This window comes from Rhinolophus ferrumequinum, chromosome 6, assembly GCF_004115265.2.
Source record: "Rhinolophus ferrumequinum isolate MPI-CBG mRhiFer1 chromosome 6, mRhiFer1_v1.p, whole genome shotgun sequence".
Lineage (NCBI taxonomy): Eukaryota > Metazoa > Chordata > Mammalia > Chiroptera > Rhinolophidae > Rhinolophus > Rhinolophus ferrumequinum.
Window position 1 is genome coordinate 8994503 of NC_046289.1, and position 139361 is coordinate 9133863.

The 139361-nt window shown below is 51.6% G+C and overlaps 6 protein-coding genes across 11 annotated transcripts in view; 2 read left to right on the forward strand and 4 right to left on the reverse strand.

The window, feature by feature from the left end:
* Nucleotides 1-713: 713 nt before the first annotated feature.
* Nucleotides 714-11801, reverse strand: IFI27 (interferon alpha inducible protein 27). 3 transcript variants are annotated; one of them, XM_033107912.1, is made up of 4 exons: nt 11115-11801; nt 5879-6029; nt 1374-1535; nt 714-925 (listed from the first exon to the last, which is right to left on the reverse strand). In XM_033107912.1, exons 2-4 carry the CDS (start codon nt 5991-5993, stop codon nt 846-848), a joined length of 357 nt encoding a protein of 118 aa, XP_032963803.1. In that variant the 5' UTR covers nt 5994-6029; nt 11115-11801; the 3' UTR covers nt 714-845. The 3 variants fall into 3 exon arrangements, with proteins under 3 accessions (XP_032963803.1, XP_032963802.1, XP_032963804.1); XM_033107911.1 differs by lacking the exon at nt 11115-11801 and adding an exon at nt 6754-6903; XM_033107913.1 differs by lacking the exons at nt 5879-6029; nt 11115-11801 and adding an exon at nt 2439-3627.
* Nucleotides 11802-12065: 264 nt separating this feature from the next.
* Nucleotides 12066-24612, reverse strand: LOC117023332 (interferon alpha-inducible protein 27-like protein 2). 4 transcript variants are annotated; one of them, XM_033107908.1, is made up of 7 exons: nt 24459-24476; nt 22986-23063; nt 22400-22490; nt 21824-21970; nt 15450-15479; nt 14704-14865; nt 12066-14207 (listed from the first exon to the last, which is right to left on the reverse strand). In XM_033107908.1, the coding sequence occupies exons 3-7, from the start codon at nt 22467-22469 to the stop codon at nt 13978-13980; spliced, it is 639 nt and encodes a 212-aa protein (XP_032963799.1). In that variant the 5' UTR covers nt 22470-22490; nt 22986-23063; nt 24459-24476; the 3' UTR covers nt 12066-13977. The 4 variants fall into 4 exon arrangements, with proteins under 4 accessions (XP_032963799.1, XP_032963800.1, XP_032963796.1 ...); XM_033107909.1 differs by lacking the exon at nt 24459-24476 and adding an exon at nt 22884-22906 and having other exon boundaries at nt 22986-23023; XM_033107905.1 differs by lacking the exon at nt 22400-22490 and having other exon boundaries at nt 24459-24608.
* A 39-nt stretch (nt 24613-24651) lies between these two features.
* Nucleotides 24652-42146, forward strand: DDX24 (DEAD-box helicase 24). Its single transcript, XM_033107904.1, has 9 exons — nt 24652-24794; nt 26179-26898; nt 31112-31660; nt 32869-33022; nt 33246-33761; nt 36011-36086; nt 38504-38692; nt 40016-40145; nt 41654-42146. Exons 2-9 carry the CDS (start codon nt 26184-26186, stop codon nt 41923-41925), a joined length of 2601 nt encoding a protein of 866 aa, XP_032963795.1. The 5' UTR covers nt 24652-24794; nt 26179-26183; the 3' UTR covers nt 41926-42146.
* Nucleotides 42147-42286: 140 nt separating this feature from the next.
* OTUB2 (OTU deubiquitinase, ubiquitin aldehyde binding 2) lies at nt 42287-60919 on the reverse strand. The gene is made up of 6 exons (XM_033107910.1): nt 60732-60919; nt 54411-54506; nt 52895-53013; nt 49047-49131; nt 48306-48500; nt 42287-47382 (listed from the first exon to the last, which is right to left on the reverse strand). The coding sequence occupies exons 1-6, from the start codon at nt 60732-60734 to the stop codon at nt 47176-47178; spliced, it is 705 nt and encodes a 234-aa protein (XP_032963801.1). The 5' UTR covers nt 60735-60919; the 3' UTR covers nt 42287-47175.
* A 15123-nt stretch (nt 60920-76042) lies between these two features.
* CCDC197 (coiled-coil domain containing 197) lies at nt 76043-84316 on the reverse strand. The gene is given in 10 exon segments (XM_033107005.1): nt 76043-76114; nt 76116-76232; nt 77221-77337; nt 77528-77656; nt 78279-78389; nt 79838-79977; nt 79980-80015; nt 81401-81483; nt 81756-81891; nt 84232-84316. Coding segments are annotated over 10 exon segments (1026 nt in total).
* Nucleotides 84317-102157: 17841 nt separating this feature from the next.
* ASB2 (ankyrin repeat and SOCS box containing 2) overlaps nt 102158-139361 on the forward strand; it is a 40631-nt gene continuing 3427 nt past the window's right edge. The window contains exons 1-9 of the mRNA XM_033109136.1: nt 102158-102486; nt 113040-113318; nt 119505-119600; nt 122369-122535; nt 123287-123442; nt 125526-125771; nt 129274-129445; nt 136105-136669; nt 137605-137758. Of these exons, the coding sequence (XP_032965027.1) occupies nt 113113-113318; nt 119505-119600; nt 122369-122535; nt 123287-123442; nt 125526-125771; nt 129274-129445; nt 136105-136669; nt 137605-137758 (1762 nt within the window). The 5' untranslated portion in view covers nt 102158-102486; nt 113040-113112. The remainder of the gene's footprint in view (nt 102487-113039; nt 113319-119504; nt 119601-122368; nt 122536-123286; nt 123443-125525; nt 125772-129273; nt 129446-136104; nt 136670-137604; nt 137759-139361) is intronic.

A 139361-nucleotide genomic window follows, 5' to 3' on the forward strand; every position in this document is an offset into this window, starting at 1 on the left:
ACTGAAGTTAATGCCCTTTTAAAGAGATCCCAGAGAGCTCTCCTGCCCCTTCTGCCATGTGAGGGACGACACAGCCAAAAGATGGCTATCCAGGAAGCAGGCTCTCACCAGACACCTAATTTGCCAGTGTCTTGATCTTTGACTTCCCAGCTTCCAGAACTGGGAGAAATAAACTTCTGTTGTTTATAAGCCACCCAATCTTGGCAATTTTTGTTATAGCAGCCGAATTGGACTAAGACACTGTTGTTACACGCTTTCCTCTGGGCAGGGCAGGGCAGGGAGAGGAGGGCAGGAGGGGAGGCCAGGGCTGGGGCAGTGACATGGCGGAGCCTGTGCCAGGCCCCTCAGGAAATAGCCAGGATATGTAGAGGCTGGAGTGGGGTGAGTGTGCCAGTGAGGCTCCAGCTTTGAAGTTAAGTGACTCCAAAAAGGTTGCCCTCCTGCCCTTCTCCTGACTCTGCTCAGGAACTGAGCCAACACCCACCCTGGCTGGGATCTTTGAGGTCATTTAGATCAACAACCAATTTAGACAGGGTAAGTGCAGGCCCCGAGAGGTCACCTGACCGGGGTCCCACGAGGAGTCAGCAGCTGGCCAGGGGCAGCCTCCTGGTCTTCCCGCTCCTGGAACCCAACAGCATGTGGCTCTGTGACCACATGGTCGGAAAGAGAAGAGAGCCTCCCCCACCCCACCTGCGAGCAAGAAGGACAGGATCTGGAAGGGGTTGTAACTCATTTTTATTTTTTATTTTCCTCTGTGTTTGGCACATTGTCACCCCGGGACTGGTCCTCACTGCGTCGGCTGGTCCCCACCAGGTCGTCTTCTCAGCAGTGGGAGTGATAGGGAGCTATAATACCAGGAGGGTCGCAAGGGCAGATCCAGCAGAGCCCAGGATGACATTGGTTGACAGGGAGAGTCCAGCCGCTCCTGGGGGAGAAGCAGAGGGTGAGTAGAGAGGGACAGCTCTGTGGGACAGAGCCATGGGGCCAGAGACCCCCAGGGCCTCTCCAGAGGGCCTGAGACCCTGAGACCCTCCCACCCCAGGACCCGCCTCTGTTTCCCCACACCCCAGGATCTGTTTTGGGAGGATTGCTACAGGCAGCTCCCCCGTGGGTGGCATAAACTCCAGGGAAGAAGACTGAGCCCCAGGTGGGGTGGAGACCCTCCAAGTAACCCCACCAACCCGCTTTGGGCAGAGTCTACCTGAACGCAGCACACCCCAGGCCAAGACTCCTTCCCTCCCTCAGAGAAACCGAGAGAGAACATGGAGGGTGAGAAAAGGCACAGAGAGACTGACGACCCCTGGGAGGAAGATCTGGGCTGGATCCTCTGAGACTCTTTCCTCGCCCTGCACAACAAGCCCCGGGACACTTACCCGCGGACTGCAGAGTAGCCACCAGGCTGCCGGCGGCAATCCCGCCCCCGTTGGCAATGGCTGCGACTGACATCATCTTGGCCGCTAGGGAGGAGGCTGCGATTCCGGCCCCAGTGAAGCCCATGGCGCCCAGCACCACGGGCGCAGCGCCCACGGCCACGGCTGTCAGGGGAGAGGTGCTGGGTCAAGGGGACAACTCAGGGGAATGGACCTCCCCCCGACATACAAACACAGTGGGTCAAGCTTGGGGGACTGTAGGGGGTTGAAGAGGGTGAGCTCTGAACCTGAGACGACTAGGCGTGGCTCGCGGTCACAGGACAAGGGGAGCACAACTTAGTGGGGAAAGCAAAGGCAAGGGCTGTGGGGTCGCTGGGGACAAGGCTCTGGCCCGGGTCTGGTCTGCAGCACGACCTTCCTTGGGAAAGTCCTGCGTCCTCTGGGTCTTTTCCTGCATCACTAAGACGCTGGAACTAGGGCGTGGCTTGCAAACGTCTTATCTTTGCTGAGGAAATCTTTAATGCAATCCATCGTACTTACCCAGGGGACTAGTGTAAGCAAGGAGTACATTCTGAGCTCTGCTCAAATCCCAACTCTGGAGCTCCATGCCATCACCACAGAGCAATCAGGAGCCACTAGACCCAGGCTCACGGTGCAGATGGCATCTCCTCAATATCTCCCTATGTTCCAACTCTGTGCATGTCTCAGCCTGTGTAACCCTCACGATAACCCTGAGTGGGCAACATTGGCCCATTTTTCAGGGGAGGAAATGGGAGCTCAGAGTTCAAAGACATGTCCGAGGTCACACAGCCAAGGCTCTGCAAAGAGGAGATTGGACCCCTGCCAGGGCTGTCTCCACACCAGAGTTTCCATGACACTCCTTGTTTCCAGTGCTCTCTTTCTTGTTTCCAGTTCCTTGCTTCCTGCTTGCCTCCACCATTCCATCTCCTTCCCTGCCATCTGTGTCAGGCCAGGGGCAAACCCGGGCCTGTACAAGGCCAGTTGCTCCCCAAGTCCCAGGGCCCAGGGGAAGATGAGGACTTGAGTCCCTTCCCTAAAGAGACTCACCTCCTCCGATCACAGCTGCAGTAGCCTTGGCTGCAAACCAAAAGAACATTCTGTGAGTGGATCCACACTGGCCTCTCCTCCCCTCCCTGAGCCAATGGCCCACCTATGGGGGAGGGGCTGCCCCAAGGCGGGAAACAGGAAGGAATGGCCGTGCCTGACACGCCCTAGGCCCCATCCTGTGGCTTCACTCTGAGAAGTGGGATTTCCCAAGAAGGAGGACCTCACGGCCCTGAGCTTGGTAAGGATTGCTGCAGAGGCAAAGGAACTGTCCTGAAGGGACGTGCATGCCCTGGCCTAGAGTTATCTGGAGACGGGGTTGGAGGTCCTTCTTCCCCAAAATTCAGTCATCATATGCAGGTTTCTGTTTTATCTGTCTGCTGATTGGTTGGTTGGTTGGGAGGTTGTGGGGAGATCAGAAGTTATCTTTTTCTTTCTCTCTGTGTTCCAAGCCAGGTTTGGTTAAACTGAAAACAAACAAAACCTTACAGGTGTGGGAGGAAGGCAAGCCACTGCAGCACCGCTTCTCAGTGAATGCGAGATCCTTGGTGAAGTAACTTAGGGCACAGTAGTTTGATTGGGGCAGGGAGAGGAGAACGGCATGGGGGTCATGCTCTCTGAGCCAGGACGTTAGTTTGTCTGAAAATAGGGTCAATGTTTGCTTAGTGGGGGATTGTATGACTTTCTCCTATAGTCCCGAAAAAACTCTGCAGACAGCAATGAATCCTCATGTAGAGAGAATGTGTTTCATTTGCATGACTTGGCTGAAGTCAGGCAAGGACTATTGAATGCCTGAAGGGGTGTTTGAGGCTCAAGGCCAGTTACCGCCAATTGGGGAAGCAGTCAAGGCCTCAGCAGGGAATTCCAGTAGGTAGGAGATATCCAGTGTCCCCAGCAAGGATCCCATGTTAGACACAGCTGAGCCCAGGGCAGCACTGGATGGCACTGAGCAAAGGTCAGAGGTCGGGCAGTGGTCAGAGGCCCGGTTCTCTTCCCCCATTCCACACTATGCTACCTGTGCTGGTGGAGGTTGGAGGACCCCTGGGTGTCCACCCAAAGGAAAGAAGGCTCAATGGTGGTGTATGCACATACAATCACTTTGAAGCAGGTGGAAGCAAGGATTAGGTGCTTACCTAGCAACACTGATGAATCTCAAAAACATAGTTCTTTGTGCAGAAAAGAAATCGCAATAGAATGAGATATACAACACACTATTCTGTATGTAAATCAAAACACATGCAAACAAAAAACCCCATTTTGCAAAAATTTATATGACAAACAGATACCCATTAAACATATTAGAAAGGCTGACTCTGAGGGAGGGAGAATGGGGACAAAAGGAAAGATAAACAGCAATAATAAATAAAACTGGAACGGGGACTCGCATGAACTAACAAAGAAAATGGGCCCAAACTGACGATTTTTGTTCAACACTCTGGATCTGAGATCCAATGTTACAAACTGCTAGGAAAGGCTGGTTGTGTTACCGGGAACAACAACCGTCCTCGCTTCTCGTCTTCTTGAAAGAAAGAATTGGGTCAAGAGACAGGAGTCAAGCAGGCAGTAGACAGCAAAGTTTATTTGCAAAGCAAGTACGCTCCGAGCACGGAGTGGGTTGACCTGAGGGTGGGTAGCACCCTGGCCTTATATCCCATAGATTGGGGATCTTCCTCCTCCCGTTTTCCTGTTTCTCTCCTCATTCTGCACGTCTTCTCATTCCAGTGTGCTTGCACTAGCCCATGTCTCTCTTCTGTCTACTCGCATCAGTGGTTTCGTAACGGGATTTTGATGACGCCACTGGGTTACCTGGGACTCTGGCTCCTAGTTCCTCCTCCTCCTGTTCTTATCTACCTTTCTTCCTACTCTATCAGTTGGATCCATAGGTAAAAACAAAGGAGGTGAATTCTGGTGGTGAATCCAGGGGAAATGAGAGCCAGGAGAGCAGGACCCAGCCTCAGGTCCCCTCAGGCTGGGTGGGAGGAGACCCGGGCCCAGTGGGGATGGGGCCCAGACCCTATTAGCCCCTGGCCAGGTCCAGCTTCCCTCTGGCCCTTGTCATATAAGGGTGTGGGGACAGAGTCAGGAGTGCAGTTTCCAGGCTCTTGGCCTCACGTGGAAAGGTGCTCACTCGGGTAGTAAATGGCCATCAACTGTGATTGGATGGCCATCAGCTGTGGCTAGTTGGCCGTCAGCTGTAACCAGTGAGCCATTGGCCACTAATATAACGGCCGTAGCTACGCTAGCAGCAAGAAGATGGTGGCTGGCAAGTGCGGATTGCAGTTAGCAAGATTGTTGAAAGTCAAGTGGAGTCGGTCGGTTGGCAAGCAGAAAAGCGGACAGCAGGTCGCACGTTGTGTGAATCCAGCCTCCACTGAGACTATAGTGGAGAAAAGAACAGACCTCCTCACAGGACACATGGCACAGCGAGCAGGGTCTCCCTCATGAGAAAGTGTCATGCGGGGCAGCCTGCAGCGAGTCAGGTGGGGTCTCTGGTCCCGCTTCCCACATAAGAATGCAGGACATGGTGAGGCCAAAAAGGAACACCCACAGAGCCATAGATAGGGGAGTCACACCACTATATTCTCGCTGGAGGCTGGGTTGGAGACACAGGAAGCAGGAGCCACACGATCCGCAACCCTCACTCCACCGCTTGCAGGCTCAGCCACCATCTTCTTGCTAGGCCCCATTTACTACTAGCATAACCACAGCAGTTATATTAGTGGCCAGTGGCTCACTGGTTACAGCTGACGGCCAACTAGCCACAGCTGATGGCCATTTACTACCTGAGCCAGCACCTTTTAGCGTGAGGCCGAGAGCCTGGAAACTGCACTCCTGGCTCTGTCCCCACACTACGGGTGACGCTGTTTTTTCTATTTTGAGATGGAAATCTCTAGTGTAATTTGATTTAGCAGTGTAGTTTAGCTTGCAACTTTTTTAAAGATTTTTTTTCTTTGCTTTGCTTCCCTTTCCTCCTACCAAACCTTAATGACTCCGTTTACTATGCACGTCATATATATTATGCACGTTATATATTTACTATGCAGGTCAGCTTCAGCATGTTTACTCCAGACCAGTTTCAATGACTGTTTACTCCTGGCCAAGACCCCCCCACCTTGTCCTTTGTTCTGCCTCTTCTTATAGGTTCTGCCTATAAAGCCTTTCGGCCATGCTGGGAGTCTGCCATTCTCCCAGAATGCTGGCATTCTGAATACACCTGCTTTTCTTTCCACCAACCTCTCCTCTCGAGTTTTGGCTTTCGTGGACCTTTAACATGGTAATACTCAGAGAGAGCCAGGGCAGACACTCAAGGGGAGGACGAGGCAGTGGAGAGAAGCTGCAGGTGATGCCACCCTCTCCCTCCCCACAGGTCCCTGAGAAGGACTCTGCACCTTCCCTCCTCAACCACCGTCTCATTCTCTACCAGCCCTCCCAGGAACACTCACCCACAGGCACAGACGACAGTCCAGTCAGGACACTGCCAGAGACCGCCGCGCTAGCGCTGGCCACGCTCACTGCTGAAATTATCTTGGTGACGCTAGAGGCTAAGATGGCTTCCATGGTGCACAGAGTAACACTCACTCAACAAAGACAAATCTGTAGGAAGAGTAGAGCTTTGTTGGGTGAGGCGACACCAGAACTGGGGGAACAGAGAGGCTCCTCTGAGCTGGTGCAGGCAGCAGGTCTGGGAAGGGTCCAGGTGTGGGTGTTGGGGTTATGAAAGGACTTGTGTCAACAGATGTGGGCTGCTTCCTTCCTTCTGAAAACGCCCGCACCAACTCCTTAGATATTTCAGGAACTTTCTTAAATCTCCATGGAACAATTTAAAAGAACCAATTGTGTTTTTAAGGCCTATACCATGACCAGGTTGCTCTGGGTTCCTGCTCTTACACAATCTCCTCATAACACAATGAGAAAGATGAGATTACTATCCTCATTTTATAAATTAGGCAACACTGTGTGGCACAGTGGCCGTGAGTGATTCACCCAGGGTTGCAAGGCTTTGTGTGTCAAAGTGCGACCCAACCCAGATCCAGCTGCTTCCAAAGCTTGGGCGTGGAAGGGCTCCAATGTGGTTCGTCCTAGACCTCTTCCCCTTGCCTATCTCACCCCACCCAGGCATGGACAAGGCTCACTGTCCCAGAGTCCCAGAGCCTAGGGATGTCCCTTTGGACCCAGGACTAACTTATCTGATGGCAGCCCTGCCCCCATGAGAAACAAAAGGACATTCTGCTACTAGATCCAGAAGGGTCTCCCCTCCACTCCCTGAGGTTGGGGGCCACTGGAAGGAGCAGCGCCTGCCAACCCCTCCAAGTCTTACCTGGAGAAGAGAATTTTCTGCAGATGTGGAACTGACCCTGGGGGCTTGAGTTTTAAAGATTCCGGAAACAAGGCTCTGGAGGTTTTGAGCAGCTCCACCCCAGGACAGTAAGCAACCAATGAGATAGGTTTCATTTTATAGGAAAATGAAACTATGTACAACCAATTGTGTTCATTTCCCAGTTAAGGAAAAAAATCTAGTTAGAGATGGGATTTGGCCAGTGTGGACTAATATGAGATGAGGCCATTTAAGTAGGAGATGGGGCCTGTTCTCTGCATAATAAAGAGCATAAGAATCTGATCAGTTATATAACAAAAGGATAAATATTAATTCCTAATGGAGACAAGAAAGTGGTTTGCAGAATAACATTAATCCTTGCAATAGCCAGGCGTTCAGAGATTCAAAAAAATCTATACTGAAGGTCCACCGTGCCAGACAGATCTAGGAACTGCGTTAGAGCAGGGAGCACACAAGGCCACACTACGTGTCCTCATGGAGTTTACAAGCGAGTGGGGGAGATAAAATAAATAACTGAACATATAGCATGTGATTTGAAGGAGTACTAAAGCAAAAGGAGGTGCAAGAGTGAGCCAGGCAGAATTATGGGGGGAAGTTGTTCCAGGTAGAAGGAACAGAGATGGCGAAGAGCCCAAGCGTCAGAGGAAGAGGGAGGAGGCCAGTGTGGCTACAGCAGGTGACCAAGGGAGGGGGGAGCTGATGTCAGAGGTTAACGGGGTGCCAGACCATGTGACGTCTCACAAGCAAGCGGAGGACTTGACCTTGTGCTTAAAGGACGCGAGCTCAGAAGCCCCCGCTGGGCCTTGACGCAGAGAGACGACACAATCAGGTTTACGACGACTGATGCCTTGAGAGTAGATGGAATAGAAATTTCTCTAATTTAAATTTAATTCGTATGGCTCGCATGACAAACATGTTATTTTTGTTCGTTTAAGCTACATTCTGAGGGCGAGCTGTAGCCTTGTTCAGGAATCCACACACCCAGCTACTTTCAACACCCTAACAATGTTTTCGGTGGGGGAATCCATCTGATTCTGTAGGAGGTGGAGGGGGTGGGGTGGGGTTCACAAAGGCCCTGAGGCTTAAATCACTTCTGGATGGAATGACACCTGACCAGGATGTGGGCATGGTTTTTATCCAGCAAGTCTACAAAATTCCAATAGTAAATTCAAATTCTAAAGCTTCTACCAGTTCTCCTCCCAGCTTAGTCTCAGATGATCACCTCTTATTTCATCAAAAAGTTAGATGCAATCAGAAAAGAATTCTTGTCCCAATGGCAACCCCACCAGCCCCTAGCATCTGGGTCCACAGACTCTGCCTTCCCTCCATCGCTTTGGGTGAACTAACCCAACTTCTAGGATTCTACCCCCTCTTCCTTCCCAGACTTTGATCTTGCTACTGTCCACCCTCTTTCCTGAATTCCCGAGAATGTAGAACTGAGCTTGGCTGTGTTCCTGGAGGTTCTGGCTCGGTGTTTAACGCAGGTCCACCCAGAAAGAAGCACAGCCCCTGCAGGCAGCAAATGAGATAGGTTTTGTTTTTCCAGGAAACCGAAACTACAGATGTTTTCCTCCTCTCTTTCCAGTTAGGAGGAAAAAAATCTAGTTATAATAGAAATCAGTTTTCTAACCACTTTCTGACGTCAGGCTCTCACCAAGTGCCACTCAATTTCTCTGCTGCCATTACAGCATATTGATGTTTACTTTTTTTTTTTTTTTTTGGCAGATTGATGACTGAGTCATGTCCACCTGCTCTCCACACTTATTGGCCCATGACTCAGCTCAAGAACTCAAATGTTACAGACACGAGGAACACAAGCTGAGAATCCCTTCCCCACAGGTAACTACTCTCCAGGACTTCTGGTTGATTGTTCCCATGCATGGTGTTTTACTTTTACTAGAAATGAATGCTAAATGCAGAACTCCCCTGGCATTCATTGAATGTTCATTGGTATTTCATCTGAGGTTCAAAGACAGTACAATGATATGCCAAGAACCTTCACTTACTAACCTTTGCCCAGAGGGTATGCTAAGAAACTGTAAAGCTGGTTTCAAAAGAAGTAGAGGAATTAATTAGGGACTTGAGATTGGAGAGGAAAGAAAGAGGGAGAGAGAATGTGAAAGAATTGGTGGGCTGTGCTTTCCCCCACGAGCCATGGGGGAGAGGAGAAGGGCTCTGCCCACCTGGGACCTCAGTGGGACCCCCTTGGAAAGCTTGACATGAGTCCCTTGGAATTTGAGGGAAGTAAGGGAGCTGTCTGAGTTGGGCCTACAAAGTCTAAAGGCAGGAAACTGAGGCTTGCAGGCCTCCTGGGGGCAGCAGGGCGAGGAGAACGCTCTGGGGGTCAGCTGCCCCTTTAGAGCTCGCAACGGTGTTTCCCGTGGGCCAGATGTGGCACCAGGCCAGTAGAGTTGAACTGGTCACCAGCACCGAGGGAACCCGGAAAGGGTGTATTTCTGGAGAGCAGGGACCAGAACAGAATTGGAGGTCTCCAGCCAGGAGAGGCTCTTCTTGTCAAGGACCCTGCAGGTGAGTGAACCCTGCCGATAGCAGTAAACTGTAGCCCTCAAAGAAAAAGTTAGCAGTTTGAGTGTTGCCACCAGAGGGCGCCAAAGACAGACTGTAAGAGCATCAGTGGTGCGTCTGGTCTAGACTCTTGCTCTGGGGTTGCGTACATTATTTTAATCCTCACAACAACCACATACAAAGGTACTATTATCCTCATTTTACAGATAAGTCATGCAGGGGGTTCTCTGCCGATACCCACTTCACCACTCTGCTATTTACCTGTGTTCTCTGGACGCTTTCTCTTTCCCTGACACCCCTTCTACCCCGCTACATCCATTGCCTCTTCCTTATGGGGTCTCCACACCTACACAGGCACCCTCTTGACTGCCTCATTTTGACACAGCTCAAGCCCCATTGCCTTCCCCAGCTCCCACGCAAACCTCAGAAACGCAGCTTCCTCAGGCCCCCCAGCTCCAATAATCCTACGACTCCTGTTCATTGTGGACCCACAGCTCTAGATGGGATTCTACCAGGCGGGCAACAGACATTGGTCTCAAAGACCTCATACCCCTCCCCCCTGGGGCTCTAAGAGAGGAACCAAGGAAAGCCAAAGCACCCTCCAGCCCCCCTGTAAAAGCTGCACAAGGACAGTCTGTCCTGTTAATCCACGTGTCACAGCACTTAGAGCTGGAGTGAACACTCAACAAGTATTTGTTCAATGGATTCCTTTCACAGCATTTTTCCCAGCAAATTCCAATCCCTCCCTCACGCAGGCCAGGTGCTAGGGGCCGGTCATCACAGGATTGTGACACTCTCTTCCAACAAACCCAAGGGGCATGACCAGCAGCTCTCTTTGGAAGTGGGGTCCTTGTCCCCCACCGTTCTCAGCGTTGAAGTTTAAGTTGAGATTTCTCCAAAATTGGAAATATTTTTTAACATCCAGCTACACAAGTAAAATAGTAAAATGGGCAAAAGGCTCAATAAAATGTGGTGTATTATAACCATGGAACACTAAGCAGTAGTTTTTTAAAACTGAAAAAGGTTTATAGAATAGAAAAAAGGCCAGCTGCAGAACAGTATGTATGAGGGAAAACAAAACGACATCAGTAACAGGCACAAGATAGCACTACATTAAATGTTTCCCATGGAGCTTTCATCTGTCAACAGAACTATCACTTTAAAAGGGCCTGGACAGCTGAACCACTGCACCGTACACCTGAAACTAATATAAAATACTATTGAATGTCAACTATAATTAAATACTGGAGACCCTCTCTGGACCCTGGGCTCGTCCAGGCCTTGAGCACTCTCTCCTCCCAATCTCCAATCAGCCCAGAAGACTGAAACCAAACATTACAGCTCATCCTAGGCCAAAGTGATGGGTTCAGGGGTGAATAGATGACTCCTTTTAAGATATTAACAGGAACATTTACCAGAGGTATTTGGGAAAGAAGTTTCCTTGCCCTTCAACAGGAAGTTCACGGGAAAATGCTCGTTTGGGCAAGACATGAATAAAAAAGCAGGTAGCCTCCAGTACCTGCTAACAGCCACCTTTGGCAGCCAGTGCATCAAGCTGATACCTCAGGAAGCAGAGGAGGTGTCCTGAGCGGGACGCGTGGCTATCAAAGTAGCAGTCTCACATACGTATGTGTCTTACCACAATATCAGACTTTATTAGAATAAAGCCATGGACCTAGTCCTACCGACTCAGTTTATCACGGGTGTTAACCAAGGCTCCATCCAAAGGACAGCCTCCAATAGTCGACATAGTTTCACACAAGAGGGTCATACATGTTTGCAAGCAATAGGGTTAGTCAAGGCGAACAGAGTCTTACGAGAAAGAAGGATGAGAGAATCCGGTGTTCAGCAAGAGTCCCCACAGCCGGCCGTGCGTAGCTTCGGGCGTCAGGGCGGGCTGGTCAGATGGTCAGGAGGCAGGGCTTCAAGTGCTCCGTCTGGGATGAGTGCAGGTGCGGCTGTCAGCTCATCAGTTGCAGCCTGAGCGATGAGCCGTCAGAGGTCAGACTTTATGCGCAAGACGGTGCAGTGCACCCATCAGCAGTTTGATAAAGCCATGCAGATGGTCACACTCCACCCTGCGTCGGGAATTATCTGGTTAGGGCGTTCACTGAGTACGCCTTTCACGGGATGCAAACTGGGTTCACTGGGTACGCCTTTCACTGGCATGGCTGTCTCTTTGTGACTGACACAGCTATCAGAATTATTAGAGTCCATTTTGTGTTCATAATTATATAAAGGAGGGATAGAACAAAACAGGTCCTTGTACTAGTGTGGAGATGCTGAATCAAACCTTGTCTGAAGCCTCCTTATCTTTGCTCATTTCAGTTCTATAAGCCAATGAAGTCCCTTGAACTCCGAGCCAGTTGTAATCAAGTTTCTATTACTTATAATTATATAATAAATAAAACAGCACCTCCTCCAGGAAGCTTTCCCAGATAGCTACAATTAGAATTAACCTCTATGCTTATCTTCTGTCCTCCATGCCATTTAGCTTGATCCTCTCAATATAGTGCACACATTGTGTTGTTATCAATTAGCTATTGATGAGTAACAAACAACTGCAAATTTAGTTACTTAAAAAAAATTTAAATCATAATTCAGTGGGTCAGCAACTTAGGCAGGTGGTTCTTTTGGTCTCAGCTGGGCTCCCTTATATATCCAGTCAGCTGTGGGCTGGCTTTTCAGATCTTAGCTGGGCTGCTTCACATGTCTGGGGCCTTGTCTGGAATAAATGGGCTGACCGCATTTGAGGGTGGGTGTGTGTGTTTTACTGTCCTCCAACAGGCTAGCCCAGATTCAAAGGGAGGGCAAAGAAACTCCACTCTTGGGGAGAGGAGCTGTACGGATGTATTGAAAGGACAGAGGTGCAGAATGCAGTCATTTCTGTAACTGATAACATGGATCTTAACATGGTTAGCTGTGTGCTGGCCTGCCTGCCCTACCCCCATCATTGCACACCGTGGGCAGGGAGGAACCCCTCTGACCCACTGTAGCCCGGGGCCCAGGATAGAGCCCTTGAGGCCCACTGGGACTGTACAAGTGAGCTGCGGCAGCACCCGAGAGCGAGCCTCGTGGGGGAAGGCCGGTAAAGGAAGCACAGATGTGAAGGCCGGAGTGGGGACCTGTGGTGAAGCCCTGGAGCCAATAGTTTGTGGCCTGAGACTCCAATCTAAAGTGGAAAAGGCCTTCCAGAAGCTGGGTGTGGATTATCTGCGTGGCAGGCAGGTGGCAGGTGCCAGGTCAGTGTGCACAGAACCCCCGACAGAAGGTTGACACACAGTGGGCCTCCGGAAGTGAGGGGTCTGCATTGGCTTGCCTCAGGAATCCTACCAGGGAGGTATGGATGAAAAGGGGTTCTGTGGAGGGTAACTTCACAGAGTGACCTGATCATACATTCCTAACCGCGCAGGTCACGGTAGGTAGTCACGCCCCAGGCATATAACTTTTAGTGAAAGGTTTATTTTTGCCTTAAGCAAGCCCTGTCCATTGTTTGTGTATAAGGACCTGGCCCACGGGCAGATAAGCTGGCAGTCAGTGTGTCCCGGTCCCATGGGAATACTGCTTATCAGCCAGTTCTGTACGCTGGCCGCCGTCGAGGTCTCCTGGCTTCTTGGGACGCTGCGCACAGGGGAGCAGGCCTGCAGGGCCTGCCAGATGCTTTCTCCCACAAAACGCTCTGTTTCGTTGTATCTATATAATCCATATAATCATGCTTCTTCTCTGCCTGGGTGCGGATCACTACCCCTCGGCCAGCCGCCACCACTCTCCCTGGTCAGTAAGCCTCAACAAACCTACGTCTTGCACTCAGCCAGCTGGTGTGTGTTCTTTGGGCTTGCAGCTTTTTGGGCACAAATCTCGGAACAACTCAAGCTTAGTCCAAACACCGTGCAACTACGTTAACAAACTTCTGAAATAACCACCCTCCAAAGAGCAAACGATCTTGTTACCAATCCTGTAGTCCGGTCCCCGCTTTGCTTCCTCCCATCTCCATGTCGTCTTCCTTACGTTCTCTCCTTCATTCCAAAGGCACAACAGCTGCAAAACTGATATTCCCTGGAGCATTTCTGATCTTGCTCCCTGGCATAGGTCATCAGTTTGGCCCCGATACACTCTTGTAAGAATTCTCTACGGGTTTGGATGTTTCTTACGTAGACAGGAAGGAGGCCGAGCTATCATCCTTGCAGGCTCTGGTCACTCCCTCCTGGGGGGGCTGAGGACCCTGGGCCCTGGGCTGTGGACATATAGGGACAGAGCTCTCCATTGACCCAGAGAGCCCCAGGCGCCCCAGGCCAGGGAGACACAGTGCTGCTGCACTTCTAGAGTCATGATACAGCCAGACCCTGAGTTTTGGATAGAGAGGGGTGGGTCAGCAATGCCTGAGGATAGAGCTTGGTAGCTGAGGGTCAAAGGCTCAGTGACCCGAGCCAAGCCGTCCGTTACACCAGCCCTGACTGAGATTTTCGAAGACACTTGGTCCAAGTCCCCATCCGAAGAGCAGCAAACAGGCTCACAGGGAGACGTGACCTCCTCAGGGTCCCGCGTGACAGGACTGGGAACACACCTGGGTCCAGTCACGGGGATACCCCCTGCTCCTCCCTCTGGAGTTCCCGCTCCCTCCCCCTGCCCACCCACTAGAACACAGTGCCGCCACTAGGGGAAGGCCACAGTATCTCATCTTTATTTCTCATCCTTCTCTGAACAATTTGGGGAGGCAGGGGGCTTGTCATTTGGGGGACTGTCATTCTGAGGCCCTGGAGAGTCACCTCCAACGTGGGGGCCCCCCTCTGCTTCAGTACTGGGTCCAGGGGGAGGAGAGGAAGAGGTTGCTTTTGATCCCAGCCAGCCTCCAAAAGAAAACCCAGTCAAGCCCAGGAGGATGTTGGATGACAAGGAGAGTCCAGCCGCTCCTGAGGGAGAAGAGAAGGTGGGGGCACAAGGGGACAGCCAACCTCGGCAGCTCCTGGCAAGGGTGTGGGGTCACAGACCCCAGCGACCCTCAGGAGGTCGGTGGCCCCACTCTACTTCCTAAAACCCTAGGATCTCTGCTTTGGGAAGGGGCCGCCCAGAGACGAGAGAGGAACTCTGGTGGTGAATCCACCAGTGACAGACAGGGCAGACCCTGTGAGAAATGGCAGGCTGCCTCAGCTTCCACAGGATGAGGCGGGGGCCCAGAGCGAGGAGGGGACCTGCCCAGGTTTTATTGGGTTGACTGGGAATGCAGACCGCCTGGTCTCACCTCTGGACCCACCACCCCCGCTCCCAACCAGAAGAGGGGACAGTGAGGGAGGGGCTGAGGACGACAGAAATGGAGGGAGAGGACAGACCCTCCCTCAGGCTTAGCCTCTGGGCTGAGTCTGGTCCTAGCCCTGGTGACCCCCGCCCCCTCCTGCCCAGGACACTTACCCGCGGACTGCAGAGTAGCCACCAGGCTGCCGGCAGCAACCCCGCCCCCGTTGGCAACGGCGGCGGCTGACATCATCTTGGCCGCTAGGGAGGAGGCTGCGATTCCGGCCCCAGTGAAGCCCATGGCGCCCAGCACCACGGGCGCAGCGCCCACGGCCACGGCTGGGGGGAAAAGGAGCTTGAGGTTGGCCCCATGGGAGGGACTCCCCTAGATCTCCCTGACATCATCCCGGGGAGGAACTGGGGGTCTGCTTTGCTCTTGTGCGAGTCCCAGGGCAGGGACAGGGGCCTGATCTAAAGAAGGCCGTAACTGTGGACACGAGTGAGGAGCCAGGCTCCCAGGACACCTGGGTCCCAGGCCTGTTCGGGCCTGTTTTCTGTGCACCTGGGAAGCTCACCGTCCTCCCTCAGCCTCAGGTGCCCTTGTGTAAAATAAATTAAGTTGAAACGACCAGTTGTCTTTAAGCTTCCCCTTTTGGCAGGGAAAACAGTCTCTCCAAGCACAGGGTGGACAGAAGGTAACATGAGAGCTGCTCTTTTGAAGAGGAGATGGGGTTCTGTAATGGCTTTGCTTTGGGCCCTGCACCCTAAGGTTCATCTCAAGCACTCCGCTTCTGTCCCCTGCCCACTCCACTCCCACCCACCCACATCTTGGGGCGCGAGGGAATTCTGGGCTTGGTCAAGGCCCGCTGCTCTCAGAGGCCCAGGGCAGATGGGGGCTTGAGCTCCTTCCCAGAGAGACTCACCTCCTGTGGTCACGCCTGCAGCAACTATGGCTAGAGACAAAAAGAACGTGTGTGAGCACACCGCACTGGCCCTGTTACCCACTGCTACCCACAGTGGGAAGGGTGCTCTGGAGCTGGGATCAGAGGAGAGAGTGGCCCCTGCCTGCTTTTCCAAAGCAGTCTGGTTTACTGAGCACGCAGAGGTGGATGGAGAATATCCAGAGCTCTGTGACATGCCACATGGGGAAGCACACCACCTTGAAAAGGCTCCACGCTGCTCTTTGGAGCCAATACATTTGATGTTATGTTCTCGAAAAAAAAAAAAATTTAAAAAAGCAAGAAAAACATGCTGTTTTTCTTTGCAATGGAATTAATCAAATCGTCTGTTCTCTCCCTCTTTCAGGCAGAAGAGGTTGGCGCGCAAGCCCGCTATCCGCCAGGGCTCACCCTACGTGTCACCTTCTGCAGGGAGCACCAATCCCACCATCTGAGGTCACCCTGCCTCCTCGGCGTGCCCTGCCTTGTGGCGGGAGCCCCTTGCAGCACTGGGCGGAGGACACCAGAACCGGACTGAATTGCTCCGAGTTCCTGGGGCTGGCAGGGACATCTGATGGGGGCAGGGAGGGACTGCAGTGTTTGGGCAACTGAGACCAGGAGCTCTGGAGATCTCAGGGCCTGCAGGAGTCAGCTCCGCCGGCTCCCACAAAAAGCCATCTTGGTCCCAGTCAAGGGAGAGAAGGTGTGAAACCAGCGTCCGGCCTCCAGAGCATGCCCAGTCATTTCTCGAAGATAGCAGCTCCTGGCTCATCATCACCTCTCTACTCCTCCTGACCTGCCTTGTTGAGTTCAGTTTCAGCAGAGATGGTATTTCCAACAAACTGGGCCTTCACTCCCTCACTTCCAAAAATCTGGTCTCTATATCCCACATGGTCATACCCTAGGCCCCTGCACCCACTACGGCAACGACTAGCCACATCTGGCTATTCAAACCTTAGTCAATTAAAATTAAGTACAATTAAAAACTCCGCTCCTGAGTCTCACTAGCCACATCTCCAGGGCTCACCCATCACATGTGGCTAGTGGCCACCACACTGGATGGCACAGAAAATGTGCTCAACGCTGCAGAACGTTCTCATGGACCGTGGTGCCCTAGACCTTGTTACTGACAAAAACTGTCCCCTCCCTTTTATCACCATCCAGCGCCCCCCGGAAACCCCCACCTCCTCCCTTTACAGATTCGGACTCTAACACAGCCGTGAACAACTCTTCAGTCATATTGGCATTTTCAATATCTGTATTAGTTTTCTATGGCTGCTGAAACCAATGACTACCAGCTGGGTGTATATTCTCTCATATTCTAGTTCTGGAGGCCGGAAGTCCAAACTCAAGGTATTGGCAGGGCCGTGCCCTCTGAAGGCTCTAGGGGAGGGTCCTTCTTTCCCTCTTCCTAGTTTCTGGGGGCTGCGGCACCCCAGTGTCTGTCTCCAGCCTCACATGGCCTTCTCCCTGTGTGTCTCCTCTTCTTCTAAGGACACCAGTCATTTTAGATTAAGGGCTCACCCTACTCCCATGTGACCTCATCTCAATTTACATCTTAATTACATCTACAGTCACATGCACAAGTACTAGGGATTTGGACTGAAACCTATCTCTTTGGGGGGACACAGTATAACCCACAACACTGTCCCTCCTTCCTCCCAAGTCCTCCCTGCCCTCCAGGCCCATGTGGATTCCACACCCACTCATCACAAGTGCCCTTTGCAGACCCTTCAACTCTCTCCCTCTTCCTGTCTTGGGCTCAACCCCTCTCTCTTTACTCCCCAACTCTCTGAGTATCCAGAATTCCCAACTTCTCCCAGATTTTCAAACCTACTGCACCTCCCCACTCTTGCTTCACCAACTTCCTATTTCGCTATAAAAATGAAGGCAGCAGAAGAGAGCTTGCCTATGGTCCCTCCACCCCTGCTCTCTCACTCCCCCTGCCCTCCTGCTTCTGTGCTGCACAGTGCCTGCTGCTGGCCACTGTGCACGGGGCCTACCTGCTCTCTCCAACTCCTTCCTGCAGGGCTCCCCCCTCGCTTCTGCACCATTACCGTCGCCCTCTGTCTTAGACCATTCCCAAGAGGATCCAGCCAGACTCCACCGTCCCACACCGGGAAAACAAAGGCAGCCCCTCCCCCTGTGCCTTGTCTTCCTCCAGTCGCCATCTCACGTTGATCCATTCCTTATGGCAAGGCTCCTTGCAATAGTTTTCTACATTGAGGGAGAGGCAGTATGGCACTGCGGTTAGGCACCCGATATACAAGGGAGAAGACCATGTGAAAATGGAGACAGGCTGGAGTGATGCAGCCACAAACCATGGAACATCAAGGATTTCTGGCAGCCACCAGAAGCTGGAAGAGGCATGGGATAGGTTCTCCCCTTGAGCCTTCAGAAGAAACATGGCCCTGTGGACACCTTGATTTTGGATTTCTAGACTCCAGAACTGTGGGAGAATAAATTTCTATTGTTTTAAGCTGCCCAGTTTGTTTACAGCTGGCCTCTGGAACACTTTCCTCACCTGGCCTTCAGGAAATTACCCTTTCTCACTTCCGTTCCTGCCACACTTGCCTCTCCTTCTCGGTCTCCTTTCATCTCCTCTCCCTGATCTCTGATGAACGCTGACATGTCTGGGGTTCAGTCCTCAGACCCCTTCTCTGCTTTAGGTCCATTCCTTGGGTAACTTCACCCAACCACGTGGCTTTCAGGACCATCTGTATTCTGACGACTTGCAAATTGATACGTCCAGCCCAGACCTACTCAGCATGTCCACTGAGGTATCTGAGAAGCACCTCAAACATAACATGTCAAAAGCTGGACTATTATTTCCCTCCCAAAGCTGTTCCTCCAACGGCCATCCAGGCTCAGTGAAACACAGTCCCATTCTTTCAGCAGCTCCGGACAAGCAGCCAGGAGTCGATTTTTCCTAGTTACCCTCTCTCCACACCAATCTATCAGCAAATCCTACTGTATCACCTTCAAAAATATCCAGTCTGACCATTCTTTATACCTCTGCCTCTGCCATGATGGGCCAAGCCACCCACATCTCTCCCAAGGATTACTGCAATAATCCCCTGCCTCTGCTCTGGCTCCTGAGTTTCCATTCAGCCCGGAGCTGTTCTCTCAGCAGCCAAAACCTAGAAGTCATCCTACACTCCTCTCATTTTATCTCACTCCACATCCAGTCTGTTAGCAATTCCTGCTGATTTCACCTTTCATACGTGTCCAGAATCTGATCACTCCTAATGCCTGCACCATTGCCACCCTAGTCAATTCACCTCTTCCCGTCCACAATCAGGGACATGGACCCCACACAGCATGAGACGTATCTTGTTGGCTGCTGGGGTACAGGGAGCAGCTATGGTGTTGAAACCCCTGCACGCTCCCTGTGGCCCACAAACACCCACCTCTTTAACGAGGATGAGGGGGCTGGCTTCTGCTTTTCTCCTCAAGCTCACTGCTATGCTTCTGTCCTAGGAAACGAATAGAAGCCATTCCCTGCCCTTTGGGATGCCAAATCCAGGCAGATTTCCAGGACTCTTTTCTGCCACAGAATCTCCCACAAGGTAAGGCCGTTCTCCGTCTCCTCTGCTGGATTTTGAACTAAGGTCAAGGGCCAAGCCTCAGTCACTGCTGCCTACCCCAGTGGCAGGCACAGGCCTCTGAGCAAGAAGGTGCTGATTATTTCAGAAAAAGAAGTATGGATCAAGAGTATACCTCTGTGCATTAAGGGACCTGCTATGGTCTGAAATTTTGTGTTCTCAAAATGAGTATGTTGACATCTAATGCCCAAGATGATGGAGTTAGAAGTAGGGCCTCTGGGAGGTGAGTAGCTCATGAGGACACAGCCCTCATGATAGGGATTAGTGCTCTTATAAAAGAGGCTCCAGAGAGGCCCCCTCATTCCTTCCACCACGTGAGGTTCCAGAGCAAAGATGCCTATTAGAAAACAGGCTCTTTCACCAGACACTAATCTGCCTGTATCTTGATCGTAGCCTTTCCACCCTCCAGAACTGTGAAAACTAAATTTCTGCTGTTTATTAGCCACCAGTGTATGGCACTTTGTTATAGCAGCCCAAACGGACTAGGAGAGGAGACAATCAACAGAGCGCAAAGGCAAGCTACAGAATGGGAGAAAACATTTGCAAATCATATGTCTGATAAGGGTTATTAATCACAATATATAACAAATTCCTACCACAAAATACTCAAATAACTCAATTTAAAAATGGGCAAAGAGACCAAAGAATAAAGAAAAAAAACAAACAAAAACCCAGAAAACAACAAATAAAAAAAAGAAAGAAAAATGGGCAAAGAATTCAAATAGACATTTCTCCAAAGAAGATATAGAAATGGCCAATAAACATGAAAAGACGCTCAAAAGCCCTAATCATTAGGGAAAAACAAATCAAAATCACAATGAGGTATCATTTCATGCACATTAGTACGGATACTATAAAAAAAAAAACAGATAATAACAAGTGTTGGCTAGGATGTGGAAAAACCGGAACTCTTATGCACTGATGGTAGGAATACAAAATGATGCAGCAGCATGGAAAACAGTACAGCAGTTTCTCAAAAAATTAAAAATAGAATACTATATATCCGGCAAACCCACTTCTGGATATATTCCTAAAGGAATTGAAAGCAGGGTCTTAAAGCGATACCTACACCCCCGTTCACAGCAGCATTATTCATAATAGCCAAGAGGTGGAAGCAAATCAAGGGTCCAAAGACGGATGAACGGATAAACAAGATGTGGTATCCACATACAATGGACTATTATTCAGTCTTAAAGAGGAAGGAAATTCTGAACCTTGGAGACATTGTGCTAAGTGAAATAAACCAGTCACAAAAAGATACATGCTGTAAGATTCCGTAGAAAAAAAGGGATTCCGTGGAAAAAAATCTCATGCGGTGACCTGATCACACATTCCTAACTGGGCAGGTCATGGTGGGTAGTCACACCCAGGCCTATAACTTTTTAGTAAAAGGCTTATTTTTGTCTTAAGCAAGCGCTGTTCATTGTTTCTATGCATCTCGGTTAACAGACCTTTGAAATAACCACCCTCCAGAGATCTTGTCAACTACCCTGTAATCCAATCCCCGCCTTGCTATCTCCCACCTCCATGTAATTGTCCTTATGGCCCTTCCTTAATCTCAAATGTATAAAAGAAGCTGCAAAACTTATTCTCTAGAGCAGGGATGTCAAACTTTTTTCAACGTTTTTTACCAAGGGCGGTAAAATACACAAACAGCTTGAGGTGAAGTACGTATTGCCTCACCTGGTTTATTTAAGCAAACTCAATATATTTTTGGAATTTGCTGGGGGCCAATTAAAAATGGATTGCGGGCTGCAGTTGGCCCGCGGGCCGCAGTTTGGACACCCCTGCTCTAGAGCATTTGAGATTTTGCTCCCTAGCATATGTCGTCGGTTTGACTCAAACAAACTCTTATAAAAAGTCTCTACAGGTTTGGACGTTTCTTATGTCAACACCACTTATAAGAGGTCCCCAGTGGAGTCAAATTCATAGAGACAGAAAGTAGAATGGCGGTTGCCAGGGGCTGGGTGGGGGAGGACGGAATGGAGAGGTCTTGTTTAATGTGTAGAGTTCGTTTCTGTGAGATGAAGAGTTCTGGAGGTTGGTCGCACAATAAGGCAAATATACCTCCTAACACTACAGGACTGTACACTTCTAAGTGGTCAAGTTGGTAAATGTTATTTTGTCACAATTAAAAAAAAAATAGAGTGCACCTTTTCCTGCCCCGTTCCTGGGCTGGCCCCACCCTAGAGACGAGACTGCTCCGTAAGGGCTTATCATCAGAGTAAATGAGCAACCAGGCCCTGGGGCATCAAGGAGGAACAGGACTGGAGAAACGAAACTCACTCAGGCCTTGGGTGCTGTGGGCCAACAGGTCAGGGCAGTGACAGGGAACTTGAACGGGCAAAGAGCGGGGCCTGAGCATGAGCCTGCTAGCTGCCCAGGAGCCTAAGGCCAGTGTGACTGGGCTCTGTACCACTTAATTGATGTGACCTGGCACTGGGGGACCTCGGAGAGTGACATACCCCTATCCCTGCACTTTGGAACAAACCGATCAAGGCCCAGAGAGGGCTCATGACTGGTTCTGGGTTACCCAGCAAGTCAGCAGCAGAGCCAGGGCCTGAAGTGTAGTCCCTCTGACTCTAGAGCTTCATGTACGTCATCTCCCGTGTACACCGCGCCCCTCTTCTGACAATGTGGGTGTAGTAGAGGGTCCATCGGGGACTGGTACGTGAATGCTGACAACTTAGAAGACTGAGCTGAGCAGTGAGGGTGAGGTGACGTCTGGTGGACTGGTGCCCAGGGACCAGTTACCTGCAGTGCGGGAGAAATTCCTGCCTCCATCTTTGGGTGGTGGGTCTGTGGAGTCAGAGCCATGTCCATCTGGCCCCGGAGGGGGCCCCTGTGGTGGCCTCCCAGGAGTAGAACCAGCAGAGGATGACTGGGGGGATTCATCTTCCTCTGGAAAAGAAGCGGGGTGGGGGCACAGAGAGGGGGCGGGTAGCTGTGAGACCAGAGGTCGAGGCCCCCGGGCCCCGAGGAGGGCAGAGGCCCAGAGGCCCCACAAAGCACCTTCTGACATTTCCTGATGCTCGCGAGAACTCCGATGTGGGAATGGGACATCAGTGACAGCAGTGCTGAGGTAATAGGAACATTTGGAGATGAACCCAGGTACAAAACAGAGAGAGGGAGACCTGACCACCAACTGAGAGCGGGCAGGTCCCTCACTTCACCAAGGGGTAGGCTGAGGCCCAAGATGGAAGAGACTTCCTCAGATACAATGCACCTTAGTAGCAGCTCCAGGCTAGAACCCAGACCTCCTCTGCCTAGGGCCATGGCCCCCAGGCCCTGGGCCACCTTACCTTCCAGAGCTTCCCTGAGAGCACTCACCATCTGACTGAAACTCCTGCAGGAGGGCATCAGCAGCAAGTCCTTCATTCTCTATGGCTTTAGCTGACATCTCAGAGGCAGTGTGAGCACACTAGGTACACAGCCTAGAGTTACCACTATTTTTCCCAGAAAGGGTGTGTGAAAACCAGAAGAGCTGTGCCTGATTTGTGATGGATTGTGGTATGGATGGGGACACCTCTCCATTGCCCTGAGCCCTGGCCCCTCTGTCCTATAGCAGTCTGTGGGCCACTCCCAGCACCCCCCCCCCCAAATCTGCACAGACTGCAGCTTTTTCAGTTAAGGACTTTGGCTCCCTGATCTCCAGGATTCTATTCATCTCTAATATGTCACCTCTGTCCCCTGACTATTGCCCCATACCCAGCCTAAGTCTTAGGGCTTGACAAAATCCTGGGTTGGGACAAGCCCGGTTGCTCCCAAAGTCGCGGGGTAAATGTGGGCTCAAACCCCTTCCCAGCACACTCACCTCTAGTCACAGTGACAGCAGCTCTGAATGGCAGCAAAGAGGGATGCTATGAGTGGAGTCCTGGTGCTCCCTCCCTTCCCCATTTCCCGGGCCCCTGCCTACCTTGAGGTAATTGCAGTTTTGGAAATCCTGTGTGTAGTATGGCTCCTGATGACTCCAGCAGGCATATATAGTTCCACCCTGGATGACGTCCCACCCACGTGGCAAATGAGACAAATGAATCATTCTTAATCTAGGCTGGTAGACCTAACCTTTGCCTTGCAAATGTGAGGATTGGGGGAGTGTGGGCTGGTCTACAGGATAATCTAATCTCAACACATCCCAATGCACCATATATAATACTCAGTTTCTCTAATCCTCTAATGGTGGCCGCCTGGTTTGCATGGCAACAGGAGAAAGCTTGGGTTAAGTCAGAGGAGATGTCCACACAAACCAAGGCATATTTAGAACCCTCACCCACAGGGAGAGAGCTAATATAATCAATTTGCTAATTTTGCATTGGTTGGGAATTCTGGTGGATGGCCGCAGACTCCTTTGGTAGTTGCCTTGGGAGTTGTTTAGAACACAGAGGACGTGCTGCTACTGCATTAACCAAGTCACTGTATTTCAAGGGCAATCTGGCAACCCTGGCAATGTGCCCCCCACCCAGGCAATGCAATGGCCACTCTATATATTCAATGTGCTATATTTACTGAAGGGTTAGTTGCTAGCGCTCGTCTCTGAGCTAGGGCATCAGCTTCCTGATTGCCAGGCAGTGTCAGTGCTTTATGAGCCAAGACATGGAAAACAGTAAGGACCCAAATGTCTTTCCACGTATCGTGATCCCACAAAGGCTTATTCATAGTCATCTATCCCTCTGTTTCCCATTGTCCAAGCCACAGGGTTAATCCCTTTAGAACAGCCCAACTGTCAGTGCAAAAGGTTAATGAATGACCAGGGCTCCCCCTCCAAGGTGTGTAACTGGCCCAGAGGAGACAGGAACATTTAACCTGCCATGAGGGGGGTCATGCGGCCCTTCCTTCTCACTCTCCCATTGAGGACTGCTCCGTTCCCGTTATCAGATTTCTTCAGGCACCACTTGGGCACAGGCTCTATGCTACCCAGACTCTTGGGGACACACTGTCAAGTTGCCCCAAGAAATGTGTTAAGCTCTGTCCCATGGTGGCTCCAAGCTGGTGGGGAGGCTCACTAGATCTGCACTTGGTGAATTCCCCCATTGTCCTTTAGGACTTTCCAAGGTCACCAAGCAGTCTATGAGAAAGGTTCCCCAGATGGTCCCGCGACACCCACATGAAAAGGTGATTATCTATTGTAAAGCTAATTTCTCTGCATGTAACAAAGCAGCCAGTTTAGCTTGGTGATTAAAGCCTGGGCTTTAAAGTCAGGCGGACCTACCCTAACCATCATTGAGCAATAGGAGAGGCATGAAAAAATTGCGGAAAATGGCACCTCCAACATAGGCTGGTTGGGTTGTAAATTAAATGCTGAAATTTTGCAAGGCCCCAGGCATACAGTAGGTTTAACACGTCGACAGTCACTGCACTAAAACTAGACCAAGAACACAAGAATGCTTACGTTTCCGTGCGTGAACTAGCGTAGAGCCCTTCTGGATGTAGCACAGAGCCTTCCCCCTGCTGCGTAATCCAGGGAGGGCCATCGCCGGCGAAGCCAGATTTACTGCCCCCAGGGCGGTGCACTACCGCACTGCACAAGTCCGCGGTCGAGCGGCAGCGAATCAGGTGGCGGCGTCTAGAGTGGGGGCGGGACATCCTGCCGCACCGCGCCCGCGTGCGCGAGTATAAGCCCCGCCCCGGAACTGCGGTCGGCGCTGCAGCCGAGGAAGAGCTGTGGCGTTTTGTAAGGCGGTTGTCCTGCCGGCGTCTGTGGGAGCCGTAGCGGCGTGTGCTCACTGTGAGTACCGGTGCTGGAGCGGGGGCCTGGGGCCGGTACCCGAAAGGAGCTGGGGGCGGGCTCCTCGGCGCCCATGTCGGGCCTCTTCAGCTCACTGGGTTCTCAAGTCCAGAGAGGCGGCTGCCGGCCCGGTCAAGCAGCCTGTCGACCCTGCGCCGGGTCCCCTTCTGTGGGTCTCGGGGCTCGGAGGCCTCGTCTTTCCCGCTCCGTGCGCCTGTTTATGCGTGAGCGGAGGCGCTAGGGCCAGTCACAGGGCTGGACGCTGCGAGCAGGGGCCCCGCTTGCTCTGCAGGTCGCGCTCTGCAGGTCGCCCTCCGCGTCCCGCCCATGTGCGTGACCATCCCCAGTGCCTCTCATCACTGAACTCCAGTCGTTGGTACTTGGGGCGGTGAGGTTCGCTGGGTGAACCTTCCTGCGTGCCGGCGTGCTCAGCCTGCGAGGCGCCATGCTGAGCGGTTTTTGACGTGCGTCACCTTTTTGTATTAGCGTAAGCGTGCCCGGAGACAGAGCCTCATCACCTGCGTTTTACAGACGAGGACACAGGCGCAGAGAAATCAGTACATTCGCCACAGACTCAGAGTTGGCGAGTGATGGGCCGGCTTTGAACGACGGTTCGTTCACCTTTGTCTTTCTCACAGGGTCTGTTATTTTTCTTAACCTTTCTGAAAGGGGAGAACAAGGATCCAGTTCCACTCGAACTGTGCTACTGCTGAAATGGTTTTTAAATCACTTACAATGTAATGAAAAAGCTGTACGGGATGGATGGGCTTTAAGCCATTTGGCAAAGGCCAGAATGGTGGCGCAGGCATTTAGATGTTCTTGGGGCAAGACTTGAGGAGGAGAAAGCTCTGTTCACTTTGGATAAAGCTGGCCTCCTCAGCCGCCCTCAACGCCCACCCCTGAAAAAAAAAACAAAAAAAAACCCAAATTCTCACTCTGCCTTCCATGTGGCTTGGGTATCGCAGCCTTTATCCTCCATGCTTTCCATAATTTTATTTATTTTTCTAAAACATTTTGTGACTTAGGTATTATTAGGCCCCTCCTTCTCTCAAAGAGATGAGAACACTGAGGTTCAAAGAGGATTAAGCAGGGTTTCCCAAGGGAACACAAGCAGTTAAGTATTGGATATGGAATTCAAACCCCATCTAGCTCATAAGTCTTTGCTCTCTATTCTGTTCGAGGCCAAGCTATCTGATTTGTGGGTGTATTTCTTTCCTTTTTTGATCTTCTCTAGCTGGGAGCATCAGCTCTAGCTGGGAGCATCAGTGTTCAGAGCCATCTTTGCAGGGTCTGATATCCTGTAGGCTGCTTAGAAAATACTTGTTGCGTCAGAATCCAATGCTTTTCAGTTGCCAGTCTAATCGAACACCTCTCTCCTTTTCAGCAACCATGAAGTTGAAGGACACCAAATCAAGGTCAAAGGCACCAAGCTATGGCAAATTTCAGACAAAGGGAATTAAGGTTGTGGGAAAATGGAAGCAGGTGAAGATTGACCCAAATATGTTTGCAGATGGACAGATGGATGACCTGGTGTGCTTTGAGGAACTGACAGATTACCAGTTGGTCTCTCCTGCCAAGAATTCCTCCAGTCTCTTCTCAAAGGAGGAGCCCAAGAAGAGAAAGGCACAAGCTGTTTCAGAAGGAGAGGAGGAAGGAGATTCTAGCTCCTCAAAGAAAAAGATAAAGTTGAAAAAGAGTAAAAATGTGGAAACTGAAGGAACCAATGCCCAGAAAGACTTTCAGGTCAAAGATGCTGAGCCAGAGCCCCTGGGAGATGGTACAGTTTGTTCTGATCCAGAGATAGGGGAGATGGCATCAGAAAGCCCAGCCCAGGCTATTCCAAAAAAGAAGAAAAAGCAAGGGAAAAAAAAATCAGAACCTTCTCAGGGTAGTACTCCAAACGTGCCGAAGAAAGCAAAGACGTGGATACCTGAAGTGCATGACCACAAGGCAGACATATCAGCTTGGAAGGACCTGTTTGTACCCAAGCCAGTTCTCCGAGCACTCAGCTTTCTGGGCTTCTCTGCACCCACACCAATCCAAGCTCTGACCTTGGCACCTGCCATCCGTGACAAACTGGACATCCTTGGTGCTGCTGAGACAGGTAAGGGCACCCTTATCTGGCCAGGGCAAGATTGCTTCTGGATTGAGCCTGTGGCTGCTAACAGGCTGGATGGCTGGGGAGAGAGGCCGAAGCAATGGTAAATGAAGGTGTTTTAGAAGCCAGCCAGCTCTGGGTTGAAATCTGCCATTTCCTAATTGGTACCCTAGGCAGGTCACTTTATCTCTGTGTGTCGTATAGGCACTATTATGAAATGGAGATAACAATACCTACTTCTTTTGCTGTGTCGGTTAAATGTAAATGCTACAGCAAACTGAAATTTCCACAGTACATTGTGAGTGATCTGCAAATGGTTTTCTTCCTGTTCTTGGGCCTTTTTTAAATGGCTCAGAGGGGTAAACCAGGGCTAAGATCAGCCCTCTGGAGAGGTAGATCTTCATTAGTATAAGGAATAAGTGTCCAACTCTCAACTGTTGTCCGAAGATAAAAAGGGCTGCTTTGGGAGTTGGTGAGTTTATTGTCATTGGAAGGATTTGAATGTGTGATAAATAACTATTGGGTGGATTTTGTAGGCAGATTTGGGCATCAGGTGATTGTTGGGACTAGGCATTGTTTAAAGTTCCCTTATTCCCTGGGCCATCTAAGACTTTGTGAAGCAAGACAGGTTGAGTCTCCCTGGGTGGACTAAACTGCTGACTAGGGGGAGTGGCTTGTACTGCCTGGAACTATTAGTCCAGCTAGACCAGCAGTAACTAATAGAAATGTATATTTCAGTGCCAGTGAGCCACAGATGTAATTTTAAATTTCCTAGGAGCTGTATTAGAAAGGTGAAAAGTAATAGGTGAAAATTAATTTTTACAATGTATTTAACCAATTATATAAAATATTTCAATATGTAATTAATGTAAAATTACATTCTTTACATTCTTTTATACTAAGTTTTAAAAATCTCATGTATTTTGAACTTAACAGCACCTCTCAATTTAGAGTAACCACATTTTAAGTGCTCAATAGCTATATGTGGCTAATGGCTACTACTTGTATGGCATAGGACTAAACCATCTGGACACTTGGTGCCTTGGGTTTCTAGAAGAGTGGTCAGGAAACTTGGGGTGAGATCGTACATGAGAGTCACAGAGATGGAAGAGTCAGGAAACTCCAAGAAAGGGGAATGGAGGTAATAATAACAACTTAGAACATTTACTTAGCATTTAAAATGCATCATGCGCCGTGTTAAGTGCATTATATTGATGAACTCAGTTCTCAGCCCCCCTGAGGTGGATTCTATTATTATTCCCATCTTACTGATGTGGAAACTCTGGCTCACGGAGGATAGGCAGCATCCCTGAAACTGCACAGCTGAAAGTCGTAGTGCCGGGTCGTTAAGCATTCTGCTACACTGCTTTGATATGTGCAGAAGCCTGGAGGTAGGTTCTGGAAGGCGGAGGCAAGGCTGTGTGAGCCACTGTGGCTAGAATCTGACCTTGGGATTCGTACCACAGCTCCTGTCAGGCCTCCGCATGGATTGTTGTGAGTGTGCAGGTCCAAGGTTCAAAAAGACTTGGGGCTGTGGACGAACTGCTGCCCATGTAGATAATAAATATACCCCTGACCCGCACAGGATGCTTTCAGCCCCTTCGTAATCTTTCTTTCCCTGGCCTCTCTCCTTTTCGTCCTCAGGCAACCTCTGATAGATTTTCCTATCACGATTGTCCTGCGGGGGGGCCTGCGGGGTCTCTGCTCCCGCTCCCCACACAAGAACGCAGGACATGGTGAGGCCAAACAGGAACACCCACGGAGCCATAGGTAGGGGAGTCACACCACTATACTCTCGCTGGCGGCTGGGTTGGAGACACAGGGACCAGGAGCCACACAATTCTCAACCCTCACTGCGCCGCTTGCAGACTCAGCCACCATCTTCTTGCTAGGCCCCACTTGCTGCTAGCGTAGCCACGGCAGTTATATTCGTGGCCAATGGCTCACTGGTTACAGCTGACGGCCAACTAGCCACAGCTGATGGCCATTTGATCACAGTTGATGGCCATTTACTACCTGAGCCAGCACCTTTCTATGTGAGGCCGAGAGCCTGGAAACTGCTTTTTGGGGCTCTGTCCCCACAACGGTAGATTACATTTTCCAGAATTTTATATATTGGAATCATATGTATTTTGGGAATATAGGTATCTGTTCTTTCGATCGGCATAACTTTGAGGTTCAACCATGTTATTGAAAATACCAGTACAGTAAGTCTTCACTTAATGTCTGTTAATATTTTTCCTCTTCTTCTGCCTTCTTTTGGATTAAATATTTTTTGTGATATCATTTTATCTATTTATATTGTGTTGTTAGCTATAACTCTTTGTTATGTCCTTGTAGTAGTTGCTTTTGAGTTCACAGTATATATGTTTCATGTGTCATATTCTACCTTCGAGTGATAATGTACTATTTTACATGTAGTGCGAGAACCTTACAAGAGTATGTTTCCGTTTATCCTCTCCTCTGGGCTTTTTGTTTTATACTTTATGTGTTAGAAATCCCAAAATACATTTTTATTGTTTTTGCTTTAAGTGGTAACTAGGAAAAACACATCTTTTGTATTTACCCATGTTACCATTTCTGGTACTCTTTATTCCTTTTTGTTGATCCAAATTTTCATCTGACTCCATCATTTCTTTTGCATGAAAGACTTCCTTTAGTATTTCCGCCCCCTTCCACGTCCCCCCCAACTCCAGTTCAAGCCGTTGTTTCTCAGTCTAGTTGTGTAGGACACAGCTCCCTGGCCCATGCTGGTGTTATGAGCTTTGCGCTCCCCCCGGCTCAGGCAGTTGGTCGCCAGTCGTCGGTCAGTGCTCACAGCAGCTCACAGCAGCTCTCGCCGGCTGCCGGCCGCTCACGCTGGCCACAGGTCGCTCATGGCAGCACACAGCAGCCCGCGGCAGCTCACGCCAACCTCCAGCTGCTCAAGGCAGCCCAGCTCCAGGGAGAGTTGTTCACAATCTTAGCTGTAGAGAGTGCAGCTCACTGGCCCATGTGGGAATCGAACTTGCAACCTTGGTGATAGGTACACAGTGCTCCAACCACCTGAGCCACCGTGCTGGCCCCTCCTTTAATATTTCTTATAGTCCAGGTCTACTGGCAATAAATTATTTCAGCTTTGTACACCTAAAAAAGTTTTTATTTCGCATTTGTTTTCAAAAAGATTTTTGCTGAGTGTAGAATTCTAGATTATCAATTATTTTTTTCAGTTCTCCAAATACAGATGTTGTTACACTGTCTTCTAAGCTTTCATTGTTTCTGATGAAAAGTGCTGTTTTTTCTTATCTGAAGTTTTATGGGTCTGTTTTTGCTCTCCTTTTTTCTTACAGTTCTTGCTTATAGTACCTTGTTTCCTTAGGAGTTATTTTTTACTGAGAGCTGCTCATTTTCCTCTGAGAATTCTTCGAGGCCTATGATAAAGGTTTCTTCCTCCAGAGATCATTTATTTGCTTCTGCTTAGGACGTTAGAACTACTTTAAAGTCTCAGCTTGAGGTGTTTTGTTTTGTTTGTTTGTTTGTTTGTTTTGAGCACCCCGATGTCGTGAATTTGGACTCCATATACATTCAAAGGTCAGGTTGAAAATGTTCAAGCATAGACAAAAGCATGCTAATTTAAAATTTTTTCCTCAAAAACTAAGAAAAGAATTTTTTTTACTCCTTCCCCACCAAAGAAAGGTCTTGGTAAAATACTATACAGATTTCCATTCCCCGCCCACCATGTGTTCCTTAGCAGCCTCTCTCTCTCTCTCTCTCTCTCTCTCTCTCTCTCTCTCTCTCTCTCTCTCTCTCTCTCTCTCTCTCTCTCCCTCTCTCCCTCCCTCCCTCCCTCCCTCTCTCCCTCCCTCTCTCTCTCTCTCTCTCTCTCTCTCTCTCCCTCTCTCCCTCCCTCCCTCCCTCCCTCCCTCCCTCCCTCCCTCCCTCTCTCTCTCTCTCTCTCTCTCTCTCTCTCTCTCTCTCTCACACACAAACACAACTTGCCCATCTCTTTAGTGTTTCATTGTTTGGACATGAATTCAGTGCCAGCCGTTTCCTCAGGCTCCTCCTAATTATAGGTGCAGTGCTGTAAGGGAACCTGTGCAGGGTGAAGGAGCTTTGGGTTGGTCAAAGTGGTTCTTGGCTCTTTGAAGGGTCCCTTATTCTGCATAAAACAACCCAGACGAAAGTATGTGCATCTGTTGATTTGGTTGTTCCCCCTCCCCCCGTTTGTTTTACTTCTAAGGAAGTGGGAAAACTCTTGCCTTTGCCATTCCAATGATTCATTCAGTGCTGCAATGGCAGATGAAGAAGAAGCCTCCCCCAGCTCTGAGTAACACAGGCGCATCACCTGGCGAGACCAGAATTGAGGCTGAAGCTGAGACTGGGTCACCAAGCAAGGCTGAAACTGACTCTGGAGCTTTGTCAGATGAGATTAGAATCGAGAGTGAAGCACTGCCCAGTGAGGCTGGAACGAAGGCTAGAGCACCACCCAGCAAGGCAACAGCCAAGACTGGAGCTGCCATCTCAGACCAGTTGCTCCCCTTCTGTGATGATGATGCTGGTGAAGGACCTTCTTCCCTGATTAGGGAGAAGCCTGTCCCCAAACAGGAAGAGGACAAAGAGGAAAAACTTGATGAAGAGCAGACTGGAAAGTTAAAACGAGAGTTAGGTGGCAAAACTGCCACCTGTAAAGCACATCCAGAGCGTCCTCTGCTTGGACTGGTTCTGACTCCCACTCGAGAGCTAGCCGTCCAGGTCAAACAACACATTGATGCTGTGGCCAAGTTTACAGGTGAGGTTTGGTTCCATTTAATAAATATTTCCTGAGAGGATCCTAAATGCTGGGGTGGCAAAGGTGAATGAGCTGCAGCTCCTGCCCCTACGGGAAACCTTTCTCATCTGTCACAGAATTAAAAACCCTACTGAAAATTGAGCGGCGCTTTCTCAGTTCTCCTAAGAATGACACATAGCTAATGCCATTCTGAATGCTTAGGAACTTAGTTAATTTATTGGCTACAATGGATGCTGTGGCAGGGGTTGGCAAACCACCTGTTTTTGTAAGTAAAGTACAGCCATTTGTTTACATATTGTCTATGGAAGCTGTTGTGTGACCAAGGCAGAGTGGACTAGAATTAAAAGTAGTTAAGCCCACGAAGCCAAAAATGTTTAGTGGACTCTTTAGGAAAACGTTTGTCAACCTCTGCCTTGGGGCATTTAAACTTACTTCTCTCAGGGAATTCCTTTGGGGCAGAGCATCCCAGTGGGTATTTTAATTATAAAAGCAGCAATTACTTACCAAACTTACTGTGTGCAGGGCACTTTGCTAAGCACTTTGCCTACCTGATTCTGTGTGTTTCTTTCACACTGGATGCCTGACAAGTCCTCCACGAGACAGAACAGAACACGAGGCATTAGAGGAGATTCAGGGTAATTCTGATTGAGGGGAATGAGCACCCTAGGGGAGGTGTGTCGCAGCTACAAGGAACGTTACTGCCAGCGTCGTGCTGCTCCACTCTCAGTTTTTCCGGAGCTTTGAATGTAAGCATGCCTGGGTTCAGATGCAGCCCTTTGGCTGTGGCTGAAGGGGACAGAGAAGAAAGAAATGAGGTTGAGGAAGTAGGCAAGGCCCAGAGAGAAGACTTGGTAAGTCCTCTAGGAGTGCACCAACGGTCAGGCCAGGTCAGCTCCCCTGGAGAGAGGAGCATTGCTATCGTGTTTCCCCGAAAAAAAGGCCTAGCCAGACAGTCAGCTCTAATGTGTCTTTTGGAGCAAAAATTAATATAAGACCCGGTCTTATTTTACTATAATGTAAGACCAGGTCTTATATTAATTTTTGCTCCAAAAGATTCATTGGAGCTGATTGTCTGGCTAGGTCTTATTTTCGAGGAGACACGGTAGTAACTGACAGTCTCTGCCAATTTGGGGGTACCTGTGTCATCTGTGGAAGAAAATAAGCAGCTCGATTGAATAACAGTGTCCCTTGTGTTTTGTGTACCATAGGAATTAAAACTGCTATTTTGGTTGGTGGAATGTCCACCCAGAAGCAGCAGAGGATGCTGAAACGCCAGCCTGAGATTGTGATCGCCACTCCGGGCCGGCTGTGGGAGCTAGTTAAAGAAAAGCACCCTCATTTGAGCAACCTTCGGCAGCTCAGGTGAGAGACAGTAGCTCCCCTTTCCCCCTCATCCACTTCATGTTCTGAAGTGGGCCTCAGGTGACACGGTAGTATATGCGATGCCTTCTCCCTGTTGTTGCAAATCGGCGATGGTGGTCGTGGGTGTGTGTGTGTGTGTTTTGAAGGTGGGGGTGGTCGTAGAGTGCTGTACATGATTCCTCTTACCTGCTACTAACCAGCTCACGTGGGTCTGGCTCCACAGATGCCTGGTGATCGATGAGGCTGACCGGATGGTTGAGAAAGGCCACTTTGCTGAGCTTTCCCAGCTGCTAGAGATGCTCAGTGATTCGCAGTACAACCCAAAGAGACAGACTCTTGTTTTTTCTGCCACACTGACCCTGGTACATCAAGCTCCGGCTCGAATCCTCCACAAGAAGCACACTAAGAAAATTGACAAAACTGCCAAACTTGACCTCCTTATGCAGAAGATTGGCATGAGGAGCAAGCCCAAGGTCATTGACCTCACAAGAAATGAGGCCACAGTAGAGACGCTGACAGAGACCAAGATCCATTGTGAGAATGACGAGAAAGACTTGTATCTGTACTACTTCCTGATGCAGCATCCAGGCCGCACCTTAGTGTTCGCCAACAGTATCTCCTGCATCAAACGCCTGTCGGGGCTCCTGAAAGCCCTGGACATCATGCCTCTGACCCTGCATGCCTGCATGCACCAGAAGCAGAGGCTCAGGAACCTGGAGCAGTTTGCCCGTCTGGAAGAGTAAGGCAGGCCTGCGCCCAGAGCCCAGTCTGGCCATTGGGTCAAGGTCGCTGGGACGGTGGGGAGATGGTGGGAAGCTACCTTCTATCTTGGGGGCCTTATCAGTAGAAGGTATCCTTTTTTATGTGCCCTGTGAGGCAGGCTTACCCTCGTCTAGTGCATTTATTTGGTCGCTTAGTAATACCCAATAGAAAAGAAACTTCCTTAATAATGAGTTATGGTGACAGTAATACCAACCATTATTGAACACTTAGCAGTAGATTAAGTACTGTGCTGGCATTTTAGATTACCTGTCACATCCATTCACTTCTAATGTTCTTAAGAAGCAGAATAGACTGAGATCAAATCCTGGCTGTGCCACTTCTAGCTGGTCAAATTACTTCTCTGTGTTTCAGTTTTCTCATAAGTAGTATAATAATAGAAGCCACCTCAGAGGGCTGTTATGAGAATTAAATGAATTTATGCACATAAAGTGTTCAGAACAAATCCTGGCACTTAGTATGTACTTGCTAAATGTTAGCTTTCAAATTTACCAGTCGTTATTCTCATTTTATCGATGAAAAAAAGTAAGATCTAGAAAAGCTAATCAGCTTGCCTGAGGTTTCTCAGCCTGGCAGATCTGGGGCTCAGACAAGCCTGGCAGACCCCAGAGCTCATGCTGTGCCCGACATGCTGTTGTCCATCTGCTTTGGGGACAGGCTGATGCTCAGGCAGCAGGGGCAGATTGTCAAGATAAAGGCCTGGGCAATTGAGGCCTATTTTAAACTGACATTTGCCACAGTGTTTTTTTTGTCAGGACGATTAGTTTCTAGAACAAGTGTCTGGTTTACCTCCCTTATTGAATGTTGGTAGGTAGAGTTAGTAGTTGGCTGGATCAGGGATTGGCAAACTATGGCCCATGGGCCAAATTTGCCTCACTGCCTGTTTTTATAAGTAAAGTTTTATTGGAACACGGCAAGGCCCGTTCACGGATTATCTGTGGCTGCTTTGGCACTGTAACGGCAGAGTTGAGTAGTTTCAACGGGACTATCACCCACAAAACCAAAAATTTATTTGGCCCTTTACAGAAAAAGTTTGCTGACTTTGACTTAGAGCAGTGGTTTAATGTTTTACAAATTTTACTTTGCATCACATTCTGCAGACCTACCTCAGAGACACAGTGAGTGGGGACCCTGAAGGGCCATGGAATCTTAAGTTTTTAAGACAGGCTTCAAGTGCTTTCGGTTTTCCTCAAACTATACATATGTTAAGAAACATCATTCCACACATATTATCAAGTTCTTACTGTGAACCAGGCACTGGTAATAGCACAGTGAATAGTGCGAAGTCTCATGGAGTTTACATTCCAGGGGAGGGAAGTAATAAATTGAAAAGTAAGTATATATACCATGTTTCCCCGAAAAAAAGACCCAGCCGGACCATCAGCTCTAATGCGTCTTTTGGAGCAAAAATTAATCTTATTTTACTATTAAGACCTGGTCTTACATAAGACCGGGTCTTATATTAACTTTTGCTCCAAAAGACACATTAGAGCTGATGGTCTGGCTGGGTCTTATCTTTTGCTCCAAAAGACACATTAGAGCTGATGGTCTGGCTGGGTCTTATCTTTTGCTCCAAAAGACACATTAGAGCTGATGGTCCGGCTGGGTCTTATTTTCAGGGAAACACGGTAGTTGTCATGTGGTACTAAGTGCTAAGTAGTAAAGTTATGTGGAGAGTATGCAGACTGGGTGTGTGGTCAGGGAGGCTTCTCTGTTAAGGTGAGATTTAAACAGAGAATAGAAGAAAGTAAGGAAATGGGAATGATCTGAGGAAGACCTTTTAAGACCTAAGGTATAGCAAGTGCAAAGGCTTAGAGGCAAGGCCACGTTTGACATGTTTGAGGAAGAGCAAGGACATGTATGTGACCAGAGGTGAGTAAGTGGAGGGTGACAGGAGATGAGGTCACTGACCTAGAACGCGTGTGGCCTCACTACTTCACTTGAGGTGGTCTTTAGTATTGCAGAGCGTGCCTTGGTGACTGTGGTCAGTGAGACCCAGGATTGCAGCCTGGCTCCACAACTGAATAGCTGTGTATGTACCTTGGGAAGTTAATCTCTCTGAGCCTAAGTTTCTAAGCCTGTAAAAAGGAGGAAAATAGCGTTATGTCGTGAAGTGTTTGTAAGGACGTAGTGTTTAGAGTGCTCAACAGGTGGGAAGAACCTGCTGAGTGACAGGTGTTACTAATGACCTTTCTTTCTGTACCACAGTTGTGTTCTCCTGGCAACAGATGTGGCAGCTCGGGGCCTGGATATTCCTAAAGTCCAGCATGTCATTCATTACCAGGTAGGGACATCAGGGAACTTGTAGGCGGCTCCCAGCATCGAGTGGGGAATTTTGAAAGCAAAGATGGGCTGGAGGAGGAGCTGTCAGTCCCGAATCTTCATGCAGCAGAGAAGAACACTGATGTCTAGTGACTGACCAGCTGCTGCCACTTCTGGAACACAGTGGTGACACTTATTCTCATAACCTCTTGGTAGTGTCTGATGTCAAAGAGCCTGGCTGTCTTTGACTTGGGCAAGCTACATGATCTTGGCAGGTGACAGTCTTCGTTTACTCCATGAAATGGAGATAATAAGCTTAGCATGTCAAGTGGTTACCTTGGTGCAGAGAAGTAGAAGAGTGTGGTAGGTAAGACCTGCTTCGGCTTAAATCCCAGCTGTGTAACCTTGAGCAAGTTCTTTAGTCTCTCTACCTCAGTTTCCTCATTTGTTAAATGGCAGTTATTATAGTATCTACTTCTAAAGTTCTTACCAAGTACAATAAGTTATTACGTGTGAAGAGCTTAGAAAACCGTGTAAGCACTTAATAAATGTAAGCTGCTGTTGACAGCGACATTAGTGCATGCCCCTAGTGAATATTAGTAAATATAGGGTGGTGGGTGGAGCCACACTTCTGGGGTTTGATGCTTCTTGGCTGCTTCGTAGTTGGCCAGCTTTGGGCGTGTGACCTAGCATCTCTTGTTTCAATGTCATTGTTTGTAAACGGAGTAATGATGCTACCTCCCCTGTAGGGTTATTAGAATTAAATGAGGTAATGCCGATGAAGCTTTTAGCACAGTGTGAGTACTCAATAAATGGTAATTATTCTGGCATTATTGTTTCTCCTTTTTAGTGCTTCATGCTTTAAAAAAAATTTTAGGGTGTCAGTTCAGTTTAGCAAATCTTTATTCTTCCTCTTTTTGGTGAAGAGACTGGGTCAGCTGTGTGAGATACCCAGATGAACAAAATACATTTCCAGCCCCTAAGAACTAGGAGATCCTCTAGAGGAGATGAGGTGACGACAGCCGTAATTTAAGGCAGAAGATAGTAGAAGGTTACAAAATACAATGGGAGAGAGAGGTAACTTCTAGTTTGGGAGGTTGGAAAGTGCTTTCTAAAAGGTACTTGGCATTTAAGGATGGAGAGGATGTGGGCATGCAGAGGTAGGAAAGGAAGAAGGAAAGAACATGGGAAGGGAGCAGTTGGCTGAGAATGAGAAGAGGAGGTGTGTTGGTAGAGGAAACTGAAGAATGGCAAACAGAGTTCATTTCTAGCACCATTATAAACCATTCATAGTGGTGCTTGGAGCACTGCATTGGAAAAGATATTGAGCGTTATCTGTGCTCAGTGGAGAAGACTGTTCTTGATTAGTGGTGTGTGCCTTGAGAGGGGAGGGAGGGGTTGTAGCACCCAGGCCACTTTCTCTGTGGATGACATATCCAGTCTGTATTGGAGTAGAGGCCGCGTAGCCCAGGGGTTAGCATGGACTTTGGAGCTGGACTGCTTCAGGTCGAATCCTGGTCCACCCCTTAGTTGGATAACCTAGGAGGAATTGCTTAATATCTGTGTGTTTCAGTTTCCTGGTCTGTGATATGGATCATCTTAAAAGCATCTTTTTCATATTATTGTGAGGAATAAATGGAATAATACATGTAGAGTGTTTAGAATTGCCTGGTGCATTATAATTAAAATGTGGGTTGTGATTAAAATCATCAACCATCCATGCAGAGTTAATGAAGAACCAGTGGAGTTTTTAGAGGGGGTATGATGGTGTAGGGACGGCCAGGAGAGCAGTTTCCAGGCTCTCGGCCTCGTGTGGAAGGGTGCTGGCTCGGGTAGTAGATGGCCATCAGCTGTAACCAGTTGGCCATTAGCCACTGTTGTTTTGTATATAACTGCCGTGGCTGCGTTAGCAAGTGGGGTTAGCAAGCGCTGATGGCGGATTGCAGATGGTACGGGTTGTGTGGTCCTGCTTCCTGTGTCTCGCCCGGCCGCCAGTGAGCATGTAGTGGTATGAGCCCCCTCTCTGTGGCTCCATTGTTGTTGCTTTTCGGCCTCAAGGTCTCCTCCGTTTACCTGCCGGGAGCGGGAGCTGAGACCCTGTATTACAGATGGTCAGAGCTCTGACTCAGGAAGATGATATTGGCAGCTTTGGGCCGGGTCAGGGAGAGTGGGGAGGACTGGAGACCAAATGAGAAGTGGCTGCCATTTTCCACTTGAGTGTCATGAGAGCTGGAACCAGGACGGGCCTGGGAGGGTGGGCGTACACATTGAGCCCGCAGTAAACCTGGGACTGAGGGAGAAGGGCTGGGTCGGGCCACAGTGTGTGGAGGCTTCTACTGCCTGGCTGAGGTAGAGGGCCCGCACTGGGCTGCTGGCCCTGAGGGGAGAGCAGTGTTTGCTGAGGGCCACGTGTTGACCTCCCAGTTCCTCCTTTGGCAGGTCCCTCGCACCTCAGAGATTTATGTCCACCGAAGCGGTCGAACTGCTCGTGCCACCAATGAGGGTCTCAGCCTGATGCTGATTGGGCCTGAGGACGTGATCAACTTTAAGAAGATTTATAAAACCCTCAAGAAAGATGAGGACATCCCATTGTTCCCTGTGCAGACAAAGTACATGGATGCCGTCAAGGTAAAAGGAGTTAAAAGCCCAGGGCTGATAAGCGGAGGGACTGTACCTCACCCTGGAAGTAAAACCCTTGGAAACCAAGTAATGGTTCTGCCAGCAGCTAAACAGAGATGCATTTTAAAAAAGGGAGGGGAACGGGGGGCACTGTACCTGCGACGAGGGAGAAGGGGTGAGTGGCCAAAAGTGAGAAGTTTTCTTCCTGAGCCCCTTTTTCACTGTCTGCCCCTAAAGCCTTCACCACCACCCCCTGCTCAGGACAAGGGCAGTGGGCACTGCTGCCTGGACATCCCATGGGATGGTTGTAGGGAAATGAGGTCAGCATGTCTTACCTAGGCAGACACTAAAGGTTTGTCACATTCCTAAAGCAGACGCCAGTAATTCCTACTTTGGGGGTTATATTTTATCTTAGCAGGCATTCACTGAGTGGGTGCTACCTACTGTGGGCTCGAGTGTGTCAGGTAGCAACGTGGGTGGATTCTCCTCCGCAGAGGTCCCCTGGCTTGTGAGGTAGGCCAAGCCCATGCTAACGTTCAGGTACGAATGGAGCACTGGGGACTGATGGGCACCTGGTCATACAGGTAGGAAATAGGTTCCCTCCGAGCTTCCTGCAGGCCGAGATGTCCAGAGGTGAAGAGGAGATGAAATTCCAGTAATTGACGGAGCGAAAGTATGGAACAGCTCAAGGACTGTTGTCTCCTCAGGCTTAACAGGAATGTTAGCCACGTGGGGAAGTACGGTGGGAGACGAAGATAGAAAGTTGGAGATTACAGAGAACTCGCATTAGTAAGGAGGATTAGGGGCCACCTGGCTTTCCTTGACCCCTTTCCCCCACATCACGAGATTTTTTTTTTTTTTTTTTTTTTTTTTGGTGTGTCCTGTTACTGAGGTCTGACCACAACACTGATGAGAGGGAGAGTTGAAATGTTTTTGGCAAAGGACAACGTGAAAGAGGGAAGGCAGTTCTGTGAGTTTTGTGTCCCTGTGATTGAGAGCTGGGGCCTAACTCAGGGCCGTTGGGGTGTTTCAGAGTCTCAGCTCAGCTGTGGAAGCCAGCTGCGGAGCCTGGGAAAAGCGTGCCCTTTGGACACCTGTCGATTGGCGGTCTTGCTGATGTGGGCCTGCAAGGGGAGCTGTTCAGGCTTGTTGTTTGGAAAGCTGAGTCTTGTGATTGTGTGTGTACACACTCACATGTAGCGATTGCCATCTGCGTTTTTATCAGAGACCACTGATCTCAAGAGCGTTTTAAAAAACACAACTTAAATGAGACTTTGCTTCCCAGAGGCCTGAACCCTCAGTCAGATGAACATTTTCTGTTCTTTCCTCCAGGAGCGAATCCATTTAGCGCGACAGATTGAGAAAGCTGAGTATCGGAACTTCCAGGCTTGTCTGCACAATTCTTGGATTGAGCAGGCAGCAGCTGCCCTTGAGATTGAGCTGGATGAAGAAATGTACAAGGGTACGTGGTGGGTTGGATGGGACTTGAGCAAGGGTACGTTCAGTTGTTTTTTTGTTTGTTTTCCTTTGTTTTTCCCTTCAACTTTTGTTGGAACCTCCTCACCACCATGGGTCCTGTCAAAATTGGCAAGATGCCTTTCCTTCTTTGTGACAGGCCCTAATCCCAGATGAGCCTGAACCCCTCAGCCTTTGTTCCATCTGTCTCGTCTGTCCGGAGCCTTCAGCTACGTCCCTCTGTGGAGAGGCAGTGGGGTACAGTGACATCGGGGCAGGCTCTGCAGCCAGACCGCCCGTGTTTGAGTGCTGGCCATTCTCTTAACTGGTTATGTTACCAGGTCAGGTTTTGTAATCTCTGTTGTCTCTAGGCTGTCCTTATGTAGAAAACGCAGGTTGTAAAGTACCTACCTCGTGAAGTTGTTGTGAAGATGGCGTGAGTTAATGAGTATAAAGTGCTTACAGCAGAGACTGGCAAGTAGAAAGTATTTGATACATTTCAAGTTACTTACTGTCATTTTTTCTACTACACCTGTCTTCCAAGCTAACGAAGCATCTCACCTGATCTCCACAGTCTCATGACATAAACAGCAGAAATTATTATCCTTTTACAGGTGGGAACTAGAGGCTCGCAGAAGAGAAGCAACTTGTGCAGAAAACAGCTTCACCACCTACTAAGCCCCGACTTTGAACTTGGGCCCGAGGCTAAGGATTCAGGGGTGAATCTGTGTGGTCCCTGCTCTAGGAAAGCTCCCGAGTCTAAGGGGTAGAACCACATCTGGAACTGACAACACCAAAGTTAGGTCCAGTGCCCTTGCCAGCCGACAAGTGGGCAGCTCAGCTCAGATGTTGGCATCTCGGTGCCAAAGCCAGCAAACTCAGAGGCAGACTTAATGCGGTCTGCTCAGCATGGAAGCCAGGAACCAAAGCACTGGGCTTGATGACAGTGAGCTGGTCCTCCTGGGGGCTTGGGCTTGGGGCCTGAGCTGCAGCTGTACGAAGCCCTGGCTTCTCTTCCTGAGGCCAGGCTGGCGTGGAGTCCTGTGGCTGTGGGGCCTGTGGGGCCTGCCTCCACATGTACAGCCCCAGTGCTGGGGGGAGGTGCAGGAGAGCTGGGCTGCATCGACGCTGCTCGCCGTCTCCTGAGGGGTTTATAGCTGTTGAGGTACCAAACCCCAGGCAGCAACTGGGTGGGTTGTGGGAAGAAAACAGATCTTCAAGTCCAGAGATGTAGCTTCTAATCTCAATTTGACAGCCAGCTCTGTGACCTCAGTTTCCTGGACTGTAAAATGAAGATAATTCTTGTCTTAGAGGGTTTTGTGAGGCGTGAAGGACAGTGGCCCCACGTTTCCCTCCTAAACTGTTAGTTAGCTGTACTAGCTTTTGCAGAGAACTTTTGAGCCCCGCCTTCCCAAAAGTTCCAAAACAATTTTCATCACAAGTACTATCCATCAAGGGAAACCAAATGCTTCTACAAATCAGTCAATAACGATCTATTTTGTATTGTGTTTCCAGGAGGAAAAGCTGACCAGCAAGAAGAGCGTCGGAGACAGAAGCGGATGAAGGTCCTGAAGAAGGAACTGCGCCATTTACTCTCCCAACCACTATTTAAAAATGACCTGAAAACCAAGTACCCAACTCAGTCTGGCAAGCCGCCCATGCTCATGCCTGCCCCCAGAAACGGTGCGTCTGCTTTGAGCTGCCTCTCCAAACAGAAGAAGAAGAAGCAACCAAAACCAAAGGGGCAGCAGCAGGAAGAGCCACAGCCAAGTACAAGTGCAAAGTAACAGGTCAGTCTGCTGGTGACCCCACGTTTTGTCTGTGCACCCTGGTTATATGGAAAACCCTGCCTTTCCTTCCACACCGCCCCAATCACGGGAGAGACTGTGCAGGTTTGTGTTGTGGAGTAAGACTTCTGTGCAGCAGCTTATGTACTTCTGTATTTCAGTGTTTACAGGCTTCTTGTGGATTCAACTTGATTTCCTTATTAAAAACAATAGAACCAGCATGTCATCCTGTGTTTTTAGCCAGAATATGGGGGACACTGTTAAAGTCCTCTGGCTTCAGGATGCACGTGGGGTGCGTCTCACCCCAATGGACGGTGTGGATGGAGATCACTGTAAAATCACTGCTGCCTGGTCCTCAGCTGTGTTTCCTGCCTTTCCCCAGACAGAAGCATAGCAACTCCTTAGCTCTGCTACTCGCTCGCAGCTCATCTGAGTCACCCCGAGAGGTGGGCAGGGAACAGTTCGCTGTCCTCAGGTTCCAGGAGAACACAGGCCTCCTTAATATCCCAGAGCCATTTGTGGGGAAGCCGGGAACCGTGTGCTGAGTCTGGGGGTAAGGCACTCAGGATGTGGCCCTGGCCAACTTCTCTGGCCTCGTCTCTCCACTCCCCTCGTCTGTGACAGAACTGGTCGCTTCCTTTGTCCCAAGCCTTTGCATAAGCTTTTCCCTCGGCCTGATTGCCTTTCCCATCCTTGAGCACTGCGTCGTGTTCTCTAGGTCCCTGAGCCCCCAAGAAAGTGCGGTGTCCTGCTGTGGGCTCCTCAAGTACCCGTGCTTACCTTCTTCACGGTACTTGCCACACTCGTGTTGTCTTCTGCACTCATTTCTGCTCCTTGAGAGCAGAGGCTGCTTTATTACCACTTGTAGTCAGGGCTTGTAAATGTGAGCTGAGGGAACCAATGACCTCCTGGTGCCACCCCAGCTTTCTCTGGGTCAGTCTGGACGAGTAGCCACAATTGCCACAATCACAGGGTAGGGTGGCAGCGGTATTCCCTCAGCCCTTCTGGGTAACTGCAACGGGATACTTGGCCTAAACTCGGATTCAGGTATCACCGAGTGTTGAGCAAGTGCCAGGCACTGTTAGTTACTGTAGTTATCGTTTCGTTTCCGGCAAGGCCCTGAGACATAAGTCTTGGTATCCTTTTGTGTAGTTGAGAAAGCTGGCACTGGTTAAGACTTGCTCAGGATCACAGTCTGCCAGGTGGCAGAGCTGGGCATAGAACCTGATCATTTCCTTGTGGGCCTGGGGCACGTTCATAAAACTGTGTTAGTCTTCGGCAACACTGCTGTGTGAAGACTTATGTCCCCAGTGACACCAGTGACCTGGGGAGGAGAAGCCGAAGAAAACCGCCCTAGTCTGTGAGGTCAGCTCCTGAGGGACGGCTGTCGGCATGGCAGTGGGACTGTCCATTTTCCAAACGACACATGGAGATTTAAGGAAGCTCAAGGTCGCTTAGCAGCACTTGAGCCAGGAGAGGCCTGATCTCGTCAACTGATGTCCGTTGACAGCCTGCCCTTGCTCTCTAACAGCAAATTCTTCTGTTTTTGGTGGGGTGACACGTTAAGGGGTGTAGGTTTTCAAAGACGAGGCCAGCCTCCCAGGCAGTCCTGCTTTCTGACCTGGTGTGAAGCTGCCTCTCGCCCAAGGGCAGGGCTTCCTGAGTATCTGGACCTTCTATGAAACAAATCTCACACACAAGCCCACGGGTACCAAACTAAGCTAGGACAAAGGTTGTTATGGAAACCAGTTTAATGCTAGGAAGATGTTTTCACCGAAGCTGCCTAGGGAAGCTGTAGGGTCTGGCCTGTGTCCCACAAGACCTGGGGCCCCTGGGCAGCCACTCACTGAGCCACACCTCCACCCTCATTTCTACTCAATGTGGGACTATGTTTGGTGCCTAGACCACTGTTTGGGAATCCACAGAGCCACTGCCAAGGTGACACGTCCCCCCATCTTGCACTGTCCCACTACTCCCCTTGGGAAGGGTAGGTTGGGAAGTATCCCATTTGTAAAACACTATGTGTCAGGTCTTATAGATGTATTTGCACACATAACTTCGTTCCACTTTAACCAATAATCCTGTGGTATATAGTTATTGTCTCCATTTCATTAATGTGGGAAGTGTCTTGACCAAGGTCACATAGCTAATAAGTGACAAAGTCAAGATTCAAACCTAGGCTGGCTCCAGAGCCCCTTTGTGCTTGAAATAGGAACCTAGTCAAGTACAGTTTGTTCTTTTATGTTGCTAAATAGTCCCATTGATTTATAAAGTTTCCTTTGGAAAGAAAGTGATAAATGCAATTATAAAGACAGATTCTCGAGGCAACTTGCCTTCCAGCTTTGGGTCTGGAACGCGGTGGCTGCGTGGGATGGGGTGGAGAATCAGCCCTGAAGTGTGAGAGCTAGCACGGCTGGCTGCTGTGGACAAGCAGGGTAACTTCCGTAAATGATTGGGTTTTAACAGGTTACAGGCTGTCCCCAACTTAAGACTTTTTGACTTTACGGTTAGTGCACAAGTGATGCACGGATTCAGTAGAAATCGTTGTTCGAATTTTGATCTTTTCCCGCGCTACCCATATGTGGTGAAATAAGTCTTGTAAGGCTGGACAGTGACTGCAAGCTGCAGCTCCGGGCCAGCCACCAGTGCAGGAGGTGAACTACCAGCACTCTTCAATGGACTCTCGCCAGCATTTTTTAGATACTGTATTTTGTGTTTTCTTACCCATCATGTCTATAAAACACCCATCTGTGTCTCCTGTGGTGGTAAGAAGAGGAAGGCAATTTTTTTTTTAAACTTTTATTATTTAAGTGTGTTTTTTCCAGGACCCATCAGTTCCAAGTCAAATAGTTGTTTCAGTCTAGTTGTGGAGGGCACAGCTCACTGACCCATGTGGGCATTGAACCGGCGACCATGTTAAGAGCACAGCACTCTAACCAACTGAACTAACCGTCTGCCCCCAAGGAAGGCAATTCTTGAGATGAAACGCAGGATAATGGCCCAGCTGTTGGCTACTGAAGTGTTCTGAGCATGTTTAATGTAGGCGAGGCTAAGCAGATGTTCGATAGGTGTATTAAATACATTTTTGACTTAAAACATTTTCAACTTAGGATGTGTTTATTGGGTGGTAAGCCCATCATAAGTGGTAGAGCATGTGTACTTAAAGTTTCACTGAATTCTGCCACTCCCCTTTCTGTGTAGTACTTTCTCTTAGAGATAAGATTTGCGGGAAGAGAGCAATGGTTTGGATTTGGCCAATGGTTTTTGTGGAAAAAAGGGAAAGCAGAGGGTAAGAGCATGAAACTAACTTGGCCTGCCTCCCTTGGGCATTCTGACTCGAAAGAGATAGGATCTGTCCTGGGAAGAGGGTCCCATATGAACACTGGTGGGCCCTCAGGCCTGGAAGCACAGCATACGCAAGTCTCCCAGGGGATTTCTCCAGCCAGTCTGCCAAAGAGAAAGCTCTGCTTTTGTGAACGCTACACAAGCCACAGATGCAGACGTGGCAGCCAGTGCTACTTGTGCTGTGCTTGAGAGCCTGGCTGGGGGCCCAGAACCCATCGCACAACCCATCAGAGCAGCCAGGGACGTTCATCTTGGTGTCATGTGTGCCTGCCCAGGAACGGGGATCCTGATACTTACAAATCATGTAATGTGTTCCCCCCACTCTTCCAGTGTACTGTCACAGACCCCCGCACTCCTACCCAGAGCCGGGTGGGACACTGAACCAGTTCAGATCAGGGTCAGATTTATATTCCTGTGGAAAAGTGACATAATCACTTAGCTTGAGCCCTTGGCTTCAAATTCAAGCTGAGGGCAGGATGGGAACCTGGGGTCCCTGCCTGGAATTAAAGCACCCTGGCATCTGTCTTCACAAAAGCAGACAACTGATACAGACCTGACGTTTGTGTAGCAGGACGCGGAGCAGTCTGCCCTCAGTCTCCCTGTGCAGTCCGGCCAGCGGCAGACTTACACTGCAGCACCAATAGATTCTAATAAATCCCTACAGACTGGAATCTGTGAGAAGGCCTTTGATTAAGGAAGTACCCCATAGGGCAGTTCCACACCCTGCATTCTCCATTTCCTCCCACAGAGCAAGAGAGCTTGCTAGCAGAGCTCCAGCCCAGCCAGGGCTCTTCGAGGTCCTGAGGCAGCAAGGTGAGGAGGTGATTAAGGAGCACGTCCAGGTGGATGAATGAGGAGGGTGCCAGCCAGGGCCCTTGTCGCCCAGGCAGTTTCCACCACGGAGGTCTTCCCCCACTGCCAGTTTCTTTGGCTTGCCTCTGTTCTTGTCCACCTAACCTCTCGCCAGCCCGTAAACCAAGCAGAAGTGGGAAAGGGGAGAGACGACAAAGACAATTTGCAAAACTTGTCTGCTCTCCTCAGCTGGAGTCTATGGCTACACGTGCCAGGGTGTCCACCTGGCTGAGTACCGAGATTCTACTTCCAGGTTATGTTGGGGATGATGAAATAGCTTCTGGGTCCCAGACCCTCTTTTTTGAGCCTTTGTCCAGGTGGGGCTGGCAGCAGAACCCTGAAGGGCCAGGCAGGCAGTCCTGGTCCTGAGAGAGGTAGAGGAGGCCCCCAAAACTTCAGCTCCACGCTGAAGGCCCCTTTCTAGACTTTGGCATAAAAGTCTCCTTTTCCTCAAGTTAGGGTAAGAAAACACCATCATGAATGTTTGGAAGGCCTCACGTTCAGGTTGGCCTCAGCTGGCCAACGCTTCAGTCAGCCACCCACCAAAGTCCAGGCCGGCAGCTGATTGGACATGATTGTTTTTTATAGAACTGGTAAGTCACTTAAGACAGTTGACCTTGAGCTTTTCCTCCCCTACAGAGAGCCACTGCCCCTGGTGAAGAGAAACCAGAGGACCCTGGTTTGTTTGGTTTGTTTTATACAACAATAGACTGTCCACACTGGTAGGAACCTCCTCCAGATGAAGAAACAGGTCAGAGCAGGAGGTGACCTGCCTAAGGTCTCAGGGAACTGGGAGTAGAGCCAGGGGTCCTGGCTTCCTAGCCAGGAGTTATAAAGCATTTGCTTCTCCGTGAAAATAAATACTAAAAATATTGCCAAGTTACCACACTCCATAATTGGTAGGCCTCATTTCCAGTGACTTTGCCCAAAAGGCTGTACGTTTTCTGTTTTCTAACTACAGTCTAAATCGCTTAAAAAATTGAAAAGCCGGAATGTTCCATTCAGAACGCAGTTCCGTTAGGTGACAGGTTCCACTGTGTGGCCTAAAATTAATCAATGTTTATCAGCTGCATAAAGAATGTTGTAGTGGGATGTTTTATAGAGCAGGTAAACAGAAGGGATGGCAGCCTCGGGGAACACGTGGTGGTTCAGGGCCGTGTCCATCTCGTCCACGTACTCCACCTGCAGGGCGATGTTCAGTGCCTGAGACAGGGCCGTGATCTGGATGTGGTCACACTCCATGGCCATGGGCTCCACTTCCTGCAACGGTCACAGTGAAAAACCCAGTTTAGAAAGGAGGCGCAGCGGAGGACAAATGAGAACTCCAACCCTGGCTTTCATGGTCCTGGGTCAAAGCCTCTGTACTGGGAAATAAATCTTCACAACAACCCATGAGGTAGGCGTGGACACACCCATTTTACAGAGGAGGAAACTGAGGCTTGGTGAGCAAGTAACAGCTAGAAATCGCTAGAATTGCAGGGCCTGAATCTAAGTCTTTTTGATTCCAACCCCTCTAGCTGTTTGTGAGAAGAGGCTACTATGAGGAATCTGGAAAGCTGGGCAGGAATTTTTCAGCTTGAGCTTACTAATGCACTGAATCAGCATTTCAGCAGGAAGCGACGCTGTCATGAAGGGATGTCAAGCTTAAGTGCTTACAGAGGGCCAGGCAAGTGCGTCAGGCTGCTGGAGAGACAACGGGGAAAGGCGGAGATGGTGCAAGCTGGCAAGCATGTCCTACTAACTAGGGCAGCTGCCACTTGGCTGCTGCTGTTTGTCGTCATGCAAGAATAAGGCCTGGGAACTGGGTCTTCTGATTCTTCCCGAGAAATCCAGATTTTCACATGAAAACTGCCCAATGTTTAAATGTTGGCAGTTTGTTCAGATTAATACCTAACATCATAAACACATCTTGAGGCAAATGTGACTCCGGGGTTGCTATTCCATAATTATGTTAACAGTCCAGTCCAAAGCCCTTATTTCTCAGATGGGAAATCTGAGGCCCAGAAACGGAAAGTGACTTGCCCAAAGCCACACAGTTCAGGGAGCTCAAGTAGGATGTTTGAGAGGGACACCCAGGTTCCCTGGCTAGGGATGCTGGTGCTAACATGTCCTAAGGGGAGCGGGGGGAGCAGAGCCCAGGGCTGCGCACTGAGTCCCCACAGCTTGGGACCCTGCGGACCTACGTGAGTGCAGAAGTCTTTGATGTCCATTTCCTCGTCGATGAAGTGTCGGAAAAAGTCTGCGCGGTTCCTGATGAAGGCGGACGTGAGCAGGCGCAGGAACTGCACGATTCTGTCCGAGGCGCTCTGGTCGTTGAACGCCGTCAGCAGACTGGACACCGAGCCGTCCTTCTCCACCAGCTCTACCGCACTGTAGAACTGGACCCCGCCGGGCATGAGCCGGGACAGGCACAGGCAAGACCCCTCCCTCCGAGGGGCTCCCTCCACCTGCGCTCTCATTTTAAACCCTCAGGCTGAGGTACCAGAATCAATCAATCTCAGATCCCACGTAAAGGCTGAGGAATAGGGTTAGAAGTACTTTGTAATAAGAGCCTTAGCCCAGAGTCAAGTCTAGTAAACATCAGCCGGGGTCTCCCTCCAACACCATCTGGGTGGGAGTTTTATTTAGAGATTCAGAACTGAGAGTCTTCTAACTGCACCTCCTTCACTAATGGGGTGGAGAGGGAATAGGGTGAAGGAAGCTGAGGGGAGGTCTCCCGCATGAGCTATGTCCCTGAAGAAGGGAGGGCAGGGCTCTGGGCTCCCTTTCCCGCCACGGTCCCACGAGCAGGAAGCAACCCTCAGTCCTTCACCAGCTGGGAAGAGCAAGAGGGACAACCACAGAGCCACGGGCTGTACAGAGGCTCCGGCCAGCACATTCCTGTCTGCCCTGGCCCCTGAGCTGTCGCACCCGGGGTGACTTACAGCGTTAAAGAAGTTTCGGAACTTGTGCTCCTCAAAGCCGGCAACCAGAAGGTCATTTGGGGTCTGCAGTACACGCTCTTTGAACCTAAGGGAGCAGGTAGACTGGTGCTTACAGGGAAATACAGGGAGCGCTGCTGTGATTGTCCCCCACACCACACACCTGAGAAGGTGTATGTCACCAACGGGTAAAGGACTTCCGTACCTTGCCACATGGACCACCCACTGACTTGTTCTGTCTTCCTCATCATGTACAATCCCAGGGGATGGGTATTACACCCGTTTCACAGATGAAGAAATCGAGGTAATCCCCACCCACTCCCAGACATGTTGAGTCTGCCTTTCAAAGGTCTGTTGGGTCTGTCCCTTCTTGCTGTCCCCACCGTCCCTGCCTTATCTTCACCATCTCTGGCCTGGGCCATGCCCAGCCTTCCCTTGCTCCTGGTCCCTTGTCCATAGAGACCTCTAGAGTGACCTACCGCAGCCTTCTTCCTTAGCACGGGCAGGGCCCCTCCCTACCTCACCAACCTCATCTCTAGTCCTGCCTCCCAGCCTGCCTCCCACCCCACAGCCATTCCGCATCCGCACTTGCACCCTTTAGCACCCAGTGTCTCCTTGGCCAGGGACGCTCTTCTAAGTGGTGTGCTAGTGATGGTTTGTCCCCACTCAAAAGAGCTCATTAATTGTTACATTTCTAAGAACTTTGCCAGCCGCGTGTTAAAACACAGCCACTATTTAAAAATTTATGTAAACTCAGTTAAATTACAATAACAGATAAATATTCAAAACACATCATTCCTAATTGTTTTATTACCGTGTTTCCCTGAAAATAAGACCTAGCCGGACAACCAGCTCTAATGCGTCTTTTGGAGCAAAAATTAATATAAGACCCGATCTTATATTATGTAAGATCGGGTCTTATAATTTTTTTCCAAAAGACGCATTAGTAGAGCTAATTGTCCGGCTAGGTCTTATTTTCAGGGAAACACGGTATTATCTATGCTGTTACGGTTATCTGTCTGTTGTGTATGTATGGTAGAAATTCAGTTTGGACTAGAGTATGTATTGTGTATCTCCTCCCAACTCGCTGCTCCGTGCCCCCATGATGGTAGCTTGAAAATCAGTCATGACGGGTATTTACACCACAGGAATCGGCTGACAGCACAAATCGGCCTCCCCACCCAAGGCCGTTAAACCTTCACCAAGCACCCCTCCAGACCTGACCCAATGGGCCTTGCTTTGTCAGTGCTGGGTAGCCCTGCTCCCACTGCAGGCCGCCCAATGGCACAGCCTCATTCTGGGACCTGTGCTGGTACCCTTGGGGGGGGCACGGCGAGGAGCCCCACCCGGCCTCTGGCCCAAGACACAGCAGCAGAGATGAGATACAGACCAAGTGACTGGTCCACGGAGGGATACATCCCACGCAAGGAGGACCACGTGAACAGGCTTGGGGAGACCAGCTGGAACGGGCAGAACTACAGCCCATTCCCCGGGAGGGGGGCCAGACACCACGGAAGACACAGGAGGGGAGTTTTCACAAGGGACTAAAGACAAGAAAAGCCTGGAGAGGCCTCGGTGCCTTGTTTCGGGGGAGGGAATGGAGCAGAAACAGATCTAGACCTGAAGGTGGGGTGTTTCTGCCCACAGGCCACCTGGTATCTAAGTGGTTTGGCCAGGGCAGGTGGGAATGAGCACTGTGCTGGGAGTCGCAGCCCCTGTTCCATCACTCTCAGGCTTTGGGCCACAGGCTCTGCTTCTGTGCAGTGGGGAAGGCACCTCCAGGAGGGCTGCTGTGAGTCCCTCTGGTCACTTGGTCCCTGTGAGGCCACGATGCACAGAGCTCTGCCCCACCTCTGGCTTTCCTGCCCCCATCGTCTTGTCCTCCCCAGCCTCCCACCCCTGAACCTCCAAGGCATTTCCACATTAATCTCTCATCAATGATGCTGACCCACTGTGCCAGGCACTCGGGACACAGTGATGAGTGACACAGGCCTAGTCAAATGGGGGCAAACACCCAGGCCAGGACTGGCCCCCATGAGCTGAGGGGAGGGATTATGGCATTGGGACTTGGAGTGCAGGCTCGCAGCCCACACCGGCTTCAGTTGGCTCCATGGACAGGTCATTTAGCCTGTCTAGGCTCAGTTTACTCAACTGTAAAATGGGGTAACACCAGCCTCCCTCTCCCATGCCTGCTGGACACTCCCACTCGGATGGCTCACAGATATTTCAGATACTGCATCGTCAAAATGGAGCTCCGGACCTTCCCAGTCTCCCTTTGCAGCAAGTGGTTTCTCCGTCCTGATAACTCAGGCAAAACCCCTGGCAGGCATCCTTGCCTCCCGCTCTCCAGAGGCTCAGGCGCCATGCACCACATCTGAGCCGTGAGCGAGTCCTGTCGGCACCACTCCGCAGGTATGGAGGCTGAACACTTGTCTCCACCAGCTCATGCCCCCATCATCACCTCTCTTCCGGGTCTCTCCCTGAGCACATCCCCTGCTGCTCCCTGGCTGCACCTGCCAGGTCTACCCTGCACACAGCAGCCAGCAGGGCAGGCCCCTTGCTCTGCTCAAACCCTCTGGCTCCATTTCATTCAGGCTGAAATTCAAGGTCCTTAAAAAGGCCCGTGAGGCCCTATGGGACCTGCCCCCCTCTCCTCTCCAACCTCTACTTAAAACTGCAATCCCCTACCCCTGGACAAGCTGGCCTCCTTCCCTGCCTTTTTCCCACACTTACCACCATCTGACACCAAATACTGTTTGTATGTACTGACCACCCTCTCCTGTTATGATGCAAGCTCCACAGGCAGGGAGTTTTGTCTCCACTGCTGCATCCCCAGGGCCTACAACAGAGTCACGTGTGGCACCCTGCTGGGTGATGTCTACAGGGAGGGAGGGTACTTTGGAGGGAGGGTACTGGGTACAGACAACAGAGCAGGCAAGCCTGGGACAGAGACATGGGCTGGGCTTTGCTAGCATCACCTTGCTGAGTCCTCACAACCCCCTGAACTATGCAAAATTACCCACTTTCTACAGATGTGGAAATGGAAGTTCAGAGAGGTTGGGTCACTTGCTCAAGGTCACACAGCAAGTAAGAGCGAGGTTTGACCTCAGAGCCCAAGGTCTCTGCATAGCACAACTCCAGGGGACACTGATGGTGGGGGAGACCCCTGCACTGTACTGTCTGAACCTGCAAGATTGTAGGAAGATGAGAGAGGAGAGTGACTTGAGATAGCTGACTCCTGTCAAAAGGGGCTGAGCCAGTTTGTCATTCAGGAAATGACATGAACGACTCATTCAAATTAAGGAACAGGTGGCTTAATTCCTATCCCCTTTGAGGGACTCTATATTTGGAACAGGAGATAATGGCCTTAACCTAGCAATTCTCAACCAAGGTTGACTTTCCACCCCCCAAGGAGATACTTAGCAATGTTTGAAGACATTTTTGATTGTCATGACTTGGGGAGGAAGGTGCTCCCCACATGTAGTGGGTGGAGGTGAGGGATGCTACCAAATGTCCTACAGAGCACAGGACAGCCCCACAAGAAGGATCCTGCCCAAAATGTCATTAGCGCCTCAGAGAAACCTGCCTTAGCAAAGGGGTTCTAGCACCGGGTCCACAGATCAACCCGAGTGCCGTGACTCTTAGGTCATAGGTGCCATCCCTGGCTGCTCGTCTGCCCCCACCTCCAACACAGCGGGCAGCTAGGCATCCCTGAACATCCACACTGCTGCCAGGCTGTCCTCCAGCTTACTCTGGGTTAAGGCGGCTATGCCAAGGAAAAAGCCTCAGGGAGAGCAAAGAACACAGCTCAGAGCCAGGAAGCCCGCCCAGCGGCCCCTTACCCCACTCACTTCAGGATCTCTCTGCTCTTCCCCAGCAGAGATTCCAGGTAGGCATAGCCCAGAGCCCGGTAGAAGCAGTTCCCATCCCCCTTGGTCTTGCGGATCGCGGTGAACCTTTTGCTGAGTTCCTGTGGGGGAGAAAGAGAAATGTGGACGTGTGCAACAACATCCCCTTGTATCATGTCTTGTCAGGGCTGGCGCCCCACGTCCCCCAGGGAACACCTGCTCCCTCCTGTCAGACTCCCTGCCCCTTCACAGTCTCCCAACTGGCAGTCATCCCACAAATATGAAAACACACCGAGTGTGTCCTTGTGTCAGGCGCTGGGTGGTGACCCAGGCCTCGGTCCCACTCTCAGGCAGCCTAGGGGGAAAGTCTAGGGGGAAAGATGGACAATTAGAAGATGGGGACAGAAGGACACGGGAATCACGGGTCGGGTGGGGCGCAGAGCAATGGCATTTACACCAGGCTTCAGAAGTCTGGGAAGGCTTCCTGGAGGACCAGGGCTCAGGAGCAGAAGGGGTGTGCACGGCAGGGGCGGTGTGTGTGGGCACAGACAGTGAGGGATGCAGCATGGCGGGATAGCAGGCCAGGGGGCTGCAGAGTCGGCAGGAAGTGCCTGCTCAGACATGAAGCAGTCTGGCCAGCCCTTCAAACATTTCTCAAAAGGTGTGGCCCACCGCACACCACCCCCTCCAGCTTTGCTCCCAGCTGTCACTTGCCCCCTGAAATGGCTCGAAGTCACCTTTGCTGCCTCATGGGGATACAATTGGGGTTTTGACAGCATGCGTGGTTTTCAAGGGGTCACACAGTTCCTGCTCCCACCATAGCCATGAGAAGGCTTGGAGATGACGGACCCACCTGAGGCAGGCCGGTGGGGGGGGGGGGGGCTCCAGGGGACAGAGAGTCAGTGTGCTGGCAGCCCTTGTTCCTGCCTCAGGAAGAGCTCCCTGCGGTGCAGCAGGCAGTCCCGCCAGCGTGCAGAGAAAGGCAGACGCCTGCTGCCTGGCAGATGGAGTGCGCCCAGGCATTTCTTGCTGTCCTCATTCTGGGAACTGTCCCTACATCCTTGTGGCAAACTCCCATTTTTGTAGCCCCGCTGGGGTGGGCTTTCCCTCCAGATTAAGGCTGTCGCTCATGCAATCAGGCTGCCTGGTTCAAACCCCAGCTCGTTCATGCACTAGCTGTAGGACCGTGGGCCTGCCATTTAATTTCTGTGCCTCAGTTTCCTCAGCTGTAAATGTGGATAATAAAAGTACAGACCTTACAGTGTTGTAATGAGGTCCCAGTGAGTAAATAAAGTACATAGAATAGTGCCTAGCTTTTAAAAAAGTTGTGCTTTTTGCAACTAAAGGATTTCTCACTGAGGCAAATGTCCAACATCAAAAGATTCTGGGAGCCCTTGAATTTGCCCAGCGGCCTGGTCCAAACGGTAAGCCTTTTTGCCTTCAACGGGGCACCTTCTCCTCTGCTTCCAGCTCCGGCCCATTTAATCTAGGCTCCTCTTCTCCCACCCCTCGGTCTCACCTGGATTTTCCTCTGGTAAATCCTGTTTTCAGGATGATCACGAAGAATTGACAGAATGTCACATTTTTCTGATATTAGGTTGAAAGATGTTTCACTCTGAAAGATAAAGCGAAGCTATGACCATTTCAAAAGCAACTGATGGGCTTTCACCAAGTAGAAAGCCTCTGAACTGTGGTTACCCGACTCAGTGACTGTTACCTTCCCACAAAAGGCACGCGTGACAACATTACCAGGATCCTGCAGGCCATGTTCCCTGGACCGGGAGTCAGGTGGGCCCCATCATGGAGGGGGTACCATGTTTTACCTGCCGAACTGATTCGTCTTATAGAATATAATGCCTCAAACCTAGTGAACCTTCACGCTGGAGTATGACATGTCCCTTTGTCTCCTCTGTCCTTCCTGTCTCATTCATTCATTCCTTCTTTTAGTCATCCAACAATTCCCAAACATCCAGCCTGTGCCAAGTACTTGCTAGAAATACAAAGGTTAGAACATCTGGCCAGGTGCACCACCTACTGGTGACAGTTCATATTGCAGCCCAGCTCTGAGTCTCGTTCAACTCAATCCAGAGATATTAGAAGCCTCCTGACCCAGAATCAGGACCTCAGAAGGGCTGAGAACTCACCTGGCAGGGAGCAGGTAATGGCAGCTGGAAGCTCCAGGGCTAAGGAAGGCACAGGAGCTTCCAACGAATAGCCAACTCCCGCGGGCCATGTCTGGGCCGAATGCTTTTCCTGCCGCTATTCAGGGCTCAGACAAGTGGGAGATGCACCCCTGCCTCCAACCCACGCCAGGAATGGCTCTGATTTCAGCACGAAAATGATGTAAGAGGACTTGGTGTTAAACCACCTGTAGTTTATAATTTAAGATAAGTGGCCCTGGTACCTGCACACAACCCAAGGAGACAGTTCTTATGCAATAGTGCACAGCTGAAAGGTTGGCCTTAACTGGGATTTTTGTAAATGGAAATCCAGTTTTCCATCAATTTGTTGCCATCATTTTTGACAAAGTGTCGCTGGAGCTCATCACTTTCACTCTATGCCTCCAACCAAGGGCCTTACCGGGCAGCCTCTCAGCCTCCTGACTGACTAGACAATAACGTCAGCCCAAGACCACCGGGCTCACAGAGCAGTCTGACGTCACAAACCCCTTTCCATCTGGAGAAACGCAGCTGGATTGGTGATTAGATTTCTGCAAAGCTCACCACCAGGAGCAATAAGGGACTTTGTAGGATTACCCCTGTCTCCACATCAGACAGACTCCAAACTTCTGACAAGGAGCTCCTTGGGCGGACTCCTGCGCCCAGCATCCGAGGACAGAGGAGACACGCTATGACTGGGGAGGGGCATTTCTGGGGGGCCTGGACCCCTTCCCATCAAAATCTCCAAAGCCACCCAGGCTTCCCTTGGCACAGGCCAGCTTGTCAAGCCACCTGAGACTTTCTGTTCACCTGTCTGATTCCTCAGGACCCATCCCAGGGCCTGGAACAGAGCAGGGTGAGATGTTTGTGGAATGAATGAAGGAAAGCTACCTCCTTTCCACGTCCTCTCACCCTCCATTATTGTCACTACCTGATGCGTCCTCAACAGCCAGGCGGGAGGCTCACGTCTCTGCCTATAAACCCCCATCAGCGTACCCCTCAGTGCATCTGTGCCCAGCCTCCAGCCCCGGCTCTGAGGCGCTGCTGGGCCTCTCACAGCCCCAGCCACCCCTGGGCCCCAGCAGGCCATGGCGGCCCTCAGCCAGCTCAACCTGCCTCTCAGGCCGCTCTGCAGGGCTACCCTGGGCTGTGAGTCAGCCTCGTTAACCAGGCCCAGTCACCTAGAAGCCAAAACTAGCACGTGGCCTGACCTCAAGCTACCGACTCCTTCACAACAGAGGCCAGAGCCCCCAGGCTCACCCACCAGCAGGGCAGGCCCGGAAGCCAGCCAACCCCCCCGTCTCAGAAGGTCCCCGTCACCTCCAGAGGCTCCCAGGGGCTCCAGCCCTGGCCTTGCCTGCCTGAGTCTGGGGTCTCCAGAGTGGACTGGTGCAGGGGCTGGAAGGAAATGCCCTTTTCAATGGCTACTTTAGGGTATGATGTGTAATACAAGAGTACGTGGAAGGATCAAAAACTTTTTATTGGGGTGAGTAATCAAAAAGGTGTGGAGGCCAAAGACATAGGGAAGCCCTAGAGCCCTGAGTTAGTTTGCTATTGCTGCTATAACAAATTAGCACAAACTCGGGACCTTAGAACAACAGGGATTTATTATTATCTTGTGTTTCTGGAGGTTCTGGGGAGAACCTATTTCCTTACCCTTTTCAGTTTCTAGAGGCTACTGCATTCCTTGGGCCACGATCCCTTCCTTCCACTGTCATGTCCCCTCACTCTGACTCTCCTGCCTGCCTCCCCTTTATAAGGACCCTGTGATGACATCATCGGGCCCACCCTGGTGATTCAGGGTACTCTCCCCATCTCAAGATCCTAACTTCGTCACACCTGCAAAGTCCCCATTGCCCTGTGAGGTACCCTGTCCACAGGTTCTGGGAATTAGGACGTGGACATCTTTGGGAGGCTATTACTCAGCCCACTCTCTGTTGCTCAGCTCAGGAAATAGGGGAGACCCTGCACCTGGGTACCCACACGCCTTGCGTCAATTATTCGCTGGCCTTGCACAGACCCTGAACTCAGACACTGGCCCTCCCGTTGGATACCCGGACTCGTACAACATCTTCCTGGTGGCCTCTCAGAACGTTGTCTCCAGCCCTGCGCTCTCCCTGGAGTTCTGGCCTCAGTCAGTCAGTCACCAGCCACTGACGTGTCTGACCAGCATCCCCAAATTACTGTGCCCCTCACTCCTCTCTCCTGCCACCCCTGCCTCCTCTCCCAGGTGTCCCCAGCTCCCCCAAAGGCCCCTCCAGCCAGCAGAGCTCATACCAGAGACCTAGGAGTCCTCTTCTCCTCCATCCTCCCCCATCAGCTCTGCTCCTGGGTCCGGCCTGAGCTGCCACCACTCCCCCACCCGCCAGGCTGCAACAACGTCTGACCAACTGACTCCTGGCTTCCACTCCCGCCCCATCCCGACCATCCTGCACAGCAGCCAGTGCAGGCTGTTTAACATGTCAATCAGATGATGACACGCGCTTCCTCAATACCCGCTGCTGGCTTCCCTCACTTAGGAGGACAGCCTCCCAGGTCCTCCACCCTCTGGCCATGCTCACCTCATTCTGCCTGAGCTCCCCACAGTGACCCTTCTTTGTGTCCCTCCAAGACACATTTCTACCTGGAGGCATTTGCGCCGGCCCTTCCTGCTGCCTGGAATGCCCCTCGGCCTCTTCACGTCGCAGGTGACGTCACCTCCTCGGAAAGCCTTCCCTGACCACTGTCTCAAGGTGTCCTTCCCTCGACCCTATTGCCTGGTTTTATTTCTTCAGGGCGTTCTGTAGGTTCACTCATTTACTTGCACACTGTCTGTGTCCGTGCCCCAGAATGTCACCGCTATAAGGGCAAGGACTTTGCCTGCCTGTCATGACCAGATCCCCAGTGACGACCACACACTAATGTTCCACAAATACATGTGAGTGATCACTGAGCAAATGGATGAGCCGGTCTCAGGCTCCAGCCTGGCCACTCCAGGCCCGTGTCCACTGCATCGCCAGAGAGACCGTCCAAGTCAATCACCTCTTGTCAAAAACATTGTACGGTTCTCCCCATCAGCAGACTAAACCCAAACCCACAGTGCAGCTGGCAAAGCCCTTTACAGCACCTTCTGACCCCACCGACTTTTCCAGACTCAACTCCCTTCCCTCCTGGGAGCTCCCTGTACCCACACAGACCACCTCTCCTGTCCCAGAGTATCCCATTCTGAACCATATTTCCAGGCCTTTAAGAGAGCTGGCCCCACCCTGCCTGGCATGTATTCCCCTACTCCTCCCTGAAGGATACATCCTTCAACACCCAGTTCCAAAGTCCTCCTCTATGAATCCTTCCTAACACCCCCCGTCCCAGAATGCAATGGTACCCGCTGTGCTCCCCAAACCCTTGGTCAGACCTCTATAGCCACGGTCAGTAGCTCAGGAATTGCTTATGGCCAGCTATGGCTTGACCAACAGGCATTTAGCTCCTAAGAAAGGGCTCCCCAGGTCTTTCTCATAAGTGTCCAGCGTGGGGCCTGACTAGAATACCTAACGGAGGCTGGTTGGACAAATAAAAACAAAGCACAGAAGGGCTCTGTGGTTATCTGTTCATGCCTGACACTCATCCATTCCCCCAACATTAAATGCACTTGGAGTGAACATGAAAACCTCACCACCTACAGCCCCTGCCACTGGCAGCCACAGGCCGGGACCTTGTCCTTCCCACAGGGTGCTGTGTCTTCTACCTGACTTTTCCTCACGCCTAGCCCAGTGACTGCAATGAGAAAGGAAAGAAGACTGTGTTTTCCAAGGACGTTTTCCTCTGCCCACAACACACACTCACCACCATCCACACCATGCAGCCCAGGGCCCATGTGGTGCCTGGCAAACAGCAGGTGCTCCATAAATGCTGGGGTGAATGAAAGAGAACAGACCCTGCAGAGCCTTTGCCTCCCAGGATTCCCAGGGTGACGTCCTACTTAGTGGATAAACCACTTCATCCCTCTCCAAGGCACCCAAGACTGCCGACGCCGGGTGAGGGCTTGGTGCTTTTGACCCCATCTGCCATCTAGCTTCTGGTCCCGTGAGTCCATGGCAGACTGGAGGGCAGGGTCAGAGGCCTCACTGTGCAGGACAAAGGCCAAAAGTTGAGGTCCCAGCCCCACTGCCCCTGTTTGCTCTCGGCTCTCCAGTGGTGACCAGAAGGCATGGCAGCTTCACGATTCAGGGTGGCTAAACCCATTATTACCCCATCTCCTGCCACTCCCTAGGGGGTGATGCAGAAACACCTGGGCCCCCTTCCAGGAGCAGCAGAGCCGGGTAAACCCTTGGGCACTGGGTAGAAGCAGGAAGCTGGTGCTTCCAGATGCCCCAGAGACCTCAGCCACACCCCAGCAGCAAGCTGGTTTGTACAGGACAGGCCTACTCAGGTGACCCAGCTGCCCCTCCCGCATTCAGAACGTATCTGGCTATGACCAAGCTTTGACCCAGGCCTCTGTCCTGCAGCATCCGGCAGTGGTGACCCATTTCCCTGCCCAGACATGGAGGGAGGAAGCAAAGCACAAACAACCGGGCAGCTGTGCACACCTATTCCCAGGACTCTGTCGTCACAGGAAAAGCTGCATCACCTCACGTGGTCCTCACAGCAGCCCATTGTACAGATGAGCAAAATAGTGCTCGGGAGAACAGACCAACCAAAGCCCGAAGGGGTGGTGTAGAGATTTGAACTCGGGCTGTGTGACCCCAAGCCACCATAAAGGCCATCAACCCTTACACTCTACAGGATGCCTAGAACAGGGGGCTCAGGGTTGAAAGGTTTCAGGCAGTCATCACAGCCAGTCCTCTCCAGATTGCCTGACCCCTCCTCCCCCAAACCCAGAAGGTGCACTGATGTAACACCAAGAGCACTGGACTGTGAGTCCAGAGGTTTGGGTTCAAGGTCCATGTTCATCACAATCAGTCCCAGCCTCGTTCCTGTTTTGGCCTCAGTTTCCCCACCTGCCCAATCCCCGCATTTGGCCTGGCTCAGAGGGTCTCTGGGGACCTGTCTGCTCAGACAGGACTGAATCAGGGGTTCCTCTGGTCTCTGCTTTGCCTGAACTCCTAATCCACGTGCCTCTCAACTTGAGGCAGCCTCTCCATGTAGGTGCTAACTCCAAACCTTGTGTTGATGTGCAGGACAGAGAATGTTCAGTGTTCCGGCCACGCGTGCACCTTTAAGTCCATTCATGGAGCTTGGGATGGGGGTCTCTGATAGCTGAGCCGTCGGATGGGTGAGGCCGTGAGCTGCGGACTGGGGGGCTATTTAACAAATTGTGGACGACCCTTAGCCCTGGAGCCTCCCTGTCCTGATTTCAGTCGAGAGCGCCTACCTTGAGCCATCACGGCGTCACCCTCGGGACACCTGGGATGAATGCGCTGGGGGCGGGAGGCCTGGGGGCCCGGCTGGGTCCCCTTGGCTGGGCATCCATGGTGGGTGGCGGGGCGCGTTCCAGGCCCTGCAGGGCCTTCCGAGGAAGAACGCGGGCCCCAGCATCCGTCCGGACTCAGTATTCCCGGGGTCCGGACGCCGCGGGTCCAGACCTGGAAGCTGAGCCTCGAGTTCGACCCCGGTCCCGCGAGTGCACAAGCGCCACGGCGGCGACCCCGCCTACCGCACCTCCCTCTCCCGCTCCCCTTTCCCCGCCTCCCCCCACGACCACTGACCATAGTGATCGGAGCTGTCGGGCCAGGTCCCGCCCCAGCGAGGAGCGATCCGGTGCGGGAGGGCGCCGCGGGAGCCACTGGCTGGTTGCGCCGTTGGGTCGGGCGGCGGGGGCCTCGAGGGCGTGGGGGCGAGCGGAGAATACACCCGACCGCTCCGCAAACCAGAGGCGAGACCTCCACTGTGTTCCAGCAAGACACACACACCGCGATTGACGTCTGAGACGGGCAATCAGAAGCCGGGATGCAGGACGTCACAGAAAGTGGGTGGGACTTCACACACCTTCAGCCTATGCTTTAGGGTTTATTTGATAGGGTACCGCCCCCTTTTAAAGACATAGAAAGCTTTTAACTCGCGAAGTAGTTAGCCCAACCCAGAAAGAGAGGTCTTCATTTGTAAAGGCTGAAGGACTTTTGACCAAAACTGCAAATTGAGGTCTTATTAAAGATTAGCTGGCCCACATTAATTCATAAACAAGGTCTTATAAGTATAATTTGCTCAAGATCAGAGGACAGGCACTTACGGAACACGTGTCCAATAACAATAACTGCCTGGCCTTGTGTAGCTTCTAAGTAATATTTTACCCTCTTTCAACTCATGAATCAGTAGGTTGCCAGGCATCCAATTAATGTTTGTTGAATGAATGAATTTCCAGGATTGTTGATTCTGGGCCTCTGGAATTGTATGGCTACGTATGGAGACACAGACCATGACCCAGGTTTGGTGACTCACCTAGCATACAAGCTTGTTATTACTAAACATCAAACAGAGGAATATGTATCACTCAAAGATTCGTTCACCAGCCCTTGATCCCTGGAGGAGGGACACTGGTGGGGACGAAAGGTTTGTGGGGCAGGGGGCTGCAGTGCGTTGCATGCACCCATTTTACAAGTAGTAATACTTCCACGAGCGGGTATTCAGCAATTCCCACCCCACTCACTCCCCTGCCCCAGGCACAAGGCTAGGTTCTTGGGCAGACAGACACCTGTGTCTTCCAAATGAGCTTTTTTATTAGGTGGGGAGTGTGGGGTCAATCCAGGCTCAAGAGCAATAACAATAATAGCTGGTTTTTATTGAGCACCTACTGTGTATCAGGCACTGTCCTAAACTCTCAACCTATATTACCTTTCTTAGTTTTCTCAAAACTAGTTTATGGGGGTAGTTCCTATTATCCCTATTTTACAGATGAGGAAACTGAGGCACAGGGAAGTTAAGGAACTTGGCCAAATTCACACAGCACTCAGCGGGAGTCAATCCCAGGCAGCCTGACTCCAGAGCTGATTTTGAATTCATTCTGCTGAGGAACCACGTACGCAACTGTGGAGGGTGAGGTGGAGGGTGCATGTACTCCCCTTGCCCCTATTTTCTTTGGGGGAGTTTCCGCTCTTTGTTTTTTACAGCCAAGGAAGCCAGAGAGGTGACAGGAGCAGCTCTCAGTGCTGCTCAGCTAGGACAGAACCCAGCAGGGCTGGATCCCTGGACTTCTGACTCCTCATTCAGTGCTCATTCCAGGCTGTGTTAGTCTGCACTTGGTGGAAGAATGACTGAGTCAGGTGCGGCCCCATGGGGTGCAGGCAAGGGATCTGCCAGGGAGAGGAGAGGAGGTCCTGGGGGACATTGTGTGGGGTGTGGTCTCAGGTTGAGCCCTGGTCAAGCCCACATATGAGGCATTTGGGGTCCCCAGGAGGAGGACCCTGAGTGAGCTGAGACTTCTAGGAGCGCTCGTTCTGGACACAGCAGCTCCAAACCAAGCAAGCGTTGCCCTGTGGACGCAGTGCTGGGCTGGATTTGCAGCAACTCTGGGCCCCAGGCTGGCTAGACTCTGCCACTCACTGCTGTGTGGCCTCAAGTGACTACTAGACCCTCTCTGGGCCTCTGATTCCTCACTCAGTGAGAGGGTTGAACAATCTGGGAAATTAAAAAAGAAGATATTTGAAAATTATTTTTAGTAGTGAAGCTTTTAAACAAAACACAGTCTTAGCCAGAATCTCAGTATATGTGTAATGGAATCTTTCCTCAACTGTAGTTCGAATAAGCTGGGAAAAGTGTTATCTCTTTAGTCTGTAATTAATCAGGCTTCTTCCTGAGCTCTCTAAAGCCTGGTTAGAAGAGAAAAAAAGGTTTACAAAGAGTCCAGCCAGTTGTCAAGCTGGGTCTGAATTGAAAAAGTGAGCAGATCTTTTAGGGGCCTCCCTGTGACTGGGGGTTAACATGTTCTGTCCAAAATAAATGGACTCTCCTTTCCCTGTACCCCTTCTACCTGGTGTCCAGGTGTCTGGGTGGAGCGGTCGGGGCTGGCTGCTATGGCCTCATAGATTCAGAGAAGACGGTTTTATCCTCTAACAAAGGACTCACAGCAAAAGGACACCCCCAGCACCTGGGGCTGGGCCTGTGGCCCATGTGACTCATGGGCTGACTTTTCTGAGAAGGTGACCCCACCTCATTCTCTACAATGTGGCCCCAGTTTACCTTTCTCATCCCCTATCTTCCTCTCTTCCCCCCATGGCCAGGACAGAAGCTTCAGAGGATGGATTCAAGTGCCAGAACCTTCCGCATACTTTCCCACCTCTGAGCCCTTGCTCGTCCTGGAACACCCATTTCACAGGCTCCACTTGTCAGATCCCACCCATCTTTCAAATTCTGGCTCCTCCTCCATGAAGCCTTCCCAGATTGCCAAGCTGGTGATGAATTCTTCTGAATCTCCACCATACCATATCTGTTCTTCTCTGGCCCTGATCCCTTCTGGCTGTGATTTGGAGGGAGCAGTAGGACAGGGTAATTACAAGTATGGGTAATGGCATCAGGTATATTCATGTCATGATTCCCATGGCATAGCCCCTTGAGCAAAACAGACCTCTCTGAGCCTCAGTTTCCTCGACTGTAAAATGGGGGTATTCATACCTATCTCAGAGGGCAATGGGGAAGACTAAATGAGATGACCATGAAGAGCACTTGACACTGTACTTGGTATCCAGTAAGTGCCCAATATATGTGGGCTTTGCAGGGTGGTTATCGGGGCCTGACTCTTGTGCATCCTTGTGTGAATAAGCCTAAAGGGGACAGGTAGGGGTTTGCACGTGACAGGAGGAGCCCCAAGGAGGTTTGCGTCTGCATACCAGGATGGATGTCATCTGCTTCCTTCCTGGATCAATAAACTGAGCTTCTGATGGAGGGATGTCAGGCAGCCGCACCCATGTTGGCAGAAGCTCCTTTAGTGCAGGCCCATGTTCCTGGTGCTCTTTACATTGTGCTCTTTTGTGCGCTTGACTTTCCCTGCCTGGCGAGCTGCAGGCAGGGTGCTCTGCAGGAGGACCAGACCCCAGGTTGCAAACGGCTTGACCTCCTTTTCCTCTGTACAGCACGTCCACACTGCACCCTCCCCATCCATACACACACACACACACACACACACACACACACACACACACACACACACGTCAGAGTCTGCAACCTTGACCTGCAAAACTCATTAAGATACAAGTTCATGTGTTGTTTCACTGCTGGGGAAGGTCAGAAAGAATCAGAGCTAGAGTGAGCCCCTTTTACCTCCCCCAGCCCCACTCCAGGGAGCACAGCAGCAGTGGGCCAGCCCTGGAGGCTGTGGGCTGCCCTGGCTCCCACCCCCAGGGGCAAGGTTGAGAAAGACGATTTTCTTTTTGAGGAGAAAATCTTTCCAGGATGAACATTGGGACTCGGGGGAGTGGAGGACGGGGAGATGGGTATGCCTAAATAGGGAGCACTTTCTGGAATTGGGGCAAGGGGGAATGCAGGCGTCCCAGAACAGGGGTAACTCCCAGAGCCCCTCCTCACTCGCAGGTCACCTGTTGGACCCTGAGAAAAAGGGCCTGTACTGGCCGAGGGAACTCAGCCCCCTGGCCTGACTGGCGGTGACTCTTTTGTCCCTCCTTTCAAGCCCTCTTGTATGTTTGGGTGAATGGTGTAGCGAGCGACATGCCAAAATTCAATTCATTCAACTCTCAACAAAGGTTTGCTGCACCTCTGCTGCGTGACGGGCACTGACTATGCACATTAGTGACAAAACGGACAAAAACCGTGGCCCTCACTCACCTTCCAAGCTAGTGAGGAAGTCACCTCCAGTCCCCTGCCCTGATCAGCTGCCCAGGATCACAAACCCCAGCAGGGTGAGGGGAGGACGGGAAGGGAGAGCCCAGATGATTGAGATTTAATTTTGCACCCGCCCAGAGAGATGCGACACACACTGAGAGTTCATGTGAGTGGGAAACAGCAAAAAGAAGGTCATATTTCTTGTACCCTCCGAGAGGGTCCCTGGGGAGCCAGTGGCGTGTCAGGCTGTTTGGGCTTTTCAAATGTGAGACAAAAAATCTGGAAGAGAAATCATTTGACAAAGCTCAGTTATACCATGTCGCTGCTCGCTTTTCAGTGTAAACACGACCCACCGCCCCAGAAGGGTAATAGATGGGTACATTTCCCAGCCAACTGCCCATTTGTGGGGCCCCCCAGTCCTGGGCTTGAGAGCTAACATTTCTCAGTTCAGATAGCAAATGCTTGTACCCACGCAGGCTCCTGGGCTGGGCAGGGAACACTCTTCCTGCCACAAAAGGAGAAAACACTGGGTGCGGTTTACAGAAAGCAGAGGATGGTTGGGGGTGTGGAGGGAGGCAGTCCTATGCTTGGAGAGAGATGCCTGTTCCACCCTGGCCTCGTCTCCCTGAGGTGAGGCAGGGAGCCCACCCCCTGAAGGAGGCGGGAAGGTGTCCCGCTACAGACCTGGGGCAGGTTACATGATCTCTGTGACACACAGCTTCTCTTGGCCCCCAGCGATCCCACTGCCTGTGTTCACAGGAATAATCCCCTTCCCTTGAGTGTGAGCTGGAACTAGTGACTTATTTGTGACAGAGTACACCAAAGTGATGGCATGTCAGTTTTGAGATTAGGTTACTCAAAGACCGCGGCTTCTGTCTTGCTTCTGTCTCCCTTCTCTCTCACTTGGCACATTGCACACTGTCCTATGGAGAGGTCCACAGGGCAAGGAATTGAGGGTGGTGCTCAGCCAACAAGCCAGTGAGGAGCTTCATCTGCCAACAGCTACGTGGATGAGCTGGGCAGCTGATTCTCCACCAGTCGAGCCTTCAGATGAAACCACAGCCCTGGCCGATGGCTGGATTGAAGCCAGAGGACCCGGCTAAGCCACGCCCAGATTGCTAACCCACAGGAATGATGGGGTGGTAACACATGTTCATTGTTTTAAGCTGCTAAATTTTGGAGTGATTTGTTACACAGCGTTCGATGACAGATACAACCTCTCTTGCTCTTGACCTCAGTCTGCTCCTCTGTGAAGTGGGATTAATGCTACTCACAGCTCTGGGTAATTGTGTGGGTGAACCCAGCTCTGGGGGTGACTTCCTCAAACCCCCTAGAAGCCGAGTGGGTTTTCCACCGTGCCATTCCTCACTACTGCTTTAGTCACACAAGTCAATGCCTAATTGCAAACTACGGCAGGGGCTGGGAATGAAGAGAACAGAGTGCAAGTAGATCAGCGAAGGTCCCGGCCTTGTCTGGGGAGAAGGAGGCTTCGCAGAGGAGGGGCATTTTGAGTTGAGGTCTGAAGAATGAACTGGAAGAGGTTTCATTGGTTCCCTATCCCCAGCCTGTTAGTCTCTTTCTCAGCACGTTGTGATTTCCCATCCTAGTTCTCATGATTCATGGCTGCTCATGTGTACCTGCCTTGGGGGAGCTACGAGAGGGCAGAGGTGAGGTCAGCACAGTACACTGAGTACTTGGCACAGTGCCTGGCACGTAAAAGTTGCTCAAGCAAAACGCACCGAAAGTCCCTTAGGTGTAACCAAAGACTAAGGGACAAAGCATTAGAAGTAGAGGGGGCTGCGCTGGTGAAGATCTCGGGAGAGGAGCTGGTGAATTCTAGTAGCTGGGAGGGACCAGCCTGGCAGGAACACAGGAAAGAAAGGAGAGCGGTTCAGGCTGGAAAGGTGTCCAGGGCCAGGTCATGCAGTCCTTGAAGCCTGGGGAAGGGGTTTGTCTTAGAGCAATAGGGAGCCTTAGACAGGGCAGGAGGGGAAGGGACATGATCAGATGTGCTTTTGAGAGATCGCTGTGGCTCTTGTGAGGGGATGGGTTTGAGAGGGCAAGAGCGGAAGCAGAAAACCTGGAGACGGCCACTGTCAGAGATGAGAGTGCTGAGGAGTAGGGTGGGGAAGTGCACAGTCTCCAGGAGCAGAAGGTGACAGGGACAGGACCTGCTGGTGGCTGGATGTGGGGTGGCGGGACACAGAGGGTCTGGCGTGAAGCTGAGGCTCCTGCCTGCCCAGTGGATGGATGGTAGAGTGGGCACCAAGAGGGCCCAGCCTGGCTTCGCCGAGCAGAGCTCAGAGCCTGTGTGAGTCCCCCTAACCCCATCGCCCAGGGCATGAAACCTGACAAATTTAGGGCTCCGTGATTCCTAGAAACTTTCTAACCGCCCACCCCCACCCCCACCAGCGCAAAGCTCAGAAGCACTTGGCCTGGGAAGGGTGGGTAAAAGCTTCTTGAAACTTCAGCCTGTGTTTACAGGTAAAGAAGGTTGTGTGGGATGAGGCCCCTGGGACCACCCAGCTGGGCCAGGCAGAACTAGAAGCAGCACAAACACGGAGCAGCTTCCTGGGTCACCCACTTAACATTTCTGATGGGGAGAAAACATGACTTTTTTTTTTTTTTTTTTTTGGTATAAGAACAGACTGTTATGAAATGGAATGAGAACTCATTTATATAACATTTTCACATGAACCACACAAGTGCAAAGACATTTGGTTCACTTAGGCCTGAGTGCCAGACCTCTGAAAGTCTGAGTTCATTCTTCTCTGCGATTGGGAGCGTTTGGGGAAAGTTCTAGGAGCTTTGATCAGGAAAAGTGCCCTAGCTTTGAGGTCAGCCCGACCTGGGTTCTGCCACCTGTTTGCTGTGTTGACCTTGAACAATTTATTGCACTTCTGTGAGCTGAGATGTCCCTTTTGGTTGTCTTTGAAAGACGCTGCCCCTCCCAGGCGGGCTCCAAGCGTTTGTCCTCTCAGACTGGCTTTCCGACTCACACAGTTCTCACCTTTGTACCACTTGCAGAAGGAGAATTAAGATTTGCTCACCTTTTAGAGGGCGGCATTTTGCCTAGAATAATTTCTTATATGGTATCACAGGAAATCAATCACTGCATGAATACATAACCACGGGGGGTCCCCCTTTCCCCATCTTACCCCATGCAGGACTTGATAGGAAAATTTAAGGTACTTGACAGGAAAATTCAAATTGTATAAAGATCGACTTTTCGAATTCTTTTTAAATGATGTGCTAGACTATCCTGTAGGAAAGGGGGAGAAAAGAAAATTTGAGAGCTCCTGACCCCTCACCCCAGTCAGCAAGTTTTACAATTTATAGATATTATCAGATCTTATGAGATCTTATTTTCAGTCATTTCTTCCCAAATTCATCTTCTAGAGTTGGTAATAATCTATCCAGCCATTTAAATGTATGTAAATACTCCTGTGTGTGTGTGAATGGAGACGTGTACAAGCACACACACACACACACAAACACGGGGTCCCATTCTGGCTTTCTATTCCCCCCATCTCACTCATTCCAACTCCATGTGTTAAACGCCATCAAGATCTGAGAGGCTTGAAAGGACCCTGTGGGCCTGTGACGCTTCGCTCACCCCAAAGCAAGGCTCTGCTGACTCCCAAGAGACAGGTGCCATCCTGACTCGAGTGGATGTTGGCCGTGTCAGGGCACCCTCCTCCCTCGTTCCTTGGCAGCAGCCCAGGGTGACAGGCTACAGCATTCCCGTGATTTACAAGGCTGTGAAGAGGGGGAAATGGAGCTCTTCCCCACTAATTCCCCTGGAGAACTGGTAAACCCTTGCCTGGTCTAGTAGAGCTCACCCTGGGTGGCTGCTGGGGAGACAGCTCATCCTGAGAGGTGGCGTGGCCCTGGGCACCCCTCGGCACCTGTGCACGAGGCACGAAGGACCCCGAGGGCCAAGTGGTAGCCAAGTCCCCAAATATCCCTCACTTTTGGCTTCTCCATGTTCCTTAAATTTTTCACTTAGAGATTCACTCCTTTCCTTAAAACTTACACTCATTCATTCATCATTTGCTCTGAGGATGTAAAGATGCATTCATCCTGCCCGTATTTACTGAAGGCCTACTCTGTGCCAGGCCCCACACCGGGTGCCGGAATAAGTGGTTAAGGCAAAGTCTTTCTTGTTGAAAACTTCTTCTTCCAATGAGGGAGTTATAATTACTACAAATAACCGAGTGACACCTATAAGAAAACAGGTGTTCTCGAGAGTCTTGGATGAGGAGCCGGAAGCCCAGAGGTGAACTCTACTCTGTCCCCCTGGGGCAGGGGCAGCTGGGGAGGCTTCATGGAGGAGGTGAGGCTGGAAGTGGCTGGGACAGGTGGGGTAAGGAAAGGACAGTCAGGGCAGAAGGCATCTCCCCCCAGGCACACTCAGGACTGTGTGCAGCTCTCAGTGGGAGCTCAGGTGGCTGATTGGCCGGCTGGACACATCACTCATCCCAGTTCACAGCCCCTTTGATGGACCCCCTGGATGCTGAGAACTCGTCACACCTTCACCTGAGGGTGATGCCAGGCTTACTACCTTAGAGCAAATTAGATCAATGCTTTACTGTGCACACGAATCCCCCAGGAATCTGGTTAAAACGCTGACCCTGCCTTTCTCAAAAGCTCCCAGGTGTCACCCATGATGCAGGTCCCCAGACCACACTGAGTAGCAGGGATCTACAGTAGCATACTCGCCCTTGATTCCATCTGGGAACTGTTATGCAGGTTTGAACTTGGGCCGCTGACTCCTGCCTCATGATTCACGCCTGTGCTACTTTCGACCTATGGCACCAACTCTGAAAGGAGACAGACATGGGGCCTGGCTCCGGGGCTGTGCAACCTTGGGCAAGCCTTTAACCTCTCTGAGCCTCCATTTCTTCATCTGTACAATGGGGATAGTCACTCTCCCAGGGTTGGTATGAAGGCTGCATGAATGATGACAAGCTTGGCCAGGTGCCTGGCACATTGCCTCTTGTTCTTATAGTTCTTTTTGCTACCAAACCATTTCCAGTTACAGTGATAGTTGTTCCATTTGGAGTCAATGGACTTGAGTTAATGTCCTTGCTCAACCAGTGAGCAGCTGTGTGACCTTAGATGAGCCACATAACTACACTGAGCTGCTACACGTCCCCCTCTGTAGTATGGAGCTAGGAAACTGACACTTTCCAGCTCACAGGTTACAGGGAGGGCTCCAGGAGGTACTGTGATGTCGGGTGTCAGGGGGGGTCTCTGGTCCCGCTCCCCACAAAGGAACACAGGACATGGTAAGGCCAAAAAGGAACACCAATGGAGCCACATGGATAGGGGAGTCACACCACTATATTCTCGCTGGCGGCTGGGTTGGAGACCCAGGAAGCAGGAGCCACACTATCCACAAGCTGCCGTCCACTTCTCTGTGCCAACCAACCCCACTTGCTAACTGTAATCCACTGTGCCAACTGCAATCTGCGCTTGCTACCTCAGCAAGCATCTTCTTGCTAGCCCCCTATTTTCTGCTAGCGTAACCACGGCAGTTATATTAGTGGCCAATGGCTCACTGGATACAGCTGACGGTCAACTAGCCACAGCTGATGGCCATCCAATCACAGTTGATGGCCATTTACTACCTGAGCGAGCACCTTTCCACGTGAGGCGGAGAGCCTGGAAACTGCACTTCTGGCTCTGTCCCCACAGGTACCATAGTCTATAAGCAGCATCCTGAATCACATTTGGGGAGTTTTCACGGTGAGGACAGCCAACAAGAGCCCAACTCTCCTGATTCACTCACACGCACCTACTCGTCCAATACTGAATGCCTGCTCTGTGCCAGGCTCCGGCGAGGCACAGAGTTAGGGGTCCAGGAGATGCAGCTCCTGCCCTCACACATCCCCTTCCACAGTGCTGGAGAGCGGTTGGGGACGCGGGGCTCCCGGTCTCGGGGTTCTGAAGGCACTGTCTCACACCTTACGAAATCGTGCAGAGAACCCAAGCAGCTGGCAGCCAGGGACAAGTCAACTTTGGCCCCAAAGGGCATGGAAACTTGCAGCATCTTCTAGAGATACCTGGTAAGAGCAACAATGGACACGCCCGGACCAGGCCGTTCGGGATCGAAGACCTGGGAGACGTTTCCTTAGAGACGTTTATAGCCTCGGAGCACAAGTCTCGAAGTAGACCGGCCATTCCTGGGCCAAGAGCAGAGCTGGGCAGGGCATGGCCCCCAGGATGAGGGGCTGGGAGGAAGGCTACACTGCCCAGCGCCTTCACAGCTGGGGCCACGACAAAGAAGCCTCTTCCAGATGTTTCCTGTCGTCACTGTCTGGCCAACTTCATTACCTGGAGAATGAGCTCAGATTGGTACACCATGTTATAAGACTGGAGACGGATGGACACCCATTCAGAGAGTGGGTCACAGTCAAGAAACCAGAGTTGCCAAACTCGAAAAAGGCAATATGTGGGGGGCCAAAAAGCCCATCTTCGGAGACTTGAAGACGGTCCTGTGGGTGAAGGACTTGATTATTAGTTTTGCCCTTGGGGATACCAAAGGTTAGGATCAGTGAGGTGCCAAGAAGACTTGGTTTCCAGCTAATTTCTCCATTTTTTAAATAAAGTATTTTTTTCTTATTATAAACATTAAACATGCTCATTGCAGAAACTTTGGAAACTATACAAATAATAAGGAAAACATTAAAAACTCAGAATGCTACAATCAGAGCTAACCAGGTAGTTAGTAACTGTGGTTAACAGAGCTAACGACCGCTAACATGGCCAAGCAGAGTTCTTGGCCACTTTCCTGCATCCCAGCATTCCTCGGGGACACAATTCGTGGCCACCAGGTAGACTGGTCCCCACATGCTGCTGACTCTTAGAATTTGAGAGCGTGGAATTTCAAGTATGCAGGTGTATCAGACAACCATTGCTATAATACTGCCTGAGAAACCAGCTCAAGCTTTACTGGCTTACAAATGATAAGCATTTATTTCTCACTCGAGAGTCTGTGGGTTGGCCAAGGACTGAATGATTTCGGTGGATGCATGCTACAGGTCGGGTCCACGTCTGCTCCAGGGGGCTCTCATCCCCCTGGAAGCAAGGGGCTTCTGGAGGCACGCAACTAAGACTCACTGCACACTCATGTTTTAAGTGTCTGCTTGTGTCATAACCACCACCATCCTGTTGGCCAAAGCAAGTCACATGACCAACCCAAAGTCAGGAGGTAGAAATGAATCCGGTGCCGGCCAGGAGTCTCTGGCAAGAATGTGGGTGTGGTAGGCACCACAGAGGGTGGAGAGTTGGGACCATGAGTTTAGTCGGAGGCCCTAGGTGGGACTAACGCTTCCCACTCCTCCCGGGGTCAGATGCTCCCACTTAGAAGCACTGCTTCAGTGTATTTCCTTCCTCTCTTACATACATACTTTCTACCAAATTGGGTTTAGAGTCTACTGTTTAAAAATCCCTGCTTCACGTCCTATAGATATTTTTCTTTACATCAGATATTTTTGGACATGTCATTTGAGGGCTGCAGCATTATAAAATCATAAAGTTTGAGCATCGTTTATTGAACTCATCCTCTGAGATTTTTAAGTTGTTTCCCATTTGGCTATTACAGTGTGGTAGCCATCTTCATACAGACACTTTGTTGCATCTGCAAGAAACATTTCTTGCTTTTCCTTGCCCAGCGTGAGGTCCCACCTCCCTCTGATAACAGTAGCTTGAATTCCCTTTGGGGCAACCACCTGTGCCTTTCTTTCAGTCCATGAAGTTCATGTGGCATCCACCACCGGCTCCAGGGGAATGGCCTCTAGCCAGGAAAGATGTTCCACCTCACTAACACCCAAACAAAAATTTGTCCCAGGTCTGGCCAATCAGAGCACAGAATCCCTCCTAGTTACAGAGATTGGTTAGAGAGATATGAGTAGGTTAGAATGGACGCACAGCAGAGACCTAGTCCATCAGGGATTTGTTTAAAGGGAGGCACCTGACCCAAGGTGATCCAATCCGAGTGAACCCTGGGACTTATCCAGGACTTACTGGGAAGAGACATGCTCTTTTTCCCTCTGACTTCAACTTTAGAGGCGCGGGGCCAAGGTGGTTGGCAGCCATCTTGTCAACGCAGAGCCTGAGAATGAAGCTAGAGACAAAGAGAGACTGGCTTCTGCGGTCACTGGGCCCTGATGAAGCTGTGCCTGAAACTAGAATCCCAGGCCTTTTAGTTTTAAAAGCCAGTGTATTTCTTTTTGGCTTAAGCTGAGTTGAGTTGGGCTTTCTGTCATTTGGAACCAAATAGCTCTGGTTTGGTTAACTTCAATTTCTTGACCTAGAATTACTGAGCCAAAGGACATAAGCATTTTTTAAGCTTCTTGAGACTTCTTATCAAATTGCTTTCCAGCGAGTTTATTATGCAAAGAGCATTGGAGAGCCTATCTTACAAGCGTTAGTATATTAGCTTAAAAAGTTTTGGGTAGGCAGAAATTATATGGTTTACTTTAATTTTTAGTGAGGTGAAATATTTTTCATGTTTATAGGCCATGTTTACTTATTTTGGGATTTGCTGAATATGAACATGTCAAATTTTTTTACTTTGTAAGAGTTTTTTTAAATATCAAAAACATTGTTCCTTTTTAAAATTGTCAACAGTTTCCCACAGATTATTGTCTTTAATTATTTTGATGTGTTCTTAGATAGATGTATTTTTAATTTCTTTGTGTGGTCAAATTATTTTCAGGCGTCACTTCTGTTGCTCTTATGCTTCCAAAGTCCTTGCCGACTGAAGACCAGGTAAATGTGGACAGGGTTTTCTTCTTTGTGACATTTAGATTCCCAGTGTTTCTCACCCTGTGTTTGGAGACCCGTCTGCAGCAGAACCCCATCTGGAGCTTGTTAGAGTGTAGGTTCATGGCCAGGCCACTGCCACACCAGGCACCTGTTCTGATTCTCCTCCTTCCCAAGGAGTGTGACAAAACATCGGAACTAGACCTCACGTGCACAACAGGTGCACAGCAGGCAGATGGCAGGGGACCGCGGAACAACCAGCTCTCCACAGGGCCCTAACAGGCAAACCTACAAAGTCAGTGATCCATGCCCTGGACCCATAGGGGTTATTAAGTCTAGCCCCTTGCAGGAGGTTATTTAGACAGGCTAGACAGGGTGGGGGCAGCCCTCCCAGAATGCCAGGTCCAGCCCCCGCATGCAGATGGAGTCCAGGCGGGGGAGGTGGTGCTCCAGGTGGGGCAGACCCTGGCTTAGGTACTTAGGATTTGCCCTGACTCTAAAGCAGTGGTGTTCAGAGTGTGGTTCCGGGACCAGCAGCTGGGCACTTGTTCGAAACGTAAATCTAAGGCCTCACCACCCCAGATCCGCTGGGCCAGAAGCTCAGGAAGGCCACACTGTATTGTAACAAGCCTTCCTTGGGAACGGTCAAATCAAAGATTCATTGGCCTAGCATGTGCCCACGTTGTAGGGAGGCTAATAGTATACTTTGGATCTCTTTGGAAAATGGCTGTTGTGGGGAAAGACAGGCAACTGAGGGAGGTATGCACGTGAGAGGGTCCCTGCAATGGACTGAACATTTATACCCCCTGTCCCCCAATTCTTAGGGGGACCCCCTAAACCCCAATGTGATGGTAGAGCCTTTCAGAGGCGAGTAGGTCCAGAGGGTTCTGCTCTCATGAGTGGGATTCGTGTCTTTATAAGAGAGACCCTGTCCACCATGTGAGGACACAGCAAGGGGACAGTCGTCTGTGAACCCGGAAGAAAGCTCTCACCAGACACCAGACCTGCTGGTGCCTTGATTTTGGACTCCTAACCTCCAGAACTGTGAGAAATAAATGCCTGTTGTTTAGGCCACCCGGTCTATAGTATTTTGTTATACCAACTGGAGCGAACTAAGACACCCTCACACATGGCCTCTGGACCGAAGTTCAAACCTTGTAGTCTGGCCTTTGGGACCCCACGATGATTTCCCAGCCCACCTTCTCAGATTGTCCATCAGGTTCTTCATGCTGCAGCCAAACTGGAAGCCCCGACCCCTGTGTTTCCTTCCCTTTCTTCAGCCCTCCCCCATCCTCCTCCTTCTGAAATCTGATTCAAGCCCTACGTGAGATGTGCTCTTTGCTCCAAAGGCCTGTGAGGCCAGAAATGCCAAAGGATGCTCCCTCCCCAGGTCCCTTTTGTTTAAACTGCTCTTAAGACCTCACCACACTCAGCCATCTTTATTATGGTTAGCTCCCCTAATGAATTCAGTGGCCGAGGCCTACCTCACCCTCCACCCTCCACCCGCCCTCCCTCTGAGCCTCCCGTCTGCCTCTCCCCATAGCACCTGAAACACCGCAGACCCTTGGTTTTGCTGACAGCATAGCAGCGTCTTTTCCGAAGCACTGCTTTGAAAGTTAGTTTGCTGACTCACCACTGTTTGCAGCTTATCAATTGCTCTTAAATTTCAATTTCTACCTAAATCAATTAACATCAGCTGATCTCCAGAGGTGAATTCTTTTCAGGACTGTGGTGGTTTCTAGGGATGGTGTAACCCCAGTGACGCAATAAAACCTAACCAGTGCCTTCCACACAGACCTTGCTTTTCCAGCCTTGACCTAGAACGTCAGTCTAGAGTGAGGACCCCTTAGACATCCTCTCACCCAGTTTTCCAGGCGGGAAAACCAGCCCAGAGAGCTGCTTTGCCTTGCTAAGGTCTCCCTAAGAGCAGCATCATTCCAGGCAGCTGAGGGACTCAGGGTGGGCAGAAGGCACCAACTTCGTATTCAACTTCTGGGAGCCAGCGTTGAGATGCCCCCCACACATTCAGTACCCCCGTCTGCTGTGCTCCCCAGTCTGCTGTGTGCAAGGCAAGCTCCCACGCATCCTACAGCTCTGAGTGGCTCTTTATAAGAGTTCCTGTGACTCAGATATTCCCAATAGCCAGACATCCATCCAAACCTCTTCGGTCTCAGTTGAACCCACTGAAGACAGAAAGGAGCCCCAATGCCTGGTTACAGCTCCCCAACCTGGGACTTCCCACCTGGCTGCTGCCTTCAACTCAGGAACCCCTGTCTCTCTCCCCCATGGCCCCAGGCAGGCCTCCCTCGATCCTGGCCAATCATCCAATATAGGGAACAGCACCCCCAACCCAGCTGGCCCCAGGACCCCGCTCGCCCTCTCACTGCCCCTGGGCTGGCTCCCACCCGCACGGGGGCGCTGGTGGTGGGAAAAGGAAGCCAAGCAGGTAAGGAGACGGTCGTGGCCACCAGTTGGGTCAGTACAGGCTGGAGCACGCTGAAGTCTGGGTGCTGGGAAAGGGGGTCCTGGGGGGTGAAATCTTGATTCTTTGGACATTTCCTGAAAGGTCTGGGGTACCTTCTGAATTTCTGGTCCTTGAGGCATCGTCCGGCCAGCACACGCAGTGTGATCAATTTCACAGTCTCCATTTTGTCCAACCTAAATTCCTGGGATGAAAACTTGTCACCTGACAATGCTTTAGATCCCGGACAGCACTTCGCAGGGACCAAAGCACCATCGAAATGTACCTGTATCCCCTTTAGCTTTCACAAGGGCCCCGAAAAGGATGTGGCATCAATGACAAGTGACAAGTGAGCAAACCTAGTTCAGAGAGGTGAGCTGACTTGCCTGAAGCTGCACAGCCCAGTGGTGGCAATGCTGGATGACTTGGAGACTGGTTCCCTGTGGCTTCTTGAATGTGGTTGCCTGCCTCTCCTCACGGCTATCTCCACGAACCCCACCCTCACTGCCCCTAGCCCCTCTCTCCGAAAGGCGTTCATTTCTTGAGGACCAGGTGACCCTTTATGTTCCCACCTCCAACTCTTTACCTAACACAATGCTGAGCACATGTGGGGGACTCTACGTCTAGGTTGAGTGGTTGTGACAGGAGATGATGGGGACCCCGATAGCACCTGTAACTTCTTCCTTTTTCTTGGGAAGAAGAGAAAATTAATACACGGTGACTGCTTAGCCAAAGGCGCCCTTATTGAAAATTCCCTCATTCCTGTCGCAGCCTGAAGGCGGTGAGCCTCAGGGATGCCATATCGGGGACTTCGATGTGAATGGTACCCTGAGGCTGTGCCACGGCCTGGCCCGACACTGCCTGTGGAATTCTTGTGACAAGTCCTCGACTAGGACACAGGCTTGCTCCTTGTTGCTACTGGACACTGCTGGAGAAGGGACTTTGCCCTCGGTGTTCCAGAGGAGCTAAGGATCCGGAGTGAATACCTCCTCTGAACCTGCTTCGAGGGAGGAAAGCAAGTTATGGCCGAGGATGAAGCCACATCAGGCAGGAAAGGGTGGAATGGCCTTGGTGGTGCCACTGAGCCTTGGGTCACACAATATGCCTGACTCCCACCCAGCCACCAAACCTCCACTCATGATGTGAGACACGCCTCTTAGACGGGACCAGCCTGGGAGGCAGGAAGCCCTCACCTGAACCAGGTGGAGCTTGGAGAAGAGGCGCGTGGTCTTGGGCGGAGTGTAGGCTGAGGAGCAGCACTGCTAAGCCATGTTGTCGATGGCCTTTTGGACGTAGCTGAGCAGCTGGTCCTGCAGGAGGAGGAGCAGGAAGCAGCTCAGACTCTCCCCGCATCCTTCCAGCCCTGCCCCAGCTCACTCGGGCCAGAGAAGCGTCCTGCAGCCAGGAAGCACCTCCTCATCTTGGTCTGTGCTCCTCACCCAGAGGCTCTGATCAGTCCCGCCCCAGCTCAAGGTGTGAGGTCCTCCTGGCTGGAGACACCTGTGCTCCACACCCGGGGCAGGGCTGGGAAGGGGACGGAGGAACCCAGCGCCTCCCTCGGGGCAGGGCCACAGTGCTGGACTTCAGGCCTCCAGGGCTGTCGTCAGCTGCGGCAGCCTTGCTTTTCACCTTAACAAGACCCAGAAGGGGCTCTATAAACTGCGGCCAGTCCGCTCCCCCTTTAAACTGCCACAGACCCCAACCTTCATGTCTTCCAGTTAGGATCCCCTGGGGCCTGAACAGGTCTTACTCATCTGAGCACTACTTTTCTCATCTGTGAAATAGGTATGGGGAGGAATCAAGTAACAGTCAGGAGTGCCCATTCTGAGTTAGGCCTCGTGCTAAGCACCCCCTTAATGATCAGAGAGAGATGGGAATTACTGAAGATACTGCACAAAGACCACTCACCTAAATGTCATTGTGTTGTTAACCACAAGCATGATAGAAAGACTGGGTACGTGCCCAGTCTGTGCCAGGCCCTGGCACTGGGCTGGGGGAGCCCATCTCTGGTTCAGGGGTCCTTAACTATCTGTAGCCTCAGTTTCCCCATCTGTAAAGTAATTGCCCCGTCTTAGAGAAGCTCTTTGAAAGCTAACAGCTACCATGGAGAGAAAGAAGGTGAGTGGTGTGTGTGTATATGTGTGTGTGTGTGTGTGTGTGTGTGTGTGTGTGTGTGTGTTGGGGGTGAGGAGACAGCAGCCCCCAGCCCCCAGCCCCTGCCCCCACCCCTGGCCCAGCAGACTGAACTCACAGCATAGCTTCCTGTGTCTTTCTCATAGGTCACGTCATGTCCCAACTGCCACAACTGCTCTTGCCTGCGGTGACACCTCTTCTGCAGCTGACACAACTGGGTCATGAGGTTCTGTGGTGAGAAGGGCTGGGTCATTTAGGTGCAACTAGCCTGCCCGGGTCCCCAGAGCTCACTGCCCAGGGTGGTCTGAGTGACGACGGACGTGGGAAGAGGAGAAAGTCCTGGGTAGTTGGAGCCATTCAAAGCACCGGGGGATGCAGGCCAGGGCATGTCCAGGCCAGCTGGGGTTTGACTCCCAACTCAGCCCCGGGAGCCCCGTTTTCCTCACCATAACCAGAGCCAGCAACCTGTGCTCTCTGGCCTCAGGGGCTACTGGGAGGACACCAGAGAGCAAGGCTGTGAAGGAGCTTCCGTGGCGCAGGCCTGTGGGGGCACGTTCCAGGCCCCGCGGGAAGTGTTTGGAGGACACGGGACATACGCAAGTGTTCTCAATTCTCTGAGCCTTAAGTTTCCTCAAAAATGGGAAGAACAGCACAGCTGGGACGAAGGAGCAAAACTTAAGGGGGCAGCAACAACACCTAGTAATTAAGATAAATAACATTTTAATGTAATGTCTTTTAAAAAGCTAAGTTAAGGCACAAAAATCTATGACGAATACAATATTAAAATTGTAAATAAAGATGGATCCCATCCTGCACTGGCATATTCACCTCCCTCACCTCCCCGAGTCTCAGCCCTAGGAATAGAAGCACCTACCTGGAGGGGCTGGGGTGAGATTGAAATGAGATAAAGCATGTAAAACGCTTGTCACGGTGCCCCCAATAAAGTGTCCCAAAGGAAAGAAAAAAATAAAAATGGTGTAGATTTCCAGTGCTGCCAGTAGGGGGAAGAGACTCCCTGCAAACGTCACACAACGGTCCTTTGCAAGAATCAACCAACCTGTCAGCCTTCCTCTCCCTCTGGAGTCGCCTTCCCCTGCATGTTCCCAGGCCCCAGCTGCAGCAGGCAATTTTTTCATGCCATGCCTTTGCCGGGGCAGTTTTTCCTGTCTGGAATACCCTTGCTTCCTGGGGGAAGTTCTGTTTATTACAAGATTAACTGAAAAGGAAAGAGAGAGGTGACTTCTTGGAGGCACTTATTTTGACACAGTTTGAGTTCAGTGTCTCTCAACAACCTAGCAGCTAAATTGCATTGCCCCCATTTGACAGATGAAGAAACTGAGGCTCAGAGAGGGGACAAACTTGCCCAGGGCCATGCATCTAATCAGAGGCTGAGCTGGAATTTGAACCCCAGTCTGTCTGAATCCAGAACTCATGGCTTTTCTACCACAAAAGAACACCTTGTAAGCATAAGCTGAGCCCAGGAGAAACCCCGAGTCAGTCAGCAGAAAGGCAGAGAAAGGGACCCAGAGCAAGGCTCTGGAGTGACAGCCCCACCCAGACCCTCCTGGCAGACCACCGCTGCTCCAGGTCTTCTCTGGGGGTGCAGAGAGATGGGGGCCGCTAGGTCCCCAGTTCTCTGGGCCAAGGGGAATAGGCCAGGCTGCAGGCGGCTGTTACCGGGACAAGAGCTGTATGGCTCTCCTCTAGAGATTCCAGGCTCTGTTGAACGGCCTGGTTCATCTTAGAGAAGGCCTCCAGATGCTTCTGGACGTCCTGGCTGACTGTGAAGAGCTTCCCGTAGTGCTCCACTAGGGCCCCGGCCGGGTCTCCTCTGGCTCCTCCCCTTCAGCTGGCCCTCACCTGCCCCCTGCAGTCGGTGATGCTAACAGGTGATGGGACTTCTGCTGTTGCCCCAGAATTCCAGCTAGAGCCTCGAAGTTGAGAGGTGCCAGACAACCCAATGCGGGGCTTATTCCTCGGCGGCAGGACTGTCCAGCAGCTCTTGGGCCCCATTACCCACCCCCCGCCTTTTGCCTCTTCAAAAGAAGCATCAACATTGGAAAGGTTTCCTAGCAGTCTCAGATTCTGGATTGAGGCTGCCATTGAAGCAGAAGACTGACCCTGAGGAGAAACTGCTGACGGGAGGGGACAGAAAGAAGGGGACAGAAAGTGTTGCCATCCTGAGTGATGGGGTCCCCAGCACTGAGAGTTACTCCTTGTGGACGGGTGGAACAGGGCTCAGGTGCCGAATAGGAAGGCTCCAAACCAGGCTTCAAGCCCCATGCTTGCCCCGGAGCCCTACAGCCCTCCGTGGCTTGGTGCTCAAGGCTCTTTGATGCCACTCACATCTCCCAGCACCCCCGGCAGGTCCTGCTGCTCCGGCACTCTGGAACTCACCATCCCCAAACCCTCCATGCAGGGCCATGGCTCCAGCCTATACCTGTGCTATGCCCTCTGCCTGCAATGCCATTCCCTTTCGCTGAACTCGTTTGAGCCCCACAAGAAGCCACCTCCTCTATGAAGCCTTCCCTGACCTCCAGAGCAGGATTCTTGGGGCTCCCACAGCTCCACAGCACTTAGTGCAGTGGCTATGAAGTCAGACCAGAATCTGCGACCCAGCCCCACCACCTCCTGGCTGGGTGATCTTGGGCAAGTTCCTTAACCTCTCTGAGCCTGGGTAACAGTCCTCAGAAGCTCACGGACAGGGTATAAAAGATTTACTATAGAGCTCAGCGCAGAGTAAATAGTAAATGATACTAGTTATTTTTATTATTGATGATGAAATAATAATAATGGTGATAATAAACATATGTGTTTTTCTCCCTTTCCTTTTCCTAATAAGCCTCCAATACTGGTAACAGTGGGCTCTGGTATAAATCATGATAAAACAAAACAAAACACAAAAACCCATTTTAGATGTCTGTGTAACATTAGTTGACAACAGTAAAACATAAAGCAAAACCAAAGACAAATAAAAAGCCAGTAATGGTAGTTCACATTTACTGGGTGTTTGCTAAATGCTAGAGGCTTATAGAGGACGAGCTCATCCGATCCACATAACTGTTGAGGCCCCCACTGTATGTGGATAAAGAGACCGTGACCTTGAGAACCTGCCACAGGCTCCACCGTGAGAGCCAGCAGGACGTGGGGGCCCCAGGCAGGCTTGCTAAGCACCTGTGCCCTTCTCAACCACGGTGGCTTTGGCTTTTGTGGATCCTTTCTGAAGAAGCAACGTACAACCCCTGGGAACGTTCTCAAGGACCTTAATCAGATAGTCTTCAAAAAGCTTGTGCTTCTCCACCTCTCTCTTCAGTTTCCTCTGCCTGTGGAGACATGTTAGTGACAGTCAGAGCCTGACACGAGAACATAGTTTGGAAGCTCCCAGGTTGTGACCCTTGTGAGGTCTCCCGCTCAGACTCGTGCTGGCGAGCCACTTCCCCCCGCGTCAGCAGACCACCGACTTCACTCTCTCCACCTCCAATGTACTGCTAGCAGAGTTCCCGAAACACAAAAAGGTCAAAGACACGCCAGTGGTCACACAGTGAGGAAGGGGCCTTTGGGGCAGGGGTGCAGCAGGGCCTAGGGAACCTCGTACTTGGCCTGGAGCTGGCGGAGTTCCTGGAACAGCACCTGCAGGTATGTGCCCTCATCACTGGTGTTGCGTGGGCCAGACCCCCGGCCTGTGTCCGTGGCATGGCCCCTGGAATTGCCCCGTATCACCCCAGGCCACTCTGCAGGACAGGACGAGGGCCACGTGGGCCAGGCAGGAAGAAGGTGCTGGCAGCAGCAACAATCAGGGCACCTTTGTCTTCTGACCCTTCCAACAGTCCTCGGAAACCAGATTCATTCCCACTTCATAGAAAAGGGAACAGAGGCTCAGAGGGGACCGGTGACTGGTTCAAGAACTGGATTTGGACTCAGGGTTCATTGAATCCAAAGTCCAGTGCCTTGAGCTGTATCCCAGCTCTCAAAGGGCCAAATGTGCCATTCTGTAGCAGCGTTATTGGGATGTCCCCCTCACCACCAAGTCCCAAGGTCACCAAGAGGCCTGGGTCTGCCAACAGAAGCTGGCTTCCAACAGCATCCAGGAAAGAGTCCTAGGGTCAGAGCTGAGGGCTGGTCCAGAAAGCTGACCGCGTAGGGAAGAGGCAGCTTTGTCATACCCACCTATGCCTCCATCCACTTACGCATTTCATTGACATCACAAACTCTGAGCGTATACAGAGCTTATCCAGCTGGAGTGGAGACCGAGACAGACACTCGTAAGTAAGCTCACGGTCAAGCCGGAAGGTGGTCTAGCTAACAGGTGGTTTCAACCCAGCCTTGCAAAGAGTTCCTGGGCCACTCACCTACATCTGGTTCCCAGTTAGGGCCAAAAGGAGAAGCAAGTCTCCCTAAGGGCACCACTCATTGGCCACATCCTGGGCCAGCCCCAGTACACGGAGCAGGGACAGGAGGTGAAGGCGCTACACGTCAGCTTTTCGGGCCCCGTGCATCAGACACAGGTCTCTGAGCACAGCGAAGGAGCCAGGGGCCAGTTCACTCACTCACAACTCCAGAAGCACAAAGCCACAACGGGGCCGTGACGTCACAACGCTGGCTTCTGTCCTTGTGACCTGTCCACTACAGGAGCCACGTGTGGGCGGAGGGCCAGATTCTCCGTGGTTCTGTGGCCCTCCCTATGCCCGCCTCCCTGGTTCAGTTCCCAAGGATAAGGGATAGAGAAGCCCTTGGGGACTTCAGCGTAGACCTGGGCTATTTCTGTCTTTTCTCTCAAGGTTGGTCATCTGTAGGCAAGGTGGGGTCGTTCTTGGTGCCCTCACTTTATGGGCAGCCCAAATTCCACTGGTCTTTCCTAGGACTCTCCATTTTACCTCCTATCTGATTTTGGGTGGCTGCAGCACAGGTTGGATATTCAGTAACCTCAGAACGCTCAGCCCAGCCCATGGCTCAAGACCATGCAGGGGAGGGGACAAACTGAAGGAGCCTTCAGGACCTTCGCCTGGGACCTGCCCTGCCTTCTTGTCAAAGGCTGGGGCTGGGCTGGGGTTTGGCGAGCACTGGGTCTAGGCCATGGCTGGGGTTGGGGCTGGGGCAGGGACAAGGGGAGAGTCATTGGGCTCATTTTGATTCTGGGACAACCCCCCCATTTCCCACTCCTCAGCCACTCCCCTCATGACCCCTCATCAGTGGGCAATGGATTCAGTCCCTGCCAGCCCAGGAGTCCCTGAGCAAGTCCCAAGGGAGCTGTCTTTGTGTGACCCTTCATGGTTCTGGAGCCCATCAAACATTTGTTGAGCACTAACTGAGAAATGAAGGTGAGTGGGGCCTGGTTCTGGCTTTGGGTTCAGACTAGGGAGGAGAAGGGTACACGCCCCAGGAATTCTGGTGCAGAGGGAGAGAAGCCCAAGGTCTACGGCCGCTCAGAGGGTGAGAGCCAGCCGGGGAATGGGGAGAAGGGTTGGAGTTGCCCATGTCGGAGGTGGTTCTTGGGGTTAAGAATGAGTGAAGACGTAAGGTGGGGAGGGCATTCCTGGCAGAAGGAACTGTGGGAACGAAGGCTCAGAGGCATAAAGAAGCATGAGGGTCTGTGAGAACTGTAGGTAGATCCTCAAACACTGAACGTGAAGGTCAGAGTGGGAGTGGTGCGGGATGTGGCTGAAGGAGCTGTCAGTAGGAGACAGAGTGTAGAGGCCAGACTCTCTGGTTGCCTGCAACAGAAACTCACCAGGCTACTCTGGGCAAAGAGGGCACCCATGGCAGGCTGTGAGAAAGGGCCTAGAATCGGAAGAAAAGCTAAAGACCCAGCCTCAGAGAGGACAGGAGCCCAGGGGACCCCTGGAGATCCAGGCAGCAAGAACTCAGGGGAGCACCCCCAAATGAACCCTCCCCAACCATTTTCCATCAGCCTCTCCATCCTCAAGAATCAAGATCTGTAGAGAGGTCGCCCACTTGGCTTGACTGGCAATCACATCCTAGGAGCTGCACCGGGGGCTGGAGGTTTCCCAGAGCCAACCCCAAGCCGTTGGCTGGAGAAGGAGAAACGCATGCTGAGCAGGTGCTCCCCGTACGGTAGCTCAGATAAGCCAGGCCAAGGAGTGTGGTCTTATCCTGAAAGTAACAGTCGCTGAAGAGTTTCCACTGAAAGCGTGACATGGTCAGACCAGCATCTCAGAGCGTGCTCTCGGCTCAGAGTGGAGGTGAGGCGGGGAGGCCAGCAGTTGCAGTCGTTCCCCTTTGTCAGCACAATTCTAAGCACGGTCCACGCAGGGGTTAATTTAATATGACACACTAGCTGTTACCGGGGTGTGAGGATTTCCTCAGCTCTTGTCTTCGTGAGGAAAAGAATTCAGATGAGAGAGTGTTTTGTGCAGGTATAGGGAGTAAGAAGTTTATTAATAAAAGCAGAAACACTCCGACATGTGGAGCGGACCAAGCGCAAGAGTGGAAGGGCCTCTCTTTACATTGTATGAAGGCTTTTATTTCTACAAGTAGAGTTGCCTCTCCCTCTCCCTTCTTATTTCTTTCTCTCCTGCTGAGACGCCCAGTCCTCCCTTTTGGTTCCCAGGGTAGTTTCTGTCAATTTTCTTTTTATGATTTGTTTGTGAATCTCACTAACATGGTTCGTATAAGCAGGATGTATATTCTGATTACGGGGAGGTCTTCCTTCCTTCTCTGGCTTCTAAGAACCATCCCCATGATTCAGGGTGTGTGTGAGCCTGGAATCCTGCTGGGCTAGTGAGTGGTGTCCTAAGTGAGGGCAAGAGGTCTTGACCCAAGTAGCAGCTGCAGCAAGAGAGACTGGGGCTGGGTCTCTCCTTCTCCTGCTCATTTCTATCTACCTACCCTATCACCACTTCACAGAAGGGGAAACTGAGACCCTGAGAGGTTGAGTAACTTGCCCAAGGCCTCACTGTGGGGAAATCGCTGAGCTGAGACATTCATCCAGGCAGTCAGGAGGTGGGAGGTTGAGTCACAGGGACTTGGAAACAGAGCCAGTGGGGGTCCTACAGGACGTGACCTAGAGCAGGCATGTTGCTCTGGGGGAGACGCGTGAGTGCCTCTGGGCATCGGGCCTTCATTTGTGAGGCGCAGACGACTGGCCCTGCCCTGGCCCAAAGCAGCTGCTGGAGCCACCTGGCCAGACCCTCATTTCTCAGGCTCAAAACCCCCAGAGCCTCATCGCCCAGTAAGGGCCCTAAACCACTTGACCCAGTACAGCCACGAGCTGGGGGTTGTGGGGATGCTGGAATGACTCGCTCCCCAGTGATGATTTTATTTGTGGCCTGAGTGTCCTGTACAGTCCCCAGACAGTGCTGGGAGAGGGCTGGGAGGGAGACTGCGGCTGCTCCTGAGAGATTTTTTTTCCTGCTTGGCCCTAGAGAGTGACTGTCCTAATTACCAGGAATTAACATCTATTATGGATTTACCCTGCCTGGCCCTTTGCCTGAAGCCTCTCTTTACTTCTCAAAACAATCTCCCAAGACAGTGGAAGCCGCGCTCCATTTAGCAGATGACAAAACTGAGGGTCCAGGAGGTGACGTAACTTGCCAAGGACATGAGGCTAATAACCAGTAGCAGCTCTGGCGACCTATTTTGTGGAGCCCAGGGCTACGTGAAAATGCTGGCCTCCCTATTAAGAAAATTAAGAATTCCAAGTTAGCAATGGTAGAACATGAAACCAAATGTGGGCTCTCTTGAGTTTGCGGGCCCCTGTACTTGCTCATGTCCTGTGTTGGGATTTGAACCCCTGTTTAGGGACTCGAAATCTGTTCCTCAACTCCATCCCCACTTCCTAACCCACTGCCTGCCTTAGAACCCTCTTCACTGCTCTGGTTCTTCCTTCTCCTCCCTGCCTTTCACACCAACCCCCAGAAAGCGGCAGACCCCACCTTCTCTAATTAGGGGAAGAACCAGGGGCTTACATTGGGGCTGAAAGAAACTTTAGAATCGAGGAGAAGACCAAGGCCCAGAGAGAGGCAGGAACTGCCAAGGTCACATTGGTGGGGGGGCCTGGCCTCAGACATCCCAGCCCACCTCTATCTCCTGGGCTTTGGGAGAGAGAAACCCAAGGCAAGGCGATGTGTGACAGACAGCTGGGAGCCTTGGGAGCTGGGCGCCGCTTCAAGGGCAGAGCCACAATTAAATAGCAATAGAACACACACACACCCTCCTTTTTTAAGCTTAACAAGGTCTCCTGGGGCTGGAATTTGACCCCAGGGCTTAAGTCTCACCCCCACAGTGGAAGGGAGGGTCAGATCAGGCCTCCAGCCCAGAATTCCAATTGCTCTGCAGCCCCAAATGCCCCCACTGAGGACATGGCCAGCCTTCCCCAGCAGAAAGTGGTGCTCAGGACGGAGGCCGAGGCTGTGGATCCAGGCAGGGCTCCCAGCTGTGTGACCTTAGAGAAAGGATGTAATCTCTCTGAGTTTCAGTTTCCTGAAATGCAAAGTGGAGATAATAGTACCTAGGATTAAAGGAGAAAATCCACGTGGAACACTTAACATCATGTCATTTTAAAAAATGAACGTACGTGTGTGTGTGTGTGTGTGTGTGTGTGTGTAGACGAAAGTCTAGAAGGGTATGAATGAAGGGCCTTATCTTAGGGGCAGGGGATGCGGGGAAACTTTTCTATACTTTAACTCTTCAGGAAAAGCACACAGCACAGTACCTGACACAGCAGGCATTCAATCAGCCTTAGTTTTGTTTCCTGCCCGTCCTTTCTCTCTCCCTCTAGAAGGTCACAGGGGTGCTGAACCCCAGCACAGGACCCTTGCCTGAGAGGAGTTTTGACACAGGGGGAGGGGTTGAAGCCAATGAGCCCTGTTTGTGGGATTGCCAGACAAAGGTGGCTTTAGGAACAGGGTGGGGTGTGAAGCCTGGGCATGGGGGTGGGGGCTGAGTGGTGCAAGGAAGACACGCATATTCTGCCAGAATTTTGCTGGCACTGCTTAGATCCCCCCACTCCCCACTGAGATAGACTGTAGGAGACTTATCCCTAGTTCCTCCCCACCCCGGTACAGCCCAGGGCCCAGGAAGTGTGCTGTGGCCACCCCTCCTGTGAGGCCCCAGCCTGGCTCCCACCCTCATCCTTGCCCTGCCCATGAGAAGTTTCCACGTCCCAGAGCTGTGGAAATGCTCCAGCGGGTCCTGGGACCCTCTGAAGCCTTCTCTGGGGCAGCCCTCCTGCGACTGGGCCCTCGTGGGAAGGAGGACAGAGACAATGACCATGGCGCCAGGCTATATCCAATGGGGGCTGGGCCTTTCAGTGTCTGTAATGGTGACATCTTAACTCCCCCCAGTCCCTCTGGTGGCAACGGAGGAACCGCCCTCCTGAGAAGATGTGTGGGAAGGGACTACTCTGACCACAGGATGCAGGGTCTGAGGGGTAACCAAGGACATCGTTAGCTGTTTCCTTTCTGTCCCCAGGAAGAATCTTCATGGCAACTCGGGGAGGCACTGAGGTGTAGGGAACAGAAAGGGTTTGGGGACCCAGCAGATGTGGGCTCAAATCACACCTCTTTGTGCTCCAGGTGTGACGTCACACCTGGACGTCACCCTCACCCCCACCACCCCCACACACACACTCTGAGCTTCAGTAATGGGGGTTGTCTCAGCAAGACCCATTGGTTCTGCCACCAAAACCACACGAATCCATCCACAGACCCACACTGATCCAAACCCCCATCTGTAGAGATGGAGCCCCAGAGAGCAGTTTCCAGGCTCTCGGCCTCACGTGGAAAGGTGCTGGTTCGGTTATTAGATGGCCATCGGCTGTAACCAGTTAGCCATTAGCCACTAATGTAACTGCCGTGGCTACGTTGGCAAGCCGATGGGTTGGCAGAGAAGCGGACGGCGGATTGCGGATCGTGTGGATCCTACCTCCTATGTCTCCAACCCAGCCGCCAGCGAGAATATAGTGGTATGAACCCCCTATCCATGGCTCCGTGGGTGTTCCTTTTCGGCCTTACCATGTCCTGTGTCCACCTGCCGAGAGCGGGACCAGAAACCCTGCATTACACCATGTCCACCACTGGGACACTCTGACGGCTAGAACACCTGCCCTTTCATACGCTGAGACCAAATATGTCTCCTTGTAGTGTCCCTCCTTTAGTCCTAGCTCAACTGCTTCCCCACAGGGTCTCTTGCTATTATAACTACTTATTAAGGTTGGCATGCAGATTGATAGTCACATTTCAGCACAGCAGGAACCCTAAAGGCAGGTGTAACCTCCCTCGGCAGCTCCTCTCCAGTCATGAGCTGTCTGGCCTTGGGTGAGTCCCTTAACCTCACTGAGCCTCAGTATGTCCCTCTGTGAAATGGGGTTAACACTGGTACCTACCTCTTAAGTAGTTATGGGGATTAAATGAGCTGATTTACACATACACTTAGCACCTGACACATAGTAAGTGCTCCAAAAAAACCACTATTATTACTATTCTGCATGTGTAGATCCACTTCCAGGATTTGTGACATTTTGGGGTCCACAGTTGTTTCTAGTTAAGGCCAGGCCCTCTCTTGAACACTCTCTAGCCCAGCTGGAAAAAGGGCCCATTCTGTCTGGGCCACCCACCCCACCTTCACCCCCAGCTGTCAGAGGGTGACTCGGCACTTTCCAAATTCTCCTGGGGATTACCTAACCTTGGGGGGGGGGGTGACTCCATCCACTGAGCTTGGTGGGTGAGGCCCCCAACTCCTGGGCCATGAGCTGTCTGAGCAAGGGCTGAGAATCCCCAGCTGGGGTGGCTTCTGCCAGCTCTCTGGGTGGCCTGGACCCAGCCCTCTCTTTATTATCATATTTTTGGGAGTCCTTATGTTCTTCAAAATGCTGCTGGTGGGGGATGAGGCCAAGGAAGGAGAACCAGGAGGGTGTGGTCCTGAGAACTAGAATGAAGGGGGTGGGGGGCGGAGACCAATTCCTCACTCGGCCCCACGGCCGCCTGGGACCAGGACTGTGGGCAGCATTCACACCCGTGATTCTGTCAACTTTCACGGCAAAAGGGATTTTGCTTATGTAATTAAGTTTCCGGATCAGTGGACTGTGAGACATGGAGACCTCCAGGTGGGTCTGATCTAATCCCACGAGCCCTGGAAAGGCAGAGCGTCTTCTCTGGCTGGTAGAAGAGCAAACCTGAGAGATTGAAGCATGAGACAGACTCACAGTGAGGGAGTCTGGGATGGCTCATGAGGCAACGACCTGAGAAGCCTCTGGGGGCTGAGAACAGGCCCCGGCCAAAGTCAGCGAGAACACAGGGATCTCCATTCTGTGGTGGCAACAACGGAACTCCGCCAACAACCTCAGCAAGTTGGGAAGCAGTTGCTTCCCCAGGGGCTCCAGATAAGAGTCCAGGCCTTGACTTCAGCCGTAGGAGACCCTGAGAACAACAGCCAGTAGAGTCTTTCCAGACTTCTGACCCACGGAACATCTGGGCTGGGCCAGGAAAGATCTTACAAGACAGGCGAAGAAATCAGAGCTAGATGGTGCATTGACGGGGGGACCCAGTTGAGTATGAAGAGCAAGGTCAATGTGCATTTCAAGGTCACTGTGCGTTGGCCCCGAGGAAACGAACGGGTGCTTGAGCTCCACTGTCTAAATCAGTAACCAGGGAAGAATAAAGAGCCAATCTAAATTCCTTCTAAGGCAGCCATAGGGGATGGTCACCTACGTACAACCTACAAAGTTTGGAAACTAAAGGTCCGTGATTATAGAAAACAGTGCCTGTTCTTTCTACATCCAGATAAAATGCATCTCAGAGATTTTCAAGGCAATTTAATTGTTGCAGACTCAACCTTATCTTTCTGATACATTTTTTCCATTTGCTGTAAAACTTAATCACTGAAGCTATCTACCCTAATTTTAACTTTTGACATACCACACGTATCTTTGCTTACTTTTCTGCCTATATAAGCCTGCCTCTCACTTCCCAGAAGTTAGAACACTGTGTGGAAGCTTCTTGAAACTCTGCTCTGGGGCCAGAGTCCTCAGATAGGCCCAATATAAAAATCTAATATTTTCAAAGATTCAGATTTCTCTCATGGACAGATCTGTCCCAATTCCAAGTATCCCAAAGCCATGAGAATGTCTGCCTCCAGACGAAATCCCAATGGCTTCCTTGGAGGGCTATCCGTGCTGGAGGTACCAGTAGCTCCTGGATATATAGGAGCCCCACCCTGAGCAGCATTTGCCCCAGGTGGGGAGTGCAGAGGTGTGGGACTCAGCAGCCAGTCCCCTGGCTCTGACAGGCTTCCCTGTACCAGGTGTCATCATGTGTCACCAAGCACATCCTACAATTCTCATATATAAGTCTACAGTCTGGGTCCTGGACTGCCAACCCTTCTGACCTGGGGGCCGGGTGTCTGGGCCTTGGCCAAGGTCAGGGGACCGGCTGGCCCTTTTTGAGGACAGTCTGGCTCTCTAGGGTCTGCAGCAGCTGTCATGCCTCTCAGTGCCTGTGCATGGGGCCTGGCCTTACACAGGATGGGTGCCATTTGCCCATGTGCTCGTTTAGACTCCTGCCGCCATCAGTTAAGCACCATTTCTTACGTGGACCCTGCATTTTGCAATTTACAAAATCTGTTTGAAGTAGGATCTCGTGGAGGTGCAGGCACACAGGGTCCCACATTCAGAAACTCTTGTTTTCATGCTTTGCTATTAATTGTCTGGAAACTCTTGATAATTTTTGAACAAGGGGTTGCATTTTCATTTTGCACCAGGCCTTGCAAATTTGGTGGGCAGTCCCGATCTTATCCCCTCACCACGATCTCAGAGGGGCTCATAGACACACACTTTACAGATTAGAACGTGTGGGTGCCTCCAGCATAGGGACCCCTGCCCCAGGCACAGGGCCTGGTGAGATGCTCAGTAAATACTGCGGCAAAGGTCCTGCGTTTGCCCCCGAGACTGGATTGGGTGCCCTCTCTGCTTTTTAGAATCCCACCCCACCTGTTTTCCCACAAAGCAGCCATGGCACAGAGCTGTAACTGCGTGAGCCCAGAGGGCTGGGCAGTGACTATGTCCTCAGCTGTATCTGCAAGGCCACGTATTTAGTGGGTGCCCAGTGAGTGTCGTTAAGGGGACAGAGAACAGTAGACTGAGTCTGGGAGAGATGACTTACTTGCCCAAGGTCTCGAACCAAGAAGCTCCAGACCTGGGTTCCAACTCAGGTCCGCGAACTCCGAGACAAGTGCTCACCCCTGGCCATACAGCTGCCTCCGTGAGCCTGCTTCTGGGAGCCATTGGATCAGGGGCTCAGGTGATGGACACAGCAGGTTGGGAGTTGACTCCTGCCCTGTCCCTTCAGGAGATCAATCAAGAGAGGGCACTGAATGTCCCTTGTGCATTTGCTGAGTATAGCAAACTCTGTGAGGGCCCCTGACCATTCAGTGCACACCTCCAGGCTTCTACCTGTCTAACCTGCATGTCTCGCTCAGGCCCCCTTTGCCACAAGTGCCTGGGATAACTCCCTGCTAGGAGAAGCCCTCAGCCACTGACTCATGGTTGGGTGGGGGGGCTGTATAAATAACTACCCTGGCTCCCCCACTCCTTTAAAGGGACAGCTCTGAGGCTCTGGTTCCATACTGGCTCCCAGAGTGCCCTGCAGGTTTCGGCTTCAGCTGCCCACAGAGATAATGAGCCAGAGAACATGGCCTTTGTTAGCTGCCTTCCCTCTTCTGTCCCACTTCCCACTCCTCTACCATGTATAATGGGATTTCTCCCCAAAAGGCAGTGGACACTCAGGTGCTTGTCTCAGGGTCTGCTCCTGGGCCAGGAACCCAAACCAAGGATTATGGCCTCATTTCTTTGGGGCTACCAGGAGTTCCCTTCTCCTGGGGCCTTCCTGCAAACTCTCCAGAGTGGCCAGTGGGTCATTTCTGCTGGCTGCCACCAGATCTGTTTCTACGTCTTCCTAGGAACAGAACTAGAACATAGTTCCCAGCCTGTCTGAAGTTAGAAGTGGCCAGGTGACGAAGTGCCGACCTGGATAATAATGAGTCATGCCTGTCACTTCCAAGCCTCACCGACAGAAATTTTCCACATACCATCGTCCACACCCTTCCCTCTTCCACCATAATGCAGACGGACACGTGACCCCAGAAGTCACCCATTTATAAGATGGCAGAGCCACCTGTGGGAGCAGCCTGGGCCCCTGGACCACCACTGTGAGGAGAGCCATGGTCAATGAAGAAGACCAGCTGTGTGTAGATTTTCAAGAGAGGAACTAACAACTGTGTTTGAGCCATTGCTGTTTGGGGGTTTGTTACAGCAGCAAATCTTTCCTAACTCAGAGGGCCAGAGGCTGGGCTTGGGAGGCGGGCAGACCTCAGCTCAGTCTCGAGCCTGTTACTCAGTGTCTGAGTGCCACGAGCGGGTCATCCATTCGTCTCACTGCAGACTGCCCTGGAGGAATCCCTGTGCCTGTTTCCTGGATGAGGAAACTGAGGCCCAGAGTCACATGGCCAGGAAGCGACAGGAAGGGAATTCACAATTCACAGAAGGGCCCCAGGTCCTTCCAAGCCCTCTCTCTCCAAATGTCCTGGTCACCAACCCCTCAGGGCTCTGCTGCGACTTCAAAGTGGATGCAGAGAATTCGGCCACATCACTGCCAATGGCCAGGCCTTTTTTAGAGCAGAGACCTGGACTGTCTCTGCCTGCCCATGACCCTGGGGACATTTTAGAGGCTGATGCCAGGCAACTGGGGAGATGTCTTGGTCCAGCCCATCTCATCTCTAGGCTGTGTTGCTGTCCCCAGGGAAGCCCCCCACGCCCCAACTTGAGAAAGACGCACCCCCTTAGCTCTATCTCTGCACGGCACATTGTAGTGTCTTCAAACCCAGCCACCCCTCTAATCAAGGGTGACCTGAGGAACACGCCACTGTACCAGTCAGGGGCCCTGCAAACGGGATGACCAGATTTAGAAAGAAAAATAGAGGACGTGCCGGGGGACACAGAAGCCCTCGCCCAGTCGGTCCCAGATGGCCTGGGTCCAAAACCGGGCCACTGGGCCCTGGAGCCTGGAGATTATCTTCAGGCCCCAGCAGTCCTCTCCTGGGACGTGTGGCACAACAGACACCTGATCCCGTTGGGCCAGACATTGCTGCTAAATATAGGCACAGAGGGGCCAGCTGGCCAGTGGAGAAGGGCCACGACAGAGGCCTTGCATCAACAAGGAAAGTCAGCTCTCCTCCCAGGAGCCCCGGGGCTGGCAGCGCCTATCGCTGCAGGTATCCAGCCGCGGAGCACAGCCCTAGCTGTTGGCAGGCATGGTACATGTCCGGGTCACACGCTGTTCTGGGCCAGGCCAGGAGCTATGACAGTGCAGTTTGGGGCTAATGACGGTCAGCTTCTGCCACCCGAAAAACTGGGAAGAAAAGAAGGAAAGGAAAGAACAGAGAGAGAGAGACAGGATTAAAATTTAAAATCGAAACCCCGTATAAACAGAATGAACTTAGAAATACGTCTTCCAGTCCCTGAGCTTCTGTCCCCTTAGCTGTGAAATGGAGATGGCCATATCTCATGCGAGGGGTCCCCCGAGAGCCTCCCAGAGGGTCAGTCTCACTGGGCGCGTACAAGACCATGTGTGTACATGTGTGTGAGAGAGTGTCCGAGTGCACAAATATCGGCAACAGACACAATTCTGCACAACTGAATTCTGCCCAACGGCCCATTACTTTGAAATTACGTGTGATCAGAGGTTAAGTACTAGAATTCAGAGACTCTTCCCAAGTCATTGTGATCCCTTTTTTTTTTTTCTGATTTTGAAAATATTTAGGTAAGCTTCGTTTGCATTCCAACTGCTTTACAATGAGAAGTTTTCATCTCAGTGTGGTTTCAGAGGCACTCCGAGTTTGGAGGGGCCTATAGTCTTAACAGCTGCGCAGTACAACCCTGTCCTTCCAGGCTCAGGCTTCAGGCAGGGGAAAGATTTGCACAAAACTTTCCAGAAGGGCCAAGATCAGCACCTTGGTGGCTCAGCTCAAGCTCTTTCCAATGTGTCAGGTGCCTCTCACCCCACATGTGCACACACACATGCACGAGAAAAGAGATGGAGACCTATATTTTTAGAAAACAAGAGACTTCCAGTTACTTAATATTTTTATAAGAGTAGTTCATTTTCCAGCTGTCCTGCCAACTGCTGGATTAAATTCAGCTCTTCTCTCCACTTAAAGAATGTGAGCTATGTGTGTGCGGTGTGTGTGAACTAAGCATCAATAGTGCACGTGTGCATGTGTCTGAATGTGCCAGCTACGAGCAGGGGGGTCTGGTCCTAGCAGGGCTGAGCCCCACCTAAGGCCCCCCCTTTCCTGCTCAAAGAAACCCCAACCTTTGTGGTGACCACTGAGGCTGTTCCCTCTGCTTGCCTCAAATCATGGCTGCATTTCCCTCTGCCAGGACCTTCAGGGCTGCTTTACGAGCCCTGTTCAGTGAGTCACCCCTGTAACAGTCACAGGACATTTGAAATCCAAATGCCTGGCCCTCCTGATGGCAACTATTCCTGAAATCCACAGCCGCTCTCTGGGACGGGAAGAGAGAGCCTACCCCTTCCCCTCCGCCACTCGTGCGGCCTCGTTCTACTCCCACAGGCCCTCCTCCCTCTGCACACCAGCCCCCCAGCCAGGCTTTCTCCACAGCGGCACCGTGGACACTTAGACCATTAATTCTACGGTGGGGAGCCTGTTCTGTTTATCACAGGACATACAGAACCATCCCTAGCCGCCACATGCTAGATGCCAGTAGCAACCCCCACCCTCAGTTGTGGCTACAAAATGTCTCCAGGAATTGTCAAATGTCTCCTGGGGAGAAATTATCCTCAGTTAAGAACCATTGTTTCCAACAAACCACCATTCCCTCCATCTCTATCAGGATGTTTAAGGTGTAACAACCTCTACCATGTATAAGTCTTTATTCATATATACATATACACACACACACATATATTATAATAAATAAATATATATATTTTTAAATCATTACAACCTTCCTATAAGGCATGGGTACTGTCAGTTCCCCCACCCTCCCATTTTATAGACAAGAAGCCAAGGTTCAGAGAGGTTAAGTAAATTGTCCAAGGTCACACAGCGATCAAGTGGTAGAGCTGACAGATGACTCCAGAGTCTGGGCTCTTAGCTACCGGGCTCCACAGGGATGTCTGGGGCAGTCACCTTACCAGTGAATCTCTTCTGGGAATGACCCCAGCCTGACCTTCTGGAATGGGAATAAGGAGATACAATGATACTGACACCCAAATTTCCTGTGCTTGAAGTCTCAGGCTGTTCAGCAAAGCTTGTGGTCTATTGCAAACCACAACCTCCCCACCCGCGAGCATTTCTGGAAGTCTCCAGGGGTAGAGACATCTTGAATGAGTCCATGAGGAAGTCTAGCCTGTCTTCTGGGCTCGTCCCCCTCTGGTGTGGTGGGGTTCCTGCCAATTGCCCCACAACCTGGCTTTTAGGGTCTATGGCACGATGTGATTATCAGTCACTAAGATCACCCTGTAAGCTGGGGGAGAACTACGGAAAAACACTGAATGGATTTCTGGAAGCTGTGGCTTCTGCAAAGCCTCACCAAGCTCCTCATTCTTCAGGCTCAGTTTCTCTTTCCTCAGAAGAAGGACGCTAGAGCAGACGAACCCCAAGGACACCCCCGTTCCGACATGCTTTGCTCTCTGCTCTTTCAGTTCGGTGTGGGAGGAGATGCCACCATCCCTGCGTTCAGGCAAGTCCCAGGAGGGCCTCGGTTCCTTCACAAGGATGACGATGCCTGCCTCACGGGATGCTCGTGCAAGGGTCTGGATCCCACAGGGGCTGAAAAATGGGGGTGTCTGCTCATCCCTTCTCTCCCCCAGGACGTTGGGACCCCTGATCCAGCCCCTACATTCCCAGGCCTGCCCCACACCTGGAACCCTGGCCCCCTCACCAGAGAAGCCAGGGCCTCCCCAGGCGTGCCAGACCTGCCTGACATCTTTGTGATGTCACATCACTGGCCACTTGGACTCCCTGAGGAGCAAGGCCGAGGTGAAAGCTGAAGCCTAAGTGCAGTCAGCTGCCCTTCAGCTGGCTGCCCCTGCAGAGGTGCCAAATGGGTGACAGCTGATATCTGGAGAGGCAGCTTTGCTCCTGGGAGCTCTGTCTCCAGGGCCGGGCCAGAGACTGCGTTCGCGAGGCCTCTGCCTTCCCGCCTCCACCGCAGTTATGGAGGGAATGGCCTGTGACCTGGCCCCAGCTCTGTGCAGATGGCAGGGGGCCAGCCAGAAGCTGCTGCATCCAGCAGGACATACAGTGTCCCACAGCCAGTGGCTGGTCCCTGGGAAGGAAGGTGGGCCTGCTACAGGCTCGTCTTGTGTGGGAGAGGCCTTTCCCTCCAGCTGAAGGGCAATGAAAGCTCCCAGCTCTGCTGTAAACATGTCTATGTCCATGGGAAACCTGTTCCCAGCAGCTAACCTGGGCTATGGGCCACTCAGGGTTTAACTTCGTTCCTGAGTTCCCAAGGGTGACTCAGGCATGGCAGACCAAGCCCTGGAGAGGCCAAGTGACCCAGCCAGCTGGCAGAGCCAGCAGCCTCCAGGTGGGAACAGCCCAAGACCCCCTGGACACCTGACCTGCCTGACCTACAGGAGATGCCACCCCCACTGCATGGCCCCAGCATTTGGCAGGTCAGGAAGAAGAGGTCCTCCTGAGCGCTGGGCCCTAGGTAGGCTGTTTGAGCCTCATTTAACCCCCTAACAGCCGTGGGGAGAGGAGTAGTCACTCCCCATTCTCAGAAGATGAGGCAGAGATCCAGGGAGGTGCAGCAAGTGGGGACTAGCTGGGGTTATCTGACATCTGTGCCCATGCTGGAGACAGGATGGAGCGGTGCTGTGATTCCACTTGGGTGGCATCTCCCAGCAAGGAAGACAGTGTCTGCACAGGGCTGGCCAAGCATGCCCCCAGCATGTCCCCATCAAGCCCTGGACACCTCCAGGGGCGAGACACTCACTGGAGAAAGTCAGAGCTCACAGCCGCGGCGCGGGGACCGCGGGGTTCCTGCTTCAGACGGCTCCTTCCCCACCAGCTGAGCCCAGGAGTGTGCAGCGTGTAACCTCACTCTGCTCCTCGGGCGGGATAACTCAGGATAGCTGGAGATTTGCAAGAGGGGGAATGGGATTTACAGCAGGGGCTGTGAGGCTGGCTGAGGCCCTGCCATTTCTTCCTGTCCGGTTGCTCCATCCTGGTCACTCTTGTCTGGAGGGTCAGTCATGACCAGGAAGGCTCCAGCTGGCTGCAAAGAGCCCAGTGTCGCACGATGGAGTTTGCACCTCAGATCCGCTAATGTTGACGAAAACCCTATAAGATACCCCTGTTCGTGCCTTTACACGCATGTGGAATGCTGGAGAGAACAGGGCCAGGGTCAGGCGGCCCCTTACCAGTCCCCAGGGGCCCTGCTGGGTGGTGATACCTGGTCCTAATGGTATCAGCCCACATCTAGGGTGTCATCGGGCATGAGGCTGGTCTGTGTTTCTCTCCCATCAGACGGGTGAGGGTTACGCCCTCACGGTGCTCCCTGTCAATGGAAACACTGTCTGTCTTCTCTCCCTGAAGTTTGCCTTGACCCCTTCTGAATGCTCCAGAAGAATGGCACTCTCAGTCTACCACACCCCAGACGGCACAGGGCCCATTTTAAAGAAAGGAAGAGGGGTCAAGACTTCTCTCCGCCTTCTCCTCGCTCCTCTGCTTCCCTCTCCATAGATGTGCCTCCCTCCCTCCCAGGACTGGGGCCTTTGTCTGCCCTCCCCTTCCCCGCCGTCTGCTCTGTGTCCCCTCCAGAACCTGCCCAGGAATGAGGATCAGTATCTCGTCTGTTCCTCTTCATCTCTTGAAACCCAAATAAACTGATATCAAGAGGCAGCCAGGGCTGGAGGCCAGGACACTGAGGCCGCAGGGGTGCTTATTTTAGTGGGTGATATTTCATTACTGGGTCAGAGCTGTCCCAGCAGTTGGCACTGACCCACATCCCAGCTCCTGCCACCCCACCCATCCCCCTCACTGGAAGAGGTATCACTGTCATTAGGAAAATGTGGCGGTATTTGCTCTCTCTCTGAGCCCTACTAGGTGTGAGGCTCAGGGAACTGCATGCGCGCGTGCACACACACACACAAATACACAACTTTATTCATGGGAATTCAATTGAAACAAGCATGGTAGGAAGCCTGGAAAGGAGAGGCCTGGTGTGTGTGTGTGTGTGTGTGTGTGTGTGTGGCCAAGAGCCAAGCTGAAACGTGGCAGATACCATGTTTCCCTGAAAATAAGACCTAGCCGGACAATCAGCTCTAATGCATCGTTTGGAGCAAAACTTAATATAAGACCCGGTCTCATTTTACTATAGTATAGGCCCAGGTCTTTATAATATAATATCATATCATATCATATCATATCATATCATATCATATCACATCACATCACATCACATCACATCACATCACATAACATAATATAATATACTATGAAGACCAGGTCTTATATTAATTTTTGCTCCAAGAGACGTGTTAGAGCTGATTGTCCGGCTAGGTCTTAGTTTCGGGGAAACACGGTATGTGCCAGGCATTGTTGTAGGCACTGGCACACAGCAGGGAACAGAAAGACCATCCTAGATGGGAGAGACAGGCACTAAACTCATGATAAATAAATATGCAATAAGTAAAGGGGCCTAGTTAGGACCAGGAGAGCAGAGTCCTTCTGGGGCCACGTGTGAGTCCGGGGGCTTTCCCTTGGTGGCCACACCCTGCTTCTTGCCCCCTGTTTGGTTTCTACGTCTGCATCTACCCCTCATTTGACCCTCTCTGTCCCCATAAAAACCTTCCTTGGAGGCCTGTTCCACAGGACCACCTCTGGGGCCTGTACCAGGGCTCCAGAGGTCTCTGTGGCCAGGCCTTCTCAGATGCTCAACGTAATTTGTCATTAGGGACATGCAAATTACAACTGAAACAAGATACCACTAATGCCCATCAGAATGGATAATATGAGAAAAGATGGAACGTGTCAAGCGCTGGTGCAGACACGGAGCGCCTGGAACTCTTGTATGTGGCTGATGAGAAAGGAAGGTGGTACCATAACTCTGGGAAACTGCTAGCAGTTTAACCAAAGCTGAACATACACCTGTCCTATGACCCGGCGAGGCCCATCTTAGACGTCTACCCCACAGAAATGGGTACCTAGATTCACCAGAAGACGTGTACTAGAATGTTCATCGCTGCACTAGTCAAAATTGCCCCGAACTGGGAACTACCCAAATGTCCACCAACAGTAGAATGGATAAATTGTGACATAGTCGTAACGTGGAATACTACACGGCAGTGAGAAGGCACAATCCGTAACTACATGAAACAATATGGGCAAATTTCACAATATACTGTTGAATGAAAGAAGACACAGCCGTGTTCCATTCATGTGAAGGTCAGGACAACCTGTGCTGCTAGAAGTCAGGAAGGTGGTCCCCGTGGCAGGAGGTGGTTGGTGGTAGTGCAGCAACGGGGGCAGGGAGCAAAAGGGGGGTTCTGGGTGCTGGCAACATTCTCTCTTTGATTTAGATGCTGGGTGTGTTCGGTTTGTGACAACCCATTGAGCAGTACATTTATAGGTGCACTTTTCTGTGGGTGGGGGTGCATTATACTTTAATAAAAAGTTTTTAAAAATCAGCGCTGCTTGGGCCTTGACTCAGATGAAGTAAATAAGAATCTCTGGGGTAGAGGCAGGTGGAGGTAAGTTTAACAGGGTTCTAATGTGCAGCTAGAGCTGGGAACTGCTGAGTTCACTGAACCTGTTCATTGCGGAGGTGAGTCACCTGTGACAGCAGCAGTGGACTAAACTGTCTTTGCCTCAGGCTTTGTGCACTTGGACCCACAGCATCAAGCCTCCTGACTGGGGTGAGCTGAGGATCAGGGGAAAAGCACTTAGTCCCCAATTTGTATTCATAGACTTGTGACGCCCCTTGTGCTGCACCAACATTTGGATCCCCCATGTTATGGGGAACAGAGCTGTGGCCAAAGCACTGGCTTTGTGTCAGGCAGACCTTGTTCAGATCTAAACCGTCACTTAACATTATGGGACTATGGACACACTCCCCGATCTCTTTGAGCCTCGGTTTCCTCATCTGTGAAATGGGTTGATGATAGCACTTGCTGGGAAGGTTGTGTGAGTGCAGTGGGGTTATGTCACCATTTTTAGTCAAAGTGTGTGTGGCCAGCCCCCTTCCCTGCCATCCACCCCCAGTGCACTTTCTGTTCCCTGTGACTTTTCACCCACAATTTGAGCTCTGGATTTGCAAAAGTGGACTATAGGCATAAGGCAGCAGGATTTGGAGAGTGAGTTTCCTCAGCACCCTCAACTTTAAGAGGTTTGTCTGGACTGTAAGGGAGAGGCAAGGCAGAGGACCACCTGAGAAGGCCATACCTGGGGAGGGGTCTGTGACAGATAGAGAACAGAGGGACCTATGCCCCATCTTCACTGCGGAGCCCATGCAAGCAGCTGGACCCCTGGGATCACTCCACGGAGCCCACTAGAACTTCTTACTGCTGAGGAAAATCCCCCAACAGTAAAGAGGACAGCCCGTCTCCACTCTTCTCTTGCACCCCCACCATGGCATGTGGTCTAAACTTGAGGGCAGCCCAGGCCCAGTAGCCTAAGGGACCTGACCCAGCAGGTGCAATACGTGATTCAGCAGGTGCCAGAGTAGCTGGGACACAGCCCGGGACTTATCATGTCCTCCCGTCCTCAGGACCAGATAAGACCTCCAGAACCTTGGCCTAACACCAGGGAACCCTGTATTCACTGAGATTTATTTTCAAGTGGAATATTCCATGTGAGTCTGAAGGCATCCTGAATTCTCCTGAGTTTGAGTTGATAAATCATAAATCCAATATCCTCCAAGGGGTATGGGCCTTTGAAACTGAAATTATTTTCCACTGAGAGGAATGGACCAAGGGTACATTTCCAGGCCGCAGACTCTGGCCTGAGATCTGGATGCACCTATGGGTGTTTAAGCTCCTGGAACACTCAGTGCACGCTCCTGGGTGCTCAACGCAAGTGACTGTACGTGTTGCCTTTGTCACCTGATGCTGACATTCTGCGCCATTCAATCAATGGCAGAAACAGGGGATATTCTTCCCTTGCCCTGGAGGAAGGGTTCCATTCCACTGTGTGCCTCTGTCCAGGGCTTGCCCCCATGCGTGTGCGTGTGTGTGTCCCTCTTCTCTGTAGCTCCAGACTTATTCCACAGCATCCAGCAGCTGGATCCCTGGTACTTCCAAATGGCAGTCTCTGCAAAGGTCATTTACGCTGAATACTTTCATCCCTCTCTTCCTGTCTCTTTCCTTCTCTCTCATTCAGCCCACCTTCCTTCCTGCCTTCCTTCCTGCCTTCCCCCTTCAATACAGATAGCTCTCAATCTCCCTTCTTTCTCTCTCTTTCCCACCCTTCCTGTCTCCATCCTTTTTAACCCTCTTCCCTCCCTCTCTCCTCTCCCATTTGCTTCTCTTTTCTCCCTCTCTCTCTCTGTCTCTCTCTTTCGCTCTCCTTTCTTCCAGTCCATACTGTCTTTCTCTCCTATTCCTCTTATACTCCAGTTTCTCTCTCCCTTTTCATCTCTTAGACAATCACAATTTCTTTCTCCTTTTGTCTTCCCCGTTTTTCCCAATTTTCTTTTCTTCCTTTCTTCTGTACATTTATTCTTATCGTCTCACTCTCTTCTTTCCATCCTCTTCCTTCTTTCTCTCCAACATCTCTTTCCATTGTTCCTCTTTTTTCCTTCATTCTCTTTCCTCTTCTCGTCTCTCCCACACTGTCTTTTGCCCTTGTTCTCGTCTCCTTTTCTCCCAGCTCTGTCTCTCTGTTCTCTTCTCCTGTCTCTGTCTCTTACCCGCTGCATCTCTCTCCCTTCTCACTCCCTCCCGGAGAAGTTCCAGAAACATACCCATATATGGCCTCCATGTCAAGGATTACAAGTGATGACGTCCCAGGAGGGCCACTGCTCCGAGATGCTCTCTGAAGTGAAGTCCGTAACTGATGCAGGCTGCAGGAGCTGAAGGCAGGACCACGGCTTCCTCCATGCAATCTTCAAACAGGAAATCTGAGATTCATAACATCTTATAGTTTGGCTTGCCATCATTGGTCATGCGGTGGGCCCGAAATAAACTCCCTGCTTCAAAGGAGAGTGTTTCAGAGCTGCCAGGCAGAGCCGCCAGAAGCTCAGGGCCAGGGGAGAAGAAACACTCTGGGGGCATGTGCTGAACTAAGACACCCTCAAGCAAATCCTTTTTATTATCCCTGAACGGTCCCCTTGTTTCAGAGCCTAACAGGTAATGCATGCTTTCGACTTTCTTATACAGATCTCAAGAGAGAGTATTTGGCTGGCTAGTGCTTCCCACTTGCAGTCCGACTACTTTCTCCCTCTCTCTCCTATGCTTCTGAATTATAAAGCATGGTGGTGACTTTCGTTTTGGATTTGGGGGACATAGAAGCAGCCGTTTGCGTGTACTACCCATTCTTCTGGAGGACTCTTGCTCAGAATATCACTCTGCTGTGCACTTCTAAAAATGGAAATGCAAAAGCAGTTATCAAAGATGCTATTGTTGGTTCATAGGCCTTGGGCAGTATGTGTCAGACAAATGGCTTTCAGAAATGCTTGTAGGTTGGTTGAATAGATATTTTCATGCATGGGGGTGTCCATTTCATGTGACATTTATGGAGTGTCTGCATGTGCCCAGTATTGTGGGTGCAACAGCAAGCAATTTGCCATGGGCTGTACCTGCAATGGCTTGGGATTTAGGAGAGGAAATAGAATCTGGAAACAAAAACTATGGCTCAGTGTAAAGAATGCAAAATGTTACGTGGGAATGCAGAGATGCAAGAATACCGTGTGTGTGTGTGTGTGTGTGTGTGTGTGTAAGCATGAGGACAAATTCAAGGAAGAGATGGCCTTTGAAAGGACAGATGGGGTGTCATCAGGCAGAGTGGTCGGGAGAGGGACCTTCAGGTCGGCAAAGGCAGATAGGTCAAGGTGCGTCTGGGTATTGGTGGGAAGCGCAGTGTGGCTGAGGCAAAGGGCCATGAAGGTGAGAAATGGGGGTGAAGCTGGCAGGGGGAGCCAGAGGCAAATGCAGCTCTCCCCAGGCCAGGCAAGAGGATGGGACATATTCTAATTGTTTTTGAGCGGGACATGGGGTTGGGGTTGGGGGTGAAGGCGGGATCTGACTTCAGGTAGCTCCTCAGGAAGCCAGGGGGGAATGGACTAGAAGGAGGACGCAGGGAGGCGGAGCCTCTTAGGAAGACAGGTAAACGATGGAGACCTGAGGCTGAGTAGGGGCCAACCACCCACCCCGCCTCCTCAACACACACACACACACACACACACACACACACCAGAGAGTGGCCTCCCTGAAGGGAAAGCTCGTGCATGAGGCAGGGGCTTGAGGGACTTCACAGGGGCCCAGGCAGAGCCACCTGGGACCAGCACACCAGCCACAGCCCTCACCTCTGCCATCAGAGGCCGGGGGCAGAACACAGGGAGGCAGCCAGTGGCAGATGCTCCAGTCACTTCCAAAACACTTGGATGGGTCCCGACAGCTGGTAGCAGTCCTGTTTACAGCACGGCCTCCTCAAGGAGCTGGCAACAGCTCCAGCTGGCATCATTCTCCTTTACATCATCCATTCTTACCCAAAGTGGCCAGGCCGTGAGTGCCTCGTGGGGGAGCGGGCAGCCTCTTCCTCCTCCCTGGGGTAGGGGCCCCATATTGTCCACTGCCGGTGACCTGACAATTGATAACACAATCAGCACCCATAAGCGTTCACTGAGCACTTACTATGAGCCAGGCACTGAGCACAGCGCTTGTGGTGATTTCTCTCACTGACTCTCTCGAGGACGTCAGAGTTAGAGGTGATCGTTTCTCCCACTTTCCAGATGGGGAAACTGAGCTTCCGAGAGGTTAAGGGTCTTTCCTAAAGCCAGACAGCTAGGGGGTGTTGAAGCCGGCAATCAAATCCTGGCCATTTGGCCTATTGGCCGCTGGTGCCACATTCAAAGTCACGGTCTCCGGCGGCCTCCCAGGGCACCAACACAGCAATAAACAGACCTGTCCCTGGCACAGCCAGGGCATCATAAGATGCCTGTATATGGTGGACAGGCTGGATCCAAGAGAATCTTCCCGAAGGAGACACAAAAATATCCCTGGGCCCGCCCAATGCCCTTCCATTTCTGAGCTGCAGAGAGGCAGGCTGCCTGGAGGAGGTGGCTGTCACAGGACTGATTTGTATCTTTACTTCTCATCCTTAGCACCTTCTTTTGGATTAATTAATGCCCAGCAATATAAATGAAGTCGGTAGGAGTTTTGCGATTGAGGAAACTCTTTGAGAGAGGTAGTGATGGTATAAAAGTAAAGTGATTCCTAAACTGCCTGAATTTTCTAAAGAAAAAGACACAAAAGAGAGGAGTGGAAAAGAGAGGAAAGATAAGGAAAGCAGAGAGAGGAGAAGAAAAAGATTTAAGTAAAGGTAGGAAAAGGGGGGTGGAGGACAGAAAGAAGAAAGATCCTAGCTGATTTTGCTGTGATCTCTGTGCAAAGATTTGCAGCCAGCCCTGCCGTTGGGCCCGAGTGAGAAAGGGGCTTGGGAGGGCAGCCCTGCCCCTTTGGACCCTTCCCACTCTGCAGCCTGGAGCTAGAGCTTCTAGAACCCTTTGCCACCCAGGAGCCAAGGTGAGGGGCCATGTTGTCCTGGTGCCCAGAACAGGGCTGGGCAAGGCTGCACTTGGGCTCTAGAGACCCAGAGGCAGTGCTGTTGGAAGCTCAGACCTTGGCAAGCCCCACGCCTCCTCACCGCCACCCCAGGCTGTTGGCACAGATGTCAGAGCCTGGCACTCGCTGAGCCCTGGGCAGAAACTGGGTAAGGGGCCTGGAATGCCGTGTCCAGACCTGCGTGTAGCCAAGGCCCACTGATGGTTCTAGCTGCAGCAAGAGAAGGACAGGAAGGTGAGCCAGGAGGGGCGTGGGCGGGGGCTAGCTGTGCTAGGACCAGCCCAGGGCCTGAGAGAAGGGCCAGCCCCCTGCAGAGCCAGAAGTACCCTCCCCTCGGGAGGCTGAGGTGAAGGTGACCCATGGACCTGGAGATTCAATGGCTTGGGGACCAAAGAAATAAAATGAAAACTTGACATTCATGGATGCTTTTCTTCACTGGTACTCATGGCACCTCCCTTATGGAGGGAGTCTGAATCCTCCCCCTGCCCCCAGCATACAATTGGCACCAAGTGTCCCGGGGCGTGGTGAGTGGGAGCAGAGCCAGCTTTGGATAGGTTTAAATCCCTGGCAGTCACCTCCTACCTGGGTGAACTTAGGCCAGTCACACCCCCTCTCTGGGCCTCAGCTTCCCCTCCAGACAGTGGGGAGAAGAGTGTGCATTGTGGGGTCAGCTGAGGCCTGCAGCCCTGAGCAGATTCACCCTGTAACATCCAGCAACCCTGGCCCCCCTCAGAAGCCTAAAGTCCCGGAGCCTAAGGGAAGCCATGAGCTTTGTAACCAGCATCAAAGTCTGGGATTAGTGACGCTGGGAGGGGCTTTTCTAGAATCTTTAGAGTCTGGACAAAAGGCTTAAACTCCCAGCAGCTGTGAGGCCCTGGACACTAGCAGCCAGAGGCCTGCCAGCACTATCCCACTGCAAAGGCCCACGCTTGGGCTTTGACCTGGACCCCTCTGGGGTGGGGGGTCCAGGGAGGTGGCCTGGATTCCACTCTCCCTCCCCCCAAGGCCGTCCCATGCCTTAGCCAGAGCAGAAGCTTCCAGAGTAACCCCTGGCCACTGCCCAAATATTCATTGTCAGAGAGTCTGATGAAAAGAGGGACAGTCAGGCTTGGTCTCAACCTACTCTGCCACTGACAATCTGGGCCTCAGTCTCACCATCTGGGCAATGGGAAGAATCTTACTCATCCCTTCCCCAGGGATTGAAGGTCAAATGGTGCAGTGTAGGAAAGTGGCCAGGAAACAGTGCAGGGACCCACAAGCACCAGCCATTTTTATGGTTTCGGTTTTAAAGCAATAGGACCCAGAAAGGGAAGAGAACACTGTAATAGATTATTTCCACGGGCCCTCCAGCGGGAAGTGTTTCCTCAGATATCCTAGGAGCCTCCTGGATCCCGGGGGAAGAGCACATCAGAATGATAAGTTTCGATATAAACTTACTGGGCATTGCAAAGGATGGGGTTGGGGACCCTGGGGGGCCAAGGAATAGCCCAGGTCAGTCCCCCACTTCCTCACGTGGCCCAGTGCTAGCCCAAGTAGCCAGTTCTCAGGACCGCCTCAGGCTAAGGATCGTGTGATGTTTGGGAGACCTTGAATCTTTTGGGATAGATAGATAAGTATATATATTATATATGTACATTATATACACATATATGTAATCTTTTTGAATACTATGTATATTGTTTTCAGTTTAACTTGGGCCTTTACTCAAAGCTTACAAAACACCTGGAGTGTGCTGTTAGGTACATGGAGAGGACTAGGCATGAAGTCAGAAGACGTCGCTCCTAGTCTTTTTCATGTCAGTTTCGCCCAGGTGTGCCTCATTTTCCTCAGCTGTAAAATGGGAACAATCCCCTTACACAGTTTTATCATGTGGCTCAAATGAACAACTTGAGTGCATAGATTCACTGACTGCATGGGAGGCATTATGGTCATGGTTCTCCAAGTACCTGTTGTCGTGTCTGAAGGTCTGAACCATAGTGCTTTGCACAGGAGCCCCACTGAGCCGGCCACACTCACACCTAAAAGACGCCAGCGGGCCCTAACTGAAGTACTTAGCGCGTCCTAAGATTTCAGCACTGTCAAATGAACTACGTGCTCACTGAACTTCCACTACTGACATTGGTAGGTGGTCACCTCATACGTAAATTCAAGCCCAGGATTAGATGGAGCGGGGTGGACCGGGCTGTGGATCCTTTCAATGTCCCTAGGACCGCAGGTCACATCAGCAGGAAGGGAGGAGGCGGCAGAAGGGGTCGTGGGGAGTGGAGAATTTGGAAGTGGCTGGCAAATCCTGCCTGCCCGCCAGGCTGGTTTGGGAGGGCATGGAGATCTCCTTCCTTCCTGAGCTCTGACCCCATTCCTGACCCTGAGTGGGGCTCTGCAGGCTCCGGAGTGGCTGGCCAGAACAGCCTGCGGGCTGACAGCCACAGCTTCACATCGTGACCTTAGCTGTCAAGAGAAGGTGGGCTGCAGTCGCTTTCACTGTCGCTCTTTTGAAGGGGAGGAGAGTATGGGACTATCTAACTCCCTCCCACTGGGGCCCCTTGGAAACTGCCAACTGGGAAGGAGTTCCAAGTACAGTGTCTAAGCAGAGATGGGTCAGAGAAGACAATCGCAACATCCTGGGAGCCAGGGGATGACATCAGCAGATTGTCATGGGCCACCAGCTGGGTGCTGAGTGCCCTTCTCCTCATTTACATGTTTACCACTTTTCCTCTGACAACACCTCTATAGGCCAGATGCTCTTATTATCTCCATTTCACAGATGGGCAGAGTGAGGCAGCGAGGGTGGGAGTAACCTGCTCCCCATCACACGGCCAGTAGGTGGCAGAACCAGGGAGTCAGACACCAGGGGCTACGTCATCTGCCACGTGCAGTAATCGCCACAATTGCTGTTTCCAAGGTTGAACCCTATCATTCATTCACCTATCTATCCAGCATTTATTAAACACCTGCTGTGTACCTGTCCTTGGGTTATGTCTTGGGGTTATGCCGTGAATGTAACACAGCCCTGATCTTCAGAAGTTTCCCGACTCTATGGGGAGACAAGTCCAAGGAAGGCAGTTAGAGCAACAGAATGTGAGGGGTGCCCTTGGGGGCAGCTCAGGAAAACCTCAACCATCAAATCAGGGAGGCTTCCTGGTGGAGGAGATGCACGAACTGCGTCTGGAAGTATAACTAGCCAGGAGATGATGCAGGGAAGGAAGGGAAGGGAGGGGCACGGAGGGGAGGGAAAGGAAAGCCAGTGGGTAGCAATCCCGGCTCCATCTGCAAACAGCCTCAGGATGGGAAGTGGCTTCTCCAGGCTCACATTCCTGACCCAAGTCCCCGGCTGAGGGGGAGCTTGGTGTGTCCCCTTCTTGTCTCCGGCCCTGCCAACCATGCCCCCAGCCCCCAGTGTTTTGATAAGACATCCAGGGAGCCACTCCTCCTACTGCAGCCCCTCAAACAGCCACAGAGACCCCAACCCATTAACTGGTGCCAGACCCAACTGCCAGTTCCCAGGCAGACCCTGGATGTTGGTGAGCCTGCATTTGTGGGGAGGGGAAGGAACTGGGGGGAGGAAGGACCACTTTTTCAAATGCTATTATTTAATCCTCACCGCAGCTCTGTAAGGGGCCATGTTCCTATGCCCATTTCACAGAGGCAGAAACTAAGGCCAACTTAGAAGAGTGCTGTTCTCAGTGCTTTTCATGTGTTAACTCAGGGAACCCTATCACAGCCACTGTTACTTTCCTTTTACAGATGCTGCCTGGGAGGGGGAGGGGCTCCCCTGGAGCCAGTGTTTGGGATGCTGCAAAGGAGGCAAAAGAGGGGCCTCTGGAGGCCCCAGGGGTGGGCCCAGTCTCCCCTGTTTGGATTGGTCCCACTTGAGCACCACTCCCTCTGCAGGCCTTCACTGGGCAAGGCCCACTGCACTCCTGCTTTCCCTGGGAAAGGTTATTTTTTTGTCCCAGTCAGCCTCCCAGAGGATCCCTTGAGACTGCTGGCCTCTCTCCAGGGCTCAGGCCTAGGACTTGGCCCAGCCCTCAGGCAGAGGCCTCAGAAATCAAGCTTGGCAGCACGAAGATGAAGGGAAACTGAGGTCGAAAGAGGGGCGAGACATCACCCAAGGTGTCTACCTCCCACCCCACACTCATCTCGCCATGACATAGGTGCTCTTTTTAAGCCCATTTTACAGGTGGAGAAGTTAAGATTCTAAGAGGCCACACAGCTAATAACTGTCAAAGCTGATTTGAAACTGGTCAAGCTGACCCCACAGACTGTTTCATGACTGCCCCCTCATGCTAAGTCTGAACTGGCCTACCTACCTCCGGGGGGAGGCCCCCAGTGTCCCTGGCAGGCACCCCCAGCCTAGAATTGCATAGGCCCAGTGATGAGGAGTCCCTCCTGAAGCAGCCGGGTATCACACCAGGCCCAGCACTAAGCCTGTGCACACTCAAGCCCTCTTGATTCTACCACCAACCCCTTATTAGTGTCTCCATTTGGCACACGGAGATTCTAAAGGTGGGCAACTTACTCAAGGACCCTCAAAAACTGAGGATCTGAGTGGGTAAAGCAGGAGATGGTGTTGTGTGGGAGACCCTGCTCGCTGCGCCATGTGTCATGCGGGGAGGCCTGCGGGGTCTCTGCTCCCGCTCCCCACATAAGAACGCAGGACATGGTGAGGCCAAAAAGGAACACCCACGGAGACATAGGTAGGGGAGTCATATTACTATATTCTCGCTGGCGGCTGGGTTGGAGACACAGGAACCAGGAGCCACACTGTTCGCAACCCTCACTGCTCCACTTGCAGGCTCAGCCACCATCTTCTTGCTAGCCCCCATTTTTTGCTAGCGTAGCCATGGCAGTTATATTAGTGTCCAATGGCTCACTGGTTACAGCTGATAGCCAACTAGCCACAGCTGATGGCCATTTGATCACAGTTGATGGCCATTTACTACCTGAGCCAGCACCTTCCTATGTGAGGCCGAGAGCCTGGAAACTGCTTTTTGGGGCTCTGTCCCCACAGATGGCCATGCCCACAGTGGGGTAGGTGAGTTTACCTTCTCAAAGGCAGAGACCCTCTCCCTCAAGGTCCCTTCAAGGTCAACCGCCACCTCACCCATCTGCGTGGACAGAGAACTTGATGTGCCCATTGCACAGGTGTGGGCTAGGAGGCCAGACTGGACGAGGGTAGGATGTTATCCCCACTCGCTCAGATCTGTGTGTGCCAGTTACTCTGATCACTGTTCCTGGAATTCCCAGAAGAAGCACCGGATTTGAGTTAGGAAGACTGGGCTCTAACTCCCAACTTTCTAGCTGTCTATCATCTTGCAAACCTTTCCCTTCCCCTTCCTGACCCTTAATTGACTCATCTGTAAAATGGAAACATCCAGTCCTTATGGAAAGAATGGAGGTGTTGAAGAATTAATAAGTTAATTCAACAAAAAACGTTCTTCCCTTCTAGGGCTGTTGTCAGGGCAATGTCATGAAATAACCGACAAATGGAAAAGGCTCTGGATGCCATCAGACCCACAGGGAAGGTCCTGGCAAGTCTGGAATTGGCTGCAGGTGACCATCACCTGGCTGCCTTCACCTCCCACAGCTCCCTGGTTAGGGAAGGGCACCACAGCTGAGTGCTGGTCATATGCCTCAGATCAGCCCATACCTGGGGCCAACAGCTGCTTTGGGATGAGGGGCTCTCCGTCCAGTGCTTGCTTTACCCATGCTGCAGCTCATGTATTGCTCCTACAGCATGGTGAAGTGGGTTGTCTCATTCCCATTTTTACTGATAAAGGAACTGAGGCCCAGAAAAAGGAAATGACTTGACCAAGGTCGCATAGGTAGGAAGTTGCAGAATTGAAACTAGACCTTAGGGTTTCTGATATCCATATCTAAGATCCTTCCACTCCTGCCTGGTTTCCTCTATGTATAATGCTAAGCTCTATACATAGAGTGGACTTGTTGCAGTTGCCACAGGGGACCCCCAGGGACAGAGTTTGGGGTTCAATAGCACAGAGCAAAAGCAAACGTCTCATTGAGTTGTAGAAACTTCAGAACTCGAAAAGCCCTTGGAAACCTTCTGGCCCAAACCCCCCTTTTGCATTAAGAAAATGGAGGCCCAGAGAGGTACAGGGACTTGGCCGAGGTTACACAGCACGAGCATCCATAGTGCCCCCAAAGGTAACCACTCTTCTGACTTCTATCACTGCAATTTAGTGATGCTTGTTCTTGAACTTTATATAAATTGAATCACGTACCTATGTTTATTATCTGACTTCTTTTTCTCCCTGTGGTTTGTGAGTTTCATCCTGTTGTATATAGTGGTAGTTTGTCTGTTTCATTAGTACGTCCTGTCCAACACCTGAATATACACAATGTAGTAATCCATTCAACTGTTGATAGACATCCGGCAGTTTCCAGTTGGTTTTATTACAAATAGCATAGCACTGCTATAAATATTCTTGCACTTATCTTTCATTGATCATATTATGTAATTCACGTGGACAAAGAGCTCGGAGTGGAATTCTGGGGTTCCAGGACATGTGTACATTCAGCGTTAGCCAACGCCATTGATTTTCCAAAGTGGTTTCACCGTTTGACACTCCTCCAAAGAGGGTAAACATTCCAGTTGCTCCATATCTTCCCCAACACTTGCAATCCCGTCTTTTTCACTTAAGCCATTCTGAGGGATGGAAACTGGTATTGCATTGGGGTCTTGATTTGAATTTCCCCCAAACACATAGGAAGGTAAGCACCCTGACATCTGGTTCTTGGCCATTTATATATCCTATGGGTAAAGTGCCTGGCCTCATCTTTTGGGTATCATTTAACTAGAGCCACAAGAATGCTGCATAACAAAGCACTCCAAATAGTAAGCATTTATTCTCATGCGCTGAGGCTGCAGGTCCTGACAGGACGGGGTCCTCTGTGCAGGTTGGGCACAGGCTGCCCCCAGGGAGGTTCCCTTGGGGCCCAGCTAAGGGCACTGGCTCCAGGGGAAAGTCTTGGTGGCAGAAGAACAAAGCTCAGTGCAGAAGTGAAGCAGCTGCTTAACCATGTCCACCAACATTTATCGGCCAGAGCAAGTCAAGTGCACGGCTGAACCCAGTCTCAACAGGGAAGGGCGGGGGAATTCTCTGCCTCCAGGGAGGGGAGAACGTTTGCCGAGCAAACCAAATTATAATACTGGTATTTGGGGTATTTTTAAAAACACTTCACATGATCCTAATGCTCGGCCAGTGCTAAAATCCGCTGACCTGCAGTCACACTGCCTGTCAGCCAGTCAAAATGAAAATCAGGCTTAGCTGATTTTACTTCATAAAAGCAGTTGACTCAACTAATGCTAAGCTCTATACACAGAGGCATTTTCTCCTTAAGGCATTTTCTTTTCTTTCTTTTTTTTTTTTTTTTTTTTTTTTAGAGAAGAGTCCCTGGAATTAACATGGCAAATTAACGATCAATTTTAACTAGATCATGGGATCTTAAGTAACGGGCTTGTGTCTGATTCATCTCTAATATTCTCAGCCCGAGCCCAGTGCAGAGGAATGGAGAAATGCTGGGATAAGATGTTGGATAATTGGAAGGAAGGAATGTAAGTGGTGTTGGGAGAGCTCCATGGGGGCAGGAATTTTTGTCTGTTGAGAAAAGTGTATCATCAGTTCTTAGAAGAGTGCCTGACACAGTGGTGGTCAGTAGGTAGTCTCCCAGTTAATGATGCATGTGCACGTAGGCTGTCTGGACAGGAAAAAATGAATCGTGGGTGAGTGGGTGGTTGGTTGGATAGGTGGATGTATAGACAGATGGATGGGAGGATGGATGGATAAATGGATGGACGGATAAATGGATGGACAGGTGGACAGATGCGAGGGTGGATAAATGCATGAGTAGGCAGACAGATGGCTGCATGGGAGGAAGAGTAAATGGACAGATGGGTGGATGGTAAGATGGATGGTTGTATAGGTGAGTGGATGGATGGATGTGTAGGTGAATGAGTGGTTGAGTGGATCATATGACAAAATGAATGGATACAAAATGACTGTGATTGCCAGAAGAAGGCACAGCTTTCCATGTGGGTAAACATAGCTATTTTGCAAAACTGTTAGTGACCAGGATGGTTTTGGTCTTCTCCCTCACAGGGTTTTCTGATTTGATGCTTCTTCCTCTCCACTGAGTGTCTGTTCTGGAGGCGGAGGTGAGCGGGGGAAGACGATGGCCGCGGAGATCAGTGCGCGGGGCAGACAGCGTGCCATTGGGCATGAGGAGTACAGCCTGTACAGCAGCCTGAGTGAGGACGAGCTGGTCCAGATGGCCATTGAGCAGAGCCTGGCTGACAAGACGCGGGGCCCAACCACTGCTGAGGCCGTTACGTCCATACGTGCCAACCGCCAACCTGCCCATTTCTACCCATGGACCAGGTGAGCGAGGACAGGCCAACTGGGGCATCCATAAGGGGCAGATCCCAAACACTATTAATCCAAAACCAAATTATCCTGGTCTCTGGGATACACTTTACCATCGTAATGACTTATTTATTATCTAGACTTCTGGAGCTCTGACGGTGCCGAGTACCAAGTGAGGTGCTATAGCCGCTTTGCCTCATTGAACCCTCTTAGGACCTCCTAGGAGGCTCTATGCTGTATTTCCATTTTACAGATGAGGAAATGGAAGCGCAGAGCTGAGTAACTAGTCCAAGGTCACACAGAGAGTAGATGGTGGTGCAGAGCTTGGAACTCTCTCGTTTCAAAGTCCATGGCTTGGCCTTGTACCGCGAGCCTTAGGTTTGAATGCAGTGGAACTGACATTCTGGGCCCAGCCAGAGCTTCTAGCCCCATCTGTGCAGTCTCCCTGGGAAAACTTATCTGAGAAGCCAATGACATCTGCCCAGCAAGGCCATCCTGCCTCCTTGTTCTGGTTCCCCGTCCCAGCATAACCTTGTCCTCCCAGCAGCAGGACCATATCACACCAATTGAAACAGGACATGAGCCACAATTGCAACTCCACATACGCCATTTCGAATGTCCTAACAGCCACATTAGAAATAAGCAAAGAGAAACAGGTGAGATTAATTTATGTCTAGCATATTATTTCCACATGTCATCGATATAAAAATTATGAATGAGATTTTTACATCCTTTTTTTCATATCACGTCTTTGGAATCCAGTGTACGTTTTGCACTCACAGCACATCTCAATTCAGACTGGCCACATCTCAAGGGTTCACTAGCCATAGGTGGCCGCTGGCCACCATCCAGGACCGCACAGATCTACAGGACAACTTCTTTGTAGACGTGGGAGCCAGAAACATAATTAAGCACTGGATCTTAAAGTGATTTTAGAAAAGAAAGACATAAATTTTAAAAATGCTTTTGCTTACTACTGAGTCCAAGTCGAGTGTGTATTTGGGGTGGGTGGCAGGGGGATAGAGATTGCTGTAACAATGTGTTGGTGTTATCTTGGGGCATGGGCCTCAAATCTCATTGTCTCCAGCAGCCAGCTGACTCCCTGTGTGACCTTGGGCAAGTCACTTAACCTCTCTGAACGCAGTTTCCGTTTCTCATAATAATAGCAACCACGGCAGCAACAATAGGCAGCTTTTTCCAATGTCCAGTCCCAGTTGACAGGGATGAAAGAGGATGGTGGTGCGTCTCAGCCTGTCCCCTGATGGAACCTACCAAGGTGTTCCCCAAGGGACTTGGGCCTTGCTGAGGCCAGATCACCTCTGCCAGGTAGGCTGGGCAAAGGCCTGGGATGTCTAAAGGCAGGTAGCCTCCTTGGGCAGCTGGGAGGAGTACGAAGGTTCCAAGTTACTGAGCTGCCCGAGTAGGTTCTCTTCTGGGACCCAACCTGAAAAACAGAAGCCTAGAGCCAAGGACTCTCAGTGACCTATGCTTTAGGAGGCCCTGGTTCCTGTTCTGGCTGGTTCAGCCTATGTCAGACCACAGGTTCCTCTTTCTCAGGAGGGGATCAGAGAGAGGACCATCCTCCTTCCCACGGGGCCGTCAGCACAAGCCAGCACGTCCCCGGGGGTCTGCAGCCTTCTCCTCTCTGTGGGAGCCCCACACGGGGATCTTGGGGACATGTAAAAACATTAGAACTGAGCAGGCGTCCGAAATGCAGGCCCTGACCTCCGCCCTCCTCTTGAGAGTAAAGGAGTGGGACCCACGAGGGGCAGGTGTGAACATTTATCCAGCCTCCTGAGAACAAAGCTCTCACAGAGAAGCGAAATGACCTATCCAGGGTTGTGTTGCTCTCTCCTAAGATCCACGCACAAGTAAAGTAGGGCAGGAGGATTCAGCCTGCATCTTCTCACTCCTGACGCGACCTGAAACCTCCTAGGGTCAGTTCTGCGCTTTCGTTTCTGAGAGGAGGCCGGGCTTGGGCCCTACTGGGGAAGGCAATCCCACTAATATGATTTGGAATGTAATTCTCCTCCTTCTCATATGCTCCGAGTGCTTCCCATGTGCCCAGCCCACAGCCATCCACTGAAGCCTTACAAAGCCACACCAGCGGGGTATTTTTGTGCCCATTTTACATGTGGCAAAACATGGGCACAGCAGGGCCAGAAACTGAACCTAAGTCTGTCCCGCTCTGAAGTTCCCCCCACCCAACCAGCTCTGCTGATTCTGCAAAGACCTCTTTCTGTTTCCTCCCCCTCCTCCACCTTGGAGTAGGGTGTGGGTCTCATGACGTCTGCCTTCTACCCACAGAGATTCAGGGGCCCCAGAAACAAGACACGTGCAGGCTTGTGTGCAGACACCCAGACACGGCGTTAGAGGAAATCAGGACCCGATATGGTCCTTGTGCACTTTTGTACCTGAATATCATAGTTGCTACCCAAATAGACCCAGCGTAGGTTCAGGAACAGGACATCACACAGGTCCCCAGGGACTTCATACAGCTGGCTCTTTCTCTTCCTTCAGGTCTCAGGTTAAATGTCACCGCCTCAGCAAATCGTGCCTGACCCCCTTCCCAGATCACGTAGGTGGCCCCTACCTCAGTCTCTCGGCTGTTTCCTTCAAGACCCTGGCTTATAAGTTCTATGTTTCCCCCATTAACCTGTGAACTTGTAAGGGCGGGGCCTTCACCCATCTTCCTTCCTGTGAAGCCCCGTGCCTAGCACATAGTGCTTGGACCATGACAAGCACTGAATAAGCTGCGAGCGAATGAGGGTGTGAATAAAGAATGAATGAAGACACAGCAGAGTAGAGAGGGAAGAGAAGTGGAGGTTCGAATCTTTCCTCTGTCACTTACTGGCTGTGTGACCTCAGTCAAGTTATTTAACCTTTCTGAGCCCCAGCAGTCTTATCCCTAAAACGGCAATAACAAGAACTTTCTGAGCCCACCTCGCAGTGTTCTTATGAAAAGTCATAAAATGAGGTAGGCGTGGGAGCCTCCCCCACACCCAGCTGATGAATTGACCTCCCCCTACCACCTCCCTGAGTACCCGAGTACCCCCCCATGACTGCCTCTGTATCATGGACAAGCTGTGTGTCACCTAGGAAGGTATTATCTGGCCTCCTGAGACTGTCCCCAACTATACTGTGTGACCTCCTTGGGGACAGGGAGCAGATATTGCTTACTTTTGTATCCTCAGTGCCCGGCAAAGAGCCTGAAGCATCGTAGGTGCCCATTGAATGTTTTTAGGCAAATAAATACACTTTGAAACCAATACAATTCTCGAAGAATGGAAGTTATTGTTATCACCTTGTAACCAAAATGATAACTGTGGACATAAAGGTCCACTGAGTCTTTGGGGTTCTAGAAATGAAAGCCAGATCAGCAGCCCAGAGAAATTATAATGTTCCCTTTTAGAGCCATTTTCCAGTTGGCTTCTCTCCCACCACAATGGAAGGAATGGAGTTTGAAACAGTCGTGAGGGTTACCTGCCAAGCCTTGGCCCACGGAGGGCTCTCCGAAAGGCAGACCCAACTTTCTGTTTCATGGAGAAGTAAGGTTCATGTACTCATGAAACTGGGACTCCAAAGTTACTGTGATGGACCAGCCAGAGTGAGTACAGGAAGCTGGGTCTTCACAGTCTTTGAACTTCTGCATTTTAGTTAAGGTTCCATTTCTAAGAAGACAAAGGCGGAAAGCATGAAGCAGGAACTTGCGTGGGTTGATCTGTAAACAGCTATAAACAATTCAAATCGGGCTACCCTCACTTACTGTGGGCACCTGGATATGATCAGGCGTGGTCTTGCCCTCCCCAAGCTTACAGTCTAATGAGGGTAAAGGCACAGAGGTACTTGATGCCCCAACAGGAAGGATGCAGCAATGAGATTTGCCTCAGTTTCAGAAGGACACAGAAAGGGTCCATTCACTTACTCAAGGAGATGGGCTTTGCAGGATGAATAGGAGTTCGCCAAGCAGGCTAGAGGAAGCAAATCTGTTTGAGCCTCAGTTTCCTTATCTGCAAAAAGGATCCAATTACGTCCCCTTCACAAAGTAGACTAGAGGATGAAATGAGATGCCTTGTGCCATGTGCCTTTCACAAGGCTTGGGAGCTAGCTGAAGGTGCTGCTCTCCTGACCCCTGGCCTTCCTGCCCACAGAAAGGATGGGGCCCTACCTGGGCCTCCTTCAGGGCATGACCTGTGCCCACATCCCGCCAGGTTCCTCTCACTTTTGATGACTCAGCCCAGGTGGTTTTCTTGGTGGGAATCCCCCTGCTGGGCCTGAAGGGAAGTGGGGCCTGCAGCCTTGATCAGAAAGAGCACAGAACCCAGTCAGGGGCCTGGCTCCTCCTCCAGCTTGAGACGCACGGCTCAGTGGCTCTGAGCATGTACCCTCCCCCTGTAGTACCAAGTCAAGCACCAACTTTAGGGCTTCCAGACGACTTCTCCTGCCCCTCTTTCAGCCCCCCCGCCCCCCTGCAGCTCTGACATTGTGCATGTGTCCTTGTCTCCCACCCTGCTGGTCCCCAAACAGCTTGAGGATCAACAAAAAGAAGTGTCCTATCGGTCTGCATCCCCAGGTCCTAGCAAGGGGCACGTGCCCGAGCAGGAGTTGTTGACTAGAATTCAGTTTGTCTGTTTTCTCCACTGCAAAGTGGGAACCACACACCCGCTGCGTCCATCCTGGGGAGGGGGGACGGGGAGGATGGACGTGAGGCACCATCACGGGGGATGCCATCATCGCCATCTCACTGCTGCCCCCACCACCGTCACTGTCCCGTTGTTGCTGTTACTATTATTATGCCATTAGAGAGAGGGACTAGCTGTAGGGTGGTGTGTGGGTTTTTACCAGTGTTTACTATCTCACTAAAAACACTTGACCCTGTGAAGGAAAAAGTTTGGGTTTCTACTGACCTGAATGTGTTGGATCGTCACGTGTTGTTTGTTCTTGCTTTATTGAAGCACAGATGCTTTTGGACAGGAGAGCGAAACTCTAGACATATAGAATCTGCTCTTTGTCTTTTATACGGTTAACAGAACATGAACATGGTAATGTGCCTTGGAGCTTAGCAACCTGTAATAAAATTCAATTGATATTTTTCAAAAAAGGGAGGCCACACATGGACCAATGAGGAGGGTGGCTGGGACCCCAGTGTCACGTGGAGAAAGAAGCCTGCCCAACATTCTCCCCTTTCTAGGGCCAGGAGCAAGCCCAGATAGTAATACCAAGGGCCAGTGGAGAGGGCGCCTGGTGGGGCCAAGCTTTGCACCCCCTTCCCAGGATGGTCTCTTCGATCTGTTTGACACACTCAGTTTCCACATAAATTCATTTCAGCAAAGGATCTAAGGCTACAACAGTGTGGAGTGACTGCCACACCTCCTTTTACCCCTTCCATCTTCAATAAAGCCCAATGGGGTGGGGAAACTGAGGCTCAGACAGGCAAAATAATGATAAAATTTACTGTGGACATGTGTCCAGCACCCCTACGCTGGGCCCCCTGCAAAGCGCTTTATACCATTCACTCACTCAGGTCTCTGAGACTGGGCTGTTCTGGAAGTGAAAGCCCACAGAAGTTCAACCTGTCCATGGTCACGTGGCCAGGAACTGACAGAGCCTGGATTCGAACCTGTATCCATCTGAATCCCAGCCCTGACTCTGATGACCTTCCTTGGGCATCCTGTTCCTGTAAACTTTATACTGTTTGTTCCTGACTGTGGGACACATGCCCATCTAATGAGGAGCCGGCCAGGTGGGATTGGGGGCACAGACCCTGCTTGGCTTTCCAGCTTTGCTCCCCTGTCCTCCATCCCCAGGAAGCTCTTCTCCAACCGTTCGTCCCGGGACCTGCCGCTGACACTGCTCACATCCTCAAGGGTGAAGAATGTCACCTTGCTTCATATCTGCCTCCTGCGTGGTTGGCTGGGGAAGGGGACCGCAGGAGTGGGGGTGAGGTTAACCTCATTGTTGTCTTATATGGTCATTTAAATCTCCCAGGGCTTCCTCCAAGGGCCAAAAATAATCCGAGACACAGCAGCTGTGTCCAGCACACAGAGAGGACCCGGCCATCTGCTTTGGTTCAGAGCCCTGCGTCTGTCTGTCAGTCTCTCCCCCTGCTCTCCCTCCATCCTCGTTCCTGCCTCTGGCCATGACCCGCTTCTCATATGCAGAGTATTTTTCCCTCTTTCACTCCTGCCCTGCGCCCTCCAGGTCGACAGCGCCTCCTGAGAGCCCAGCCTCATCCCCCATGGGTCTGTTCCAAGGTGTCATGCAGAAATACAACCAACGGAAGACCTCCCAGCTGGCGTAAGTGACCCCTGGCCCGCCCCCAAGACCATCCAAGTTCACTCTCCCAACTGGGGTTGGTGGGGGTAGGAGGTAGAAAGTAGGCCCCCAACCCCCAGGAAGGGGAGCACTTTGGAGGGAACTCCCAGGCACACCCTTCCCAGGTGTGTCCCCCTGAGACCCTGCTGCTCCTGCTGAGCTGGCCTTGGGGTCTTCAAGCAACTGCCAGCTAGGCTGTGATTGCAATGAACCCCTCAATGCCCCGAATGAGCCTTGTGTGCTAGAATGGTCCCGTGGGGCTTGGAATCTGAGGACCCAGCAAAAGGGAGACTGGGGAGCCAGCCCTAGGACCAGAGGTCCAGAGGAGCTCAAAGCTGAAGGTGATGAGTCAGCCACACAGCCATACCCTTTGTTTGTTTCTCCCACCATCACTGCAGGGTGGGAGGTGGTTGTTTTGCTTTGTTGCCTTTAGTTGTTAAGTGCCAGGTGCTAAAATCCAGAAACAACCCCAGCTACAGGAGGGATTCTGTTTGCCTGGTACCCGGGTGCTGGGCTAGGTGTGCCCTGGGAAATAGTGCTGTGTGGTTAGCTTCTCTGCTCCCCATATTGACCCCAGAAGCAGCTAAAAGCAAAAGAGGGGCACCATAGCTGGAACCCCTATTACCTTGCTCAGATACATTGCAGAGAGGGGAGGAGGCAATTGGCCACTGTTTTACTTCTCCTTCCCAGCGCTTTTCAAACTCTGCCGCCCCCACTTCCTTCGAGCTGCCAGTGGGATTTGCATGTGTGGAGAAGGGAGACCCAGATGCTGATCTCAGCGCTGCTGCCACTTGCAGTGTGACTGCCCGTGAGTCGCTGAGCCTCTCTGAGTCTCCCTTCTCTGAGACAGAGGCTGGAGAGGACAGAGTGGTCTCCGGGATTCCATCCAGCTACTTAGTCTCTAATGGTTTGACACCGCAGCAGCCACCCCTGGGGCGGGGACTTTGGCTGAGCTCATAGAGAAGCCGTCAGCCCGGGCTCCTGAGAGCTCCAGGGGCCTTGCACCACAGCTTCCACGAGACCCCAGCAGGGCAGCGGGTCCTGAGAGTGTTCTCGTGACACTGCACACTCCCAAGGCCACAGGAACAGCCAGCCCGCCTCCCTTTCACTTCGGCTGGGGTCCCACAGCAGACCTTCCAGGGAGACGGGACACATACCCCACTGGGACTTTTCCTGATGCCAACACCGGCTGCTCTGGCCGCTCATAAGAGGAACTCGTCAAGGTGACAGTGATGGCGTTGAGGGGGACTTCAGGGCTTATCTGGTCAGTGACCTACCGATCGTTCTTGCTGGGTCTGTAATTAGCCGCCATCTATGCTCTGATGCTATTAAAAGCCAGAGAGGCTGAGTCAGGAGGAAATGCTGCTCGCTCTGGAGGAAGCAGTGGGAGGGTAGAGGGCTGGTCCTGTGGACCCTCGGGGCCTATCTTGGCCCCTGCCGGCGTGAGGGCCCTGTCTCCCTTCTCCATCTGGGACACGGGACCATTTATGCAGAATGTTCACCAGGAGTGGATGTGGGAGTCACAGCTGTTGTGGTCGTCACTGACTCTCCAAGAATGGGAGGAAGGGGGCACAGCGAACGCATGAGTGAATGAATCAGTGGACAAACGGTGTGGCTGGAAAGAGTCAAGCAAAGAAGTTATCGTTTGTGTTAGGCTGAAATTCTTTTTGACATTCAGAAGTTTTACATTGTGAAGGCTTCAAATTTATTAATCCTTCAAGTATTTTAAGTCTTTCAGGAGCTAAAAGTTGGTGTAACATTAAATGCATCCACTGAACACGTCAGGACAGAAGGGTCCCCTGATTCTCTTTCAGCCACCAAGGACCTCTATCTGAAAGGGACCCTTGGTTTCCATCTGCGGAAGGAAAGGAGCTTGCCATGTTTCAACTCACTTCTAGCAGATTTTCCCTACATGGTGCCTGACTGGCAGACGAAAGGTGTAGAAATGCCCCACGATGCTGACAAGGGAAATTAAACACTGGCAAGGCTTGATCCAGACCCCCAACACGTGCCTAGAGGCCAGGATGACCTCCAAATGCTCAAGGGAGGCCATTGCAAAGAACGTTTTGAACAAGATATAAATAGAATTCCTAAAGAAGCAAGCAGAACTCTGATAGGGAAGAGGCTGTCTTTTTTGGAAACAAGGGATGAAGGGATGAAATAATCTTTCCTAGGTTCTGAATTCCTTTTTCCCTCCCTCCCTCCCTCCTTCTCTTTCTCTCTCTCTCTTCCGTGCACCAAATGTTTAATGAGCACCTGTTATGGACCAGCCACTGAGCTGGGACCTGGGAATTAAACCATGAGGGACGAAAGAAAGCAAGACACTGTCCCTGGCTTCTCGGAGCTCATAGTCCAGTGAGGGAGACAGACAGTGATCAAATAGTTATTCAAAGACATATGAAGTCCGTATGACGGCTTCTAACTGGAGGCAGGGAGAGTCTGACCTGGGCAGGCAGGCTGGTGAAGCCGTGATGGAGCTGAGAGCTGGGGAGGCCAAGGTCAGGGCTGAGGTCAGGGCTGAGGTCAGGGCCAAGTTCCCAGGGCATACCCATGTGGGTTAGGAAAGATTATTCTCATTGTGGAGGACATTGGCTGCAAGGAGGTTGAGCACCTGTCCAGACCAGCAGGGACAAGCAGGGCGGAGTGATCCCACAGCTGGCACTGCTCCTGGCCACCTGCTTTCCCGATGGGAGAGAGGCTGCCTGGCCCTGCCTCTGTCCTGAGGAGTGGCCCACTCCTTGCTTTCACAGGCCCATGGACCCTGTGCTAAAGGCCATCAAGGAAGACGATGAAGCGGCCTTGAAGGCAATGATCAAGGACGGGAAGAATCTCACAGAGCCCAACAAGGACGGCTGGCTGCCGCTGCACGAGGCGGCCTACTACGGCCAGCTGAGCTGCCTGAAGGCCCTGCAGCGAGGTGAGGCAGCCGATATGGGTGCAGCCAGAGGTGGCAGCGGGGCTCCTTCCTTCTGGAGCTGCATGTTCTTTGCCCCACAACCCGGGGGAGGGGAAATGACTTGTTTCCCCCACTCCCAACAACCTCCCTCACCTCCAACCTCCCCAGGCTTCTCGGGACAAGAGAGACTAATGCCTAGAAAAGGAGGGAGAGAAGGCTGACTTTTGGCAGAGTCACTGCCAGCTTATTCTAGAATGTTCCAGGGGCTGATTTGGTGTGGAAAATACTGCAGCTGTGCCTGTGCCCGCCAAGGCCGTCCCCCACAGCTGTAGGAGCCTCGGCAAATCATACCTGCTCTCTGAGCCTTGGCTTCCCCACCAGCCAGATGTGGGTAGGTAACAGCTGCAGGCAGCATGAACCCCAGACAGCCCACCACACTCAACGGCAAAAACAGCTATAAGAGATTGAGCTTCTGGCAGTGGCTGGAGGGAGTGTAAGGAAAGGACAGGGTCATTCAGAGAAGGAGGGACTCAACCAGAGAAGGCTTCTCAGAGGAAGTGGCATCTGAGGTGGATTCATATGACCAGGAAGCCGAAACAGCATCGTAAAAGGCACTGAGTCCAGGACCAAGATGATGAAGGCAGTCTTCATAAATTTAGGCAGATGCCATTCAAGCCTGTCCTTGAAACTGGGAGGAAATCAGGACCACTTGTGTGCTGGGAAGGAGGCATATATCTTCCTCCTTCGTGAATGTCCCATCTGTCCTCCCCAGCATACCCAGCAACAATCGACCAGCGCACCCTGCAGGAGGAAACGGCCCTTTACCTGGCGACGTGCAGGGGACACCTGGACTGCCTCCAATCCCTGCTCCAGGCTGGGGCCGAGCCCGACATCTCCAACAAGTCCCGAGAGACACCACTCTACAAAGGTGAGCCCCCTGGTGGAAGGGTTCCAGAAACTAGGTGGGCAATTGGGAGCTTGCTCCTGAGAGGCATAACACCCCACCCCCACCTCCACCCACCCAGGAGTCTACTTTGAAGGGGCGCCCTGGCTCGGACGTATCACTTAGGTAATTGAATCATTCATTTGTGCACCTATTCAGCCAACATTTCCCAAGTCATCCCATGGGCCAAGGACGTTGCAGAGCACTGAGGGCTCAGAGATGAAAAGATACGTCCCATGCCCAAGTGCTCTCCCAGTCTAGTGGGCATCGACTCACAGAGAAAACAGCCAGCTCAGGGTGATGGAGAGCTTGACTCAAGGCACCGGGGAGCACAGGGAAGGGGCCCTGATACGGGAGGAGGGCACCCCCAAGAGGGGTTGCCTGAGCTGAGCCTGAACAGGAACGATTGCCCAGCTGGACAAGCAAGGGCACAGCATAAGCAAATGCGAAATGGCATGAAAGAACTTAGACCTCTGGGATATTTAATAAAACTGAAAAGTCCTGGCTGACTCAGCACAACCTCCAAGCACACTGGCTACCCTAGTAAGTGCCGAGAGTCAGAAATCGGAATAAACATAGCAGCTGGCATTTATTGAGTGCGTATGCCAGTCACTGTCCTTTCATTTACCTTCATACCCAGCTACATCTGAGATAGGCACTGCTAGTGTCCCCATTTTACAGATGTGGGCCTAAGGCATAGAGACCTGAAATGAGGTACCCAAGGTCACACAGCCAGGGGCAGGCAGACCTGGGGCAAACTCAGGGAGCAGGACGCCAGCACCACACTCTGAACTACAGCATTATAAAGTGTCTAGTTCATGCCTACACGCTTAAGCAATCAGCCTTGGCTCTTGCAAAAATAAGAGGGCCTTTCCACTTTGCAGAACTACAGAAATCCCCGATTTGCCATGTGTCTGGTACCCAGCACCTGGAACATTCCATAAGCAGCAGAACTGGGGAGCCGTTAACCGGATCTACTGCAGACCTGCAGTGGGAGTGTCTCCCAGAACTGATGTCCACCTGGCCACTGCAGCCATCACCTGGAGCCCCAGCTGTCCCAGAGAGAGCTCCCCAGATGCTGGGCTATTCAAACCCGAACCTTGGGCCCTGGTCCTGCATGAGCTCCAGCTGTGTGCCAAGCACCATGCTCGAACCTTCAATACACTACCTCACCCAGTATTCCCTCAGTGTCCTCTCAGGAGGGTTTTGTTATCTCTGCTTACAGATGAGGGAACCAAGCCTTTGAGAGGAGGGAAGATTCACCTGGGGTCCTGTTTGAAACACAGGCATCACCCCCTTCCTTCTCACCACCCCCTTGACTGACTCAGAGAAGCTTCCAGGGGTGGTTAATTTGGACAAGTGCCCAGCCTGCCTGGTGATAACTCTGTCCAGAGCCAAGAGTGCATTTAGAGTCTAGAGAGAGAAGAGGCTTAAAAGGCGGGTTTGGATAGGTTGAGAAAGACTTGACAAGCTGTACCCAGAAGATGAATTTTATCCCAAATTAAGTGAGAAGCCTTTGAGGAGGGAATTTGAGCAGGAGTATGACTCTGCCCTCCTCCTCCACCCCTTCTGGCCTTGGCAATGTGGAAGACTGAAGCCAACAACGTTGTAAAGGGAGACAAGTTCGGGGCATCCTGGAATATTCTAGAGGACAGAGACTCTGGACCCAATGACCTGGGTTTGAATCCCAGTTCTGCCATTTACTATCTGTGTGACCTTGGGCAAGTCACTTTACCTCTCTGTGCCTCATTTTTCATCATCTGTGAAAGGGGATAATAACACTACATCCTTTAAGGGTGGTTGGGAGAACTAAACTAGTTAATCATGTAAAGTGCTTAGAACAGAGTGCCTGGCACATAACCAGTGCCATACACACGTCATCAAATATTATTGCTAATATTAGTATGACTATTACTGTTAGTTGTATATTCTAGGTTTAATGCAGAGACTGAAATTTAATCTAGACCCAGTGGATACGTGTTGAATGAACGCCTGATGAGTGAATGAGTGAATGCACAAGTGAACGAATGAAGTCTCGGCTAACAGTCTTGCTTCTGCCTGGGCACAGCTTGCGAGCGCAAGAATGTGGAGGCAGTGAGGATTCTGGTGCAGTACCACGCAGACACCAACCATCGCTGCAACCGAGGCTGGACAGCTCTGCACGAGTCTGTTTCTCGCAATGACCTGGAGGTCATGGAGATCCTGGTGAGCGGAGGTGCCAAGGTGGAATCCAAGAATGCCTATGGCATCACCCCATTATTTGTGGCCGCCCAGAGTGGGCAACTGGAGGCGCTGAGATTCCTGGCCAAGTACGGTGAGTGCTAAGGGTCCCTGGGTCATGGTGTCCCCAAAGACCACAGCTGGGAAAGATCGCAGAGATCAGCTCGAAAGGAAGGCGAGTTGAGGTGTCATCTTGTGGGCATACTCTGATAGCATGGTAGGATCTTCTTGGAGCGCTGTGTTAAGAAGGATTCTGAAGCTGTGTCTGGGCTCAGCAAAAAATGTGTTGCGATCCACTAGTGATGCCTGCGATTAGCGACAAACTTGGGGGAGAGTGGAACACATGCCACATATTTGTCATCTCTAATCTAGCCCAACATCCTGGTTTTACAAATGAGGAATCTGAGGCCCAGAAAGGGGAAGTGAGTTCTCTATAGTTACATAGCAAATTAGTGCTAGAATTAGCCAGACTCTTAGTTTCCTGACACCCAACCACTTCTCTTTCCATAGTGTCACACTTCAGGGCCAGAAGGAACCTCAGACAACTCTAGAGCATTTTCTCATTTTATAGCGGATGAAACCAAGGACCAGGATGGGAAAGTTATTTGTCCAGGATCACACAGCCAATTAGTGACAGAGCTAAAATTTGAACCCAGGTCATTGCACTCTTTGCCTGTGAAAAATCTTTGTTCACTGAAAGGAACAAAATAAAATAATATTGTCTGCATTATGATGTTCCAGTAGCAAAAGACCCCAAGACAATGGCAGACATTCTTTTGGTTAAAGGACATTATTTAAAGGACATTATATTGACATTATATTCTGATCGCCCCCAAGAACACCTTCGATGTTTGTTTTCTGTCTCCTTGGGAAGTTTCCTTTTATTCTTTTCTTTTTTTCCCCCTTCTTCCTCCTCCCCCCACCCCCACTCCCGTTCAAGCCGCTGTTTCTCAGTCTGGTTGTGTAGGACACCGCTCCCTGGCCCACGCTGGTGTTACGCGCCTTGTGCTCCCACCCCTCCCCCACCCCCACGTCTGTCGCCAGTCATTGGTTGGCCGCTCATGGCAGCTCTTGACAGCTGCCAGCCGCTCACGATGGCTGCCAGGGCCACTCACGCTGACCACCAGCCACTCCTGGCAGCACAGCACACAGCAGCCCACCGCTGCTCATGTCAATCTCTGGCTGCTCACGGCAGCCCAGCTCCAGGGAAAGTCGTTGTTCACAATCTTAGCTGTAGAGGGCGCAGCTCCCTGGCCCATGTGGGAATCGAACTGGCGACCTCAGTATTAAGAGCAAGGTGCTCCAACCACCTGAGCCACCGAGTCTGCCCGGTGACCCTCTTTCTTTAGCCAGAGGTAAGCCAGACCCTGGGGCAGAGCTGGAATAATTTGTTGAGGACCTGCTGTGTGCCATACTGTGCTATGCATGAACACAGATTAGGCCAGTGGGGTTTGCTCCACAGCCATATGAGGTAGGTAGTGTCCTCACCACATTGTGGAGATGAGGAGACTGCGGCTCAGACGTTAAATGATTGGTCACAGCCAGAACCTGGATCCTGACCGCGTCCATCTGACCCCAAGCTGCATGTTCTTTGCACTCCGCCACACCACCCAGGCCTCCAGAACGGCCATTGTGGGTTTGCTCAGTAAGTGTCCACTTACTCAGCGTGCGCCTAGCAATGAGGGAAACAGGCCCAAGTCGCTTCCTTGCAGGTGAGGACGAATGTGGACTGGCCATCTTGAGAACAAAGGGGCACAGGCAGGGTCCTGGGAGCCCAGGAGAGGAGGCTGGGCGAAGGGCAGGGTGCGCAGCGGGTGGGGAACCAGCTAACTCTGAACATCTGCCGAGCTCTCCTGCTGACACTCTGAATAAGGTCTGTTCCCTTTGTGGGCTGAGTCCATTTTCAAATCCAAATATTTTTCTTGTGTGAGCCGGTGGCTTTGCTGGCGAGGTCCAGGCTTCCAGGGTGCCTGACGTCGAGAGCTCCTGGGGTTAGAACTGCTGGCGGACTCTTCCTCAGGAGGGCAGAAGCAGCCTCTGTGCCCAGGGCCCCTCTGTCCTGGAGAACTGCCATTGGCTGAGCACCTCCTCGGGCCCAGGCACTATGCAGGAAGTGTGTTGTCTTAGTCCATTCGGGCGGCTACACCAGAACGCCACAGACTGGGTGGCTCGTAGACGGCTTATTTCTCACCGTTCTGGAGGCTGCAAGTTCAAGATCAAGGTGCCAGCAGATTCGGTGTCGGGTGAGGTCCCACTTCCTGGTTCATAGACAGCCTTCTTCTCGCTGTGTCCTTACATGTTGGAAAAGTGAGAGACTCTCTGGGGTCCTGTTTATAAGACCACAAGTCCCATTCAGGAGGGCTCTACCCTCGTGACCTGATCACCTCCCAAAGTCCGCACCTCCTAACACTGTCACATTGGGGGTTTGGTTTCAACCTGTGCATTTGGTGGGGAGGGGACACAAACATTCAGGCTGTAGCAGACATTTATTTATTACTTGTCGCAGTAACTCCGATTGGTAGGTACTATTATTCTTGGTCAACAGATGAGAAAAAGGGACTCCTGAAGGCTGCCTGAGGCCACAGAGGTTACAAGCCATGAAACAGAAACTTCACCTCGTCCTTGTCTGTCACAAAAGCCTGTGTTCATTCCACCAGGCCAGAAATCAGTCAGCAGAAGTTAAAAATTAGCACAAAGCCCAGAGAGAGGGGCGCTGTGGTTAACAAATGCTTTTGATGTCAGCCCTTACCAGCATTCCACTGCCGTCTCAGTTCTATTTCCTTTCAGAATAAAGAGGGACTGGTGAACAGGCTGCACCTCTTTTTGCAGACAAACCTGAGTGCACGTCAGGTCTCTCCATCACCACTAGGAGATGAAGAAGGTGTAGGAGATTGGGCTGAAGGGAGACTGTCACATGATTCCTCCTTCTGGTGTAGTGTTTTCTTCAGAGGAGACAGGAAGTGATTCCTCTCTTATCTGGAAATGGAAGGCAAAGAAGTACAAATCTCAATTAATAAACTCATTGGGGTTTTCCTTTATTAGGGGATTCTGCTCTCTAAGAGCTGTGAGGGCCTTCTTCAGTGCAGGGCCTAAATCCTTCTATATGGAGTTAGGGTTAAGAGTGTGGCCTCTGCCATCAGACCATCCGCCTTAGCGTCTGCCATCAGACCATTTGGGTTCAAGTTTTGGCTCTTTCCTTATGAGCTGGGTGGTCTGGGACAATTGCATAGATTTCTGTGCTTCAGTGCCCTTGTCTGTAACGCAGAGATAAGAGTAGAACAGATCACACAGGGTTATGTTGTGGATTCAAAGAGATAGCACAGGTTAAGCACGGGGCCTGACACATAGTAGGTGTTCAGCGAGTGCCAGCATCATCATGGCAGCTTTTTGCCCCTAGGAGGCCACCGCTCAGACTGGCAGGCCAGGGCCTCGGTATTGCAGAAGGGAGTTGGGGGTCCTCCAGTTGGACTCCTCCTTTCCAAGGGTCATTGTTAAATGATCCAGTGTGTCATGGTGGTTGGCACAGTCTGACGTGGACGTCACATCAGGGACAGTGACCACCCCGATCACTCACTAACCTGCCTCTCCTTCACCAGGCGCTGACATCAACACACAGGCCAGCGACAGCGCGTCGGCCCTCTATGAGGCCTGCAAGAACGAACACGAGCTAGTGGTGGAGTTTCTGCTGTCGCAGGGCGCAGACGCCAACAGAGCCAACAAGGATGGCATGCTCCCGCTGCACGTCGCCTCCAAGAAGGGTAACTACAGGTCAGCCCAGGCCCTGCCACCACCACCCAGCCCACCCGGGGGGGGGCCACAGGATTAGGAAGGCCCAGGTCAGAGAGGAGGGCGCCTCTGGGGAAAACAGGAAAAGCCCTCAGCAAACAGTAATGGTGAGAATAATAATAGAGAAAACCTACGCAGCACTTTCCATTATTAACTGATTGAATGCTTTTGATACTCTACTTTTAATGATCCTTTTAATGAATCTGCAGAGGTATCTACTGTTATCTTTGTTTTTCAAATGAGGGCACTCAGACACAGAGAGGTTGAGTGGTTTGCCCAAGGTCACACAGCTTGTGGATGGCAGGAACTCACCTACTCGAAATGTCACATCTACAGGAATTCTACTCAGGGCACCAGGTGTGAGTCTGGACTAGGAGATATTTCTGGTGGGGATGCAAAGGTAACTGGTCAGGCAATCAGCAAGCATGCAGGGGATACCCACAATAATACAAATAGTGCCAAAAATAATAGTCAGCCTTTATTGAGCACTTCCTATGTATGGGTACTCTGAGTGAGATGAGAGAAACTTACGTTCTCAGGGAGTGATCTGCTGGGAGGGAAGTTGCATATGTATGTGCACATACACACACACACACACACACACACACACACATTTATGACATGATAAATGAGCGTGAAGAACTAAGCTCCATGGTGGTTCTAGAGGACACAGCCCAGTGGACTGGAAGCAGAGGTAGGCTCGAGGGGGCCCATCTCAGCTCGTGGGAGCCAAGTGTTTGTTCATGCTGAGAGTGTGAAACTGGCCAAGGGGAGAGTATTTACACCACCGGAAATGGTGAACGCTCCAGATCAGGGCCTCCCCACCTGTCACCCCAAGCCAGTTGTTAAACATCCAGCAGCACCACCATACCTGGCGGGGAAGATTTGCCCAGAAGGTGGAACCCCACTGCCTGTGAAAGATGCACAGTGCCTGGAAATTTCCATTTGACCAGTGTTCCCCACACTTGGACCAATCACAGACTTTCTTCCTGATTTGAGACATCTATATTCTCATTGCTTAGTATTTTCCTTGAAAGGCATTTTTACCTGAAATAAATGTGTTTTCAAAAGGAAACATTTATCATACTATTAAATTGTTAAAATTACCAATTTATAATGAATAAAAAACCTTTTTGCCCCAAATCCTATTTTGTGTACCCCAGATGACACACTCTGGAAAAGATAGCCCTGTCCCCAGCAGGGAGAAGAGGGAGAAACACAGATGGCTGCATGTTGGGGTGTGGGCTGTCTTGGCTAAGGCAGAGGGAAACAGGGGTGAAAGTGACATCCCAGAGAATGAGGTGGGGACACCAGGAACCCCAGGCCCTGCTCTGCAGGCAGGCGGCACACGTGACCAACCAACACTTCCAGCCGAGGGGTGGCCCCGGTGCAACCACACCTTATGTGCCACAGGGGAGACCCTGACTTCTTTGGGCCACGTAGTAGGCTGCGGGGCAGACAGAGCTGGATTTGGATTCCTGCTGAGGCCCTGGGCATGTTGCTTAGCCTTTCGGAGCCTCCGTTTCCTCTTCTACAAAATGGGAGGTAGTCACACCTGACGCATGTGTTGTTGTGGGGACTAGTGAGAGGGGTACACAGGGATATGCAATGGAAATAGGCACTCAGCAGGGCGTCTGTCACGGAGAAGGTGTTCAGAGGGTCTGCACTCCCTCCCTCCATGTAGAGAGAGTACATTCCATCATTGTTCAGTTAGACAATGGAGAGAAGAAAACAAGTCAGGCAGTGGTGATGGGCGAGATGGTATCTTTCTCTTCAGCTCCAGAAAGTTCCAGCATCAGTCAATCAACAGGGTTTATCTGAAACCTGACCCCAGAGAGATCCAAAGAGTGAAAGAGAGAGAAGAAATCTCCTTGCCTAGTGGCTTCCCATACTTGCCTGTACAGCACAGTCCCTCTGGGTTTTTTTTTTAAATGACACATCCCAGAACCACTGCACTAGAATCTTCAGAAGAGTAGGAACCCAAGTTCTATCTTTGAAAAGATCCCCAAATGTGTACAGCCCCACCTTACTTTCAGGGGAACCACTGATCTAATCCACCATCTGATTTGTGGAGGAGGGAATTGAGGCCCGAGATGGAAAGTGGTTTGCCAGAGAGTGGCAGAGCTGCACCTGTCCCCTGGCATCCTTCAGTCACACCCAGATGCCCTCAAGTGGACCCAGACATCTGGCCCCAGCTGGAGGGGAGTTGGAAGGTGCACTGGGGGTGCCTAAGGGTCACCAGGGAGCAAGGCTGGTCCTCCCTGGAACCACCTCAGTGAGGGGTTTACACTGGCCCAGAGTTTTCTGCTGTGGACTCATGCTGAGTCCCAAGATGATTTCCCTCCATTCCCAGGCGCCATTTCCTTCTGACCCTCAAGACTCAGAGGGGCCAGGCCACTTTTTGAGAGCTGTCCAACAAAGGGTTAAGCCAGGTTCCCAGCAGCTTCTGCCACCTGGCAGGGCCCATGGGCAGACCAGCGCCTCACTCAGTCCCTGGCATGAGGCATGAATGGCCCTTTCCACGCTGACCTCCCATAGGCTGCTTGGGGATTTGATGTGACATCCCATAGGCGTTCCACACTCAGCCACCTGCCAAAACACTCTTCCCATCCATAGCATGGAAAGGAGTTCCCAGCAGCTAGTCTCAGTGTCTGCCAGTTGGTTCCCACTGGGGGTGCAGGGTTCCTAAAAGCCACCCAGATGGTTTCACCTTGCAGCCCAGTGGAGAACCAGTAGGACGTCAGAGTCCATTTGTGGCTGGCATATAACACAGACTTGCATTTTGGGCCTCACTTCTGACCCCCTTGTTCTTAAATATTCTTTCTCTTTTCCTTCTAATTTATACTACCTTTGCAAGCCACTTAAAACTCTTTCTGGAAACATGGCAGAATAAAAACCATTGGATACGTTAAATTAAAATGCAGCTTATAAAGTATGTTCACAAGCAAGTTAGTATCCCCATTAAAAGGGCCACTGAGGCTCAGAGCTCAGGGCCTCACAGAAAATAAGGGGAGATCCTGGGCGCAGGTCCCTCTCCCCAACCCCATCCTCTGCAGGAGGCTGGTTGGCTGTCTGTGTCTTCTGGGGAAAACGATAAGTGTTTGCATCCACGTTTCTCAAGGCATGGTGCGTGGACCACCTGCAGCAGACTCCCAGGTGCCTCCCCAACCTGCTGAATCAGAATCTAGATAGCAGGGCCCAGGAATCTGCATTTTCAGTGATTCCCTGAGCGATTCTGAGTTGCACTGATTGAGAACTGGCAGTTTGCATCTTCAGCAAACTCCACTCTGTGTCTGAAGACCCAGAGACCCCTGGACATGCTCGTTTAGTGCGGCAATCTGCACGGAGCTGCTGTGTGTCTGCCCTTCCTCCTTCATGGAGGAAGTGGTTTCCACTCCAGTTCCCAGCGTCTCCTAGAAAAGCTGCAGACTTGCCCCCAGACGGATCCCTCCTGGGCAGGAGGCCCTCTGTGCCCTTGGCAACCTCCTCAGGCAGATGTTCCATTGGTAGACATTGGGGGGCTCCAGCACGAGCATCACAAAGGTTCAGAGAAGAGGTAATTCACCCCCCCCAACACATACACACACACATGCACACACACGCACACAGTTTGACACAATGCGACTCAGTGGTATTGGCAGAGAAGCTGTCTGTGGGCAACTGGTTCCCTTGTGAAAGTCCAGTCCACAGTCAAAAGTCACACCACTGTGACCTCGTGATCCAGAACGCCTCCACATTTGGAGTCGCAGGGCAGCGCACGGCAATCACCCTGGAGGTCAAGTTTCAGCATGAATAAACAGCCACCATTTATTGAATGCGTACTATGTGCCGATCAGCTTAATGTATAAGATCTCATTTTATGCTCAAGAGCAGGCACAGTGAAAATATTATTACATTGTGTTTTGTAACCTGGGCAGGGTGGTTACAAAAAGTGAGATAAAGTACTTAGCTCACAGGATCACTTCCAGGATTAAATAAGCTAACTGGGTAAAGCACTTTGAACGGTGCCTGGAACACAGCAAATGCTCAGCGATATTACGGTAATTATTATTTAGGAAGGGAAAGTGCTCACAACAACTCATAGGAGATGAATTAAGGGTACTTACCATCATCCTCCTCATCTTCATCATCACTATTACAATTAACTGCCCTTCTGTTATAGATGTGGTTCAGAGAGGTTAAGTGACATGCCTGAGCTGGCCCAGCACTGAGAGGTGGTGGTGGAACCCAGGTCTACTGCCGCAGGTGGGACCCCCACACTGCTAGCCTGCTTGGGCTCAAAACTCTGCTCTGTTCCCTGCCACTTGGCTGGGGTTCAGGTGGGAGAGGTGGCATGGCAGGGCTGCAGCCTTCAGGAAACTAGAATCTTGGATGAGAGCCAGGGCTTGAAGCAAGGAGAGGGGTTCAGTTACAGGTGGCTTCCAAGAACAAGGCAGGGGCCCAGTTATTGGGACGGGGGTCCAAGGTCACCTGCTGAGCTGCTGCTCTGAGCACCCTTGGAACAACGCTGGGCTGGGTCGGCTCTGGTCTCAGAGCCTGAGCTGCTGCAGCCCCCACCTGGGGAAAGAGGGAGGGGCAAGGAACTGGTCTCTTAGACCTGGGGGCTCTATCAGGCAATGGGCACCTTCGTCCTCCATACAGTTCACTTTGAGCAATAGTACTCTAGTCCCAGGACCTGCCCGTGGGAGAAGTGGGGAGGCCCCAGCCTGTCCTCCATCCCACAAAGTGGGCTAGAGGAGACAGGTAATGATATGCATTGGGGCCACCAACACGGCCATTCCCTAGTGTTAGGGGGGTTGGGGCATCATGGAAAGGCCAGGCCCTGGGCATGTTAGACACTGACGTTCTGGCCTGGCTTTGCCATTCACCTCCTGTCCAACCTCACTCTTATTCCCACCCACAATCGGCCTCAATTTTTACCCTCTATAAAACGGGAGGGCTGGACACACTGATCTCCAGACCCCATCCAGCATTACAAATTTACGTTCAGATTGGCACAGTCCTACAGAAGCATACGACAAAAAGATGACTGCGTTATTAAGATGATGCTTCTGGGACTGTGGGCAGTGTCCAGTCACGTCCCCAGGTTTCTGCCACTCCTCCTCAGTTCAGCAGGAGGTTGCTGGAGACCAGCTGTGACCTGCCAGAGATACCAGCCCCATCTGGCCGGCAGCCCCGGGCAGTCCCTCTCCATGTTCTTTCCCGAGTTTGGGCAGGTTACGGCTGTTAGCGAGCATTTGTTGCCACTGGCCTCAGTCCAGGGTGAGGCCCCAGCCCTGCCTTTGACCAGCACCTCTGCAGAGTGAGGTCAGGCCTCCTGGGCCTGCACAAATAAAAATTAGGAGGCAATTAGCCTCCCTGGGTGTGTGAATTTCCTTTTGAGGTTTTAGAGGCAGATTTTAGGCAAACACAGCGTTACTAACAATAATAACACTTTCCAACTGAGATCCTAGTGGGAGGTCGCTGGCATCAGATTTCCAGGAAGTGTGGAAATCAGCCTGCCAGGAGGCAAAGAGGCTTGGGAACAGGCCTGGTGACACCCGCCTTGCCCTGCCATGGCCACCTCCTTGGAGCCCACATGGGGCAATGAGGTCACCTGTCATTGGGGATTAGACAGATTAGGGTCTGGAATCATGACAGGAGCTTGTTCCTGCAGGTGGCAAGGGTCTAGAGGAAGAGAACAAGACAAGGGGTCAAGAGTCCTAGGGTCCAGCCCCCAGAACTGCTTTACGAACTTTGATTAGTCCCTTCATTTCTCTGAGCCACATCAGTTAAAAAGAAGGCCGCAGACCGGCTCTGGCTGCCCCCATGGGGCTGCAAGGAGGCAATATGGGGCAGGTAAGTTAATGCAGCGTGGAAAATGCCACATCCCCTGACATATCAGCTGTCACCCTGACTGCTACACAAGAAGTAGGAGAGTGGTGAAGAGTGTGGCCCTCACTCCAGGGGGAATCACACTATCTGGGTTCAAATCCTGGCTCCATCACTTACTGCCTGTGTATCCTTGGGCAAGTCATATACCCTCTCTGGGCTTCTGTTTCCTCATCTGTAAATGAGGATAATACTAGTACCACCTCGTAGGACTATTAGGAGAATATAACAGATTGATGGAGGTTAAGTACTGAAGACAGTGCCTGATTCAGAAGGAGAAAGCAGAGCCAGGGCTCTCCAACCTTGGCAGGTGCTGATCGACCCACTCCAGGCCACAGGCGGGGCAGAGAGCCGAGGAGAGGCTAGAGTCAGACTTCAGGTTAAGAGGAGTTGAGACTTACAGGACCGGGGAGGTGACTACTTGGTCACCGACCTTCACCTCTTACTGGCTATATGATTTTGGGAAGGTGACTACTTGGTCACCGACCTTCACCTCTTACTGGCTATATGACTTTGGGAAGGTGGTTGAAGCTCTCTGAACTTCAGTTTTCTTATCCGTGCAGTAGGGATAGCAGCAGACTCGTCCTCCCCTAAGTGCTGTGAGAATGGCTGGCCCCTCAGCGCCCCCTGCTGGTGGGCCCGTGCATCTCTAGCATCTCTACACAGTAGCTGTGGGTGGCCGAGCCTGGCCCCTCAGCGGCCCCTGCTGGCTGGGTTGACCCCAATGTGCCGGCCGCCAGGTGACCCACGTATGCCCGCCCCGCCCGCAGGATCGTGCAGATGCTGTTGCCGGTGACCAGCCGCACGCGCGTGCGCCGGAGCGGCATCAGCCCGCTGCACTTGGCGGCCGAGCGCAACAACGACGCGGTACTCGAGGCGCTGCTAGGCGCGCGCTTCGATGTGAACGCGCCGCTGGCCCCCGAGCGCGCGCGCCTCTACGAGGACCGCCGCAGCTCAGCGCTCTACTTCGCGGTCGTCAACAACAACGTGTACGCCACCGAGCTGCTGCTGGCGGCAGGCGCCGACCCTAACCGCGACGTCATCAACCCCCTGCTGGTGGCCATCCGCCACGGCTGCCTGCGCACCATGCAGCTGCTGCTGGACCACGGCGCCAACATCGACGCCTACATCGCCACACACCCTACCGCCTTCCCCGCCACGATCATGTTCGCCATGAAGTACCTGTCGCTGCTCAAGTTCCTCATGGACCTCGGCTGCAACGGCGAGTCCTGCTTCTCGTGCCTGTACGGCAACGGCCCACACCCACCTGCCTCGCCGCCCTCCAGCAGGTTCAGCGACATGCCCATTGGCGACAAGGCGCCCAGCGTGGTGCAGGTAGGGGAGCGCAACGGGGGGGAGGATGGCCGTGGCCAGCGCGCTTTGAAGGCGGTGTGGACTAGTGCTTCCCTCACTTTGGAGGCCGTGTGATCCAGTGGTTCACTCACTTTGGAGGCAGCGTAGACTGCATTTTGGAGGCATGGTGGTTAATAAGCTTTGGAGACAGTGTAGACTGATAGTTAATGCGCTTTGGAGGGAATGTAGGATAGTAGTTAGCACACTTTGGAGGCTGAGGAACCCGGTGGCTAGCTAGCATGCTTTGGAGGGAGCAGAAAACTGACTGGTTCACACCAACAATGAAATCCTTGTTTTGGTTCGCTGTCTTGGGGAATTTAAGGAAGGAAGAGTGGAGCAGGGGACTGGTGGGGAACTCTGCAAAACTGAGAGGCTCTCACCCCCAGCAAACCTGCGCCAGGAATGTGATGTTGAATGGCCAGGATCAGGATGGAGGTGAGAGCAGGCTGGTCTAAAGTCCGGTGAGGTGCAGAAAGTTAGAGACCCAGAGGCAGGACCTGGCCATGGTGATGACTTCAAATGAAAAGGAAGTTAGAAACACCCTTCTCTTTGCGATAACTATAATGGCTAATGGCCATGATTTATGGGCCACCTACTGTGTACAAAGAAGTTTATGTTCATGTTATCTTAATTCTCATAAACCCTTGAAGATGAGTCATATACCCATTTTCTAGACAAGGAAGTTGAGGCTTAGAGAGGTGATGTGACTGGCCCAAGTTGCCCACCTCCCACTTTTGGCAGCAGAAGCCTGTGTTGATGAGAGAAGGGAACTGGATCCTAGCCTGGGTGTGCCTCGTGTCTGTCCTTGGACATGTCCCCGGCACTTTCCAGCCTTAGGTTCCCACCTGCAGAATGAGCTTGCTAAGTGGGTGCCCTGGGTCCCGGGTGTCCCAGCACTGGTGTATGCTGTCTTTCAGTTCTGTGAGATCCTGTCGACCCCCGAGGTGAGCCGCTGGGCAGGGCCTATCATCGACATCCTGCTGGACTACGTGGGCAATGTTCAGCTCTGCTCGCGACTGAAGGAGCACATCGACAGCTTTGAGGACTGGGCCGTCATCAGGGAGAAAGCAGGTAGGGGCTGTCGCTGCTGCTGCTGGACGGTCTCCCTGCCTGACGCCGGCCCAGGACTTGGGGCATGTGACTGTTACTAACATTGGATGGGCATCTGCTCCACACAGGCTCTGTGATGTGTGTCACATGCAGCGTCTCCATGACTCTTTGTTTTGTAAATGAGGAGGCCGACCCTCAGAGAGACGACCCTCAGAGAGAGGACGTCACCTGGGCCATGGCCTCGCCGCTAGTTAACGGTAGAACTGGGATTCAAACCCAGGTTTGACCAACCCAACTCCCTCCACTAAGCCTTTGCAGGACGTTTGAAACAGTTCCAGCTCCCTGAGGGGGTATCAGGACATTTAGAGTAAGTTGCCCATGTCTGTGGGTCACGGAGAGGCAGCACAGTGAGGGAAAAGAGAGAATGATGGCCTAGGGTGTCTCAAACTACAAAGAGCATACAAAACACATGAACATATTGTTAAAAATGCAAGTGGTGTCTCAGCAGATCTGGGCAGGGCCTGAGAGTCTGCATTTCAGCATGCCCACCAGGGTGCCACTGCTGCTGGTCCACAGACCACACCTGGAGCAGCACTGGCCTAGGAGGCAGGCCCCCCTGAGCTCTGGAGCCAGGAGCTTGCTAGGTGACCGAGGGCCTCAGCATCCCCGTCTGAACAGAGAGGGTTGGGCAGGCTCATGTCAAGCCCCCTCCCACTCTGCAGGCCTGAGGTGCTTGTGGGGAGCTGTGCCTGGCACAGTGAGGTGGGGTTTGGCCCTGCTCCAGCTGCTGTTTGCAATGGAGAGGGCGCATCCTGGCTGAGTCAAGCCGAGAATCCCCCCAGGCATTATAGAGCTCACGGGGGGGGGGGGGGGGGGGGGGGGGGGGCAGGCAAGGTGTCAGAAGCAGTGGAACTGCGGGGTGCCTCTGACGAGGAGAAACGCGCCTGCCCAGCGGCGTTCTAGCTGCCCGAGGCTTCTTCTGACTCTGAGGGGCACAGTCCCATCTCCGGCCAAGTGTTTGTCAGTCACACAGCACAGAGGCCGCCGTGCAGCCAGTTATTCTCCCACCGCTGCTGCGGTCCCCAGGTGCTAGCTTGTTGCCTGTCCAGGAGCCGCACATCCCAGTGCCCCGACTCTGACTTGCCAAGTTCCTACTTGATACCTGTGCCCCTTTGAACCCAAACCTACTGTAGGATGTTGTCGTTTGTACAAATGCCTGGGCAACACTTGAGTTGGGGCCCGTGATAAAGTTACTAGGCCGGTGGCAGAGGGAGGATGGCATCGACTTGCCTACTCACTTGGGGAACAGCTCTGGGTGCTCGCTGTTCATTGAGTTCCTGAGTACTGGGTTACTGTCACCATGATCCTCCACGGCCACTGAAGGGTGAGCGGTCCATGCTCAGTTGTTGGCCTCACCCCTCACTGTCCCCGCATCCTGCCCTTCCGAGAAGGGGAATCCCTTCCAATTAGCCTCCCAGGGAAAATTATGCAGAACTAAACATGTGTTAACCAGTAGAACAAATAGTTCTTAACCAATGCCTATTTGGGTTACCTTTAAAGCCTGCCCTCCATCTGCGAAACACTCTCCATATGCTTTTTCATTCAATGCTGTGATACTGACATC

Excerpts from the sequence above, each read along its gene's own strand:
- IFI27 (XM_033107912.1), bottom strand. The coding sequence starts at position 5,993 with ATGGAAGCCATCTTAGCCTCTAGCGTCACCAAGATAATTTCAGCAGTG. Across the intron at positions 1,536-5,878 it reads ACTGTCGTCTGTGCCTGTGG|CCGTGGCCGTGGGCGCTGCG; the intron begins GTGAGTGTTCCT and ends CTCCCCTGACAG. Across the intron at positions 926-1,373 it reads GGCTACTCTGCAGTCCGCGG|GAGCGGCTGGACTCTCCCTG; the intron begins GTAAGTGTCCCG and ends CTTCTCCCCCAG.
- LOC117023332 (XM_033107905.1), bottom strand. The coding sequence starts at position 24,540 with ATGGCCCTCCCTGGATTACGCAGCAGGGGGAAGGCTCTGTGCTACATC. Across the intron at positions 14,866-15,449 it reads TGCAGGCGTGACCACAGGAG|CCGTGGCCGTGGGCGCTGCG; the intron begins GTGAGTCTCTCT and ends TTTTCCCCCCAG. Across the intron at positions 14,208-14,703 it reads GGCTACTCTGCAGTCCGCGG|GAGCGGCTGGACTCTCCTTG; the intron begins GTAAGTGTCCTG and ends CTTCTCCCTCAG.
- DDX24 (XM_033107904.1), top strand. The coding sequence starts at position 26,184 with ATGAAGTTGAAGGACACCAAATCAAGGTCAAAGGCACCAAGCTATGGC. Across the intron at positions 33,762-36,010 it reads CAGTTTGCCCGTCTGGAAGA|TTGTGTTCTCCTGGCAACAG; the intron begins GTAAGGCAGGCC and ends TCTGTACCACAG. Across the intron at positions 36,087-38,503 it reads AGCATGTCATTCATTACCAG|GTCCCTCGCACCTCAGAGAT; the intron begins GTAGGGACATCA and ends CTCCTTTGGCAG.
- OTUB2 (XM_033107910.1), bottom strand. Across the intron at positions 49,132-52,894 it reads AAGAGCAGAGAGATCCTGAA|GTTCAAAGAGCGTGTACTGC; the intron begins GTGAGTGGGGTA and ends CTGCTCCCTTAG. Across the intron at positions 48,501-49,046 it reads TCCGAAACTTCTTTAACGCT|TTCTACAGTGCGGTAGAGCT; the intron begins GTAAGTCACCCC and ends GGCGGGGTCCAG.